Below are 101,400 nucleotides of genomic sequence, written 5' to 3' on the forward strand. Positions count from 1 at the left end.
TTTTTGCTGCTTCTCAGATTTCTCATTGTACTCATCGGACAAGGTAAAATCACCAGGTCAATAAAACACCCACTTATACTAGGAAGTGTCTATCTGCAGTGTAGATGCAGTTGTTCAGGGGAAAAACTCTACTCAGAAATCGGAGACCTGCGTTAGAACTCTGCCTCCATCACCTACTAGTTACAAAGCTTTGGCCACATTTCTTAACCTTTCAGAGCTTTAATTTTCTTATCTGCAAAAGAGACATTTCTTGTTGCAAGCAACAGAGAATGATCTGGTTAACCTGGGAGAAAAGGCATATTTTGGAAGGAGACTGAATAGCTTATGGAATACTTGGGAATGCTGGAGTGCCAGGCAGGACCCAGAGGCCGTCAGGTGGCAAGCAATACGGCCAAGATCTCACAGAGGAACAGCCTGCTCAGGATGACACAGCTCTGCTGCTGAGCACTGGGCACAGACACTGGTGCTGCCATCACCAGAAACCAGATACTCCCGAGGCAATGCCACGGCTGCACGCTGCTCTGGATACCACTGCCACTAACACTTGATGCCACCACTCCTGGCATGAATTCTCACCACCTCCTTCTTTGAGTCACTTGCTCCAAATGCAAAGTTCCAGCAAAGGTGCCTGATTGTCTGAGCTTAAGTCACTAATCCATATAGGCTGTCCGTGCTCACGAGGGAGTCCGTGTTCACTGTCCTCCATGTCTGTAGGGAGAGCAGAGGCCTGCCTTCAGGCACTGACTCGCACAAACATAGGAAGTGGTTCAAACATGGAGTTAAAAATAAAACTTCACTAGACAGAATAATACCTTCCCTGCAAAGATGTTTTTATGATTTTACTTGGTCATAAAATGATGTCTGTAGTTGTCATAACTTTTTATATAAACAAAGCTTCAATGAAAACCTGAATATCATTGCTGTATTTGACTCTAAATTTTTTTTCCAATTAGCAATAATCACACCTCAGATAAACATCACTGGCTCTGATAATGCCACTGCACAAAGCTATAAATTCTTTTTTATAAGACTTGATTTTTTTAGAGCAATTTAAGGATTATAACAAAATTGAGAAGGAGGTACAGAGATTTCCCATATACTCCTTACCCCACACATGCATACCCCCCATTATTATCAACATCACTCACCAGAATAGCACATTTTTAGCAAAGATGAACCTACACTGATACACTATAATCACCCAAAGGCCATAATGTACTTTAGGGTTCACTCATGGTGTTGTACACTTTATGGGTTTGAACAAATGTGCAATGATATATATCATTATTATATCATATAGAGAATTTTCACTGCTCGAAAATCATCTCTTTCTCTCCTCCCTTCCTGCCCTTGGAAACCACTGATCTTTTTACTGTCTCCATAGTTTTGCTTTTTCTAGAATGTCATATACTTGGAATCATACAGTATGTAGCCTTTTCGATGGGCTTCTTTCTTTTAATAATATTCACTTAAGTTTCTCTGTGTCTTTTCACTGCTTGATAGCTCATTTCTTTTTAGCACTGAATAATATTCCATTGTCTGGATGTGCCGGTTTATTTCATCCATTCTTCTACTGAAGGACAGGTTAGTTGCCTCCAAGCTTTGGCAATCATTAATAAAGCTGCTATAAACATGCATGTGCAGGTTTCTGTGGGGAAATAAGTTTTCAACTCCTTTAAGTAAATACCAAGGATGTGATTTCTGGATCATATGACGGGAGCACGTTTAGTTTTGTCAGATACTGCCAAACTGTCTTCCATAGTGGCCGCACCATTTTGCATTCCCATCAGCAATGAATGAGAGCTCCCGTTGCTCCACATCCTCACCAGCATTTGGTGTTGTCAGTGCCCCAGATTTTGGCCATTCTAATGGGTGTATAGTGAATACTTTCTTTAAAGAAAAATCCCTTTGGCTGCAGCATTAAGGGTCTGGAGAGGCTGCGGCAGCAGATTAAGGCAACGGAGATGAAGCCTGTAAGAGTGACAGCAACTGCACAGCTTTCTCTGGCAGGTGGCTGATGAAATTGGCAGCCTCAGTAGGAGTGGTAGAGAGCGTCTTCTCTCAGTGCTATTTAAGCCATCTGTGAGAACTCCAGGGTCTTTGAACTATAGGCATATTTGAGTTCTCCATAGGATTTTCAGATGATATCTTGATATTGCCAGTGGGGCTGGATGAACCAGGAAGAGGGACTGAATTCAGGCATGTGATCAACAGTTCAGAGGTCTCAGAGAATAGTTTTGCTCTACACTCTGGAAAAGCCAGAGGAGCAGAGCCATAGTTTGGAAAAGCCCCTGTAACACACTGGAGTTATCAAAGATATACTTCAAGAGACAAGGGGTGGTATGACAGAGAAGAAGTGTAGTCAATCTTAAGAGAAAGTTGAGAGGTGAGTGAACATGTGACATACTGATTGAATGATTCAAAAAGTAATTGTTGCAACAAATGGGAGTACTGGCACGCCTTTCTTATTTGTTGCTGTGTTCCCGGAAAAGCTGGAACTCCTTAAAGAGGACAGCTGGGTGTCCTATTTGTCCTCCAGAACCACTTCTTCCCTACTCAGTGCCTGTGGAAACTGACTTGTCTGAACTCTGTTGATGGGCCTTCTTACCCTTCAGTTTCCTATTGGGTTTGCCTAATAGTGAAAATCTGCCAGATAGCAAGTCATCCTCATGAGCTGGCCAAATCCCTCAATGAAAGGTCTTAGCTCCTATTAGGAAGCTTTCTCAACAGTCATCTCTGCCTCTAGGTTCCAGTAACTGATATCCTGCCCCTTCAACCTCAGTCCTTGAGATGGCAAAGAGCAACTGCTAGTGGTTCACATTTTCTGCCCCAATTCTTGTGGTTGCCAAACACCTTTCCCCTTTGTATGTCTCCCTTTATTCTATCTGAGAGGGCCATCAGTTTTGTTTTGCGACCCAGACAGCAGCCCAAGACATACAGGATATATATTGACCCTTTCAGTAGACAAAGTTTCCTTTTGGAAGTTCCTGCCAGCATATAATTAAATACTCCACTTTCTACATTCACTCAGTTTTCTTCCCGTGACCACCACCCCCTTGCCAGCTCACCCTCCCCAGGGCTCTCCAGATCTCTGCAGGGATGCCAGGCTCCAGCAGCCAGGCTCCACTAATTGTTCAAGTTGGAAATCTAGTATTAATCTTGCTTTTATGACCAAATCCTTTTCTTGTTTGTCTCAAATCCATTGTTTGCTCTCTGTCCATACTAGTATAACCACACTGTCCCTCATGTGCAGTATCAATGGCCTCAGAACTCATCTCCACTCTGAGACATGGGCTTAACTACATAAATGTCCCCAGGTCATAGGCTATATTCCTAAGGTGAACTCCTAAACCAGCTTAAACCTACTCATATGTCTGAACTATTGTTTATTGCTCAATGCCCAGCATACAGTAGGTATTCAATATCATTCATTCATTCACTGAACATTTCCTTTCAGGATTCTCTCCCAATTTTATAGGGTATAGACCCCCAAAATATTGAAGCTCCTCTAATCTCTATCCTAATATTTAATGAAACATTCCATCCATTTTTAAAAATACAACCCTAAAATATTTCTTTGACTCCCCCAGTTTTCTGGAAAGGGCAATCCATGTGGCATTTATGACCAGTGAGATAGAGAATTAGGTCATTGCTTTTCATAAATTAGAAGGGGATCTTTGCCAGCTTCACCAAATGTATGGAAGCATGGTGCAGACTAGAAGCACTAACCCGGTGATGTGCTGGCTCTGCAGCTGAAATCCAGGGTCTAGTTCAAGATGTGGCTCAGAATGGTACTACCTGCTCTCTGAGCCTACTTGAGTCCTGGGCTCTCTGAGCCCAGGAGTCTTGGCCGGCTGCTGAGATGGGGAAACAAAGATACCAGAGGTGATGAGGCAAACTTAATTGGTAGCTGAGTGTATTTTATTATAGGGAAGACAGGCCAGCAGCCCATGCTCTCCACATGCCCAGAAAGAAATCAAATAACTGGCTGGCACCCAGTCTCTACTCTCTGTGGATAAATGGGCCTGCTGTTAGAAGGAATAGATTTGTTTGTATTGTAGGATGGAAGGTCATTCTGTATCAGGGTTCCAAGAGACTGCTGCAAGGAACAGAATTGGTGGACAGCCTCTAGCTGCTACAATTCCGGATCTGCTGCAGGGTTCATGCCCAGGCCCCACTCTTCCCTGGCTTCTCTCAGCCAATGACTGATTCACTGTGAACCAGCACTCACCCTCAAAGTCTGGTTTGAATTTTCCCTCAATAGAGTTTTTTCTCCCCTTAGCTTTGCACAGTACTGTGGTCACCTTGAGACTGAGGTCATGGTGGAATTTGAAATAGGGGACAATTTCCTGGGGTGAACGGTTTGAATCCTATTGGATTCAAAATGGGCATCATCAATACTTGTTCTGTATTTTGGTGGAAAGGGAAAAGAGGATGAAGAATACATGCTCACAGTTCCTCCTCTTGGACGTGTGAATGAAGAGCCCCATGGAGAGGCTCACCTTGGACTTCTGTTCACTGATGGCTGGTACTGACCCTGAGCTGAACGCTAGCTCACCAATGCATACACCACCCAAATTCCCAGAACCCTGCATTTTACCTACTGCTACTTATGGGAATGATGAGTAGCTATACTGTTCAACCCTCTGATTCCTAAATCTCATGTAAAAAATGTGCTCATCCTGCTAATGACTAAGTTTCCCCTGAAATATATGGCACATGCAGGATCATCTCAGAGCAGAAACCTGATCAAATCTATATCTCTTCTAATAGAGTTACACTAGGATTCTTTTGATTATAATTTAATAAGTCAAATTCATATTCACCAAGCCAGAAAAGAAAAAAGAATTAATTAAGTTAAAAAATAAAGAAATCCAGTGGGTAGTCTTGCTTGCACATTATTTCTTGTTACCGGAGCATAAAAACTTCCAGCAGCCCTGGCTTACCTGGTCCTCGAAGGTCAGATTTAAGAAGAAAGAACTTATTTTGCATTAGGTCCAGTAAAAGACCAGGGAGGCCTTGGACTGGCTCGCTTGAGTCATAAGCCCATTTTTGGACCCAGTCATTATAGCTAGGTAATAGAGGTGTTCTATGTAGAAAATATTTCCAAAATATATGACAAAGGTTATAAATTATTTATATTCAGAGTATTAAAAAAAATTCTCTAAATTAATAATAAAAGGAAACATGACCTAAGAGGAAAACAGGCAAAAGCCACAGAAGAGGAAAATGACTAATGACAAATACATGAAGGATTCTCATTACCCCTAGTACTCAATGAAATAAATGTAAATTAAAACAATGAAATATGATTTTTGTCCTAGTCAAATGTAATACTGTTAGTGTTGATGAGAGTGTGGGCAAACGGGTTCTCATACATGCTGGGGCGTTGTTATATATACCACCATACATCCATGGTTTAAAAGACGACGTTGCTAATAGAAACAGTGGGGTAGTGCGGTATATATTAACACAGAAGTCTCCAAGACACGCGGTTCAGTGGGAAGACAGTTCACATAGGAGAGCGTTTAGAACCCATGGAGGTGCTCCTTCAGGAGCACCTGCTGCAAGCAGTATGATTTGCTGACAGCCCACAGCTGCCGATTCAGTGGACTCAGGAGGCCAAAGAATGGGGACCCACCAACGCAAGGGGTAAAATCTTAAAGCAGTGCTGTAAGTACAATGAGAGACACGTGCACAACACATTACAGAAGCCCAGGGGAGACAAACCTAACTAACTCTGGGAAGATGTGGGATTTTTGGTCTGGGATGGCTCCCAGGAGGAGATGATGATCAAGCTGGGACAAGTATTAACTGGGTGGAGAGGAGAGAAAAGCATTCTAAGAGGGTGGAACAGCATAAACAATTCATGGGGGCAAGAAAGCTATATACGGGAAACATCTATCAGAATAGAAGCTAATGAGATAGGCAGAGTCCCGGAAGGCCTTCTATGTCATATTAAAGAGGTTTGAATATGTGTTTCTGTGACGAGGAAACATTGAAGGTTTTTGAGCAGGAGAGGCTATCCGGGAAGCAATTAGGGGATGGTAAGGCACAAGGCAGAGAGAACAGCCTGGAGGCAGTTACTGCCATTCAGAGAAAATGAATGTCTGAAAAGGAGGTTGGGACAGAGTGACACTAGTTGGACTCTACGGAGGTGAAGAAATCAAGGAGTATTACATTGGTACAATCTGTAGGAATTGGTAATGGTTGGACCTGGGAGGTGGCCTAGAGATGGGGCGGAGTCACAGTTAGATACACCCAAGGTTCTGGTATGAGTGCAGGGTGGGGTGGGGGAGGTGGTGAGCTGAATCAGATCAGGGACCTGTACCTCAGGGAATACGGGGATGGCTGCAGAGGCATCTGGTATTGTCCTTCTGCCACTGTCTTAAAAGGGATTCTGCAGGGATTTTCTTTCCCTTGTTCCTCCAGCCCTACACTTGCATTACTGGCCTCGGTGGATATGCACCAGCTGGCCGTGTCCATCATTACAGCCAAGTCTGAGAATTCCTGATTATACTTAGAGCCTGTGGAGCTGTTGAGACAAACAGTCATTAGCAGACGACCCTTTTGTAACAAACTACGCCTTAAAATGTAAACTGGGGGCAGGGGGCATTTTCCTCGTGTTCTCCAGCAAGAACTTTCTCCTGCTGAGTGAGCCTGGATTAACCATGAGAGAACTTGTCAACATTCCACTGGTACATATTCTGACTTTGGTTGCCTTCAGCGGGACTGAGAAACTTCCAAAAGGTTGGTTTGAGCAATCTCGTCTTCTTGTTGCCTTGTCACAGTTCTAAACTGTGTGTGCGCTGATGATGACTGATTCCTAGTCTGGCTGGCTCGGGTTTTACTTGGTGAAGCAGGGGTGCAATGAACAGAGAGAGAGACAACTATACAAATAAGCAATGGGTTGATCATCTCCTTTCAACCGGTATTCCTCCCTGCCTTAAGTTCTTCAATAAAAAGGTTAGCTATAGGGTGCATGCAGAGCCCTTCACTTGTAGGAGAAACGTTAGCAGGTAGACGGCAAGTTATCAAGGTCTGTTTTGTTTATATGCATGTCAACCTTCAGGGTGGTCTAAATGGATGATGACAACCTTTTCACATCAGGTTTGCCAGGAATATAATCAACCCAACTCTCAGACATCCAGAGTGTTTGCTTCTGAACAAAAATCATTTCCATTTTCAGTTTCGGTTTTGCAAAACTCTTAATGACTATTTTAGTTCCTACAAATAGGAATTAGAGAAAGACATACACAATTTGCCTGCATAATAAAAAGCCTGGAGACAATGGCTTCTCAACAGCTTTGAGGCCGGAGTCATGATTTGGCCTGGCAGGAGACCATGGACGTTTTTTTTCAGTCTTTGGAATGTACCGGAAATAACACCACCTCAGGGGAAAGGAAAGCAACTTAAGAAACTGACAACCACCTGTTGCAGTATCAAGAATGTCCACAGTGATATGGTTTCTGGCCAGCCTATTATGAAGCTCAGACTACTGTATTTCAAATCGAGAAGAAAGATAGGAAAATAGGTGGTTTGGGAAGTGACTGAGGGCTTCACTGAAATCTCTTCTGAAAAGACATGAGAAAGTAGTTTGAATTAGATCAATTACAGAGCTTTCAAATTAAGTGTATTACAGTAGAGTAAAAAGAGTCCTGTGTTTTTTATGACACACTCATGAATTATTTTCCCTTTCTATAACTTTACCAAAAAACTGAACGCATTTGTAGTGTGCAGGTAAGTGAAGAGTAGTATCTGTCTGTAGGTTGGAAACATAGCTTTACATTTTGTGGTTTCTGAAAGTTTCTTGTGAAGCTGCAAGGTCAAGGTTCACATGCTCAGAAGATAGAGCTTTCAAATAGTCTCATTTCATGAACTTGTGTTGCCTTGTTTTCTTTTTCTATTTTATGTGAGCAGAATGGTATCTTCAAATATACTTAAATGTTTGACTGCCAACTCATACTTTAAGGTAGCTGCAGATAAAAGAGAATCTAGATCTTTTCAAAGAGCTAATAATAGCTAGAAAGACAACATAGGCTTCAGATTATTTTAATACTTCCTGATCATTCAACAGATGTCTAGTAAAACAGCACCTGAATGTTTGGACTTATGGATTGTTACAAGTCTTATCGCTGAATTCGAAATCACTCAGCTATATAAAAATAGCATCCTGAAGTGCTAAAACTTACTAGATTTCATTATTATGAGGAGCAGGACAATTGATTTTTATGACTCAAATTCGAATTTGTTGCATGAAAAAAAACAGCCTCTGTATATGAATAAACCTAATTTTAATTCCATAAAGAAATGATTTTCAGTTTCCAAACATTACAGGTAAAGCACTTAATTCAAAGGCACACTCCCTTTTTTTTTGAAAACTTCATAATATGGTGGCCCAAAGGTCACAAAGCCAAATGACTTTTAAATAAAATAATCAAATTGTCCATTCAAATTTATTTGTCTATAATTTATTTACTGATATAGTTAGATTGTAAACTCAAGAAGTTAAAACACTATTTTTGCCTACTCTACTGCATTTATTGTAAAATCTCAATTGGTATGGATTTAACATCAACCTTACCCAAAAAGCACCAGGCCTACCAAAGCAAACATCCAGTTCTGAGAATAAACATCATTATGAAAACACAGTCCCTAAAATTTTAAATGTTAAAGTTCATGGAATACATTGATATCAAAAATCCATGATGATATGCTCTTATTTTAATATTACTGAAAGTAAAGAAAGATTCCACACAAAGTATCTCATAGTTGTTTTCTCTATTGGCAGAAGGCAATAATAAAGAGTTTTTTTAGATGGAATATCTTTTTCCTAAGTCCTTTATCATGAATGATTCAAGGAATCCACGCAATAATGTATTACAAAATAGATGAACAGATTTTAAGATAGTGCAAAAGCATTAAGGGGATTCTTTTCTAGCTATCAGCATGCCATATTCTCAATAAAATTAACAATCAACTTTGAGGAAGTTTATTGCTATAGTTTGAGATTCCTAATGTTCTAAGACAAAGAGAAAAGTCACTCTTTCTGAACCATTTGGCTAGTGATATCCTCAGTGATGAACTCAATGCCATAACTTACACATAAGAGAATTTTACAAACCAGCGTATAGGAAAGTAGCCAGTGTTTCATGGAATACTTGCCTTAACCACGTACTTCAATATTTAAGGCTTTATTAGGGAGTATTAAGTGTATGGTGTGATTTAATTTCTGTAGGAGTGTAGGAATTCAGGGAAGCAGCATTGAATTTGTTTCATATGCACAAAGAACTACTGTCCAAATTTCCCTTTTAAAATTATACCATTGACTACCATGTCTAGAAATTTTTGAGTCTAAGTGATTTGTCCTTAGATATATTTGAGTAACTTCCTCTTCTAAATCATATGTATACAAGGATAGGATTCACTGATGCAACTTATGACTAAGTCAGAGTGGGCACAGCTGTCACTGAAATCTAGGACACCAAGTCCTGGGTGAATGTTTTATATTGCTGTGCATTGAAAGAGTAACTCATTGCATGTTTGGAGAAACATGGTTGCTTTAAATATTAACGACGTTAAAGAGCAGAAAGAAAGAGCAGAAATGTCAGGATTTCTAACATGTTTCCAAAGGTGAAGTAGGCAACTTCTCCGTGAAATATGACTTGAGGTCACTGGGGGGAAGTGACAAATGAGAGTTGATTAGAAGACAGGAAGGAAGTGGTCCCTTTCGGGAAGATGAGAGGAGGGCACGGGAGAATGTAGGACACACGGGTCGTGCTGAGCACCCAGCTGGGGCTGGGGCCTGAGCCTTTCCAGTGGCCCTGATCTGCACCATTGTTGCACTTTATACAACAATACTATGTGAGCATAGGAGCAGCAAGGACAGCAAGGACCCCTGGTAGGATTAGTGCAAGATTGATGCTTTCCAGAGTCAGTGCAGCTAAAGGACTGAAGAGTAAGGGAGTTGAAATTATATGACAACATGCCATGCAGTCTAGGTTGTATAATGAAAGTGAAATGAGGACATTTAAAGCCTGGAAGAGAATGTTAAAATAAAGTTCCCTTTCCTGATTTCCATTGTCTTTCTGTGTGTCTTTAACAAAAGCAGAGTCTCTGTGAGCCTGTTTTCTCATAAAATGAAGAAGGGCTTACCAGTGCTCAACATATAACGTTATGTACTGTGCTCAGGATTGCCAATGACTGGTGAAATGATCACTGCTAGGTAGCATGCACATTTTAGCTGGGTCCCTATGAGACCCTGTCTTAACCCAAAGGAATGCCCCCAGGAGAGGCAATGTCAGATATTCTAAAAGGCTGAACTGGAACTCCTGAATGGTCCAGTGCCATTCCCGAGGGAAGGATTGAGAGTATGTTCTGTGACAAGGGATTAATGACACAGCATTAATAAGTGATTACTGAGATCATCAATGAACCTTGCATGTTCTTAAGACATCATCATAAAGAATAACATTCTATTTTATCACCAATAGAATAAATGTGTCAGTTTCTAAGATGCAAAAATATTGATGAGCAATACCGAATATCCTCTTTGGGAGATTTAAAAAATTTCTGATACCAAAGTGTTTTCTCATACTGAAAAAGCAATACTGTATTCATGATTTAGAAAAGCATGAATATGTTTCCAAGTCTACGCATATGTTCCAAGCCCTAATTTTGCTAAAACAGAAAGGAGCAAATACATCTGACTTCTTTGTTCACTCACTCATTCTTCATGTTAATCAGCAACTATTCAATCAGAAAGTATGTCAATAGCCATGTGCTAGAGCCCCTAAAAGGGTAATATCATGTCCTCTCATCAAGAAGTTAGTATTCAGGTTAAGTTACTCTTTGGGTCCAGAAAAGTGTTCTGTTCATTTTCATGTATTTGTTATTCATGTGGTCCTTGGATTGAAGGAAGAAATCGTGTCCTAGTTTAAACAGGCTCTGGCTGAGATGAAAGCTGGGTAGGAGAATGAAAGTAAATAAGAGACAGTCTGCTAAGTCAACAACTGTCATTAAATACAACTGTGTGATTGTGTCAATAAAAATTTGAAAGCAGATTTGTTTGGGTAATTTTGGAATATGGGCAAAGTGGATTTAACCAAGTCTATTCTGCCTATTGAAATTGATATTGATGTAAATCTTATTTTTTCCCCATTTGTGCATAAATAGTACTATGCTAAAGACATAGTATGGCTCAGAATTAAGAGATAGAAACTTCAAAGCCAGCCTCAACCTTGAAGTTCAGCTCCATCACTTCCTACTTTTGTTACATTTAGACAACTCATTTAACCATTCTTGGCCCCTATTCCTCATCTGCAAATGACAGTAATAATAGTATCTGCCTTTATGTCTGTTGCAATAAATCAATGGGATAATGAATGGAAAATACAATACATGGCCCATACCAGGTTCTTAATCATTTTAGATGCTAAAATTTTTAAAAAACAGTCAAACATCATGTAAGACTATTATGTCACTGAACATTGTGGGTAGGTGTTAACTTAATAAAGTTCTTAATAACACCTTATATATTTCTCCATGTCTAAGCTTGTCAAGACATTGTAAGATTTACTTGTTTGATCTCAACTTATCTCAACAGAGTTTGTGTCACCTCATTGGATGTATTAGTAGTATGCTATTTCTGTCACTTCTGCATTTGTGTAGATGTAAATAATCTCAAGAACATAGATGATAGTAAAATGTAGCAAAAAAACTAGGAAGTGATAAATTTTGAGTACTATGACTTTGTTTTTAACTTAATTTATTTGTTATAAGTTTGTGTACTTTAGTTTTTTATAATGCTGTACTTAACAATTGTCTTTGTCTTACAAAATTCCTGCAAAATTATGGCTCTTGCAAGGCAGTACATGCCACTCCAGCAGACCACAGTTAGAAGACAAAACTGTGTGCTTAACTCCTCTTCTACTGTAGTAAGATTAGTACAATTTAGTACAACCAATCTGGTGCAAAGAAAGTCATCTATGTAACTTCTTGAGATTATTTTCTTGGGATAGATTCCCAGAAGTAAATATTAATGATAAATTTGCAGGTAATCCAGAGACCAGGAAAGCAATTGCACAGCTCAGGCTTCTGTTTCTAAATTATAGAATCAAACAACACAAACTATTCCATATAGGCCAAGGACAATTTTAAATGCTTTACATATATTTATTTAATTAATCTTTATGACAAGCTTATGTGGTGGTTTTATTATCATCTCTATCACTGAAGATGCCAAGGCACTAGTTATGGGACTTGGCGGAAATGGGAAATGATAGGGCAGGGAGATGAATTCAAGCCCTGTGCCACAGCCTCTCACTGCCTAGTTACTTTTTAAACAATGAAAGCATTCAATATTATCAGTTAAACTTTGGGCCTATTATTATCTGCATTCCACAAACTAAATGTAATAATTTTTGTTTTTATTTCTTGACATCCATGTGACTATACAACTTATTGCTTATTTCATTCATTTGTTGTTTAGAAAAATACGCCTTTTCTTAAGAGATTGACTTTCTTAAACTCTGCTATCAATTGAACGGTTGCTTCCATTGCATTTGGAAAGTTAATATTTCTGTGTGGCACTTGAATTTATGTGCTGTAACTTTATTATAAATATAATAGGTATTCATTTTTTAGCCCTGTAAAGACAGCAAAAACAAAAATACAAAATTATATATAATGCTCATACTTAGGGATAAATACTTGTAACATTTTCGTATTCATTCATGCTTGCATTCTCTCTCAAATTTAGGAGCCTATTACTTCATTGTAATGTCTTCTGGTCATTTTAATTTTACTCTTGGCTTTCTTTATTTCAAGTCTATGTTTTAAAATAATTAAGCTTCATATTGTTATACATTCCTGATGGACTTTTCCTTTTATAATTAAGTAGTGTTTCTCTTCATCCTATAAACATTTATGACTTTCTATTCCACTTTTCTTATATTAGCACTACTTTATCACTTTTTCACTTTGAGTAGTGTTTGTTTTCTATAAACTCAGTAAGAAAAAATTTATACCCAAAAGAAAGGGATGAAGGGTTAAAAACATAAGTAGGCAGAGATGGTAGTGAAATATAATCGTGATTTTTTAACCTACTATGGAATAGTAAAACACAACCCACTCATTTTTGTCTTTAAAACAAAGTGGAACTAAAATTCTAGACAAACAATAGAAGTATACATTTTCCCTTTTCTTTATTTTCAACATTTCTGTATTAATTTATCTAGGTGTATCTTTTGTGTTTTTTTATCCTGTATGATAGTGTTTGTCTTTTCAGAGGTCAGTTTATACCAGTGGCATTTGCTATGATTCCTGACATATTTGGGCATGTTTCTTTCACATTATTTTCTGTCATCTGTTAATCATGCCTTTTCTTGGTTTGACTTAGTCTCCTTTTCTTCTTCTCCTTCTGGTTGATAGAGTTCTAGTCCCTCTTTTTTCTTTTTCTCTTGCTTCTTTGGAGACTTTGCCTTTTAATCTATTCTATTAATTAAATTTTCACATATGTGTTGAACGGTATATTTTTCTGCCCATGTTTGTAGTTACTCAGTATTTGTCATCTTCCTGTTTACAGTAAAGAGCTTAGCATATTTTAACTATGTACTGAACTTCTTCCCTGAACTTTCATCTTCTATTGTTTGTCTAGAATATTAGTTCCACTTTGTTTTAATGACAAAAATGAGTGGTTTGTGTTTTACTATTCCATAGTAGGTTAAAAAACCACAATTATATTTCACCACCATCTCTGCCTACTATTGTTTTTAACCCTTCACCCCTTTCTTTTGGGTATAAAATTTTTCTTACTGAGTTTATATACTTTAGCAATGGTTTCAGAGATCTGAGTGGTAAACACTCTCACCATTCATTTGTGTCTTTATTTTGTCTTCATTTAAAAATGATTATCTATAGTTATTTTTTTCTCAGCCCTTTAAAGATATTAGTCTATTGCCTTTTGGTATCAGTTGTTGCTGAATAATCTCAGGTCACCCTAACTGGCATTCTTATTAAGGTAACTGATCTTTTCTTTCTAGTTGGGCTTAAGATTTTATTTTATCTTTAACGTTCTATAGTTTTAATCCAATGTATCTAAGGACCAATTTATCTTTTTCTTTATCTGGCTTGATGCTTGGTGGGAACTTTCAACCTGAATATTTGCTTTTTTATTTTCAGTTTTGAAAAATGACCAGGTATTTATCCCTTTACACATTACTTCTAGGTCAGTCCCTCTAGTTTATTTTTCTGGAACTCCTATTAAAAGCATATTGGTGCCTGTCAATCTACACTTTATGTCTCTTAACTATTCTTTAATGCTTCTCACTTCTTTATTTCTTTGTCCTGTATTCTGTATATTTTAATGGTTATTTAAGTGGAAAGTTGGGAAAAGGAGGGCCTTGACACTTACATACAAAAGATGTCATTTTACCTAAAAATTCTGCTCTCTTTCAACCTTCTTAAAAAATAAATGACTTTTGTAAAAGGCCTCAGAAACACAGTTTAGCTCAATTAAACAATACATCAGTCAATGTGCTAACCCTGGGGATAGAGAGGTCTAAGATATAGTCCTTGGCCCCAAAGCTCAAGGTTTTTATAAGTAAATGTGGGACAAAGACAAAAACAGATCATTTAAATAGCATCTGTATGACAAGTGCTGTAAGAGTGACATATATAGGATGATCTAAGGTTAAGGAAAAGGGCATTTGGGTCTGTCTAGTAAGTCAAGGAAGTTGGGGAGAAATGACACTTAAATTGAATTTTAAGAAAAGAATAACATTGATGAGAGAGATATGGGCTAAGTGGAATACTCCCAACCACCATTTTCTCTTACTCTCAGCAGATGAGGTTGCCTTTGAATTTATTGAAAATATAAGGTTCGTTTAGATAGTGGATGCATTTTTTGTGGGCAATGTGCCAGTTTTTTCTGGGTGTTTCATGAAGCTCTCATCCCCTCCCCTGCGTCTAAAACACTGTTCATATTATTTATTTGGCTTTCGACTGCACCTTACATTTTAACTAAAATGACCATATAATTCATTGTCCAGGCTCAGGCATTTGGGGGAGTATAAGGGGCATTATTAATAAATTAGCCAGGAAAGTAGGCATAACTGATTATTTATAGCTGATCACTTTATGTATCTATCCTACTTGTCATCTGGATTGTGCTTTATAAGGCAGAATTTTGCCTCTAGTCAACTCATTGCCTGTTACATGGAAAACAGTAAATAGATTTCTGATAAATAATAATAATGACAACAAAGTGGTGATGATGACAATTATTTTAAATCATATTATGCAAGGGGTAGATTTCCAGACTCACCTGAATGCTTCTGGCACTTTCTTTCTCACACCACCCAGCCCTTGAGGGGACTTGGACCCTGCCCCTTTTGCTTGGGGTTTCCTGAAGCATTGAGGAGGGGTGCATCCCATCTCAATCCATTGTCTGCCTTTCTAACTCCTTTTCCTTCCCCACCTCTTATAATCCAAGTGACCCTTATTTCATAGGCGGGCAGGAAGAGAGTAGGGACAACTTCTACAGGCTCTCCTGCTTGTGTCTTTCTTTTTGTGAAACACACACACACACACCAACAAAATAGCAATATAACAGCTATGTGAGGTAATTCACATACCATGCTACCATGCACTCTACCCACTTAAAGTGTGCAATTCATAGCATACATTCAGCATCAGAATCAATTTTTGTAACATTTTCATTACACCTAAAAGAAATCCTGTACCCCTTCGCTATCCATCACCCCCTAATCCCTCCATCCTCTCCCCCAGTCCTAGGCAATCACTAGTGTACTTGCTGGCTCTATAGATTTGCTTAATCTGGACATTTCAATGCAAATGGAATTGCACTGTATGTTGTTCTGAAGACTGGCCTCTTTCACTTCATTGTTTCCAGGTTTCATCCATGTTGTAGCATGTCTCAGTACTTTATTCCTTTTTATTGGCAAATACTATTCCATTAGATGGATATACCAAATTTTGTTTTTACATTAATTGTTGGCAGACACTTGGGTTCCTTCCAGTTTGGGGCTATTATGAATAATGCTGCTATGCACATGGGTGTACAAATATCTATGTGAGTCTCTGTTTTCAGTACTGTTGGGTATACATCCAAAAGCCGGACTGCTAGATCATATGGTTATTCTATGTTTAATTTTTTGAGGGACCACCATACTGTTTTCAACAGTGGCTACACCATTTTACATTCCTACCAGAAATGCACAAAGGTTTTAATTTTTCCACCACCTCCCCAAGATTTGTTATCATTTTTATTATTATTATAGCCATTCTAGCATGTGTGAAGTAATTATTGTGGTTTTGATTTACATTTCCCTGTTAATGATATCAAGCATCTATTCATATACTTACTGTCCATTCTTTGAGGAAATGTCTGTTCAGATCCCTTCCCCTTTTTTTATTTGAGACTTTTGCCTCTTATTAGTGAATCATTTTCTACTCTACATATGCAGATGTGAATTCTTTATACATCTGATGAAGCTTAAGATTTGAAGTCTCTTATTTTTAAGAACCCCTACTAAGACCCTCAGAGGGTTCTAGCAATGTGTTTATATGAACATACATTACCATGAAAGCTGGGGAAAATTATTTTTAAACAACAGTTGTTAAGACTGCTACTCTTTCTACCAAGACTTCCCTCTGAGTCGATTGGTGTTAGGTGGCCCATGGATATTTTATATTCATTTTTTAATTTTGTTTTATGCTTAAAGGGGCCCCCAAATTATATAATTTTGGGCTTCACATAAAATGAGTAGATCTGCCCCTACTTATATAAAATAAATTCTAAGTCCTTTTTTTTTTACACCTAAACTAAAGTGAGCCATGAGATCGGGGGTACAAATAAGCCAGGCAGGGGTACTGCTGAGGCAGAGGCCTGAAGGCAGGAGTGTGCTCAGTATTTGCAGAGCTCAGTAATTGCAGGGGGTCCAGTGGCTGGAGTGAGCACAGGACAAGAGGCAGAGGTGCAAAAGATGAAGGATCTTCTGGCCATACAAGAGTTCAGATTCTCTTTCCAGTGCAGTTGGCTGCCTTTTGAGCATTTAGGAGAGAACCCATCAGATTATCACATCTTCCAAAGATGCCTCCTGGCTGCCACCGGAAGGTTCCTGAGAGCTTCTCTTTTGATTCTCAAATGCCTCGCTTGGAAGTAGAAACAAAATTCTCTAGGTAAAATCATCCTTCCTTTAGGCAAATGTTATGGGGAGTATAATTCTCATTCAGGTATGTGGTGGCCTCTGACTGCCTATAGAAGGGTTAGTAAACAACATTTAAATGTTCTCATTTTATTTCTCCTCTCCTTTCAGCTCCTGTCATCACCACTCCTCTGGAAACAGTGGATGCCTTAGTGGAAGAAGTGGCTACTTTCATGTGTGCTGTGGAATCTTATCCCCAGCCTGAAATTTCCTGGACCAGAAATAAAATTCTCATTAAGTAAGTATTCTGCCTTTTTCTGGTAAGAATGCCCACTCCTGCTTTATAATTTATCTTTGTCATAAATGTAATTACAGCTCTTGGCAGTACAAAAGTTCACCTAGAATACCTAAAATGCAAATTTCCCCATTCTATAAATATGAGATCTTCAATGAGGTTAGGAGAATTGCCCAAAGCCAAACACTGATTTAATTGACAAGGGGAAGCCAGACCTATGTCAGGGATCACAGATGAGGACCCAGATAGGGCCTGGGGGAAGTTTGACAGTCATTAGGAAGCACCATGATATCCTGAGTTTGAGGCTCATGTTCCAGGACATGCAGGGGAATTCGCAGGGACCAGCCTCTTCTCCTGTACTTCTGATATCCCAAATAAAGTGAAGTATGTTGTCTAGGAATCTGGCCTCTAGGGCTGACTTTTTTTTCTGAAAATCAAAAGAGATTCCTGACCTATAAGTGAGGCAGCCTCCCAAACAGATAAAATTCCCATTTGGCATATAAAGGTTGTGCTGTCCTTTCCTCATTACAATAGTTATAATCAAAATTGATCAAAAATACTCTAAAAAATCTATAGTACAGGACAACACTGGCTTCCAAGCAAACAACATGGCTTGCTTTAGGGGTAGAGGGCTTACATTGGCACCTTTAGACAGGGGTCCGTGAACTGGGATGGGAAAAATTACATCCTTTTTTTCACTCACCTCTGACTGAAATTTAAGGTTTTCTTCTTTTATATACATTATAATATGGATTACCCTGTGCTTTCAAGTCCTCTACCCAGTAAGCTGTCCCAGAATAGGAAGGCAAAAATTAAGAGTCTTGAAGAGAAGTTTATTAAATCAATTTAAAATACATCGAAACAAGGAGAAAGAAGTAGGGAAGTTAGGAATCTTCATTCACTCCATGTTTCTATGTTCAGTCTCTCTCTCTCATGCCTCAGACTCCCCCACTGGGCTGTTCTTACAAAGACCAGAGGTGCTGTTGAGCAAGGGCCTCCAGGTGAAGGGTCCTCGAAGCCAGTGACATATTCTTGCTCTGTTGGAGGGGTGCAGTAACAAGTACACCTCGCCACGGCTTGGCTTGCCAGTTAGCCTGCTCAGCAGCCATTGATTTTAAGTGTGTTTCTTTGGTAGAGTGCATGGGACCACGATGGGATCATATTGCATGTCACCTATGATTTTAGTTAATAATGTATCGATATTGGGTCATTAATTGTAACAAATGTACCACACTAATCTAAGATGTTAACAATAGCAGATACTGATGTGGTGGATATATGGGAATTACCTATATTATCTTTTCAGTTTTTCTATAAATCTACAACTGTTCTTAAAAGTTTTCTATTTTAATTATCAATACTTGAGTATCCCTCATGTAACAGATTATAAGTCTGGAAAACTTTCTTTTTCCCAGAATGGCTGAACTCTTGGCCCACAAGGACAACTGTAAAACACTCCAAAGTTATATTTTTTCCATGAAAACTTATTTAATGTTTTCCATGAAAACTTAAATTATTTAATGTGATTTCATGAACTACCCAGGGCTGTATTATCCTCCTTGCATTAGACCAAAATTTAATACATCTCTTTGCTCCTCTTAAGGATCAATATATGAAGGTAGCCACTTATCAAGAATAGAAAATCAAGAATCTGTTTCCTTTCCTTTGTTTGTTTTCACATTGCATTAGTTTCCTATTTCTACTGTAACAAATGACTACAAACTTAGTGGCTTGAAACAACACAAATTTATTATCTTAAAGTTCTGGAGGTCAAAAGTCTGGAATAGGTCTCTCTGGGCTAAGATCAAGGCGTTGATAGGGGGCATTCTTGATGGAGGCACTAGGGAACAATCTCATTTCTTACCTTCTCCAGCTTCTGGGGGCTGCCTGCATTCCTGGGGCCCTTCCTCCAATTTCAAAGCTAACAGTCACATCACTCTGCCCTCTGCCTCCATTAACACCTCTCCTTCTCTGATTTCTTCTGCTTCCCTCTTCCATTTTTTAAGGACCCTTGTGATTACATTGGGTCCATCTGGATAAGCCATGATACTCTATTTTAAAATCTTTGATATCTGCAAAATCCCTTTTGCCACTTAAGATAACATAGGTACAGGTTCTAGCCATTAAGACATGGATTTTGGGGGGACCACTATTCTGCCTAATGTACACATTTTGCCTAAAGAATCTTTATTTGGTCATAAAACCCACTTTTATATTGATGCTTTCCCTCAAGGATTCTGTTTCCCCAATTCCCTTCACAACGGTTTGCTTGTAACTTAATGAGATAATATACATAACACACAATTTTACATCTTGAAGCTGTTTTGTATCCCTAAGTATACCAAGGAACTACAACTGTGCCTGACACTTATTAGGCACTCAAGTAATATTTGTTTAATAATGAATAAATACTCAGTTAATTGTTAGTTACTTCTACAAATACTTAAGTCTTTCTGCCAGTCACATTTATGTGTGTGCCTGTTCATTATCTGACTACTACTTCCCAGTAGTTATAGGGAGAAAACTCATAAAACTTGGTAATAACATGCCTTCCTGAACAAACTTTACATTTGGTCTTATCCATGGACATCACCTTTTGAAAGCATTTTTGAAGGACCCAGTGGTACTTTGATTATTGGAGCCTGGGAAAGATTCAAATGTAATGTTAGTTTTCTATTACCAAATAAAGTTGTTCTATTATTCAGAACTCATTCGGGTTTCCTCTTACTCTGCATCCACTTCCTCCACCTGGCAAGTCATCTGTTTGATCCGTTTAACCATAGCAGGAAAATCTCACACGTGCCCCTAACCTGCCACCTTGCTCTGTGCCCTGCAGGCTCTTTGACACCCGGTACAGCATTCGGGAGAATGGGCAGCTCCTCACCATCCTGAGCGTGGAGGACAGTGATGATGGCATCTACTGCTGCATAGCCAACAATGGCGTGGGAGGAGCTGCAGAGAGTTGTGGGGCTCTGCAAGTGAAGATGAGTGAGTGGGGGCAACGATCATCTCCCAATTTGAAAGTTGACTTGGTACACGTTGAAGCAGGCAGTAGAGCCTCCCGCTTACCGGAAGGTTCGGCAGTGGTTCAGTTCAAAACACAACCTTGAGGCAGTTCAGCCCACACCTCCTATTTCTGACATAAACTAAAGGCGAGCCTTTCAATGCACTATCCATTCCCATTTTCTTGCCTTTATGCAGATCTTTATTTGCTCCACTCTGACTTCTTTCAGCAAGGGACTTCCCTCTAAAATCTTTTCCCTGTGTCTTTAAAACAATTCTGGTAGAACCCAACATACTTTTTATCTCTAACCTCTTTGCAGACACTTCTGCCCTTTTGCCTTATTTCAAACTTGATTTTCCTGAGCAACTTTTCAAACCTGATCGACATCTCTGCTTAACTGGAAGCTATTTCTTTTCTCCACTTCATGTCTACAAGCCTGCCAGCACTCATGGTTAATCTCCTAGCCCTTGTTGCTGCTTTTAAGCCATTGTGTTTTGCATTCCTGTGCAAAATCTTTCATTTCATGAAGGTTTTTCCTATTCTAATCATTCTCTCCTTCACTCTATTCATAAAGTCCTCTACTCATTCTAGGCACACACTGCATCCCCACTATTTATCAAATACTTTGATTCCAGACTCATTATCTTTCTCTCCACCTCTCCTCCTACCATCATCTACATGGATTTGAACAGCCATGAAACAAAGCCACTAGCCACTTCATCTTTATACCTCTGACCTCCGCAAGTCCAGTGATGTTTACTTGAACTCTTTATCAGCCTACCCGATTAATGACCTTGTCACCCCCAGGAAGTGGCCTGTATTTGAAATCTTAAGTTCCAGTATGTCACACTCTAAACATGGACACTCTTATATCCAATTCTGATGAAGAAGGCAGTTTCCCACACTCATGATCAGCCTCCACATAGAAAGCACGAACTCCATCTGTCTCTCAGCTAGAACAGAGTCCAGCTCTCTGGCCCCTCACTCCCACTGCATAGCCATCACCAACATAATCAAGTTCTCTGGCCCTTAGCTCCTCTCTGCTCTCCCTTCCACTGACCCCCATCAGGACCTCATTTAATTCTCTGTTCTCTTAGATGTCTCTCCTACCCGGTGTTATATCATCACGTATTCATTTACCAGCATCCTCAAATCTCATGGGCTGTATGCACTTGCTGCTGCAAACTGTGGACCTTGCAATAATGTAAGCCTTTATTTTCTTTTCTCTGACACCACACTACAGAGCAGGAAAGTCACATAAACATGCATACTGTGCCACACAAATGAGTGGAGTCCACTTCCACCTGGGGCCTTTTTTGTTAGTTTTGTTGTCGTTGATGATTTTCATCACTGTCTCTTGTATCTTTCATCTTTCTGTTTTGTTGTTATTGTTTGGCTGGAAGAAGTCATTAGCTTCTTCTTTTCAGAGGGTGAGCACATGACATACGGTTTCTGAATCTTTGCGTGGCTGAAAGCCTTTATGTGGTTCTCACTTTGGACAATAACTTGTCTAGGTACAGATGAAGGTTTAAAAGGCTTTTCCCTTAGCTTTTAGTAGACAGTTATTCATTGTCATATGACACTCTTATGTTGCAGATGAAAAGTTTTTTCTTATTCCCTTACAGGTAGATCTGATGTTTTATCTCCTAAAATTTTTAGGATTTTGCTCTATTTCTAAAATTCATAAATTTCTCAAATTGACAAGAATATGTTTGGTAGGTGTTTTTTTTAAATTATTCCCACTTGGCTTTAGGTGGGCCTCTTAATAGAAAAACCAAGGGTTTTTTTTTCTTTTTTCAGAATAAGGTACACTTTTCTGTTTTTCTTCCTCTTCATTCTATCTCATTCTTAAACTTTTAATGAACAACTATTACACTTCTTTTTTCAAGTCCATTTTTTTTTTCTTATGTTTTTTACATCTCAATCTTGATATTCTGCCTTCTTGGAGATTTATTTAACTTTGCCTTCCCTGTCATGAATTTAGTCTTCAGTATGACCATTCTGCTCTTTTGCCCTTATTTTGAGTACTGTGATCTAAAAACCTCTATTTTTAATTTCTGAGAATTATCTCTTCTCTGGTTGTTCCCTTTTTTATAGCACACTGTCTGTGTTGTATTATGCAATAGTTACATGAGTTGAAGGATAGCAGTAAATGCATTTTTAGAAACATTTTCTTTTCCCCACTGTATTCCTGTTTTCCTCATGATAAGCTTTGATTCGATGTCATTCTTCTCTCTCCTGTTCATGTTTTTTGTCCACCGTGTGTTAATCTTTTGTGTTTGATCATATTTGAGAATGGAGTTTTAGATTAATTAGGACAGGTATGTAGTGGGGCTGGTGGCACATTGTGGGCAAGCTGATGGGGTGGGCACGGCGTGTTCTGTGAGTAAGGAGGTAGGGCTGAACCCACGAGCAGCCTATTTTTCAGCATGTAGGGCAGTGAGACATCAAGTCAGGAAGCTGGGATGACCTCTTTGCTCCGCGATGCAGGCTTGATTCTGAAGCCAGAGCATGTTCAAGTCTTCCACTTCTTTGTGGTGCTTCCTTTCCTTTGGCTGTTTCTCATATTCTCTCTGGCACCAAATGTTCTTTACTTTGGTTCTATGGTAAACTCTCTTCTTTTCTTCTTTCCACTCCTCTTTCCTCCACCCTCTCTTTAGGAAAACTCACCCATTCGTGCGGCATACTCATGTGGCCATCCAATTGCTAAAATGTCAGGGCTGTCGCTGAGAACCCCAAGACCCATGCCTGCTTCACTTCCAACTACCCGAGGGCCTCCACCAGAGCTCCCTCCCCCAGCTTCCTGATGGCCCACCAGCAAGGGCTCAATGCTGGCAGTAAGATACTTCCAGAATCCTGCCTCAGCAAGATGACCACTTTGGATTAGTCAGTGTGCTTAGCTTCACCTGCACTAAGTTCCCTTAGACTGGGGAGTCCACGACTCTGCACCAATATGCAATTCATTTCTAGCTCATTTTATATTCAATTTCCATCAAGGGAATTTCCATCACCCCTGACCCAACAGATGACCAAGACATCTATTTCACTGAGAAGATAGGAGTTAGTTGCTTTACGCAAAGGTTTTCTCCCTGAGACATTATCTGTGACTCAGGTTTGTCATAGGAATCGGTTCACAGAACCCAGTGGAAGGAATGGATAACACACCTCCCGACTATGTTATAGGAATGTCAACTCCCAAGCTTTTGCCAGCAGTTGTATGTCAATCCAACTCACAGTTGAGGTGCCTGGTCTTTATCTAAATGTAGGTATTCACCATTGTTGATTTGGAGAATTGTATGCTTTAGAGAGCAGGCAAAGTAACAAAGTTGACATTTTCCTATAACGTATTTAAAGCCTGTCTTATATTTTTGCCACAATGCAGACTCATACCAACTCTAAATGGCAATGAATGTCTAGATTAAAAATCAGTAGACCATGCAGCCTTTGCAAATATCATTTACAACCACCATGAAACCATTCCTCTACACACACACACACACACACACACACACACACACACACACACACAATTACAGTGGAAGGGAAAACATCCTTATGCCATGTTCACCTCTGTCAAAGTAACAGATTGACTATGGTGCATGACCTAAAGAAATAAGATGCATCCATTTCTCAGTAATCTCTCCTGCAAAGACAGTCTCCTCCCTTTTTTTGTATCTATAACATAAGATTATAAAGGAAATAAACGTGGTTTTCATTATTTTATGAATGTTTCAAGTAGTAAAATAACTGGCATCCAAAAATTCTATACAGATTTAATGACTTATTCTGAAAGCTTATTGTAGGAGAGTAACAATTAGCTGACATTAGCTATTTCTTCTGAAAGAATTAAGAGTGTTTCACCAAACAGTAAATTACAAAAGTTTGCTTTGCTGAGTACTGTCATTGTAACTTGTACGACAGAATTTCTCTCATTGCTAAAGTAGTAACATCTGGTTAACTAAGAGCATAAACATATCTGATTCTTAATCCCCAAATCGAATAGTTGAATTAAGAGGAAAACTAAAGGAAAAGTAGGTCATAGCTCAGAACTGTATAAAAAATATAAACTTATAACAAAAATGTCTTTTCAATTGTTTTCATGTCTGTTAGTATGATTTAAATAATGTTGAATTGTTCTGGTGACAGCTTGTTTTTATCAACTTTTAATTAACCACCTTTTAAAGTGAAGAATACTGTAACTTCAAATTCCTACTATGTTTCATGAATTTGTTTTTAGGAAAGATATTAACATATCTTATTAATAATATAATTATTAGAATATTAATATTGTATGTTATTAATATATAATAAATAAAAAATAGAAGTAACCTGAACTTTAAAAAATAATTTCTCTTTGATATCATCTAATAACCTGTCTTAGCCTTTGGTGAATTTTGTAATGTAATATATTATTCTTCCAGAGGATATTTAGATTAAATAGAAAGTTAATACCTCTAAGTTTAATACACTCATATTGTCTTTTTCATTTTAAATTTTTCTTCCCCCTTAGAACCTAAGATAACTCGTCCTCCCATAAATGTAAAAATAATAGAAGGATTAAAGGCAGTTCTACCATGTACTACCATGGGCAACCCCAAACCCTCAGTATCGTGGATTAAGGGGGACAGTGCTCTCAGGGTAAGTGATTTCTTATATAAAACACAATATGTATATACAACAGATTTTCAAATACAACAATCCTTTGCAAATTCAATGACATGACTAAAAATTTCTAGCAAAATATTTTTTATGTACCCAACATTTTAACCAAACTTAACTCTTTATGTTTCCATATACACAAACTGCAATGCATTCCAGTTGTGGCTAGCTAGGAAAAAAAGAGAAATGAAACCAGTCGTTCTTTTTAGGGATGGAGAAGGAGGTGAAACAAAGGCAAAGCAGGAGTCTTTTTCTGTTGGTTGGTTGGTTGGTTGGCTAGTTAGTTGAATCTTTTACTGCTTAATATGGAATCTTTGAGACTTAGGAGAAATGAAAGACAGAACTAAAATCCAGGCATTAGCCCTGACGGTTTCTGGAAGGAGAGAGAGAAATGAGGTTCGGAAGAAAGGGAGCGAGGACACGCTGAAGTCAGCATTTAGACTTAAGGCTGGTGAACAAGCACCTTGACAAATACCTCAGTCACAAAGAGGAGTTAAATTAAACATGGATTATTCATGCATATCTTATGCAGCTTCTGCATCTTTCACTTACATGTACCGATAAATCGTAACACTACCTCCTCATGGTCTCTTTGCATCCTTTCTCACCTCTGTGAACACTGTGAGGCCACAGACATTGTGGTTTTCATTTACTATGCTCGGAATATTCCACGGAGAATATATAGGGGTTGATATATGTCAATGAACTGAAATGGAGTCTAAAACTGATTAGCTTTGTTTTATTTAAAATAAAACACATAGTGTTGTTTATGGCAACCTATATAATTCTCCAATTTTCCTTTTGCCATAAATATTGATGTATTTCCTATAATGAAAATAAGGGTGGCTTTTTGTATGACATTGACTTTAGAGTCCCAGAAAAGAAGATAGATGTAATATTTTAACTTCAAAGACCAATTTTTGTATTAATTGTAGAATTTTCCAATTTTTCCAAATACACATATCCCCCTAAGGATACTTTATCTTGTGTGCTTTAAATAGGGTATTTCAAAACAATGCTTTGAATTAAACAGACTTGAGTGTGACTTTCAGGAAATCAAATAAGCCTTGGTGTCCCCACGTGATAAAAGAAAATAAAAATAAACTATATTTTATGGGATCAGTGTTAAAACGACTTTAGGTGATCTTGTACTGTCTCATTTAATACTGTATGTTGCACATAATAAAAGCCAAATAAACGTTCAAGTGATATTTTTGATGATAACACTGATGATGATGAGATGAAAAGTGGCAAATATGTCCTTGATAAAGCCATGGACATTTAAAAATTCATGTTCCTATCCCTGGCAGGAAAATTCCCGCATTGCAGTTCTTGAATCTGGGAGTTTAAGGATTCATAATGTGCAAAAGGAAGATGCTGGACATTATCGATGTGTGGCAAAAAACAGCCTCGGGATGGCATATTCTAAGCTGGTGAAGCTGGAAGTTGAGGGTAAGGAACTGCACCCCTTTCCCTACAGTGTTACCAGAGGGCCTCACCTTCTGTGCTCTGAAGGCCGGACTTTGGCAGAGATGTGCTTAGTCCAGTTCCCTCAACTGTCCCAGATATTAGGCCAGCAGGGCAAAACTATGAAAAGAAGAATTCAAAAGAGAAAGAAGTTTTCACCAGTAGAGTAAGTGCACAATCCACCCACAATCACTGGCAATTTTGACCAAAACAGACTAACTTCATTATAATACTAAAACAATAGGACATCATTTTACAACTTTGGCCTGGCTTGGACAATTCTCCCTTGAAGATAAATTCAAAACCATTCATTTAATCTTTTTCAGCATGTAGACATGACTTTTAAAAAGAGATTTTAAAAAAAGAAGTAACATTTTTCAGATTGTAATCTGTTACAAAGGGTTGGGAGAAATAAAATACCGACTCAAATGTATAACCAAAAATTGTCCTAGTTTTATGAGGTCCACTGTCAAAATACTGTTCAGTTTTTATTATGTTCTTTAAAGTTCATCAGTTCAACTGCTAGTCATCTTCACTGAGAAATCAGAATCCAGAAAATTCTAGGTGTTCCTGTTCATTTGGCTGTCAGATCCTTCTTGACCTAAAATTGCATCATGTTTTTCTTAAAAATAGAAACCACCAGCGCGCCTGTGCTAGGTAAACACACTAAGTGTAAACAAACCTCTTCCCAGCTCTTCCTGTTATAAAGCTACAGTGTTAACCTCTCTGGCTCCCGGTTTTCTTATCCACGAAGTGGTGTTTGCTGTAAGCATTCAGTGAGGTCAGGTGTTGATAGTATTTAGCAGAGCGTGTCTGACCCTTTGTAAACACTCAATAAATGTTGATTATAAGAATCATCACCTATTTTTCAGCTGTTCTCTTATCTGATTTAGTGGTTGGACTATCACACACCAGCGCAAATTGTAGCTCAATCAGGGAAGACTTCAAGGGTTTGCCAGAGCTTATCTTGAATCCACCCTACTCTCTAAAGCCCCAAATCTATCCTTCCCTACCTCTTTTCCTTCTCAATCATACAGTCTTTCATTAGCTCCTTTTAGATTATTTTTATTTCCTAGTTAGACCTTCCTTCCATTACAATAATTAATGATCTCATGTTCCACATTTGCTTCTAATTGAGGTAACATTTTTATTATGTCATTATATCAATTGCTCATAAAATTTTTATTAATCCCCCCTGAAAAAGAATGAGGTTGGTGGGAACAGTAACTTTCAAATGTAAAAAAAATGTATGCTTTCAGCATAGTTGCTATAGTTTAATATCTTCTAAATTGGTAATGCTAATTAAAGCTCAGTACACAATAAGCAGCTGATGTGACTTATTCAATGTAAAATAAACAAACATACAAACACATTGAGTCACACATTCAGACACACTGAATATCTGCCCGATTCAGTGTCTCCTTGAACTATCTTAGGAATGATGCAGAAGGAATGCTACCCATCTGTATACAATATCACAAAGACTTTTCTCTTCAAGATATTAAGTATTACAAACTCTCTTTACTTTCATACTGTTGCTTAGGTTGCTGTCTTCAGAGATATTGAAATTATTTCCTTTAGCTTTGGCCTAAAGAAAATTAACAAAGTCTCAATTAGTTGGAGTCCAATTGCACAGTCTGGTCTTGCCATTTAATTTTCATCAAATATATCAGTAAAACAGAATATTATCATCCTTCTTCCTGTCATTTAAATGGTCATGCTCATTGCTTTAACACATAATATATGTAGAGGTTTTTATTAAACTTCCTAGTGTTGAGAGCTCATAATGCCATTAAAAGTTCCTCTAACAGCAGGTAAGGTGATCATTTTAGCACATTTCTATTCCTGCTCCATTTTAATCTCTATTAAAGTAGCCAGTGTATGTGAAAGTATGCGATGTGGTTAGCACAGTTGCAGGTACATGGTGAACATTTAATAAATGGCATCCACCATAATTAGTACTATGAGAACATTAAAAATTGCAGCAAATCTGTTCAGCTTCTCTTGAAGGTCTGAAAGTTTAGCTTCCACTTAAAGAAATAGTTGTGGCATTTCCACAAGATATAATGCAGACATGACCTACATAAAGGAAGGGCCAATTCAACCTACAACTCAGAACAGATGAAAAGCCAACTGAAAAACACTTTGGAGAACCCCCAGGGTGCCTGTAAACCCCTGGTAGCTTGGCAATGGTTGAGGGCTGAAGATGAAGTTGAGCCAAAGTCAGCTGGGTCACAGAAGTAAAGCTCCCATTCTAGATTGCCACCCTCAGGCTGCTGGACCTCTGGGACGGCAATGCAACGGTATTCTACCTTTCTGTCTTATCTTAAAAGGTTCAAACAGTGGCATACAAAATTACTGACGGAACATCTAATTCAAGCATGACCAAATGTGGCTATCTTTCTAAAAGGATGAGCAGTGGGGATGGCTAACACTTTAAAATGCTAAGTGGTTTTCATGGATTATATTATTTAATCCTAACAGTCGGTGAGGAAGGTCCTATCACTGTGCCACTTTAGGGAACTGAGGAACAGAGGGGATAACCCTCTCCCTCAAGGCCTCCCAGATAGAGGTGTCCAAGGGATGGAGAAATGCTGAATGCCATCTGCACTATTAAAGAACAGATAATCAGGTGTGACATTGCCACGTGTCAGAAGGGGGTGTGTGGAAAGAAGCCAGAACTCTGTATAAATGATGGAGACCGGGAGCTGACAAAACAGAAAGACAGGGGGTATAAACAAATATTTCAGTAAATTTGTCAAAGAAAAGGGAAAAGTCAAAAAAGCGAGCAGCGGCTGGAGGTATATATGGTACATAGGTAATGTTACTTTGTAAGATGCTTTTAGAAATACTGAAATGTTTAAAAAACATATTGAAAATCTTAAGACATGAATGAGGAGGAACCAAAAAGAAGGCCATTTGAACATACAGGAAAGGGGCGATATTCAAGGGAATGTGGCATTTACAGTGGTGGAGTGATGTGGTGCTTAAAGCAGTGTATTCAGAGAGTACGTGGAGTGATGAACTTTATATACGGGGTGGCCACAGTGTCTCACTTTGCCCAGGACAGTTCTGCTTCACACCTGTTGTCCTGGAATAATTATTAACAGGGTCCCCCTTTTACTTTCAAAAGTACCCAGGCTTTGCTGATAAATTATAGGATTGCTCTATTTAGCAAGAAGGAACTTCCTTCCCTGTGATAGGAAGAAGGGAGAAACGGGGTGCCTTCCGGTATAAATGAGTTAATGAACTTGGTGGAATTGGAGAAAGCTCTGTTCTGATGATCTCTATTTCCTCTAGGAAGTAGAAAGTAAGGTTATCTTCTGAAGATACCTCTGTAAAAGGGGACGGGGATGAGTAGAGTGGAAAGGTTTTAAAATAGCTATGGAAATGGGAGTGATGACTCACAAGGGATGTGAGGATTCCTGGGCACCATTAAGGTTTTAGTAGAGAATAGGACAGTGAACTTGGACTACATCAGTGTCCCTATTTTCGGGGGATCACCCCCCCCGTGTTCTTCAGAAATACAGGCATAAGTTCAGAAAAAGTAAAAAGTCAAATCCAAAGGCTTATACATAAGATGTAGGGTTGGAGTTTTGCCAGGAAGGAAAATAGCACAAAGGATTTGAGAATATTGAAAGAGAATGGTTAAATCAATGAATCATGGAATATTTATGTACTAAATATACAAACCTAGGATTAAACACTCATAGCTCCTATAAGATGACAGACAAGAAAATATGAAAAGCTTCCTGCTACAAACACCCAGAAATGCTGGGTTAGTTGTATAGCTCACAAGAATATAATGTAAATCTCCAAAGGCCAGGAAACAATAGGAATTGAAAAACAAGAACAGTGAACTCATGAGCTACAGTTCTGCCTTGTCCTGGAGGTAATGAGAAAGATAACCTAGAATACTGGTTTAAAGACTCATAAGGGACAGGAGACAGCAAGTTCTGGGCCCTGTGAAGTGGAGGTTAGCATTGAGACCTTCATATAAAACAGAATCACAGAAGTGAAAAGATGGGCCAGAAAAATTCTATTCACTGGCATGGAAAGACAATAAGAGGTTCTTGTAAGCAGATAGAGGCTCATCAGTCTCCTCCTGAATTCTAGGTATAAGGGAGCAAAACACAGGTCTTCTGTGAGTGAATATTCACCATTCAGGACTGTATCTCACACAGGTTTGATATTGAATTCACACTACCAGCACAGTCTGGGAATTGCTGGCTGGAGAGGTTAACATAAAACTTGGTCCCAGTTCAAAATTTGACAGCAGAAAGCTGGAAAAGAAATACCTTACTCAGGCTACATGGGATTTTCATCATAAAGCCACACTGAGGCTGAGTTCACAATGCAAAATTACAGCATCCATAGGAAACAACCTACCTTGAGTGAGAGTGAGCTGACACGATATACAAAGGGAAGAAAACCCCAGGAAATTCAGTTGACCACACAATATAATAGAGACTCTAGAATAAATGTGTTTAAACAAAAGATACAAAATGAGCAAAGAGAAAACAACAAAAAAATCCATTAAGAAGAAGAAAGCCAGTTCTTACAAGGAATGAAATATAATCTTAACAAATGAAAAATATGATTATAATTAAAATTAGTGAGTAATGGAATACTAGAGATGAAGAGATAATTTATGCATAAAAGTCAGCTATTGGGAAAGAGGAAACCAAATTTAAGAAATAATTAAGGATATAATTAGAAATAGAGAAAATGTAAGAGAGGTGGTACTCAAAAGCATAATGACTGAGAACTTGACAAAATTAATTTAAAAAACTTAAATTTTCAAGTATGAGAGGCACATAAAGTCCCAATGAGTAAAAATAAAAAGCAAATATATAAATAGTTTCACATCCAGATGCATCACTATGACACCAAAGACCAAGAGGTGATCTTAAATTACTGAAGAAAAGACAGACGACTTATAAAGGACAATTAGAATGACAGCAATAGAGAGGGTGGGGCAAAACCAGCCCTTTCAACTATCCTTATAATTTGATATAGCCTAGTAAAGGTTGTTTTGTTTTTGTTTTAAAAATCAAACTTTAAAATGTGTATAGATTTGTCTCAATAATTTAACTTCTGATAATTTCTCTAAAGGAATTAGTTACACAAGTATCAGCTCAAGATTATCCCAAAGTTGTTTATAATAGTAAAATTTTTTAAAAATTAAAATTTGCCTCAATGGGAGACTGATAAAATATGTGATGAAATTCCATGTGGCCATTAAACAGAATGAGATTGATCTGTATGCATTCACTTCTAAAATTATCCACTGTATATGTGACTTGAATCTGTTCCCTATCTCTGAGCCTCACTTTCCTCATCTCTAAAATAGGGGTAAAAATGACACCTACCTGTTAGACTGTTGTGATGATTATATGAATTAATAAGGGCACACAGCAAACAGTATATAATTATTTGCTGTTTTTATCATTACTTAATTTAATAAGTACTTACATAGTGTTTGCCATGTACAAAGTATTATTCTATCTCTTTAGAAATATTAATGTGTTCATAAATGAAAAAGTAAGATAAAGAAGAGTATATTACATATTAGAATATATATATTAAACTGTTCATCGTCATCATCTCTGCATGTAGAATTACACGGGGACTTAACTTCTTCCATATACTTTATATGGCTCTGTATATTTTGAACTTTTTCAGAGAGAACTGTATAATCAGGAAGAATTAAAATATGAATCATGCTTAGGAAATTATTTCTTCTAAACATTATACTATTTTGATAAAGTCACATCAACCTCTCCGTTCTTCTGATATTTTACTTTTGCAGCTCTGCATCTCGGTTCTGCCCTAGGACAAACTCAGGATGGGAAGCTTTGTGGAAGGCGATCAATTGAATCCCTATGTTGATTAGATAGATATTCACACCTGACAATTGGCTGAAGCACTGGAGTTGAAAGCGAGGTCCGGATAAACAGACAGGGAGCATGCCATTTTCTCAGGGAAGAAATCAATCCATAAAAATAGTAAGTTTGAGACCTGCCAGAGGAAGTAAGGGAGTCACCCAGCCGGAGTGGGAATTGAAGGGGTCTAGGGAGCTGCAGCTGCCGGTGGGCTCTCTCCCATCTGATTCTTCTTCCCTACTTACGGGCAGAAACCCGGAATTTATGATTCTATGGTTGCTTGGACCATCCAATGCTAAAATTCAATTTGGGTTCTGATTTCTCAGTGAAAATTTCCAATACTGGTTGGGTGTTATTGACTCATAAAGTAAAATGAAGCAAAGTTCCCACAGAACAGCGAGGCACTACTAGGAGGGAATTACATAGGTGCTCTGATTTGACTTTGACAGGGGAGTCTCTGTGGCTTCCCAAATTGCACGGTCACCGGGAATGCACAAAAGAGCTGTCAGTCTCACATCTGTGGAGCTCTTCCTCTGGAAAGGTTATCTCCTGTCTCAGGTATCCCTGTGACAATGGACTTCAGGATAGGTTTCATGGCAGGATGGTGAGGACGCCCAGAGAAATCTATGTGTCATATTTCATAGACTGTAAGATGCTCATTTTAAAATATTTCACCATATCGGGGGTGAATTTCAGAGCCACTGGTTTCTTATAATCACCCTTGGCTGATTTTTTTGTTTCTTCGTTGTGCATTTTAATATCTCTGAAATTGAGATTTGTCTTACTGGTCTCAAAGGCAGTCACACCTGTTTGTGGCCTCTGCCCTCTAGCTAAGATCATTCTTTAGCTCTCTCCAGATATGGGAATGAATCTACAATGATAAAGCAAAGAGAAATCCATCATGCTGGCTCATAAAGATTTCCTTATATTCCTTGTGCTTGAGATCATTTATTTCAATTAGCTCCCATGGACATGAAAGTAGCACGATTCCATGTAGCCCTTTCCCCCTAACAATTATATTTGCTATACATTAGTTTTGTTAGGCTAAGAACAGCCCTATGGAAGGAGTTCTCCAAGTCAAGAGACGGTCATCTGTTTCTCTAATCTGCTTCATGTTCTCCTTTAGGTATATAGTAAGATCCGAAGGAAGATCCGTACTGTTTACCTTATGTATCTTTACTGAAACAGTTTTCACCTGAGTACTCTAACGGCCAGGAAGACACTCAGGGGCAGAGCAATAAGACAATAGAATGTGATCATTTGAGTGGTTCGAAGGCTATTTTGAAGGAGATGCTGATTCATGGAGACCTTGGAGGAACTCTGAAGTGCAAGATTCTGATTTTACTTTCCTGTTCTTGACCAGAGGGGTATTCTCCCTTTAAAAAATGTGTTTAATAAACACTATATTATAGAAATTAGATGCTTTTAATATGTAATGTAATTCTTGGTTTTATAGCCGGAAGGTCAATGTTACAAGTTTTTTAGACACTGGGAAAGAACCATTTAAAACTTTACATGTACATAATTTCTTATATTTCCCTTATATTCTTACTTATTTCACTTATAGTCTTTGACTTAAATAATATGAAATGATTTATTTATTTGGAGCTGAGTGTGGGTCTTATTGTATTCTGTGGCGATCACATTCAGACAATCCTGCTTTATGTATAGAATCTGGTTAAGTGTAGAATACTTGAGACTAGAATTCAAATAGATGGATGTTGAAATATACTGGGCTCCCTGTTGACTGCATTTTCTATTATTACCTTGTTTACCCTGGGAGCTATAAGTCATTAAGGAAAAAACCGGCCAGAAGAGAAGCTGGAACCAAAGGAGGGCTCTCAGTCAGCAATCAGCATGGGACACAGAGGCTCAGCACTGTCCAGAGCTGCAGATGAGAGCTCTAGAGGCAGACCAGTATCAAGACCAAGATCAAGCAACCCTTCTAGATAGAGGGTTCCTGCCGACTTCCCTCGTGTTTAAACAATTCCTTGTTTGCAGGGCCCTCAAAAAGCAGAACCCTGTCTCAGCACTTGGGAAAGGAATTTTGGGAAGTGAAAAGGGAAGATGAGCCATTTGGCAAATGTAATTGGCCTCCCTGCATGAGTCTCCATCACGTGATCACTTGTCACGGTACTTGGTGCTGTCAGTCAGTTTCTCTGCAGGCTGACAGACTTCACCATGTACATTTAGGGCTGACCTGGTCTATCAGAGGTATTTCTCTCTCTCTCTCTCTCTCTCTCTCTCTCTCTCTCTTTTTTTTTTTTGCAGGCCTATGTGGTATATAAGACAACTAGTAGAATTCTAAAAGACAAAAACAAGTCACATCATATTTATATATGTGATATGACAGAATCAAATGTCAATATGTCGATGTGAGGTCAGCCCTGTTTAGAAAACATTAGACTTCTGGCTGCCTTCTTTCCTAGAGATCAGATTTCTTTAATGCATCTAGAAAAGTGGAAGCAATCATGTAATGTTTACACAACATTTGATTTGCTCTTTCCTTTGTTTATGCTGCAGCTCTTAATATGACAAATGCCACAGAGAGAGGTATTTCCAACCCCAGTGTGTGCTGTGCTCTCAGCGATTGCACTTGTAATAAAATTTGCAGTGGTCCTGTGTCCGGTATCAATTCTACTTGTTTTGATGCCACTAACAGGTTTGATTTGCTGTCATGAGTACACTGTGCATTTAAAAACCAAACAAAAGAATAAGGCATAAACCTTTGATATCCCTGGGGGCTAGCAGGGGGAGAAATTAAATCTGCATGATTAATGGGGTGCATGTTCCCTAAGAGTTTGACCCATTGATTTCCACTTTAGGGAATATTATGTTGCAGTCTCATCTAAAAAGTTCTATAGTGTTTCAAGAAACAGTGGTAAAGTGGTTCTTTAGTTGAAGAGTTGCCTGGAAAATTATCTAAGGAAAAAGAAGTTATAGTACGATTTTAGCCCTGAGCAGAGAACAATTTGAGTGAAAGAATAGGTAGGCCCTCTTTCACTGCAGGTATGAAGAAAAATGTGTTTCAAAGATGTGTCTTAAATTACTTAAGATAATCAAATTATTTAATATAATGTTGACATTATATTATTTGAGATGTAAAGTTATTGTGACCTGAAAATGCACACTCTAATGAGTAAGCTTTTATGTTCACTTTTCAGATATTAAAATGAGCTGCACAAGTTCAAATACATATACACAAAACAGGAAAAGTTCTTTCTCTTTAATGGCTAATTTATTCAACAAAGATTCATTGAGTGATATTTCAGGCATTGTGAAAGACAGAGAAGGTCATACCTTCACTGGCTTAATTTCAAAATATAACTATTTTGAATCATGGGAGGGTATCACAGAAAGCTATTAAAACTATATGGCAACATGGAATTTAAATAACATTACATTCAGTTATTTCCTTCAGAAACCAAAGATACGACTTCCAGATTTTAAGTAATATATGAACTTCCACGAATGATTAACCATACAAGGCATGATTTTGGGAGGGAACTTAATGTACTAGCTAATAACATGGCTCTGGAGTCTAGAGTAATCTGCCTGAGTTCAAATCCTGGTTCCATCACTGTGTAATTTCAGATCAGTTACTTAGTCTCTTTGTGCCTCAGTTTCCCTATCTACAAAATGAAGCTAATAATACTTTCTACCTCAGAAATTCTAAAGGATAAACTTAGATGACATATTTAAAGCTCTTAGAAGAATGCTTGACACAGAGTAATCCCTCAAATAGTGGTTACCAATGTTAGTTCTAAGACTAATGTAACTTCTGTACAACAGAAGCAATGATTTGAGCACTTGTAAAGATAATTGTAGTTCTTTATTTGATATGTCATCTTTATCTTTGAGGTAGAAAAAATGAAATTCAATGGCAAAAACTAAATTTTATTTAAATAGAGTTGATTTTTATTAACTTTGGATCTATCACAAGAGTAACCATAGGATTTAAAGCCAGCATGGGCCCCAGAAGTCGTAGCTCAATCCCTTATTTTGCAGATCATGGAAACTTGAGACCAGAAAAATCATTTCTTTGCCCGGGTTAGCAAGGAGCTTGGATGCCTCCATTCCTAAGCCAGGACATCTTCCATTAGCCTATCTTGAGTCTTTCCTTTCTCTATGTTTATTATCAGGACCCTGGATTGTTCAATTAACATCATATAAACCTGGGGGTTAATCCTGACTCTGCACTTACTAGTTTTGTGAGGCTGGATAATTTAATTAATCTCTGCAAGTCTATTTCCTCATTTGTGAAATGGGGTCATTATTCCTTAGCATGTAGAGTCCTTAAAGTAGACAGCATATTTAGAGCATCTACAGGGTAGCTTTTTGAACATTTTGGCTTTTGTTGGTATTGTCATCTGTTGTTTGCATTGCTATAAAGCTGGATGACTTCTACAGCGAGAATGTTGCTGGCTGGGCTTCTCAAATTTCATAAATAGAATGTCAACATTACCAACTGCTCCTCTGTTTCCAAAGAACATAAATCTACCCTCAATCAGCAATGCTTTGTATCTGCATTCTTGGATTAGAGATTATAACTTTGGTTTGGCCCCACGGTGACAAGTGATGTTAGGAAGCTTACCTCAGGAGCACTATGAAGACGTGCCTTTCCTGGTAAACTGGAGAGGGGCTGTTTGGAGTCAGCTTGTCCAAAACCCAGCATAACAACATGAAAGTCAAAGCAGCCTCAGTGCATATCCTGAGCTTACATCGTATTTTACTCACTACAGAAAGAGCTGTTTTCCAGAAATCTTGTTGGAAATACTAATCATTCCATCATTCCTTGTTCTGAAGTAAACCTTAAGTGAGAAATTTTAAAAATTGTGCCTGTGGGAAAAAGTGGTCTCTCCTGAGAAACTGGCATTTTTTTGGTTTCAAATAGTGAAAACTGTACTTTTTTTCACCTTATTTTTTGCCTTACTTGGCATATACCTCAGAATTCATTCTGAAGCCGAGTCATAGTATCTGTTATACTAAACTGACAAGAACTCTCCTTTTCCCTGAAACTAGTGTGTTGTTATTTCATTTAATGTATTGTCACATCCTTGATTATATTCACTTTGAAACCTCTATGGAAATAATGAAGTTGATGGATTAATGGAACTCTCCCTCTAAGTTAGTGGTTCTCAAATACCAGTATACACCAGAAGCATCTGCAGATCTTATTAAAAGTCATAGCTCTAGGATTCCTCAGAGAATCAGATCTGATGGGTCTTGGTAGGGCCTTTTAACAATTTCCCAAATGATCCTTATGTAAGTAGTCCATTGAACCACACTTTGAGAAACATTGACTTGAGGATTTCTACTTGGACTGTCTTTATGCCAGATGAAGCTAAAGTCTTAAGAAGAAAGTTAGCTTATCCATAATTAGTAGATAAAGATTGGGATAGCTTCAAATTTATTCATTGTTGAATGCCTACTATATCCCATATAATGAGTTACTCCTAAAGACACAGAGATAAATAAGACATGGTTCATTTCTTGACAAGTTTTCAAATTTAGTGAGGAAGATGGATGTGCAAGCAAGAAATTATAATAATCACAGTTCAATAGAATTGCAATGATTGAAGTTTGTGTAGAATACATACACAGGACAGGGGAGATGGTGTGATAGGTAAGAGAAGGCTTCAGAGAGGTGAGGTCCAACAGGGCTTTGATGGATGAATAGCAGCTCATGCTACAGGTCATACCACAGTGAAGGAAGGGAAAACGCAGATTTATCATACAAGCATAGGCTTACACTGACTCATAACCAAGAAGTAAAAGATAAACTAGAGAGTTTAGGACAGTATGTGTTAGTGGTGCTATAAAAACTGGAATGAGCTACAATCTGACTCACAGGCTAACACTGGGATTATACTGCATGCTGTTCTTTCCTGGACATGATTTTTAAATGGGTGTATCTCTACCATCTTGTCAGCTTGGGAACCTACAGTTTGAGGACTTACAGATCCTATTTGGACATCAGAATCCCATCTCAAAAGCCACAGAAATGTTCCAAATCCAAGCCACTTTAGACAACCAGGATACTAAGATTAAGGTTAAAATTCAGATCATGGCTCCTTTTTCTTTTCCCAGCTAAAATTCTGGTTAGCTAAAAAAATACAAAATTTAAAATTTAAAAACTTCTGGTTCTTAATAAACTTCAGCTTCTTAGCTATCAGAAGTCAGATATCTTTCTTTTCATGAGATTAGGTAAATATATATATAATTTAAAAGTAAACTAAGATTTTGATAAATGTACCATGGTTGTGTAAGATGCTAACATTAGAGGAAGTTGAGTGAAGGGTACTTGAAAACTGTCTATTCTAACTTTGTAACTCTTCTATAAATCTAAAGTTATTTCAAACTAAAAACCTTTTAGAAGAGTAAACGAAGAAAGGCTTCTGTCCTGGTGATTAAGCAGTTTAGCATCTCTTCCCATTAAAACCAGAAAATACCATAATTTTTAAAGAATGAAAAAAGTGAATGGGAACCAAAGTCCAACTTCTGTATTGATTTATAGTTAACCCCCTAATATATTTTCAGAACCATTTTAACAAAAATATTCTTAAGAGCTGCTCTATCTATGTCCAGGACTGAAAGAAAAACAACTTAACTTCATGTGGCTCTTGTTTGATTTACTTGGTAAACACTTCTTGCTCATAGTCATTATTCAACATACATATTTACAAGCTAAGAAAATGTTATTATCTCAAAGGCCACAGAAACCTTCCCAGCCCAAGATGCTTTAGAGAAGCGTGATGTCACAGAGGCAAGCAAGTCTTACACTGAGGACTTGGAGAAGACTCACTGTTTGGGGGGTGCTGTATATGTTTTCTAAAGGAGCTTGCATTCCAGTTCCTTCGGAGATGGAGTCACGTAGATCAACCTCCTCATGCATTGCTCTGCATCAAAGGGGAGAAATGTATAAACAGTGGCAATACCCAGGATCGGGTTTCTTTGCTTTAGTTACAAGAAGCCAGGAAAGGAAAAGCAGGTATTTACTTGGGTTTATCATTATTATTGTCAGGTTTTCTTTTAATGATTGGAAAACAAAAGAAGAGTCTGTTCAGAAATGAAGTACCACAGGGCTTCAATAGGATTTCTTTTCAACTACCCCCTAGCCAGTTTTTGTTTATAAAATAAGAAATAAAACAATTAAACTGACCCTTTTTGTTCTTTGTGGGGCTCATCTTGTAACAGGTGTCTTTGACTTAATAATTCTTAAAATATAATGCTAGCTGAGACAAAATGTAGCCTGGAAGAACAGTCAAATAATCTAGTATTGATTAGCATCCATGTTTTAATAATAGGATCTGAAGAGTGGATTTCTATTTCTACAAAGTGATTCCTCTCAGATAGTTGAGGAATGGATTTAAGTACATGCTTCTAATGCCTACAAAAAGGGTACTCAATAGGCGCAATTCCTGGGATGCAGCCAGCTAAGGCAGATTGACAGTTTAAAGTAAAATAATAAAATAACCATTTTCTTTTGAAGTCAGGTAGAGGGCTTTTACCAGTCAGGAAGATGCCATAGAGATAGAAATAGCTCTAGGAAGGAAGGGAGGGAGGGAGGGAGGAAGGGACAGAGGAAGGGCAAGGGAGGAGACCTAGCTTCAAAATTAGCCTCCAATACTTTCTAGCTATGTGTTCGTTGCTATATTAAATACTTTGTACAAGTTATTTCATTTAATCTTCTCCATAATTCTGTGAGTTGAAGTTGATACCTACATGTTCTGCATGAAGAAACTGAAGTTCAGAAAGTTGAGCAACAGCCCAGATCAAACTGCTCCTAAGCAGTAGAGTGAGGATTCTAACCAGATATTCCTGCCTGGATAGTTGTCGAGGTATTGTATATGACTGCAAGGAAATGATCCTATTAATATGGCTTGATTTCCCCAAAGCCCAAGAATAGTGTTCTTAAAGTACCAGATGGTCAGAGATTTTTTAAGCTATTGCCCATGAAGAAAATTATAAACAATGCCATCCTACAAAGTGCAAAGAATGTATATTTCGTAAGCCTCCCTTGAGACTCCAGCTCTAGACAGCCAAATTCCTATCATCTTGACCCTCCTCACTCTTCCAGCCAAAGGACCAGAAATCACCCCACGGTTCTGCCTGTTTTTTCTTCTGAGTTTGTTTCTTTCTCTCCAGTGTCTACACAACCTGTATGATTTTACTTTCTCTCCTATGCAGCAATACATTTCCCCTCCAAATTTCTTCCCCAACCAACTAGTAAGGTGAATTAAGTAGGAAAAACTTAATTTATCTTTCTTAGAATCAAACCGTATTCACACACACACACTCATATTCACATTCACATTCTAACTTGGGGAGATAGGCCTTTACAAGAACAAGTATAGAGACAAGTGTTGGATAGCCATGATCGTCAATGGAATCAATGATCTAACTCTATTATTATATGAATGCAAATAAAAACTTGTACAAATTTATATTAATAGAGGTAGAGTATTTAGAAAGAGTCCTGCTGTTCTTTGAATTTGTAAGACTCTACATGTGTGCTTGAGTTTCAGTTCTGGGTGCAAGATAAAGAGGATACATCAAGATAGGAGCATTAAAAGTTCAAAACGGAGCAATCAGAATGGTGGACTGGGACTAACAACCTCGGGAAAATGAAACTATTTGATGGATTTCTTTCTTCATTTTTGTCCAGTGAATACAAGTAGAAATGAGGTCTTTTGGTCGTAATTATAAAGAGACTGGTGTTGGTCTGATTTAGAACTTATTCTTTATTATTTTTTAGCAGAGTTGTTTAAAATGGGTTGTTATGACAGTACTAAGTTCCCCATAAGCCAAAATATTCAAGAAAATGATGGGTATACTATTTAGCTTGGATGTTGATCTTATCTCAGATTATTTCAATGAATCTCTGACTCTCCTAAACATCCTACTGAACAATCCCAAGAAAGCAGAGAAGGAAAATTGGTAAATGGTAAAACAGTGAGTTCAGAAGTCAAGAGAATCCTAGTAGGCTAGATAGCTGAATACATGGAACAACCAGGAGTACGGTCTGATCTTGAAATGATAAAATACACCTCACCCACTAAATGAGTGTACTTAAGCTGGAGTAGCTTTTGCTGATTATTCTTCCAGAATTTTCTCTAACTTAAAGTAATCTCAATTGTGTGTGCATGTATGTGAATGTGTGTGCATATATGTTTATTAACATATAAGTACATATAAATATGTATGTACAAATATGTATATTTGCATTTGTGTGTAGAGAGATTTTGAGGGTCTATATATGAAGATACAATTTCTGGGAGAAATTCTAGGTCTTCCCCTAGGAAAATGGCAAATCTTAGGCATTCTTTTCTTCTTTTGAAAGAAGAGTGCAGGAAATGGGCGTGGGCGTATTCTTTCAAAACTTCGCACTGCTTCCAATTGCAAACACATCAAGCAAAATGAACAATAGTAGTGATAACAAAATAACAACAAAGTGGAAAACAGCAAAGGAAAGCCAGCATTACCCTCAGGCTATTGTCCGAAGTATACAGTCCAGGAAAAGATCACTGGAGCAAAGCTGAAAAGAGGTGCAGGATTTACCTGCACTTGCTCCAAACCCAGAAAAAAGTGGTATAGCAGAAGATAACAGTGAGTGAATAGGATACTCAAAACTTCCTGAAGCCGTTCAACCTTAGTGGGATGAAATTTTAGAGCAATTGTATCCAGGGAAAAAAAGACACTTAGTATTCCCATAAGCTATGCTGTTGGGTATGCTGCAGTTTATCTCATCCACTAGCCCATCTCAGCCACTCATACATAGGTACTCAGCTGGTGAACATAGAAATAAATAAGATTTTTTTCCAAGTTTGGAAATAAGCACAAATTGTACTGAAGAACTAGAAAGACATGCCTAACCCCAAAGCATTCAGATGAAAATTTTCAGGCCCAATATGTTCCAACCATGGACCTTCGTTTATTTCTTCAGATTAAGGTTTCTGTTACAAAACAGGGAATCTCTCCAGCCTTAGGTGCTCAGATGACCAGTTTTAAGTATGGAAAAAAACTTCTATTTATCTGATACCTACACTTTACCAGGCACTGTCAGGGATGTTGTAAAAAAAATGATTTCTTTGTTGAGAGGTACATTTGACAAACAAGATTTAATTCTTCTTTTAATCATAAATGTATTCAGTTGGGAAATTTTAAGTAGTCTTTGACCTTGATACTTAGAAAAATAAAACAAGAATGTGTCACTAACTTGGTTGGTGGACATAGGAAAAATTCAGAGTAAAACCTAATGGGGAAATTATAAGTTCACTTAAATTTAAGAGGATTGGGTGCTAAGTGTAAAAACGTTAAGTGAAAAAAAAATTGGGTGCTAAGCCTTCTCACTATGATGCTAGATTAGAACAGAAGATGATGTCTGATAACTGGAGTGGAATTTTTGGCTCTGCTCTCATGCAGCGAATCTCTGAGTCTCAGATTCCTTGTCTGGAAAATGGGCTGAATAATATCAGTTACATACAATCACAGGGATTTGGCCAGGGTTAAACAAGATCATATACAATGTGTATCTATAGTCTGTTCAGAACTATGCAAATGTATTCTTAAAGTATTTAACAAGAGCATTGCTCTTTTATACTTATAAACAAATGTTGCAGTTGACTGATCACTAATTCCAAGGAAATCTAAATTGACATGAGAAAATAAACCATCAGGAAAGAAAAGTTGAGCTCCGTGTGGGAGCTACGTCTAATATGGTTACATTAAACATTTTGGAATAAGTTAGTTGTCTCTTTTCTAGGCTTATAAAAATTTTGTAAATTCTCAATTCTGTATACCCAATTTAAACATTTTCACATCTTTCTTTGTAGCTTGCTTCACTGGTAGGTTCCTAGAAGATGATTTGCTTCTCTGTTCCCTGAGCAGCCTCTGGGAGTTGATCCAGGGGAGAGAATCTCTGTTGGTGGTAGGCCGTGTTCTGCAGAAACCCCCTAATCCCTGTTTACCGCAACATGAGTCTATTGCCATGGAAATGATAGCTGAGATCCCAGATTCAACATCACTGACTTCACAGCAGGGCCTCGTAAAAGAAGAAGCCAAACTAACAAAGGGAAACACAATTTATCAGAATAGTAGGCTGTCTGTTGCCTTGAAAGAAAGGGTAATTGTCCACATTAAAATAAAAAATGCATGAACAAGCTATGTTGTTGGGTATGCTGCAGCTTATTTTCTATGTAGTATTGCCTGACGGAAAGTAAGAATTTGAAACTTTATATCATTTAACAGTTTGCTTTTAAAAAGTCAGCAGTTTCCCTGGATTGCATTTGTTTCTTATTGAAATAAGAAACAAGTAGATTCTAATTAATCTTGTTGCTCAACTGATGTTTCTGTGGTCAAAATTTCCCTTTTCATGATGTGTAGTTTTTGTTTGTGTTTATTATGTGTGCGTTTGTCTTATCGTTTCTGTTAATAGAAGAAACTGAACCCGAGCAAGATACTAAAGGTATTTTTTTTGTTTCTAAAGGTGTTTTTTTCTTTCTCCATTGCTTCTTTTTAAATGTATGGTTCTGTTCAATTGTTTACTTTCGCTGACTTCATGAACAACTGTAAACGCCATTATTTTGTTAGGAAATAAATGACATATGGGAAACAGTAAGTCAGCATTTCACAGAATGTTACTAGATGGGCTGCTTTATTGTATACTTATTGACCATTAGCTTTTACCAAGAAAGGAGTGAGTCAACAGATATGTTTAAACTAGACGTTCCAAACTCGGAAAGTGCAAAAAAAAAAAACCAAAATGAAATGACATAAATCAGCATGAGAACATAAATCTCACACAGACCGGAATAGCAAGTTACTCTGACTAAAAGCCTTTTTAAAAAAATTGAAGTATAGTTGATATACCATATTATATTGGTTTCAAGTATATAACACAGTGGTTCAACAGTCACCCATATTATTAAATCCTCACCCCCACTAGTGCAGTTACTCTCTATAAACACAGGAAGATGTCACAGAATCATTGGCTATATTCTCCATGCTGTACTACCATTCCCAGAACCAACTTCTAAAAGCTATTTTTTTGTGCGGAGGGGAGAGGAGTTACAATTTTTGGAGAAATGTAAAAATATCAAGGTGTCAGCTTAGGGTTTTTTGTTATTACTTTAAAAGGATAGATATTATGCAATTGCTCCAAATCAAAGCACATCAATCAAATTTAATTTTAACGGCACAAAGATACATGTTTAGTGGAATATGTTTAGAGCAAACCTTACTGTAGAACAAGAGTTTTCCCTCCAAGAAAGCACCTTCTATTCTGATTTAACACTCAATTTTATACTGTTCTAACCTAAACTTCTATACTTTTGAATAAAATTCACAAGTTCTCATATAATACAATTTGTCTTCAAGAATAAACTTCAGGCTAGTTATTGTTTGAAGCAGGTGAAACAGCACCTCCTTATCTTCATATCTCAAATATGGTATTTGAGATGTTTTCCTATTTCTAAACCTTAGACTGCTTACAATTAAATTTAGATAAAATCATTTCACCTGCTCCTGGGTTATTTTGTTTTTCTTTTCAGTTTTAGTTTTCGTTTGTTTTTAGTTTATTCCTATTGGTCTTTGTTGGTTGAATCAAGAAACCTAAAAATCCTCCTTACAGAAAGGTAGAAAATATTAAAGAAGGAAAAGAACAAGAGAAAATAAAACCTATGAGAGCTCATTGTGTCCTTTGAAATAACTGCTCAGTAATAGAATTTATAAGGGATTTAAGTATTCCTCTGGTCCTACTCCCTTACCAAGAACAGAGAGGTAATTCATCGTCAGCCAAAATGCTCATTGATTTCAGGACTTAATTTAGGCCCCCTGCCCATTTAGGCTTTCCATTATACCGCCAGTGTAATTCCAGAATGAATAATAGCTCTACCTCCATATTACAAATTCAGATTACCCCTTCAAATGACAATCAATCACAAAATTTATTATGTATCTGAAGGGGCTTTGAAAAATGACAGAGAGAGAGAATGAGAATATAATATGGTTATGTTGTAAAGAACTTTGGAATCTCTGGCTGCTAAAGCCCACTCTTGAATGTAGGGTTCTCAACCTGAAGGTAGCATTATGAACTTACCCAAGAGGACTTAAAGCCCAGAACTCATGATTAGATACCATGAGACAAAACCCAGGGAAAAATAGATAGCCCAGGTCTATGTTCCAGGTTGCAGATGAACAATAACTTCCTTGCCCACGGGAAAGAGCTCACAGCAATTTGGGAAATGATGGGTAAGAAAATATATAGAAAAGTGAGATTAATCATTTTTTTCTTTAAAAATTCACATTAAAACATTGTAAACATATTCCAGATTACTAAGTAATGTCAGGTCCCCTCTATTAAGCAGCTTATTTATGTAACAAAAACACTTTCATATTGTCTTTCGTGCAAATACATGCAAAATAGAGAGCTTCAATGGACATTTTACTTGATGTGGAACATATTATATTGCTTTTAAAACTTGATGACCTACAATGCATTTTCAGTTTGTGGCTACCAGTAAAAGAACAGGAGCTTATTACTGAACCACATCTAAGCTTATTACTACAGGTGCCTGATTATCCATGGAGATCAATCTGGCATTTATTTTTAATTGCAACTGGCTCTTCTGTTTTCAGTTTGACAAATGTGGTGGATTTCTTTCACCACCCTTTCACCTTTAGTGCTTGGAACTAGTAACAAATACAGACTGGTATAAAAATACCAGCTTCCTTGCTGATAAAGCTGGATTGAAGAAATAAAGCTTTTCATGACATCATCCAAGAATTAGGCCAACACAACTTAGGTTTCCTCCACTTCTTCAGCCCCTTCCCAGTCTTCTGTCTTTCATCCCAGGTTGTAGGATGGAGAACCCCGGACCTGGGGAATTTATTGCACATTAACCATGTACCCTCTTGTTTGAAGGGCTGCTGGAAGAATGATGACCAGAGAGAGCTGAGATATTCAAAACATATTCAAGTCCCTTCCCCAATCTCACCAACCAGAGGAACCACTCACTCATTCATTCATTTATTCACTCAACAAATGTTTACTGAGTGTCTACCATGTACTAGGCAGGATTCTGGATCCATCTGTCTGTCATCTGTCTATCAATAAGCCTATGTCAATGGACAAAGCAAGCTCTCTGCCCCTGTGATGCTTACATTTCAGGGAACAGCCAAAAAAAACCCAAAAAACAAATCAATAGTTTTAACATGGTGACAAGTGTCATCCAGACATATAAACAAGGGTAAAGAGTGGTGAAGGCATTATAATAAGGAGAGCTTTGAGTTAAAACCCAAAAGGTATTTGCAACCTTCTTGGACGGAAGGAAACTGGCAGGAAAGGTGGAGGCTCCCTTTCAATACTGAAAAGAGGGGGCAAGTTCTATTTAACCTTTAGATGAGTATGTGGCAGTGCAGGAGAGGCCAGCTTCCCTGACCTTTTCTTTCTCTTAGCCAATTGGATTTAACAATGTGTGCTGAGAAGCCAGGGCTGGTGTTTTGAAATGAGAATATGCAGATTATGACTTGAATATGAACCGCCACCCCAAGGGGTAGGCAGGTAGCTCCCTCAGCATCTGTGCTCCCACTTTGGGGAAGTGAGGCCCACAGAGTCATGTTGATAGAAGGCACTGTTTCAGTATACCCTCACCAGGGCCATAGAGTCACAAGATTTACTGTGTACGAACCCCAGAAGGTGTGTGTGTGTGGGCATGTGGGGGTGCAAGGGAGGTGGGCAGCCAGTAGTGCAATGAACAGCCCAGTGCAGGGGTGAACAGGAGATAGACAGCAGGGGAGCACACGCCTGTTACTTACACGGTGACTGGGACAGAGGTCATGAACTCTTCCCAGGCTTAACATCAAGTGGTCATTTTAAAGCGTGCCCTCAAAGAGCAAAGCAGGAACTTGCGGCAGGCATCCTAAATTCAATGCCAGATTCTGGGTCTGAGTAGGGCCATCATATTGTAAAATACCTGAACACCCCAGTTAGAAAATCGAAGTTGTTTTCCTCACAAGTTGTTAAGAAACCCGTGACTGGTGAAGGGTGTATCTGCTCCTCTCAAGAGGAGGAAACCAGAAGATTGTCAGCACAGTCTCCTGTTCATGAGACCACCTGTAATGCTGAGAGTCCCCCTCTGTGTCCTCCTGTCCCACTGGACACCACAGAAGGTTCTGACATGGGACGGAGCAGTATATTAATTAGATAAACCCCAAGGCATGTTGACCTCTAGAATGATAATTGACTCTACTTTTTTTAGCATGTCACATTATGCTTAGCGGTGTTGTGCAATATAGATCTTCAAAGGCTTCACAATGGGCCCCAGTGATATTCCAAATAATAAAAATGCCAGCCCAAATAGGAAAAAAAGCTGTAAATTAGAACAAAATAAACCCCCCCCTTATTGCTAAATTTCCAGGAAGAATTTAAAGTCCCCAGATAAAAACTCTTGCCTTTATAAATTATAGCAGGAAAAAACCTAGATTTCATACTTCTCCATCTTCTTACTCTCATCTTCAGCCAGAAGGCTCTCTCATTCAGGTTCAAGGGTAGGGTCAGTATTATCTTCAGCAACTGCTGTCTACATGTTTTCAACACCTATGGGCCTGAAATAATTCCACTCCTGATCTCTCAAGGATCCTGCTTTTTTTCAGATTCTCAGAGGCAAGGAGACCCATAAAGTGATCATGGCAGTAGTCTCACACTCAAAAATATTTAAGGCATGTGGGTAAAGCACCAACAAGAGTTATTTCGGCCAAGTGATGAACGTGAATTCAAATACGTTGTGCAATCTAGGTCTCCATTACTGCTGCCCAAAAAATGTTAGAAAAGAGAATACTTAGGTGCGCCGTTGCTGGAATGCTGTCAGTCTGTGTTAGCTGTTGAAGGTCCATAACCTGTGAACTTAGGCTAAGTTGGGAGACACCTATCAGGTGGTTAAATGGGGGCATGGTGTTTGTCAGTCTGGCATAGCTGGAAGAAATGTACCCTGCTTCCTCGCTGGCTGGTCTTCTTGTGATATTTAGAATTTCCAGTGGGGACAACCTCTGTCCCTAGTCTTGATGGACACTTCCTATTTGCAACTGTTTATTTCTCATTTCACTTCTGAGCCTTATTTTTATGGAACTGCCATGGAGATGCAAGCTTCACCGCCTCTTTTAAGCAGGCACTTTAAGGCCTGACTACCAGGACTGGTTCTATAATCTATGGGTCAGGTGCAAATGACAATGTGAGGCCACTAGTTGAAAACTGATTAATAATTTCAGGAACTGGAGAGCAGCAAGCATGAGGCCCTCGAAGCGCAGTGCCCTGTCAGAGCACACAGGTCCCTTGTCTTGGAGCTGACCTTGGAGTGGACCTTCTGCCACTCCTGTGGCCATGGCATTTTTTTCAGGCTGTAAATACCTCCCCGAGTCCCAAAGTTTGTTTCAACTTAGAACCATCCCCCACAGTTTTCATCTAAAATGGTTGAAGGTATTTCTGAAGCTCTTAGGATGGATACTACTGCCAAATGTTTCTCCTCAGAACCTTACCTTTCTTCAGTTTTATTTTCTAGAATTTATGCTATTTCAATGTGTCTATCATATGTTTTCCTGGAGCTCTGCTGCGATATTTTTAAATGTCATTGGAAAATTTTCAATCTTACGAAAAAGTATATAGAGTAACAGAGTAACCTCCCATGTTCCCATTCTCCAAAAGCAAAAGTCTATTGCTAAATGATCGATAGTCTACCATTTTTGTTTCATCTATCCCATTACTTTATTCTGTTGCTGGTTTCTTTTAAAGCAAACCCTAAACATTAGTTCAATCAATCTATATGTACTCAGCGTAAATTTTTTAATGACATTACCATTTTCATTACCCCATCCATCCCCAGTTAGCACTCATTTTTTTAGTGCAGTTGGCTGCCAGGACTGTGCAATTTTTATCCAAATGTTTCAAAAATATCTTTTTACCTCAGTTTCATTGAGTAAGGATACAAACAAGATCCACACATTGTATCTGGGGTTTGCCTCCTAAGTCATTTTTAATCTATAATAGTTCCTCTTTTTTCCCCTGATGCCATTTATTTAAGAAAGCTAACTCATTTGCCCTCCTTGAATTATGTAATCCTCTTTCAAGAGGTATTCAACAATCAGACCAACTTCTGTTTGTTGACACAGCTCTGAACCTGATCTATCATTTTCCTGTCTTGCATATACTACCTCCTTTGTACTTTCCTTCAGAATCTGAACTCCATAAATTTCAAGTAAATAGAAGAACTAAGCTTCAAAAGCATTGTACTTGTTGGGGTATCATAGTCTAATATATGTGCTTAAGTCCTGGAAACAAAATTCAAGAGCATGAAATACTATATTTAAAATACAATGGGCAATTTAAAATATTTAAAAGGTTCAGAAGAACACTGGATTTGAAGTCAGAAGAATTGCGTTCAAGTGTCTCGCCCATCGGTTTCATTACTTTGGGAAAGCAACTTAAATGAACTGGGATTTGGTTTCTACATCTATAAAATAAGAGCAGGAATCTCACTGATCTCTGAAAACTCTTACAAGCTTAGCGATTCTGTGATTCTAAGCATACTTCAATCTATTGTACATCCTGAGCCTCATACTCCACTCCTTAAAGATGAAATTTCTTCTCACATCAAAAGAACTTCCTCTTATCTAATCAGGAGGGGTTTAACCTCAGAAAGGAATACTAATTATCTATTGCCTGCCCACACTTTCCCAAAAATATTCCTTTTCTTTGAGGCCTAGTATGCTTATCCTATTCTCTGAAGAGTTTGATTAGACAGATTTTGTCTGTCCTCCCACTATGATACAGTTGAAGGTGTAAAGTATTAATTAGTTACTTCATTAATTCAAGTAAATGCTATTACTTTGGTCAGGCACTCTTCTAAGTACTGAACAAAATAGACAAGATTTTTTTGTTGCTGAGAGCTCACAATCTAATTGGGGGGGGATAACAGAAAATGGACAAATACAAAATAAATAAATTCAGATAGTGAAAGGTCTGTAAGGACAATAAAACAAGATGATGAAAAGTCAATGGGGGAAGGGTTATACCTTATGCTGGGTGGTCAAGGAGAGCTTTTCTGAGTAAATGTTACTTAAACAGACACTTGCATGATGCAAGGAACCTGCCACTTGAAGATCTTGGGGGGGCCTGTGCTCTGGGCTGAGGGGCAGCATGGGCAAGCTCCTGAGCTGGGAACAAGCTTGGAGTACCCTGCAGTGGTGAGAAATGTAAGGTCACAGCATAAAGGTTAGAAGCCAGGGCATGGCCTTGATGTTATCCTTAAGACAGAAGGAACATGGAAGGATTTTATGCAAAAGAACGTGACCTGATGTGTATTTATTTTTAGTTTTAGTTTTTATTAAAGTATCATTGATATACAATCTTCTAAAAGTTTCACCTGAACACCTTGTGGTTTCAACATTCACCCATATTATGAAGTCCTCACCGCCTGCACCCCCGCCACCGACTGTAGTCACTGTCTATCAGTGTAGTAAGATGCTACAGAGTCATTTGTTGTCTTCTCCATGCTGTACCACCTTCCCCGTGACCTACATATATTGTGAGCGCTAATTACAGTGCCCCTTAATCCCCTTCTCCCTCCCTCCCCACCCACCCTCTCCTTTGGTAACCACTAGTCCCTTCTTGGAGTCTGTGAGTCTGCTGCTATTTTGTTCCTTCAGTATTTCTTTGCTGTTATAATCCACAAATGAGGGAAATTCTTTGGTACTTGTCTTTCTCCACCTGGCTTATTTCACTGAGTATAATATCCTCTACCTCCATCCATGCTGTTGAAAACAGTAGGTTTTGTTTTCTTTTTATGGCTGAATAATACTCCATCATGTATATGTATCACTGATGTGCATTGTTGAAAGACCACTCCAGCTTGACCACTCCCTATAGGAGAGTCACTCACCACTTCTGTTTCCTAACAGTTTTTGCCAGAATCCTGCGGGCTCCTGCATCCCACAATGTCACCTTTGGCTCCTTTGTGACCCTGCGTTGTACAGCAACAGGCATGCCTGTTCCCACCATCACCTGGATTGAAAACGGAAATGCTGTGAGTGCCATCTGGATGGGGCTTGTCTGAGGAAGACTCACTGCTGGTGAATTTCAGGATAGACCACAGATTTGTAGAGCTAACCTGGTCTCTTTCACTGGTCCCACTGCATCTCCATTTTTCAAAGCCTTCCAATATTTTTGCCCTAGAAGTCACTGCCATAAAAATAGAACTCTGTGGATTTGCTTCTTTCCTTGTTTCATAGGGAAGAGTAGAAAATCAAATTTTTCTCTATGTCTTTGTGTAAGAGGGAAGTGATAACAATTCCTTCCCACACAAGTAAAATAATTTTCACAAAAATAATCAGCTTAAGAATTAGTTCAGTGTTGGAGGCCACTCTGAGGAAAAGTAATCCAGAATTAGAACCCATATCTGTTCAACATTCTTTTCCCAATTTTTTTATACTGGTAGTAACAACTAATGTATGTGAAATGACTACTTTGAGGCAGACTCTGTTCTAAGCACTTTACATGTAAAGCGTTCATGTACTCATTGTATAAATACTGGGCATCTCCTGGCTGTTGGACAGTATTCTAGGCATTGTGGGTACAGGAGAAAAGAAAACAGGTAAATTTCCCTGCCCTCAAACAGCTTACATTATGATAGGGAAAGACAAACAAAAAATAAAACAAATAGGAGAATGTATATTCTATGCAGATACTGTCAAGTGCTATGGAGAAAAATAAGGTGGGAAAATGAGACAAAGTACAACCTCAGCAGAAAGATTTCATTTTCAATAGAGGGATCAGGGAAGCCCCATTAACATGAAGACATTTGAGCTAAAATCTGAAGGAGCTGAAAGAGAAGGCTATATAGAAAACTGGGAGAAGATAACCAGGGGAAGTCTCTGAGATAAGGGTACACAGGGTAGGTCAGAGGAACAGGAAGTAGCCTGGTGTGGCTAGAGGTGAGTGAGCGAAGAGGACAGAGGTGAGGGGTTGTGGGTCATGGAGGCTTGTGTAGGTCACCGAAACAACTTTGACTTTTACTTGAATGAGATGGGATGCTACTGCAGGTCTACTGCTCTTGTCTGTTTCCCTGCTGACTCTTGTTCACTGTATCTTGCTTTCTTGTCTGCCTAGTTATCTCTGACTGCCGGCTGTTCATTTTCTTGAGAAAAAAAAAAAAAGTTAGGGATTAGTTTGAAGTCTAGATGAAAGAACATTTTTCCAGAGAGAATTTTTGTTTGTTTCTTCCAGGGACCAGGAACTCCCACTAATCTTGGATCACCTTAAACCAGGTTTTCTCATGATTTACTATTGAACTTGATTCTGGCTCTTCTTATCTGTTTATCATTCATCCCTTCAAAACAGTAATAAACAAACTAATATCACTTTATAACCTTGTAACTTGAGGTATGGTAGAATGAGAATTAGGTGAGGAGTTTGAAGATGTCCATTACAAATGCCCCTCTTGGGCTAATGTAATTGTAGGGGAGTCCAGTTATCTCTCAGAGTTTCCCCCCATGTCTATAATGACAAAGATGTTAGGTATCTGGGGGAAATCATCTCTAAGAATGACATCAGAGCTAAAGTTATCCAATTTTGTTAAGTTACAGTAAAGTAACTTGTAGTCCCTGTTCTTCTTTTGCTCTTTAATTAAATTCCAGTGTCATTTAAAATTTGAATTTTTTTGGCAATTTGTTTTTGTGGCTCTTCTATGGAAGTTGTTGTAGTTATCTTATGGCTCTCAGGGCAGTGTGAAGACATGCCCTAGGAAAACCAGGACATTAGTGATATGACTTTACTAATTTGTCTTACTCCATGAAAACAGCAATAAAGAAAATGGAAAAGGCATATGCTTTAAAAAACTCAGTGTTTTCAAAAGGCTCCTACAAGTTTAGAACTAGAAGTTACATTATTATTCTCTGTTGGAGTTCAGGAGTAGTAGTAAAAAAGTCATGGTTTGAGTTAGTTTTGGTCTTTTTGAGACCCCAGCTTAATCATTTAAGATGCGATTCACAAAAAGCAGAGAGCAAAATAGATCCATTGCCTCAGATTCTAAAACAGGAATAAAGCAAATAGTGACTTTCTTCCAGGAAGAAAGCCAAAGTCCATCTGGAGTTCTCATGGTCAGAAAGAGGGCTGCTCTTACAGCCAAGTTTCATTCTTGGGGATACTACCAAGTCCCCATCAAAATCAAGATGATTCTGCCCATCCAGAAGCACATCACAGGACATGGAGGCAATTTCAGGCATTCAGTGACATACAAGTAGCAGACCAGAAACGTCTACTGAGGAAAACAGGGAAGAGCCCACAGCCCTGATACCATTTAGAATGAAGAGGAATGCAGAGCTGGGAACTCTTTGGCACAGAATAAAACAGAGTTTGAACTGTGGTCTTTACCAACTACAAGTCTAACCTCACTAACACTCTACTAAGTACAACACGTACTCGAAAAGATACGAAGGCCCCTTTCTCCCCCTCTGTGAATGTGCTATAAACTAAACCCTGATCCATTAGTGCCAAGGTGAGCAACAGTTAGAGAAAGGCAAACAGCATGCCCCAGAGTGATCAAGAATTATTTTGCTTTCTTCCTATAGAAATGTCATTTATTTTTCATGAAAATCTATAGTCTTAGATGAACTTCAGGGTGAGTGGTAAGATTCCGTTTGTTTGGCAACACTGGAAAAAGTTTGGTGTGGACAGAGCAGAAATTACTTTTCCAAAAAAAAAATTCTTTTATTTTGATAACCAGATTTATTTAGTTATACCAATAATATCTCTTTTATTTTGGCATTCAAATAAAAAATGTAGAAAAATGGCATCTCTCTTGCTTTGTCCAACAAATATAGTTCAAGTATATATTCTAAAAGTTGAATCATTTTAATTAGAATAATTAAAAACAATAGATCATCTATGTTGAGGATTGTATCTTCGAATTTTCTTAAGGGAGGCTCACCTATATTTTGCACATATTTTTAACAGGCAGTGTTTTTGGTTCAAAGCACATGAGCTTTGGATAAATCATCCTATCTTACTAGTTATGTACACTAAAGTAATTACATATATCAAGTGGAGTATACTATGTGGAATATTTCAGCAGCCAGATTGAAAGAGGTCAATATGTATGACTGTGTAAATCAGAAGCAATATGGAAAATTTTCTCAGTCCATTATCTTTTTTTCTATGATACATAGACAGACTTTACCACTCCCTAAACAGGGGCATTACTGGGCCATAGCCTAACAGTTCCATGAGGTGTTGGAGAAAATCACATGTTCACTGTAAACACCAGATGCAGTCATTGCAACTAAGTATGCAGTTTTCCCAAGACATACCTTGATCAAAGGTCACAGTAATAATCTGAACTCATCCCTTTGATCTTCTAACCCTGAGGGGAAATGGAGAGCAAAGAATTGTTTTTATATTTAGGTCATCAAAAATACGAAACTGTTGGTCAGGATGATCCATGAAGAAAGAAAAACAAATTCCAACTATGACTAACAAGGCCTGCTGTGCATGAGTCACAGACTGAATCAAGCAAGGCCTCTGGAAACAGGAGGAAAAGCATTCAGGAGCCACATCGTAATCAAGCAATGAGCCTCCTAAGTGGCTGGTCTATTCGCTGAGCTGTTTCAACACCTGGATGAAGTCCAGGAGGAGAGCCTTTAGGCTGTTTAAAACTCACTTCTCTTTCCTACCAAGAATGTTTTCTGTGACCCTGAGGAGAAGTTTAGGAATGACTTTCTTAGGTGTGAACATGAAAACACTGAGTTTAGTCAGCATTTGGGGGATTCCTCTTTTCTGAGTTGTCTCCTAGGCACGGTTCGGACCTACTTGTTGAAGGAGGCGATGAACTTCACGAAGGAGAAAGGCAGCTGCCTTAAGAGATTTCACTTCTATAAACTGGAGAGGGATTATATTTGTAAACCTAAGACCCTTAGAGCATGAGGCACGTTGACTGAGTATAGAAGTTAGAGGTCTTCTGCTTTCTGCTCATTGTTGCTTTGTATTAAAAATTCAGGGAGAGTCCAAAATTATATTTCAAACTGATCAGTCCTTTTTATCAGCTTGGACACTCAAATCCATAGGAAGCTGTACTTCTGATAAATATGATAATGACGAATTCGATCTGAATGTATCCCAACTTAGTTCATTCCCAACTTAGTGTATGTCTCTTAAAGATATTTTTCTCTCTGCCTTGTCAATTTCTTATGGAGTCCATGCTATTTATCTGGGGAAAATGCCTCAATACTTGATCTGATCTGGGAAGTTTCCCCAGTTAAGGAAAATTGATGCTCACAGAAAACAGTTTTATCATAAGGATTGAAACTAGTAGTGCAGGTAGAGAATTAAAAGACAAAGAAGCTAGCTGGACAAACTTTCACTGCCTAATTGCTGCAGAGAGATGCTTGGTTCCAAGGCCAGCCAGCCACCTGGCAGCAGGAAGAAAGCTGGTCGCACCCCAAAGTTTCCCTCCCCCTGGCTAGCCTATCTGTAAAAATCCTCCCTCAGGCAAAATAACAAAATTACTAGCTCCAAATTTCTCATTCCCAAATACTGGACCTTTTATGGCCACCATGGTAACCACCTCCTGTCCTCTGAGATAAGGTCACAGCAAACCAGAGGCTGAGTGCCTGGTGTGATTCCATTCAAATTTCCTTCAAACTGGCACTTTCCCCTCATATAAGCTGTGGCCATTAAAGAATAATTACTGAAAAGATGGCACAGTGCTTAATAAACACTGAAAAAGAATCACCATTTTTAAAAATGCTACCACAGTAACAATGACAATTGTCATACGTTTGCATTGCTCATGGTGGATTTTCTTGTTGTCTAATGACTCTTCATGTGTCTGTCTTCTAGTACTAGGGAAGGCACTGTAGCATAATGATTAAAAGCACAGGCTTTGGGATGAAACAAACCAGCGTATGAATTCTAACTCTGCAACCTAATAGAATGTGCTGAGCAGCTGTATTTCCCACAGAGTTGGAATGATGATGACTAATAAATAAGCACTAACATAAATTTCTCTGTCAGTTATAAACAATATTGCAGTGGAATTCTGGCTCTGCAAAGACATTTTAACTTTCTGACTTAAGTAGTACATGCAGCATGCTGTAAGTAACACCTCAGAAACAGAATTGGCTTTACAACCATTTTTTTAATAACTATCTATTTATATGATGTGCATTTGTGGAGAACTAAACAGGAGCTATGAAAATAAGCTGAAATGTCTGCAACCTCTCACAATCGACTGTCTCTGTCTTCAAGACATAGAACACATCTTGGAGGATCCACTGAGTATCTTTCCTACCTATGTTAGTATCTATTGTTGTATCACAACCAACTCAAAGTTTAGTGGCTTTAAAAAATAACCATTCATTAATGATCTCAGGTCTGTGGGTCAGCTGGGTTGTTTTGGGCCAGGATTTCCTGATCTTGGCTGATTTTAGCTCCTGTGATAGGCAGGTTGACTGAGTGCTGTTTGGCCAGATCTAGTGGCCGTTGTTGGTTCCCAGCTGGGGTAGTGGGGGTGACTGAGCCATGTGTGCCTCATCTTCCAGCAGGCTAGCTCTGGCTTGTTCACAGGGGATCACAGGTTCCAAGAACAAGAAAGCAAGCCACCATGTCCAGGAACTTTACAAGTCTCTGTGCCTTTCTAAAACTTGTCACAAGGCCAATCTAGATTCGAAGTAGAGAGATGCTACTTGGGTGAAGAGCTATAAAGTCACATTGCAAGGTTGTTGGCACAGGGAGGGAAATACTTTTGTCTATTTTTGCCATCTATCACATGCCTTTTGACCATAATCCTAATACTTTTTCTTTCAAGTCTACTAATGCAACATATTAAGGAATCATTGACCTAATTCTATCTGCTTTTTTCCCTACTCCACCAGGTTTCTTCCGGGACCATTCAAGAAAGTGTGAAAGACCGAGTGATTGACTCAAAACTGCAGCTGTTCATCACCAAGCCAGGACTCTACACGTGCATAGCTATGAATAAGCATGGCGAGAAATTCAGTACTGCAAAGGCTGCAGCCACCATCAGTATAGCAGGTAGGATGGATTGTCACCACTGTATGGCTCCAGGACAGGGGAGAGTTGGCTTTATTCCATAACATCTTGCATTGGGAAAAATCTCTTTTCTTTTATCTCTTACTCTAGTCCCCTTTGGGCTATTTCCTCCTCCCTAGGGACACTCCAAAGGTCAACCTAGATAACTGATTTTAGCTATTTTGTTACCTCAGAAACAAAATCCTCCAATAACTGCCCAAGGGATGGGTAACTTGGGCTTCTAGGACCTCATTTCTCTCTCTCCTTTCCTTTCCTCCCTCCCTCCCTGCCCCCTTCCTTTCTTTCTGGTTCTTCCACTTTCTTTCTTTTCTGTTTTCCCTCCTTTTTCTTTCTTTCTCAGGGTTGTTCAAACTTTCCAAAGCTCTCACACAGTAAGTGAGCAGATATCCACATGGCTGTGCCTATTTCTACACGGCTACTTACTGAGGGCATTTTTACTTACAAGGATGTGATCCACTTGTGGGGTGTCCCTTTCCTGTTTCCTGAAGGAAAGTGATATCAGGACATACAAGTGTTTTCAAGGAAAAAGGCTGACACATGGATTTCTAGGATATTTGTGTTGAGTTATAAAGGTTTATTTTTAAAATGGAAATATCCCAATGGCTCCTGAGAACATTTGTGGAATTCTTGGAGATGGCACTAATCCCCACATCAGGAAATGCCAGATCTGTTATATTCATAGCTTGCCTACTGCCCAAGGGTCAGCAGAGAGATGCTTGGCCTCTCATGTAAGGCAAGTGCTGGTGGAGCTTATACTGAGGGCCAGCTCCCCAGAGCTGCTGCTTCTTATTACAGCGCTACTTCTTTGATCTTCCTGGATGGGGAGATGTTTATGACTTAACATGAGATGAATGGAGTCCACAGAGAAATATAGAGGGAGCACTGGACAAGGCTGGCCCTCTGAGGCAGGCCCATTAAGGAAAGAGAAGATTCCAGAACAAAGGATCCCTTCTGTCTTCTCCTCCAGGAATATATATGCTTATCATATCTTAAGACATAATTCATATCCATTATTCCAGAATTTCCATAAATTGGAAATCATTTCTCCCAGAGAATGGTGAGAATTCCTAAAAATGAATTCAACTCAATTTAACAAACAATAATAAAATGACTATATTTGCATTGCCCTTTTCCGTTTGTAAAGCACTCTTATATCCATTTATTAAATACACTGGATTCAGGCCAAGTGTTAGGTTGAGTGAAGGACTCAAACTTAATTAACAGATGAGATCATTAATGGTGGAGATCCTGTATTCCAGGGATTCTCACTCTAGAAAGAAGTCGGTCAGCTATGGAAATTATAGCACGGACTATGTTCTGTTGCAGTAGCATAAAGTACAATAGCAGGACAAGGGAGGGGGGATTGAAGGGAATCTTTGGGAAAGAGGTACCATTTAAACAGGAGATGTGAGTATGAGATGAAGAGGTGGAAGTAAAGGAGACTGGGAGTAAGGTGGAGAATGGGAAGGAAGGTTTGAAACGTGTGCGCTAGCCATATTATTAAGAATCTGAGTAGGCTGAATGTATTTTCCAATCAGTGGGAAGTCATTTAATTATTTTAAAGGAAACAAGTAATACGGCCAGATATATACTTTATCAAACCTAACAGAGGTTAGGTGTCAAAAGATCGGGAGGCATAGCATGCAGTTAGGAAGCTATTCCAGGAGTCTGAGAAACAATAGCAATTGGTACAGAGAGTAAAAGAGAGCTGCCTGGGACCTATCAGAATAGAAATGATAAGATTTGGAAGTGCTTGAATGTGGCAATATGGTAGAAGGAAGAGTTTTTGAGGAAGGTGTTTAGGACAAACAATAACAAAACATAAGAACATGAGAAGGTCCAAAAGATAATAATTAAAACTTGTGATATCACTGAATTACTTGGAATTATTCTAGTCTTACTATCTTATGTTTTTTTGATCAGCACAATGTTGAAAAATATATATTTATATAATCTATAGATGGTCGATAGACAAATTTATATAATGTGTGTGTGCAGAGAGAAACATTTAAATACAAATACTCAAATCCAAGAAAATAAAATGATATAATCTAGCTTAACCTACAACTCCACTAGGCAGAAGAGAAAAATAAATGTCACTCACTTAAGAGAGTTATTTCAGGTAATGAGTCATTTAAAGATCAGATCCTTGCCAGGACTCTTTGTCCCCATGCTCCCTCTGTCTCTCCCCTAGATGGCCAGGAGAAAGGGACTTAGATTCATGCAGTGGTGTCCCCTGGAACCCCCAGATCTCTGGTGAAGTTTGCAGCTGGACGTCTTGTGATCTCATCTCTTGGCTCAGTTAGGACCCCGAGGACCTCCCTGGCCGGCTCAGCCCTTTCGAGGCTCCAGCACAGCCGCCTACATCTCAGTCAAATCCTTCATCAAGCTCCTCCCTAGAGTCTTCTCTGCAACCTCTGCAGTGAGATCACCCTGTCTCTCCCCACTGTGGCAGGCCTGCTAGATTCCAACTCAGCTCCTTCCTCATCCTTCATGGGGCCTGAAGCAATTTCTGGATCACTTTCATGTTATACAAATCCAAGAGTCATTCAGACCTGCTAACTCAGTTCTGCTGTCTAGCCTACCAGGTCGCGCTACCATTTTTACACTAATGTGGCCACCCTAGCTGAGGGTGAGGGACCCCTGTAAGGTTTACCCTGTAAGGTTCTCTGCTTCCAGAGTCCCAGATAAGTAGGAAAATTCCCTCTGTTTTTGGCTTTTTCTTTAATTTATCAATACATCTCAGGAATCTATAAAATGAGTATCTGAAATCTTTATTCCCCTACCTTCCTCCCTTCCACAACATACCAAGCTGGAGGGGCTTGTTAGGGACACCCCTTTAGTGTTCAGAGCCTACCATCATAAGTTAAAAATGGGTGTGAAGGCAGTGCTACAGCCAATGAAGAGGAGAACCTAATCAAATAGATATACCTATCCCACACAAAGGCTGATTCCTTGCTCAGAGATGACTTCTACGACATTGAAAGGACTACAGAACAAACTGCCACCATACTGTATACAGCAACATCACACACCATCCCTGGCCTAGGCCAAATGACAACCAGATTCAACTCCATTACTAAATAGGATATACCAACAGAGGAAGCTCTAGTCCTCAAAAAAGTAATGGTATCTTATGGGCTTAAAAAGAAAAGCCTTAAGGTGTGGACAGGCAGCATAGAAAGGTAATGCCCCAGGATGCAGGGAGAAGTGGTCTTAGACATCAGTGTTGAGAATGGACTGAAGATGAGAGCAACCGTAGTGGTGACCTGGGAAAAACAGCAATAGAATTTGCAGGGGAAAGGGATGGTGGGAGCAATACATGGATTGGCATGTAGAGGCAGAGAGAGTTTGAAATCTTTTGCAGCAGCAGAGTTGAATGCAAACAAAAGGCAGTGGCCTCAGTGGGGCAATGGTCGTGCAGACTGGAACCAGCAATAACTGACTTTAGCCAGTGGGCCTGGCAAAGCATGTTTTGCAAGTATTAGGTCCTGCATTTGAACCAATAAATGTGACTCCTTCTGCACATGTAAGAAAGTTACTAAGATGAGCAAAGAGGGACTCCCCCAAGAAGCTAATTTATAAAAAGCTGCAAGACGCTTTTGTTCCTCCCCTGAGAAGTTTTTCCTGCTGGGTCTCACTGACTATGAGACTTGAACTCCCTGCTTTATCTAGCACCTCCCCAGGCAGATTTAATCAGGGTATCTTGGGAGTGCAATGGAATAAGACCTCTGAACCCCCTGAAACACCTACCATATTCTCTTTCTCTCTGTGACCTGTTCTTTTCAGTTAAACCTGCTGCCTGCCTCATATAGGTCCCTCTTCTATCACTGAGGAAACCTCCTGACACTGGGATGCTCCCTGAACCAATACTCCAGGGAAGTAAGACCACTTGGGTGAAAAAGAGGTCTATGAAGCCACTTTATTTCAGAACCATTTCAAAGAAGCACGGTCTTATGCTCCCCAGCTTTCCCAGAACTCAGAGGTGGCATTTGCCTTCTTCCTTTCCTCTTTCAGCTGCTTTCTTCTTTGGCCTCCGATGGGACTGGCCGGGGGTCCAGAGCTTTGAGTCAGATAAGGTGCCTCACCTTGACATTCTGGCAGTGCTTCCTTACCCCAAATTCTCCTTTCTCTCATTTCAACCACTCCCAGGGTCCCCTAGGGTTCTGCAGTCAACAGGCCCCTTTGTCACATTCTGTGTTTCACTTTGAAGCTTTTACTCCATCGGTTTATTTACTCATCCCAGCAGGAAAACCAGACGTGGAAAAATATGGCCTACTGTTTAGGATTATGTCTAATGATATTTCTAGTATTTGAAGGACAACAAAAAATAAAGATCAGCCTTCATTTTCCCAAAACTCTTCCATGTGTATACCCAAATCATTATGCATTGTTTGAGAAATATGATATACTTCTTTCTGACTTATTTACATTTGCTGTTAGTCATCAAAAGAAGTCAAAGAAACTTTTGGAACCTCTCCCTATGAACCAGGAAACTGCCATTTCCCCTCCAGTCACAACCTTGGAAGACTCAAATTGCAATTTAAACTCACCAGGATGCTGGGTATTTGGCAAGATGACATCTCTTTGTCATCAGAACACTATGCCCTGTGACAGAGTCCAGAAGACAGTCTATGTTCCCTATAATGAGCACAGTCCTGGAAGAACCAGAGGCCATCTAAATAGACATAGGTATTAATTCTACCAAACATTTAAAGAAGAATTAATACCAATCCTTCTCATACTCTTCCAAAAATTGAACAGGAGGGAACTCCCCCAAAGCCAGAAGAGGACACATTTTACAAGGCCAAAATTACCCTAATACCAAAGCCAGATAAGGTCACTTTAAGAGAACTAAAGACCACTTTCTCTGATAATTTAGATGCAAAAATTCTCAACAAAATATTGGCAAACCAAATTCAACGGGACATTAAAAGGAGCATACATCATGATCAAGTGGGATTTATCCCTGGGATGCAAGGATGGTTCAACATATGTTAACCAATAAACGTGATATACCACACTAGTAGAATGAAAGCTAAAAATCATATGATCATCCCAAAAGATGCATAAAAACATTTGAAAATTATAATATCCTTTTGTGATAAAAATGCTCAATAAATTGGGTAAAGAAGAAACATACTTCAACACAGTAAGGGCCATATATGACAGATCCATAGCCAATATCATACTTAACCATGAGAAGTTGATAGTATTTCCTCAAAGTTAAGGAACAAGACAAGGGTGCCCACTTTCAGCATTCCTATTCAATATAATACTAGAAGTCCTAGCCAGAGCAATAAGGCAATCAAAAGAAATGAGGCATCTAAACTGGAAATGAAGATGCTGTCTTTACAGATGACATGATCTTCTATATAGAAAATCCTTGACTTCACCAAAAATAATGTTCAAACTAATTAACAAATTCAGTAAAATCACAGCATATAAAATCAACATGCAGAAATCAGTTGTGCTTTTATCCACTAACAACAAAACATCTGAACAAGAAATGAAGAAAACCATCCCATTTGCAGCAGCATCCAAAACAATAAAATACTTAGGAATGAATTTAGCAATAGAAGTGAGAGATCTCTACAGAGAAGACTGTAAGACTTTGATGAAAGAAATTGAAGAAAACACAAGCAATGAGAAAAATCCTGTGTTCATGGATTCGAAGAATTAATATTGTTAAAATGTTCATACCACCCAAAGCAATCTACAGATTCAAGGTGATCCCTATAAAAATTCCCATGGCATTTTCACAGAAACAGAATAATCCTAAAATTTGTATGGAACCACAAAAGATCCCAAATAGCCAAAGGAATCCTGAGAAAAAAGAACAAGGCTGGGGCATCACACTTCCTTATTTCAAACTATATTTCAAAGCTTTAGTAATAAAAAAAAGTATGGAATTAGCATAAAAACAAACACATAAACCAATGGAACTGAGTCAGAAGCTCAGAAATAAACACATACATACATGGTCAATTAATTTATAACAAAGGGGCCAAGAACATACAATGGTAAAGGACAGTCTCTTCAATAAATGGTGTTGAGAAAACTGGATAATACATGCAAAAGAATAAAACTAGACACTCATGTTACATTACTCACAGAAAGTAACTTGAGATGGATTAAAGATTTGGTGATAATACCTGAAACCAAACTTCTAGAAGAAAACAGAGGCAATAAGCTCCTTGACTTGATGATTTTTTTTTTTAAATATAACACTAAAAACACAAGCACTAGAAATAAAAACAACAGCGATAACAACAACAATGACAAAAAAACAAGTGGGACTACATCAAACAAAAAAGCTTCTGCACGGCAAAGGAAATCATTAATAAAATGAAAAGGTAACCAATGGAATGCAAGAAAATATTTGCAAATCATATCCTGATAAGGGGTTAATATCCAAAATATACAAGGAACTCATACAACTCATTAGAAAAAAAACAAAAACAAAAAACAATCCAGTTACAAAATGGGCAAAGGACCTGAATAAACATATTTCCAAAGAATACATACAAATGGTCAACAGGTACATAAAAAGGTACGCATCATCAGGTGACTGCAAATCAAAACCACAATGAGATATCACCTCATACCTGTCAGAATAACTATCATCAAAAAGACAAGTATTGGTGAAGATATGGAGAAAAGGGAACCCTTGTGTCTTATTGGTGGGAATGTGAATTGGTTCAGCTACTAGGGAAGCTAGTACGGAAGTACCTCAAGAAATTAAAAATAGCACTACCATACAATCTATCAATCCCACTTCTGGTTACAAATCCAAAGGAAATGAAAACAGGATATGGAAGAGATATCTACACCCTGGTGTTTACTGCAGTATTATTCACAATAGCCAAGATATGGACACAACCTAAGTCTCTATCAATAGACTAATGGATAAAGAAGATGTAGTGTGTATGTGTCTGTGTGTACACAAACCAGAATACTATTTGGCCATGATAAAGAAGGAAATTGAACCATTTGCAACAACATGGATGAAACTTGAAGACACTGTTTTAAGTGGAGTAAGTCAGACAAAGACAAATACTGTATTCTATCACTTGTATGTGGAATCTGAAAAGGTCTAACTCAGTGGTGGTTACCAGGGGTGGAGGGCAGGGTAAATGAAGAGATGTTAGGCAAAGGTCAAACTTCCATTTTACGATGAAGAAGTTCTGGGGATCTAATATACATCACAGTGATTATAGTCAATAATACTCTATTACATACTTGTAAGTTGCTAAGAGAATAGATCTTAAATGTTCTCACCACAAAAAAGAGGTGGTAATAATGTGACATGATGGATGTATCAGCTAATGTTATGGTGCTAATCATTTTGCATTATATAACTGTAGCAAATCCATGTGTCTTACACCTTAAACTTGTACAATGTTTTATGTCAATTATATCTCAAAAAAGATGGGGAAAAAAATAGAAGGATTCAGTAGAGAAAATACATGTTTGTATTTCCCGTTCTCAGTGGCATTAGTAGGTCCTTCATGAGAAACTAGGGTCTAAAGTTCTGTCTATGCTTATCCAGTCTGAGGGGACAGGAATGAGTCTGTTGCACATCCCTCCTCTAACTTAAGCCACTGTCATTCTACCAACATCCCCCCATAGTGCAATGTACCTTCTCTGGATTGACCTCAAGGTCTGGGACTTCTGATCACTAAAGCTAAAACTCAAATACATATATATAGCATAACCCAAAATGAGCAGTAGGGAGAAATCTGATGTGGTGGTACTGGAGTTCCCCACCCCCCAGATAGAGCACGTATTTTTATTTTGCATATTTTAAGGGTTGGTATTTCACACTACTAAAAAAAAAACCCATAAAACTTTGAATTATATTTCATAACTGATGTAGCTGATTGAAGGTACTACCGTGCTTCATGCTCTCGCTCATGGATGATGGTCACACTCCCACGTCTGCTCACTGTTCTTCCCAGTTATGAGCCATGTGGGTATGTAGCAGGTGCACACGACCCCCTTTACTCAGTGGTGGTACCACTCAGCCACGTAAGGTAGAGAGTGTTCTTTTCAACAAAACAGACACTGTCCCTTGCCATTTCATGGTGGCTTTATCTGGTTTCAAACTGATTGAGGGTGTTTGTTTTGTTTTTAATAAGAGGGAAAAGAATAAATGAGTAACAGCCAGTAGCCACACTAACTTTTTACCAGCCTGTTCTGCACTCAGGTGTAAGAGGCAAACAACCTTTTTCAACCAGGCAGCTTTCTCATATTAGGGTCTCTATATGTTTCAGCACAGAGCCACTTTTACTGACATAGAAAGACATTTTCCAGATAATTTTATAGGTACTACCCATATTGATGGTTGTTGGGAATTTCTGGAACTTTAAAAATTCCAGTTTCAAGATAAAAGTACTTGCTTATAATTGCAAAGTTCTTGGACCCCTTCCTGGCTACCTACCCTCCTCTAAAAAGAAAACGTGACTGGAAACATTTCTGTAAGAAACACATGGAAGCCTAATGAATGAGAGCACCGTCTGATTCTCTCAATATTCCTGAGACAACCAAGCATCTTTAACTTGATCTCATTCTCCTTTCCTTACTTGTCCCTGAGACAGAAACCTGTGTTACCATCTCCTGCCAAGGACTACGGCTGGATTCTCTTTGACACTAGCGCATCTCCATGGGATTGAATCTCCCTTTTCTATCTCAAATTGAAGGTTCTTTCATATATGTAACCTTGGGCTCCTCACATTTCAACAGATTTTCCTGCTCAGCTGCTATTAGAATCTGCTTTTACCCTCCAAATTATATACCACGTTCTCTGGAAGACTTTCCTGCTGTCACTTTCTGTCTGTCCTCTCTGCACAGCGGAGGAAGTGCCACGAGGTTCGGGCCATGCAGGTGCCTGCTGTAGGTTGGTTTCTAAGCCTCATCTTTCAGGCTCACGGAACAAGAAGTCCACAAAGACAAAAAAGCCACATGCTCAAGGTTACAAAAGCCTCATAGTCACACACCCACAGATGTAAAAGAAAAGGATTTTAAATTTGTACCCTGAGTTTATGAGGTTTTTCAAACAGATTGACTTCTAGGAGTAATTCATTATAGAACCCTTAAAATGTCAAGAGAGTAACACCCAAATGGATCTAAAACCTTCAGTGGGAGTTAGAACGTGGTAGTGAGAGCAATTTGCGTAAGGTAAATCGGTTTGAGACAAAGCCTAGGTTTTACTTCTCACTTTAATGATGGGAGCTGGGGGGACAGGAGGAAGTAAACCACACAGTGCTTGGTAAAGAGTGTGGGGTTTTACATTTGCTATATAAAAAAGATGGAATCATTCAGAAATGTTGGTCACATTACAGCCTCCCAAGGACCCTCGTGCCTTGGGAGAGTCCAAGTCGGGACCATGCACGCTGGGAGCCCCATAACTCACTGAGAGGCGTGGTTCCCGCAGTGCCCTGAGATTTCACCTCTGGGGGCGTAATCCAGTGCAAAAATTTACAGAGACCCTTGTTACTATTGAGCATTTCAAGATGGTGACAGCCACTCAGTAAACTAAGCCCAGGGCCCTTCTGAGCACAGGACCCTGTGCCGCCCCACAGGTCACAAGGCTGTGAAGCCAGTGGGTCTGAGGGACTGTTCAACTCGCTGCTCTCTCCTCCAGCCCTCCCACATCTCACCTCTCCTGCTAACCTCCACATCTTGCCTTCTTGATGCAAAGCCACATGGTGACCAACAGAGGGAAATTCGGAGCTAAAACATTGCCTGGGCTGATGATGCCCATGGTTACCTCAGCTTGAAAAGATTTCAGTTCCTGGAGACCCTCAATATTTTCTTCATCTCCTCTAAGGCTGCCTGTTCATGCAAATTCTGGCCTCCTAGCAGAAGGAGAGAGCTTTTCAGAACTTTTCTTTTAGAGATTATAGGTATCAAAGCTTGCAAAACATAAGATGAAAAATGTACTAACTGTTTCTTTTCCTTTTTAATGTGTTTTCCTGTGGGAACTTCCTTTCCTGTTAATAGAATGGAGGTAAGATACTGTTATTCTATCAATGTTTTATTTTGTTGTTTGTTTTTGACATTCTGTTTATTGTCTGTTTGCTGAGCACTGTAATCTTTCAGAAACTAATTTCAAACCCTCTTACTAGTTGAGGATCTAGAAACCCAACGGTTATAAGATGATGATGATGAAGATGAAGATAAGCAACATCTGGTGAATACTTATGGTATCTCAGCCACTGTACTGAGAGCTTTACATACGTTATTTATACTTATCCTTGGGACATTCCTATGAAATAGGTATTATTAATATCCCTATTGTACAGAAAAGAAACCAAGAGTTTCTTTGAACTGAGGAGTTCCAGTGACTTATACAGCTAGTTAATGATAGGCTTGGAAATGGAACTCAGAACTGACTCCCAAATTCTCCCTCATAGCTTTATCCTGTATGTAAGTATCACCTGTAATACAGCATTTTACAATTTCTAGTGTTTTATTTGCAGCAAAATTGACTTTCATAAAAACTATGAATTTTGATAACTATTTTTATCTTATATTACAAATAATGAAACAGATTCAGAATGGATAATTAACAATAGTAATAATGATAACAGCAGCTAAGTTTTCTGGTACATTTATAATCACCACTTTTCTCATATTAACTTCAGTGACTTTATGGGGGAAGAATGATTATTATCCATATTTTTTTCTGTAGGAGGAACATCTGCCACATGACTAGCAAACTACAAAGCTTCAATTTGATCTCAGGTAGACAGACTTAAGAACTTAGATTGGGAACTACTACACTGACCCACGGCACAGTAACTGAGCAGGACCTAGAACCCCACGCATTGATTCTAACTCCATGGAATGAAATAATTCAATGCATAAGAAAATGTGCCTAGTTCTTAATCTTTTCGCAGTTCACATAGTTTTAATGCATTCACTTACTTAACATAGTCCCAAGTCACAGAGTTCTAACCCTTAAGGGCTCAGCAGCGATGATCTGATTATCCCCTGAAGGCATATGTGACACAAATGTGGTAACAGTTAAATTAAAATGCAGGCCACCAACAGAAGAGGTGTCATCTTTCCTTCATGCACTGTTCAGCACTCCTGTCCTCCCTATACATTTTTAAACTATTCACTCTATCCTTGGCATGATATTAGAAAGTAGAGAAACAAAACAGTTTGTACATATTCCCTGCCCCCAAGGAATTTACATTTTTCTAGGGGACACACACACACACACACACACACAAAGATTAATTACAAGATAACATAATATGGAAAGCATGTACAAATTCCAAGGGCTCAGAGGTCAGAAATAGATCATTCACACGTAAGTAAGTGCAAATGAAAAATTTTCAACTCTGTAGTGGTCAAATAAATGCTAATTAGGGAAAAATTCCATACCATTTTTCACAAGCACTCAAACACTGCTGGAAGAAAGGAAATAGGTATAACCTTTCTAGAGAGTGTTTGACAATTTTCATTTAAAACCTTGTATCTATTGTTTGTATGAATCCACTTTCAGGAATCTATGTCAAGGAAATAAGTGTATGAACAACAAAATACAAAACGACCTTATATTTATTAGAAAAATATATGAGCAATGTCAGTATCTACCTGATAAGGGAAGTGATGTGATTAAAAACCATTTTTGACAAATATAATGGCATAGGCAAATGTTTCTATTATCGTTCTAAGAGAAACTGTGGGATACAAAAGTATATTTACAGGATAATTCTAATTATACTGTATGTATAGTTATATACTATGTATATATACTATATATTACTGTATATTATACTTATGCGTATGTTGAGTATAATAGATACATGTACAAATATATAAAATACATAAAGTATTTATATGTTTGGCTAAAATTTTCAAATGTTTAAAAAATTTTTAATTTTGTCTTTACATCACTGTTTTTTCACAATCAATAGGTGTTCATTTTAGTCAGAAGAAACATAAGAGGTATTTTTCAGAGAATGCCGTGTCCTTCTGCTTGAGGACACTGGGTTTAGCATTTCAGAAAAATGACATTTGACCTATGACCTAGAGCCAAGGTTGGCAAACTTTTTTTGTGAAGGGCCAGATATTAAATGTATTTGGCTTTGGGAGCCGTAGAGTCCCTGTTGCGACTGCTCAACTCTGCGTTTGGCAAAAGCAGACATAGGAAATTGTAAATGGCTTTGTTCCAATGAAACTTTCCTTATGGATGCTGAAATTTGAGTTTCATAAGTGTTCACTTATTTTTTTCAATCATTTAAAAATGTAAACACCATTCTAGCCCATGGACAATATCAACAGGCAGCAGGCTGAATCTGACCTCGTATTTGCTGACCCCGGCCTTGGAGAATGCATCGTACGCTAAGACACTGGGCATGAGAGAGTAAAAACAACCCAGTTTGCTTTGGCGATTGGAAATGGCATAGGACCCTGTCATCACACTTGTTGGCAAAATGGGATGGAAACCAGGCAGTTGCTGTATCAGGAAAGATCTGTCTATACAGCAGTCCCCTCTTATCCATGGGAAATACATTCCAGGACCCCCAGTGGATGCCTGAAACCTGGATAGCACCAGATTATTATACATATACTGTTTTTGCCTATACGTATATACATACCTAAGATAAGTTTAATTTGTAAATTAGGTACAGTAAGGGATGAACAACAATAACATAATAGAATAATTATAACAATATACCGTAATAAAAGTTGTGTGAATGTGCTCTCTCTCTCAGAATCTCTTATTGTCTGTACTAACCCTTCCTGTGATGATGTGAGATGACAATATGCCTGTGGGATGAGATGAAGTGAGGCGAATGGCACAGCATCATGACGTAGAGTTAGGCTACTACTGACCTTCTGATGATTCGCCAGAGGATCATCTGCTTCTGGTCCACAGGTGACCCCTGGCAACTGAAACTGCAGAAAACAAAACTTCAGATAAAACCAGCAGCGATCAGGGGTGCCACCACTAGGGAGGGTGAGAAAAGGTGTGGCATTTCCACTGGCGTGATAGGGTTGTCTGAACCCAGACTAGTTTCAACTGGTTGGTTGTCTGGTTGTCTGGCTACGGACTTGGACAAAACACTATGTGTTCAAAGGGAGAAGAGGTCTCCATCACAGAAACTGCAAGATGGTATTTTAAAATATTCTACTGGCTGTGATTCATACCTGTTGAAACAGAGAGAAATAGAATAAAAGGTGTAGTGAGAATCTTTTAAATATTTCATTTGACCAAGGAGAGTGGTCTGGTAAAAAGGAAGTTGAAGGGGGAATTTGAGATCAATATCCATCTCTGCCTCTAATAAAGAAACTATAGGAAGAGAAGTCAGCCAGGTTTCGTTTGTCAGGAGGCAAGAGAGGGACTGGCTCCATGTGCATTATTAACTAGCTTTTTTGGAAATAGGCCAGCAGATCATTCCAAAATAACCAGCATTCTATGAATGGATCCCCGTGACCTCTGCCCCACTGTTCAAACGAGCAACAGGACCACCTGCTCCTGGTGCTGTTCCGTGTGCAGTCCCAAGAATCGTGAGCAGAGAAACACAACTTCAGTCAAACAGGGCGGGTCTCCTCACTTGGAAAAGAGAGCGGAAGACACCAGTGGAAATTCTTTGCATTCACCTTGTTCCCCAGTTTTTGCTGTGAGCTCCTTTTAAATGTTTTTCAAGTGAGAGAGTTAAGAGGTTGAGGGACAAAATGACCCAATGTGCCACTGTGTGTTGCCTCTAAAATTTGACCACTGCATAAAATTGGAGATTCATAGGTCTGCAAAAGAAGAGAGGAAAAGGGAAAGGAAGGTGCTGAAGCTCCGAAGCTGTGACTGGTGCATCTCTCATTCTCTCTCTCTCTCTCTTTCTTTGTATCTGGAATACAGTTAATCTCTGTATATAAAAGAATCATGTATTTTTTATTTTATGTTTTTTTCCCAGCATGCAGTGTTTTCACAGGCTAGTAGGAAGAAAAACCCAAAATTACAACCAAGATTTCACTGCTATTTAAAACCTATTTTGCTTTTTTTGTTGTTGTTTATGTTTTCTTTTGCATTATGTAGCTAACGATCAAAAATAAATAAGGACTCAATATTATGACACCAACTGGTGTTATTCCAAAGATTTTTCTAGGGCTTTTATTAACAGAGACAGCAGAAATGCAGAGAGAGAGATATTGATTATTGACCATCAATAATTCTTATCTCTGAGGTTATTTTCATTAACTTTTCTTTTGTGTACTTTTTCTTGGTTTCAAATGTTTTCTAAACAAATGTTTTTTGCTTGTGTAAGTGAAGGAAATATCATGAATTTATTTTCGTCTAGAAAGTACTTACAGAAAAATAAAGAACAGGGTCATTCAATAGTCACCATGTTACCAGCAGAACCTGGATGAGTAATGCTCAACTCAAAGACACTGGGGGGGCTATTTAACTTTTACATATACAATTTTTTTCTGTTAAGTGGAAAGTCACATTGGCTTTTATCCATCTTTTCTTTTTACTAAGATATTAACATATGGGACTGTTTTATAAACCAATTTGAGGTATGTCTGGTTATTGGGTATTACTGTTCATTTTCTTAAAGCAAGGCATCCTTGCTTCTCTTGAACTTCCTTAGTGTTATCATAAACCCCTTCCCTGAGAGGCTGTATCATGAGCTATTTCTGGGTGTTTTCTCAGCCTTAACCTGGTGCAAGTTTTCATGGGACTTCATTATTTAAATACCCAATGAACTACAAGTAATCCAACAAAATTCATGTTGGCTAGTTAGTAAAGGACTAATATGAATTGGAGGAAGATCCTATATTACAAAACATTGTTTTAAAGTATAGTATTTATTGGAAGTTCACTGATTTACCTGAAAGAGTTGTATCTCATTTAATAGATTGGCTTTAAAGACTAGTCAATGATGGTTTTGAATTAAAGTACAAATATTTCAAATTCAAAGGGAGCCTCTTAAAAATTTAAAAATTTCCCACAAAGTCCAATTTGTTTAATTTTCTTATCTTAAAAGTTCTTTGTATAAAAATAAGGAAATACCAAATTCCAGCAGTTGTACAAATCTTAGAGAATACAACTTAGGAGTTTTTTATCATTGCTAACAATGTAGATCTGATTGTACGTTGCTAACAATGTCGCATAAGGATATGCTGAGACCATCACAGTGCCTTCACATAATAAGCACTCAGTAAATATTTGCCGAGTGAGTATAGGAGTTATTATGATGATTCCCAGCATTCCACTAAGGAGACAGTGGGTATGTGGAGAGGGTTCCAGTAGTATAAACTTCCCATTCTCTCTATTGGCATCTTTAGTTACTATAACAGATAAGCTTTCAATCTTATTTTTGTGTTAGCACTATAGAATTTACAGTTTTTCCACATATGCTATCCATTAACACACAGTAATATGAGGTCAAGATAATTACTTATATCACTCCACAGATCAGGGCATTGGCCCTCTAAGTGAGCGGACAAATTTCCCCAAGACATGTGATGAGGAAATAATGAAGCCGAAGATGCACCTTAGCTCCTCTGAGAGCTTTCCTCTCCCTATGTGGCTTTCCATGCTTTCCCCTCCCTGTGTGGCTTGCTTTTTATTCTTTAATGGAATGCTGGGAAGATGTGCAAGTGAGAGAATTTGAAACTATGTTCGTAAAGCTGGATTAGAGTGATTATTAAGCTTAAGCATTTGATAATCATCATGAAGAGTATATTTTTCAGAATTATTTTATTTGCTTAAATCAATTCATTTGTAAGATGCACGAGAGGCAGCTTAACCAAGACTAGTTAAATTCTATTTATAATATAAATAATTTTAGAAAGCTCAAATCTATTATCTCCGATAGTTCCTAAAACTTTCCACATCCATTATCTCATTTGATTCTTGTAATAGCCCTCTTGAGTTGACATAATGACAGCTAGAAATGAAAACAGTATTCAGATGGAATATTTTGATGAACTGGCTAGTACAGTCTTCTCCTGTTTCCATGGAAACAGGGGGAAAAAAAGGTATCACACCAAATGTGAATAGCATATGATGGGGAACATTGTTCATTGCCTCTTTCAGCAAATCACAGAAAGAGAACAAAGGCTACTGTGCCCAGTACAGAGGGGAAGTGTGTAATGCTGTCCTGGCAAAAGATGCTCTTGTTTTCTTCAACAACTCCTACGCAGATCCTGAGGAGGCCCAAGAACTACTGGTCCACACGGCCTGGAATGAACTGAAGGCAGTGAGCCCATTCTGCCGGCCAGCTGCCGAAGCTTTGCTGTGCAACCACATCTTCCAGGAATGCAACCCTGGAGTAGTACCTAGTTCTACACCCATTTGCAGGTAAAATTTTAAAACAAATAAATGGGAACATTCATTTGTCTGTCTGTTGTCTGCAAGCAGGAAGAGTATTCAAGGGATGAATTCCTCCCATGTAAATCACTGGTAACACCCTATAATTCAAGTGCTCTAAGTTTCTGGAAAGGTAAAATATTCTGTTACTTTTGTTATTGTTCCCATTATTATCCTATTCACAAATATCCCTGCATTCTGTGAAGTAAACACGAAATCCTAAACTAACAAGGACCTCATTAGTAACCCGAGATAGAGAAAAGAAAATGAAGCTACAGTTTTGGTGGCTCAGCATTATATGCCAATAAATATGAGCTTACGGTGAGCATTTCAGAATTATTATTTTTAATGTATATTATTTTGAAATACATTCTACCTGACATTCCAATTTAAGTGCTGACACTCTTTGTCTCATGTTCTTGGAGGGGAGGGGATAAATAATAAATAGCTATTCCTTTAAAATCCCCATATTCTGTAAACATTAAATCATAAATCCATGTTCAATAGAATTATCTTTGCCTTTATTTACTTCTTATATAGAAAAGACAGGAACCAATCTGGCTCTTGAGCCAAATACGACAAAGTTCAATTACTATTTGTACTTCTTTTGAGATGTATGTGATCTTGGCTAAACTTCAGTTTCCTCAACAGCAAAATAAAGGTGAAAGGATTGAAAAATAAATTGCACCCACTGTATATATTAAAAACTAGATAGAAAATGTTTCTTTGGGAAAAAACACAAAACCACCAACACAGCACATTTACACCTCTGCTTTGATAAAACCATGAACTATTTAAATATTGAAATAATTTTAGGGCACTCTCTATTTAGCATAAGAGGACTACAGTGAGGTTATTAAACTAGAATGCTCTATTACTGAACTTACTGCAGATCCTAGGGTTTGAAGACACTGTAAGAGTAATATAGTTTGTTGTTCCTTCATATAAGAAGCTTATATTTTCATCAGACATGACATCGAAGTAACTCTCTAAGGACAATCAGAATTAAAAGTGAATATGATCTTTGTATGCTAGCACAAAATAAATGTATTAACTTTCCAACATTTATGTCCCAGATCAGTTTACATGCATGGGCTATAGGTGTTCTTAAGATTGAAAATAATTTAACATTTTGTTTTTTATCAGAAAAAAATACCTTTCATTGAGATTTCAAATCCCAAATTTGTAAGTCATTTGTAGTGTACTTTATTTTTTCCTAATTCCACTTATCACTTACATATATTTTTTATCTGAAAATTGTTTCTATTTTTTAAAATCCTTATAGTTAAACATTTTGTTCCATTGGGGTCTGAAAGTATAGTCTAAAATGTTTTCATTTTTATATTTTATTGAGGCTTTCTTTAAGCTGATATATAATTAATAACTGCAAAAAAGACACTTAAAAACAATGCTTTTAAGGTACAGCATTCTATATTCTGTAGATATTAGTATCATCAGTAATTAAACTGTCTAACCCTTTCTGCTCTTAAGTGAGTCTGGTCTATTTGATTCAATGTTTCAGTAGTAATGCGCTGATTACATACTTTTCACAAGAATTGTTTTTTCTAAGAATGTTTCCTTACAATTCTGGCAACTTCTGCTTTTCATACCAATAACATTTGAACTAGAATAGGGCTTATTGTTAATAACTAGTAAATTTGTTCTTTAAATGTTCTCATTCTTTCTTTCCTTGCTTTTCTGTTATGTCTTTCTTCTTGTTACATCTTTTATAATAGTTTTGTTTGCCTTTATCCTTCAAAGTACTTCCAAGGTCTTCAACTATTTTACATTCTACTTCTAGTTCTTATGTGAGATTTTTTTTGAAAACAAACTATTGCTCAGAGTGTTTTATCATAAACAGTCATTCAATAATTTGTGCCTCCTTCCATGAATGACAATGCATTTCATTCATTCAACAAGTATTTACTGAGCTCCTACTGGGCTCCAAACACTATTCTAGGACATTTGTTCATGGTACTTAAAATCCATCAGGAGAAGACAATGAGAAAGAGACAAAATAAATAACTAAATAACTTATATATTACCTCACATAGTGTTAAGTGTCATGAGAGAGAGAAAAAAAAATGAGCAGCAGGGTAAGAGATAGTAGGGCCAAAGTTTGGGGAGAAAGTTGTGTTTCCAAAAGCAGGGTGTTGAGGGTAAGCCTGATTAGGATAGCATAATTTTACTGAATACTCCACACTTGCTCCTTGAAATTTTATCTGGAATTATAAACCAGATTATCATTATTTATTATGTTTGATTTGCATATGCTGAATTTTTGGACCATTATTTTTAGCTTTTACATTTGATGACATAATCATATATACAAATACCTGTAGGAGCTCTATTTTTTTATCCCTGATGCCCACTGTCATTCCTTTTATAGAAAATCTTTCTTTTTTCTTAAGTTCTCGATTTTGATTCATCTCTTATTCCACTGGAGTAGGTTATTTTTTAGATGATTACATATTAAAATTTTTTTTGTAATATATATATGTGTGTGTGTGTGTGTGTGTGTGTATGTTTGACTGGTTACTTGTATTACATTCAATTTTCCTCAAAATTCTATAGGCTCTGATCAGCTGTTGTAATGAAGAATATATAAGGTGATCCTTAATTTTGTTCATTTGAAGGGAAAAGTTGTCTCTTGCCAGATGATAGGAAGATTATTTCTTCAATTTGTAAAATTCATCTGGGGGTAGTTATTTTCATTATTTCTTTTTTATAAAAATATAAATATAATGGATAATATACTCTAATCATCAGGTTTATGTACTTTATTTATCTTAAGAATGTTTTCTTGTAGTATATCTCTGAGTATTTTCTATTTTGTCTGTCTCTAGTTTTCTTGTTGGGAACCATTACAGTTGACCCTTAAACAACACAGGTTTGAACTGCCTGGGTCCACTTATATAGGTTTTTCAATAAATAATCTTGAAATCTTTTTTGGAAATTTGCAACAAGGAAACATGTGCAATGAATTGCATGGCCTAGAAATACCAAAATAATTAAGAAAAGGTTAGGTATGTTGTGAATACATAAAATTGGCTACCATAAAACCATTTGCTACCATAAAATCAACAATAGTGGCTACCATAACTATTAGTAGTTAAGTTTTTGGAGAGTCAAAGCTGTATGTGGATTTTTGGCCACAGCAGGGTTGGCACCCCTAACCCTCATGTGGTTTGAGGGTCAGCTGGAATTGTCCTTTAGATTTCTTGCTTGCTTCCCCATCTCAGTGATTGCCTCACACATCCTTTTCCCCTTTCATTCTTTTTCTCTGCCCTCAGTTAGTACTTCTACAATTTTCTTCTATTATTTATTCCATTTCTTACAATGTTCTTTCCTGTTTTCAATGAAAATTTTAAGTCTGTCAATGTCAGTTTCCCTCCTTTTGGTCTTTATTTTTTTCAGTTATTACCATGTTCAGGTTAACCTAGTTTTCAGTCTATTTGCATTTCATCTTGATTTTCTTCCTTGTGAAAATAATGTTTGTCCTTTTCTATAGAGGTCATGCTTTAATGCACGTCAGTGAACATAAAGCAAAAAAATAAATTGTCTAATGTGTTTTTCCACTTAGAATAAGAAATAACATTCCCAGGTATTTTGCTTCTTCCACATAATGTGGGCTACAGAGTTTTTTTCATCTGTCCCATATTGATTTTTGCAGAACACAATTTGTGCTGCTTGAAGCAGGAAGTTGTGTTCATGTGACCTAAGGGTGGGACCAACTAAGCGTGGCTCCTCCAGTTCTGCACTTCTCAGAAGTTTTGAAAGCCCCATTACTCCTCCTTTTCTGACAGACATGTCAAGAATTGTTAAGTCCTACTGTTCTCATGACTTCCGTTATATCCCATTAGTTCATATGCATAGCTTTTTCAATTTACACATGTCCACTTGGCCCATATTGGCAAGTGGTTGCCTGGGAAAGCAGCAGTAGAAGCATAAGCATTAAAAAACACCATTGTGGCATATACATGTATATGCATGCATACACATATATACAATGTCCTCCTCTCTGAATCCTTCAGATATTGAAAGAATGGCATTGCTATTTTCTTAAATTTCTTTAATTATCTTTAATTTCCTCTTATTATTAATCCCAAATATCTTAATGCAGAGTTAACCAGGTTTCTCCTATGTAGTCTATCCTATTTTCTACAGGATCAACTTGAACAAATATTAACCCACAAAACTCTAAGTAGTCCAATGAGTCCCTTCGTCAGCCTTTTCACTCATAATAAAACATACAGATGAACATAACAGCTCATAGTCCAATAGACATGACTCTGTCTTTCTCAGTTGGAAGCACAAACAGCAATGGGACAGGAGTCAGCTTCTCCCAGGTGAGGTCTGGGTAAGGACAAGATGCCCTCTTGTAACCTGCCAAGAAGGTGGTGCTTCTCTTCCAGAGGACAAAGCAAGGCACGGTGTCCCACAGGCCCTGCCCCTGAGCCCTGAGATTATAGGGAAATCTCTCAGGCTAGAAATTGATTGATAGTGATGCATGACCTTAATTGAGTGTTTTGTTTTTTTAACGCTGTATACTTAGTTTCTGTGCTTTTGTAGTTATTTTAACTCAAAGTTGAGAGAAGACATCCTAGGGATTCCTAATCTACTACCTTTTGAACTTGAAAGCTCTTTCCCACAGCAGCATTAATTATGTTTTAGAAACAGAACAAGACAGGACTTCATCTCCCAGGATATTATACTGTACTTCATAAAGTCTCACATTACTTACAATGAAAGGGGCCTGTCAAAAAACCCTTTGGCAGAACAGACAATATACTATGATGATGTTTTGAAAATGCAGAATTTAGGATATGCCACAAATTTGGCTTTCACATGCTATGATTCATGAAGCTTTGTTCTCCATAAAATACTTTAGAGAATACTGCCTTGCAGTCAAGGAGCTCTTCTGTGTGAAAGAATGGCTGGCGATGGAAGAAAAGACCCACAGAGAACTCTACAGATCTGGGATACATCTGTTCTCCCTGCTGGAATGTCACAAGCTCCCCAGCATGCACTGGGGCCCCATGGCCTGTACCAGACTGCCATATTTAGGTAACACAGTTCTCTCAAGACTTTGGAGGTTAAAAGAAATTTACTATTTTGAAGAAACTGAGGTGTGAATTTATAATCTCCTAATATTTCCAGGCATTTCTTGTCTCTTTATTTTATTTTTTGAGTTCTGCCCTCCTTAGATACCTAATAACAGAATCCTACTGCTATCCTAACTGCACAGGTTAACTCAAGGACTTATTTCATGTTCTGAAAGAAATTAAAGAGCATTTTAACCTGCTGCTCAAGGTCTAAACTTATTTCCTAAAGGGGTCTTATGAGAGCTTGTAACATTTTATGGAATGTGCTGAGAAATGGCTAAGAAACACCTCTTATTTTGTCAGATGAGTGGAATAAAGGAATAAAGTGCTCTTCTTAGCCAATGAAGCAGATTCCTATGCATGCAAAGACAAGCCGTGTGGTGGAAAGTGCTGATCTCACAAAATAAAGCTGAATGGCTGCATGTTGCTTTAATGAACTTCATTTGTAGGAACTGTGTTGTTAGCCCTAACAGCTGGTTTAATTTCAAATATACAATCCTTTCACATCTGAATGCAAAGAATGTTTTCCAGTTGTATATTAAAAAACTGAAAGAGAACTTGTATTTCTTAGCACTCTCTCACAGAATATATGAGATATCTGGATGCTCATTTAAAACAAATTTTTATCCTTTCCCCCTCAGATTATAAAAAAGAAAACCTAACAAGTAAGTAATTCTGTTTGTACCCTTGAAACCTTATGTGTATGTCATTGGATTCATGCATGCGTATTTACACTCATACTTCATGTGTCCAGAACACAATGTATGGCTCCTCTCAAAGGTCTTTTACTGTACGTACCCTGGCTGGAACATTTTGAAGGAAGATCATTGTAGATCTCAGTTTATAGCTTCTAATGAAGCCATGGAGAGCACAATATTTAGTGACTGATGAAAATAGTATCTCCTACCCCAAGGTTATTAAATTGCTTTATCCTTCTATGGCTATAAAATAAGCCAAATTGAAACTGCCACCTTCTGATTTTGCATTCATGATTTCTGTATCATCTAATTTATTGATGAAAACAAATGTTTATTTCTTCACTGAGCCAATTCAAGATCTTCATTTATGACAACAGATCCTTCTTTTGGAAGACAGGTGTTTTTTAAGACAGCTTATTTCCAGTATAAAGTTTACAGAGCTAAATCAAATAGTTTTAAAAGGGGTTGTCTCAAAATCCCTAATTTTTCAAGAAGTTTGCTTGCAAAGAGATGTCCTAGCAACTAAATTGTAACAGATGGTGCTTTAATCTACCAGAATGCAGAAATCTTCAAAGTGAAATTAAGAAAGTTTTTATTTCAAGTACCCTTCTCCAATTTGAGTGTTCTAAGGCTTAAATCATAGTCATCTCCTACTATTTAGATTCTAAGCCTAAACATCTCTACACTTGGCCAAGTACCAGGACTTGATTTTACCAGCTTACTTAAAGGACTAAGACTTAAAGTCTTAAAAGAATGCTACTGGTCCCACCTGAATTGCTCAGGGTTAGTAAATAAGAGCAGTTATGGAAAACACTAAAAATCTATTATGCTGGAAGCCTGTCAGATGATTATTCCCAAATAGAAGGAATGAAAAAAAATGTTTCAATTTGTTTTACTTACACGGCCAAAATGTACCTGGATTGGACTTTTAATTAGTGACTGTGGTCTTTGTTATCCTTTGATCGTTTGCTCATTCATCCATTTAAGAGTGCATTGAGGGTTCACCATATGGATGGTGCTGACTTAAATCCTCTCTTAGAAACACCATGCACAAAAAAAATCCATATTTCTGCCTTATACACTGATTATAAAGAACTGCAGGCAACATAAATTAGCCACAGTAAACCAATTTTCTAGTCTAAAATAATATTTATGAAATCTTTGGTACGTGTAAGAAAATGAACTCCAAATGTCATGAACAGATCATGTCACCTGACCATGGGACACAGTGTGGGACTGTGGATAGCCCTCCACCATTTTTCACAGAGTTTCTTGATTTCTAAGTAAACTCTAAAGGGCCTCACCAGTTCTCTTTGAAGGATGATGGAAGATTTTTTGAAGTCATTAGTTTATCTTTTGCATTCTTTCTTTCTTTGCTTGAACACACAGGCTAGAATTTCAATAGTTTTCATTGTAATAACTTCTTTTCCTGAAGTGAAATATCTTTTTGAGCCTGTAACATCTTTGTGTGATTTACTTTGTCTGCTCAGCAGGCATTTCATTATTCCTGAATTCTGTGGGACTGCTCATACTTGGTGTATTTCCTCAGATGGAAATGGTGACAGAGTCTGAATCCTTGCTTGTCTTCAGAATAGCTTTCTTTTACCTGGACAGTTGAGATCTCTATTAACTAGGTACAGGAATTCTTGAATGAGGTTTCTTTTCTCTAGAGACATGTCAGACTATAGACATGACTTCCTTCTTTTCTAGCTTCTCGTTTTGGAAATGACCAGTCTGATATAAGTCTGCTCATTTTTTCTTATAAGTAATTTGTTCTCTCTGTCTAGATAAAACTTATAGATTTTCTCTTTACCTTCATTATCTGGATGGTGGAAATTCATACAGCAGTGTGTTACTGAAAAGTCCTGTCTGACTCCACATTTGAGACTCCATGTTAGAAGCTTTAAATTAGTCATCACACAAGCCAGGCTGTAGCCAGGTGATCTTTCTAGAGCAAGAAGCTGGTGGTGCTACTCCACTGGTTAAAACCCTCTGCTGATTCTCTTCATTTACTGCAGGGCAAATTCTAAATTACTTAACTTGGCATGCAACATCTTTTATGACCTAGACCTGATATCTGCAACCTTACCTGAAGACACTCCCCCACTCAACAAAGATACTTTTAGAGATACTTTCAGAAAATCACTACCACGGCTTGTTGTGGGCCCTAGTATTTGCCATCCCTTCCTTACGGAATAGTATCTCCCCTCTCTGGCTCCACCCCACTCCTTTCTCCACCTCCAGATATACACATACATCTTCGACTGGTTATTGCTTACTTCTCTTTTCATATTTAACTTAAAGCCACTGACTCTAGAAAGCCTGCCTGGTATGCCTAGACCTGAAGTTTGGCTGGCCCTGGATGTTCATAAGCTTACCATTCTTGTAACAGTCTTTACATTTTATTTTAATTATTTGTTTATTAATCATTTCTCAGTTCAGTACTTTAATACAAAGACTTGTGTCCACCATAGTATTCTTGGTACCTAACAATCAATATTAATTTAATGAACATATTATTGTATGGATGAATGAGTGAATAAAACTTTCCTGATGGTCAAAGGAAAAGGATAAAGAGATAAAGTTGATGAGAGAAGAAAAAGATCAAAAGGAAAGAAGGTGGAGATCCAAAATGATCATTTGGATCCAAGGAGATAAAGGGAAGGCCAGAGCAAATAGCTCAGAAGCATTGAACAAGGAAAAACAAAACTATCCCGAAAGGAAGAAAGAATTAAATCCATAAAGCAAAGTTATTGTTCAAACTATGCCAATGTTTGCATTTTGAAAATCTTAGTAAATCATCATGGATTATTCTGTTACTATGCCATTAAATTCTATTTTCTGATATTTTTTATTTAAAAATTACCCTTATATTTACTAAAGGGATTACATTACCAGTTTTACAAATTGTATTACATTCCCTCACATGCTGAAATATGGTATGAACTGCTCTGTAAAATGCAGATACAAAAGTAAGCATTTCTCCCTGTCTTTTAATGATTACTCCAAATTTATGATTAGCAAGAAGTTTACCTTCCCAATTTAAAGCCCCCTCCCCACCCATCTTGGATGGACTAAAAAACCCCTTCAGATAACTCAGCCCAAAGAAAGTCAGAGCAGTTTTCAAACCAACCTAGAGGAATCTGGGAAGTCTGTTAAGCCCACCATTGCCATGAGGCTTGATGAGAAAGGCTGTCAGGGGTCCTGCACGGATGTTTTACTGCTGTGCTGAGGTTCTTTGAGTCACAGTGGTGAAAACCACTTGTTTTGCCCCCAGGGGCATAAGCACTGTGTCCACTCCTAGACTAAAAAGTCATGCATAGACACCCCTTGTAATCTCTGCTTTTACAAGTGTCCTATTTAAAATGGCTTTAGGCCTCTATTGCAATAAAAGTTTTCTTTTGACTTTGTGGTGCATCATATTTATTTATTTCCTCATATTAAACCATTATTCTTTTACTATATTGCAGTCAAATGGCTAATATTTCATTTAGAGTCTTTTAAATCTATGTTCTGTAATCTATGTAAGTGGTCTTTTTAATTTTGTGTTCATATTATCTGGTTGTGATATTAGTATTATAATAACTTCCTAAAATAACCAGAAATATTTTTCTTATTGGAACATACAAAATATGGACATTTTATCTCTTCCATGACTGAAAGAATATATCATTAATTCTATAATGACTTTTAAGTGTCATGGTTATGGCAATATTCAGATTTTCTAGATCTTCAGATTTGGCAATTAATATGTTCCTATCATTTACTGTAGACTTTTAAAAATGTAATTGAATAATTATATATTACTTCATTGTTAATGACCTTTAAATATGTTGTCATAACTCCTTTATCATTCCTAATGTTGGGTGCTTGTGCCTTTCTTATATTTTTAAAGATAAAATTCCACTGATTAAACTGTTTTGTAAATATTCATCAGGCTATTGACCTATTTTTTAATTTTATCATTTGTGGTATTTGTGTTCTAACATTAATTTCTGCTTGTTCATTGCTTTTACTTTATCACCTATATTCCTTTGTCTTCTACAGTATTTGTCTTTTTTCCAAAGTTTTGAGTTAACTGTTTAAGTGTAGTTGGTTCACTTTCATTTTTTTAATCCAGTGGAGAGCAATAATGCTCTGAGCTTATCATTGGGCACAGCTTTGGCTAAATCTCATACATACTATTAGGAAGTTATCTTCTAGTATGTAATTACGGCTGCTTTTTACTTTTTGATTGAAAAGTTATGATTTTTTTTTCTTTTCCCGATGTCCTATGGGATTTTATTTAACCTATTGTTACTTGCATTTTGGTTAATGAATAGATCTGCATAATTTCTGCTTTTGAAATTTATTGAGATTTATTTATGTGGCCTGGCAAAAGATCATGTCTGTCAGTGTTCCACAGCTCTTTGAAAATAAGGTTTATTCTCTCCTTTAAGGGTACAAAAGTCATTATTTGCTATTAGAACATACCTGTTGATTATATTACTAAGATACTTTCTTTCCATGTTTTTGTCTTTATTCCATTAAAATTATTTAAAATATAACTAATAAAGTTGATATGAGTATAACATCTTTTGGTTTCCAGGGTAATGTAGACTCTACCATGTTTTCATACTGCATTGACTTTTCTGTTTATGGTTGATATACAATATTATAATGGTTTCAAGTGTACAACTTAGCAATTTGACAGTTGTTTACAGTATTAAATGCTTAACCCAGTAAGTGTAGTTACTATCTGTCAACGTAGAAAGACTTTACAAAGCTATTGGCTGTATTCTCTTTGCAGTACTTTCACCCTATGACTTATTTATACTATGATTGAGATTTGGTGCCTCTTAATCCCCTTCAGCTATTTCACCACCCACCCCAACTCCTCTCCCATGGGAACCACCAGTCTCTCCTCTGTGTCTGAGTCTTTTTCTGTTTTGTTGCATTGACCTTTATAATAGGAGTTTGACAGGTGTTCAGTTTTTAGATGAAATTCTGCTCATTTGTGTCCTAATATTTCCATATTTCATCTTTCATTATTTTTTTCTGTTTGCAAATCAACAGTGTGTATAAATGTTCAGCTTTAGACAAGCTTGACCTCAAATATAATTTCACAAAATTTATTTTACTTAATAGCATAATAATTATCATGATTTCTGTCAGGTCATAAATGATGTGACACAGTGTAAAGAGCCCAGGATCTGCATTTGTCTTGGAAAGAAATATTTCCTTCCTCTGAGTCTCATCTTTAAAATTCTATGATTCTATAAACTGCATTTACTTCCAACTGGACCTCACTGGATTCTTACAATTGGACTCTAAGATAAATAACCAGGGATAAATTGATACATGAAAATATATTCTTAAAATTAAACTTAGTTTACTGATTACTTAAATACAAAGAATGCTTCTTAAAAGTTTAAGAATGAGTGAAAAGAATTATTGTTTGCTTACAGCATTCCCACCAATGACGTCTTCAAAGCCAAGTGCAGACATTCCAAATCTGCCTCCCTCCTCCGCCGCCTCCTTCTCTGTCTCACCTACGTACTCAATGACTGTAATAATCTCCATCATGTCCAGCTTTGCCATATTTGTGCTTCTTACCATAACTACTCTTTATTGCTGCCGAAGACGAAAACAATGGAAAAATAAGAAAAGGTGAGATTCTAGTCTAAGCTAATCACACATAGTAATATTTTAAAACCTACATATTTAATATTGGGATTGGGGGTAGAAGGAGGAATACATATATCACTGCCAGTCCCTTTATGGTATCCACTGCCTTGCTTTAAAATTAAGCATCTCCATCATGATCTTTAAAAATATCAATAACTTCTTGTGTAGGATCACATGTCCTAAGGTTAATTTTCCCAGCACCTAGAATCTAAAGAGTAATTTGGAAGAACATGGTTATTCCTGCTTCTCGTCCTCCCCTGCAGCTCCATGGCCATTGCCAGGTTGGATGGTGACAAAATTCCTGAGAAAATGTGCCTTTTGACTTCAGACCAAACAACATATTTCTTGCTCTAAAACTGAAGAATCTTTGGATGCCTGACCACCATTTGTTTTGTTTCCTCCTAAATGCCAAATCACTCTAGAACCTAAGTTGTGGAAATCTCACCGGATCCTGAGCTCACTGTTGATCTTACCTGTCTTACCTGCAGAGAATCAGCAGCAGTAACCCTCACGACTCTTCCTTCCGAGCTCTTGCTAGACAGACTTCATCCCAACCCCATGTACCAGAGGATGCCACTCCTTCTGAATCCCAAATTGCTCAGCTTGGAGTACCCAAGGAATAACATTGAGTACGTGAGAGATATTGGAGAGGGAGCATTTGGAAGGGTCTTCCAAGCAAGGTAAAGTTACCCATGTAAAAAACCTCTCCATTGAAATGTGTCTGAAAATTTACCAGAGCATTACCTTGAGGTCTATGCACTATGTATAATAGATTTTATCAAATTAGTTAATTCTTTATACTTTCAGCCTTATTTGTATTGAGTACATTACTCTATATCTTAGTGATTTTCCCTCTCTGCCAGCAAATAGAGCTGTGTCTATGGAGAGAATCTCCACTGAGGTAGTGTTCAGATTACAAGCAGTTAGCATTTTAATCATATTTCCTTTTCAGAAAATAATTTTGTCATACATTTTAATCATAATTTCGTGTATTGTTTTTAGTAAATAATTCCAAAATTTATGCTCTTCCATTTTATATTGCTCTATTCTCCACTTCATTTAAATTTTACTTCAAACTAGTGTTTCTATTTAAGAATTCAGAGCCTGTCATATAGAAGTATTAAATAGAGCTTCCTGGAATGGCAAAACAGAAAAGGGAAAAAATAATGCAACAATGGCAGAAAACTATGAGATCAATAAAGAAGCATGTATGAGGACCAACACTAGACCATATAATTCCTTTGTGTAAACTGGAGTAAAATATTATCTCTGTGTGTTTGTAGCTTGCAGAGACACAGCTAGGCAAAGAAGACTTGGTCTTAATTACCAATTGTCACTTTGGCTGTAGGACACAGGACACAACCTTTTCTTCACTCATGGTAGCCCTGGCATGGAGGTTTCATGATTAATGAAAATCTTACACAAAAATTTATTGAGAATCAAAAATATACAAGGCATGCTTTTAGGCTCTTTGAAGATATAAAAATGAATACATCATATTCTCTACTTTCTAGGAATTTAGATTCTGGCCAGAGAGTAAGAGGTTAGGATGGTAATGATAATATACCATTGGATCCATGTACTTCAGAATTACTATAATTCATAAATATGCATTTTTCAAAGTCAGTTGATGTTGAAAATAGCCCCAGTGATTTTCATTAACTAGAGTCAAGTATTTCTTCGTACAGTCTATTACTGGCATCTTTCTTTGTGTGGTTCTGGGAAAGGCTGTATAAGTGCAGGGATATGAGTGAAGGTGGGTTGATATCACTTGAGTATATGTAAATGTTCCTGATTTTTTTATTTCTTTCTAAAAATATATCTCACAGGGCTCCGGGTTTACTCCCCTGTGAACCTTTCACTATGGTAGCCGTGAAGATGCTCAAAGAGGAAGCCTCAGCAGACATGCAGGCAGACTTCCAGAGGGAGGCAGCCCTCATGGCAGAATTCGATAACCCTAACATCGTGAAACTCTTAGGTATGAAAATATAAATGAAGAAACTCTGCATCCAAACACTGAGGCTTTCCACGTTTCTGCTCCAACATACTTCACCTAAGCTTTGTCCTTCACTCCTTGATCAGAGAGACATCTCTGTTCCTCTCCATATATTTTCTGTACCAAAGAGTGGAATACTTCATTAAATACCTTCAGCTCAAAAATCAGTGGTTTCTAACTTCTCAGGGAAGTAGTTCATCATTCTTTGATTTTCTCTCTAGTATATATAAAGATCCTGATTGTTAAAGTCCCTAGAATTAAAGAGTTACTCCAAACTAAATAAACCAAGACAATAGTATTATTTCTCCTCCTTTTTGAACAGTTACCTCTAATCTTTCCCTGAAAAAAAAAATGTTTCTAATAATCTATTTTTACAGTGATGTGAAGTTGTGCCCGGATGATCTACTATTCCAAGTTGCCAGTTTCCCCTTTCAAATACAGCAAGAATTTAAGATTTACCAATGTCCTGCTGGCACTGAATCACTCTACTTATATTAGCGTTTTCTTCTTTCTAGAATGAACACTGCAGAACCTAAATTTCAGAAATGTTTTATCCTGGCAAGCTATTGAATACATCATCTAAGATCTTGGGTTGTTTCTGTTATCCTTTCCAAATTTTGCACATCTTGTTATCCTTCTCCAGAAAAGTAGCAGAAGCACACAGAGCAAATTATGTTATGTTCTCAGAGGAAAAATGCTTATCCATAAGTTAATTCATCAACCACTCATGCAGCACTTGCTCTGCCAGATACACGGCAGGTGTGTGGAGTTTAAAGAGGAGTAAGACAGCATCTATACTCTCAAAATGCTGAAATGGTGGGGGAGAAACCTCAGATAAGTGGGTGGTTAGGACAGGATGGTGGGTACAGTGCTAAAGGCTGACAGAGAGAAAATGCGGTACTGGAAGGGTCGGCAGCTGAGGCACCCCAGGAAGAGTGACAAATAGGCTGAATCTTAAACAGCAAATAGGAGATGTTCACACAAAGAAACGGGGTCGGGGTATGACTCTGATATTGTCAACAAAACAACCAGGGCCCCGTGTTTTCTGTCCGCTTATTCCCTTTTGGAGAGCTCTTGCCAGCGTGTCACTTCAGGCACGCAGCCTAACAAAGGACACTGTTTTGGTTCCAGGCGTGTGCGCTGTGGGGAAGCCCATGTGCCTGCTCTTCGAGTACATGGCCTACGGTGACCTCAACGCGTTCCTCCGCGGCGCGTCCCCGCACAGCGCGCGCAGCCTCAGCGACGGCGACCTGTTGGCGGGGGCTCAGGCGGCCGGCCCCGCGCCCCCACCCCTCTCCTGCGCCGAGCAGCTCTGCATGGCCAGGCAGGTGGCCGCAGGCATGGCCTACCTCTCAGAGCGCAAGTTTGTCCACCGGGATTTAGCCACTAGGAACTGCCTGGTGGGTGAGAACATGGTGGTGAAAATTGCCGACTTCGGCCTGTCCAGGAACATCTACTCCGCTGACTACTACAAAGCTAACGAGAACGACGCGATCCCCATCCGCTGGATGCCCCCCGAGGCCATTTTCTACAACCGCTACACCACGGAGTCTGACGTGTGGGCCTACGGCGTGGTCCTCTGGGAGATCTTCTCCTACGGCCTGCAGCCATACTATGGGATGGCCCACGAGGAGGTCATATACTATGTGCGCGATGGCAACATCCTCTCCTGCCCCGAGAATTGCCCCCTGGAGCTGTACAATCTCATGCGCCTGTGCTGGAGCAAGCTGCCTGCGGACAGACCCAGTTTCGCCAGCATTCACCGAATTCTGGAGCGCATGTGTGAGCGGGCCGAGGGGACCGCGAGCGGCTGAGGTCTGGGGTGTGCGAAGAAGAGCCTGCAGTCTCCTCTCAGACTCCGGGAGCTGGAGGAGTCCAACGCCCGAGGTCCGACAGACCCGGGGAGGACAGAATAGTAGTGCACCCATGAGTGGCACGTTGTTTTTCTCTGAAAAAAGAGAGACGGTGCAGAGCCCAGACCGACCTGTTCCAAGTCGATGATTGGAAAGGAAGGCTGGGCACTGTGCCAGATAACAAGAGACGACTCCTCCTCCTCACGGGGAAAGTTTGTACCACACAGTCTACGGGAAATAATGCCATCCTGTTCGGTTCCTGAATTAGCTGGCAGCACAGTGAGGCTCTGCTCTATTACATTTTAATGTGAAATGTGATACAGAACTTCATTTTTAATGCAGTTCATTCCCATCCATTATGAAAGTAGTGTATCTTCCTGTAATAAATTAAGGTAAAGCCCCCAAATTGTTCATTGTCTCCCAGCTCAAAGACGGGTGTTAGTTTTTAATTGAATTTCTTTCTCGCATTTATGTTTGTGTTCTACAGAGTTGTGGTTCTACTTTATTGACAGGGAGTTTCTAAGGAATAAAATGACCCATCAACAAGGCTATATTCCGATTGTGATTTTTAAACTCCCATTTCTGTCTTTGGCTTATACGCCTTTAGAAGTTTACCCTGTGTGTGCACTTGCATAAACTTAATCTGCTTATTCTTAAAAAGATTTTTTCTGAAAAAAGTTTTCATGTCTTACAAGTTTACCTTTACCTTTGAAATTTGTACCGGTATCTCTTCCATTGCTTTTATTTTGTTTCTTCCTCTTTATAGAACTTTCTCTCCTTTTTTGGTTATTTAGTTTTTTTTTCTTTTTATCTCATATATACAGTAAACACTGTGGCAGAAATAAAAACTTTTCAAATAGCGTTATAGATTGATAACAAAGAACTACCGTTTTCTTCTATAGTTGCTTTGGAAGCCACACATTTCACATTTGCCATCCACTAATGTTTTCGCCACAGTCTACTAATCTCTTAGACCAGAGTTTATAATATGTGATTTCACAAGATGTTCTTGTGGCCCCGAGTTATTTCAAACTTGATGTTTCTGTGCATTCTGACATTTTTTTTCCTTCTAGAAATAAATTTGATATGCAGCAGAATTAGCATAGTGTTGCAAACCAACTTTCTGCATGACTGTTAACCTCTCTTATTACATTTTACAATTTTTTTAAAAACCCTCTGGAACTCAGATACCTAGTGCACAAGATTTCTCTGTGGTGCCCACATGATATATCTTTATCTAAGGCCAATGTGAATAATGAGAGTTTATTTCTGACCCAGTATGAACCCAAACTCTCCTGAAAAGCAAATAAACAGGGAAGAGAAAATAGCAGTCTACTGTATACCAGCTTCCTTTCACCCAAGCTCATTGGTAGTGAGGGCAATGAAGAAATGGTCTGAATTCTTGAGAGCAGACTTCAGCTGTCTGCTGGAAAGACCCACCTGAAATCCCCAAATCTGCCTTCATGCAGCAACTCATCATCTATGTTGGAAAACCTGCCATTTCTTTTGCATAGTCCCTCCAGGCAACCGAAACAAAAACATAGAAATGACCCTTGGTTTGGCTCTCTCCTTCACCCCTCATATTCTACCCATTCTACTTTAAAAAATTCTGCTCACATCCCCTTCCCTTCACTCCACCTGCCCATTACTCAAACTCTATTACTGTCTGTTAACTAACCTTTCTCCCATTTCAGGCCAGAGCCCATTTCCTGGGCTGTGTCAATGTAAGGATGTGTGTGCTCTTTCATAGTTTTGATTCATAAATAGGGAAATCAGACGTTAGGATTGAGCCCTTGACAGGTGCTTTAAAGTCATGATTGTAAGTCCAAAATTAAGACAGTCATCCAAAGGGCCAGATGAAGAATGAGGTTGCTGTATGAATCTAAAACAGAAGGCCAAGAGGCCACCAAGAAAAAAAAATGGAGAGGCCACCCGTAAGTCTAGAACTTTCATGTCACAATCCTCAGCATACTCTAAAAGGTTCACATATGTGTGTCATATACGCTCTGCAAACTTCAAAAGATGTCTTCAGGTTTCATCAGCTGATGGAGTTTTGTTATAAAAGAAAGATAGGGAAGTCAAGCCAATCAAAAAATCTACCCCACAGAAAAGCAGGGTCAAGACAGTTACACAGAGTACCTACCACGTGGCACTTGTTGCCCCTCAGAGTCAGGTTTCCGTAGCCCAGTTCTAGCGTCTGCCATGTTCAGCTGTTCTCTGATTCCCTTCCCACTGCTGATCTACTGCCCATACTTTCCTATCACTTCCTCATGACGTACAGATTCTCTATGTATTTTTAGGCTCTAGTGGTATTCCAGATCCCAGAGCACAAAATCAAAGAGATAGAGGCAAAAAATAGTGAGAGAATGAGTGAGTGAGCAAGCAAGTAAATATTACGGAATCCATTCAACTTTATTTAATATTTAAGTAACTGAAAACTAAATAACAAGTAGAAATTCCATTACAGTAATAGTAGTAATAAAAATAATACTATCAGCTAGCATTTATTTACCGAATGCTTACCATGTATATTCCAAGACCTCTAAATCAGCTTAAACCATACAACATCCCTATGATGTCATTACTATCATTATACCCATTTTCAGGCTAGGAAAATAGGCACAGAGAGATTGTGTAACTGGCCCAGACACACACAGCAACCCAGTCTAGTTTAGGACCGAAAGAGGCTGAGTTCTCAACCACCGCAGTACTTCAGGGGAAGGCTTAAGGGAACAACTGAATCTCAATGACTGTGTGGAGGTGATTTGTATTTGCATGTAGTTTCAAAGCACACACTATAACCCTTGTATGATTAATTTCCTATCCAAGTCTTTAAAATAAAATATATTTTAGCATTGTCAATTTAATCAAAAAGTCAAATAGATGCCATGTTTATTTTTCCATTAGTTCTAAATGCATTTTCAAGTTAAGTGAAGATCACTGTCTTATTTCTTCAGTGTTCATCCCAAGATTCTGTATCTCAGGAGCATGGACTCATTGTTTACCAGTATTGTTTTCTTTTCTAAATAAAGATTTTACCCATTGTTGTATAAATTCAGAGAGAGAAGAGAGACAGTGCCATTGCTACCAAGTTTCAAGACAGGCATCAGTGAGAAACTAACAAGTCATTTTAAATCGTCGAATATCAAACATGACAAGAATACCAGGGTACTGCACGTGGCAGCAAAGGGACACATCCCCTGCTATTGTGATGGAGAAAAAGAACACTTCTTTCCACTTTGCAATATGCTATCAACTGTTCCATGTCATCAACTAGTCTTCTAAAAGTCCAATTTAATTTCTGAAAAATACTTCACTTTATGAATATATATAATTTAGTCAATTTTGTATTTTTAAACATTGGAGGTTTTTCTAATGTTCACTATTACAAACAATACCACAATGGTCATCCTTATTTGCACATGTCCATAATTATCTCTTTATGGAAATTCTGAGAAAGGGAGTATCTGGGCCAAATGGCCTACACAGTATTAAGGCTTTTGTTATGGGTTGTCATATCCTCTAGAGATATTGTTCCCATCTCTGCATTGTACAAGAGATCTCATAGCTCTCAACATGTGCTGTCAAAGAGAATTCTCTATTTTTAGAAGCCTTTTTTATTTGGTTTTAGGAAAAGATTATCTCATTTTAATTTTATATTTGAAATGACTGAGTTTTCTTGTTCCTTTAAGTCTTTATTTTGGGACTCATCTACAGGCCATTTTTCTTTTGTGGTGTTTGTTTCCTAATTTATTTGTATGAGTTACTTTATTAAGAAAATATTAAATATTTGTCATACTTTACACAAAAGAGAAAATATATGTACATATCTTTATCTTACAATATCATTTACTCTTATTTTTTGAAAAGAAAAAATAATATTCAATGATAATATACAATGTATAATAAAGAAAATGAAAAAAAACACCAACCAATGGTAACTAATATTAATATCATGATAAATATTATTTCAGCCTTTTTCAGATAGGTAGGTGGGTAGATAGGTAAATAGAGGGATGATAAGTAGATAATCATTTTAAACAAAAACAAGATCATAGTATTTTTTTGCTTCAGGCTTTATTTCTATCACTGAATTTATCATAAACATCTTTCATACCAACAAGTACTCATGTACAACATCACTTCTGATGGTTGAATAATATTCTGGTATATGGACTTATAATTTGTTTGACTATTATTCCACTGTTAATCATTTGGTTGATTTCTATTTTTTACTATAAAGTACAGTAATTTGATAATTTCTCCTATTGCTCTATTTTGTGAGCATCTATCTCAAGTGATTTCTTTAGATGTAAATCCTAGAAATAGAACTTCTAGATCAAAGAATATTACTCTTTTAATCCTTTCTAATATATTGACATATTACCTTCCCAAGTCATTTTATCAATGTATGGATCTTCCAGCTAGGCAAGAGAGCCTATTTCTTTCAACTTCATCAATACTGAGCATTAACATTTAATAATTGCCAATATAATAGCTTTAAATTTTTTTAACTTAAATTTTAATTGTTATGCTGTAGTTTATACTTATATTTCTTTAAATAAGAGAAGCTTGAACAGTTTTTCAGTGCTTTGGGGTCAGTGGATTTACTCTGTGATTTGCCTCCCCATGTTATTTTTCTATTGGGTACATCTTTTTCTTGTTGCTTTGTAAAAGCACTTTGCATATTAAGGAGTTAAATTTTGTCAAACATGTTTCAACCACTTTTTCATGTTAAACATATATACTTCTATTTGTTTCTTATTATAAGACTATTGATCAGGAAAGAATATTGAATTTTTACTCTGTTGAGATGATTGTGGCTTTTTCCTTAATTAACTTGTTAATATATATAAATATAGTCATTGGTTTCCTAATGTTGAAATATTGTTATGTTCTGGGAATAAACTCTCTTCAGGTGTGCCACATCAATCTTTTAATTTATTATAAAATCTGTATTTTTTAACATTCATTTGCATCACTATTATAAGTTGATGAAATTAAAAGTTCATCATTTCCTTCTCTGTGAGAGTTTGGTATCAGCATTACGACAATTTCAAAAACAGGAGTTTCTATGATCTTGGTTAGCTTATTTTTTTAAAATTGTCACTTATTAATAAAAGCAATACATATACATGGTTTTTAAAACAGTCCTAAGAAGGATACAAAAAAAAAAGTAAGTCTCCTTTTCCACTTCATCGCTAGTCCCAGCCTGAGTAGAAACCACTTAACTCATTTCTGGTTTCAGTTCTTCTGGTAATGACCACTGCAGTTTTAACAAATACACTTACGTCTCTTTCTGAACTGATCAATTTTAAAAAGTACATAATCTCTCCCTTCATAGAAAATGGGCAGTTTAGAGCACTGTTACTCAACTCCTCTCGATTTCTTGCGATACACTAGTTATCAGCTATATTGCTTCTCATTATAACTTTTTGACATACCCTTAGAGAAAGGTTGCCCATCAATTCTGGACTATGTAGGATATAATTAGAGCTTCCACACTTCCTTCCACCACTTTTTCCCTTCCCTTTACACTGTCAGTGGCACACCTGTTTCTATGCTGTCAGAATCTGTATTTGCATTTTGTTTGGCAGCAAAGTAGGACCTGAGTGTTGACTATAGGTTGATTCTGATCATGAAAAAAAGAGACAATATCTACACCAATGTGATTATGTAAATATATATGCATTGCCAAATAATGGTATTCAATTATTCTAGTTGTTAATATATCTTAATATCTATTAATTCTTGTTTCCTCTATTTCATGGATGAAATATCACTTAAAATATCAGAGTATTTATACTCTTTTCTGTTCTTTACATTATTGTTTTCTTTCTCTGTCCCCTGCCTCGCCTCTCTCATGCTTCTGTTTTCCACAGAATGTCTCATGATCATTGATGTAACGTATATAATTAGAAAGGAAGACTTGTGTGGTTCACACCGGTAGAGGAGCGGGCTCCTTTGCAGGGCTGCTGGAATGTTCATGCAGTACGGCCACTCTTTAACGGGTTGGTTCACTTTGGGCTCTGCCTTTGTCGTTTGTGGGGAGGGCAGTGTCAGGGCACCCCACAATGACAGAAGTAATGAGAGACTCTACTCTGAGGACATAATACATTAGCATATTTCACTGAGAGCTATTGTTCCCCACCCCTCCCATCCCCTGTGAGGGTGCAAGATTCTCCCCGTATTCTACCCTGCCTCCCTCTCTGGATTCAGCACTCATACCAAGAGCCCTTCCCAGGCAGATCTTCCTCTCTATTCAGAGCATTTCATGGGCCTCCAGCTGCTGCTGAAGCTGCTCAGTCCACCTGTTCTACATACAAGCCTCCCATTGACTACCCTGACTGACAACCCACAGCCCATCCCTGCTCTCCGTCTCTGCGGACTCAGAGCGTGGAGCCTTTATTACGGCGATCACCTCCCACAGCCCACAACAGCTGGCGCATGTGCCCGGCAGGTTTCAGTGCTGTTCTCCGCCCTGCATTATTCGTGAATGAGAACATTAGCTACCTTCTGCTTTCCAAATATTTGTCAAAGTAATGGCCCTTAGATTGGTTTCAGCACGTACATAGACATATTCTTATTCATATACATTTAGTGTCACATTAATGAGATCTTAGGAAGAAAGGAAAGGAAAGGGTTCAGTCTCCTGTTTTGATCAAGAAGCATCTCTGGAATAGCTGAAATAGCTCAGGAATTTCCTGCTCACTCCTCCTTAATCTCTTGGTTCTTTCTTTCCTCCAGCTCTCTCCCAGCCTCAGAATACTGGAGCATCTCTCTCTTATCTATACTGCCCCTCAGTGATCTCATCCAGCCATCTCATTCGTGGTTAGAAACACCACCTACATACTGAAATTTTTATCTTTAGCTCAAACTTCTGTCTACCTTCATACTCATATTTCTAACTACCTGTTATAGATGAGAGCTTCAAATTCTCCTCCCCAGGGCCAGACTCTCTGCTCTATTTCTATGCTTGATCTGGGAGTGAAGCTGAAAACTGCCTCACAGCTTGGTGTTGCCTTTCATGTCATGGAGGAATCTTTGTGTCTTAGCACTGCTGACTTACGGTCTTATTCTCAAGAGGGCAGACTGTGTCCATTTTAATAGCTCCTGATACCCTCACCTAGTTCCATTACAGCTATCAGAAATTCACCAGTTTTTTGCATGTACCTGTTACCCATTCCTGATTTGCAGTGCTAATGTGGATGTTTCCTTTCTAACGTGGTCTGTGTGTCACTGTAAGAGAATCTGGGAGGGGAAACTTGATGCTGTGTTCATTTCACAATGTTAACCAGTCTTCCTTATTGTGGGGAGAATTTGCCCCAACCTTGCAGATTCTAATCTTTACAACAAAGGTATCTCAGGTCACCTTTCTTTTACTTGTTTCAGTTCTATTTAAGCAGCTCAGTCACCAAGATACATGCACTCATAGACCTTTCCTTTTGTACAGGTCACCATAGAAACAATAGCCTCCCTTACCTGTGGTTTTCACTACTGTGAGTCATTCTACTCAGTACAGAGGGTCAGAAAGTTCATCAGTAGGAATACTTATGGGCATGAGGGTCTGATTACAAAACAAAAGTCTTTGCCAGTGCATTTCTTATAATAATAAACAAAGATGTATGGGTCTAGATGTTTGCCTTGCCTTCCAAAAGATCATGTCATCTTGTATAAAGGCAACCAAATGAAGATGAAGGGAAATAATTGCATGACTTCTAAACCTTTACATGTCTTCCTCCTGGGGGGTCCCTCCTAACTAAAAACTTCTAAGAGATTCACAAAGGATATTTTTCTTATGAGCTTTGTCATCATATGTGTAATTACACACATAGCCATCATTACTCTTCTTTCAACCACAGTCTCTGGAAAGCACAAGCCATATTTAGAATCGTGCCCATAAGAAGAGAAACCGCCTGCCCTGTCTAAGGCTCTGTCAGAGGGCTGTTAACCACACGAAACACCAGGCGTAGATAGACACTCTCACTTTCTGGGTGTGCTCTGAAATATTTCAAACTGTGATTAAAATGAGAAGTGTTGGCAAGACACTGCCTTCTGACTTCGCGATGTTAGCACCATGGTGGTGAGTGTAATGCTCCTTCTTTCAACGGATGCCATACATAAGTGCAGACTAAACATCCGATTTAATGTCAACTCCATTTTTGCTATCTTGGTTTTTTTGAGGGCATGTATTATATTTAAGGTTCTTAAGTTCATTGAGTGTCACACATTCATTCATTTCAGCTTCACTCACTGACAGCACCTTCTGACTCAGAGATCCCCTTCTCAAGACTCTCAAGATCATTTTGGCCCACATCACTCTGCTCAGCTCATTTTGCTTATGGCAACCTGAAGAAAGAACCACCTTGATTCTGGTCCATCCCTCAAAGTGCTCTCAGGAACAACAGAAGATGAAGAAAAAAATGACCAAAGAAGAAAGAAAGGGATACAAAGGAATGACACTGAGTGCAAAGAGCCATAAGTACATTCAAGTTCTAAGAAGGCAAAGATGACCAGGAAATGCCTGAGGGGTTACAATTTTTAAGATAATTTTAAATAATAAGCCTCTAACTTTTTAGGGAAAACATCTTTATCTCAGTTTTTATGGCTGACAAACCCAGTTCCAGTCATGAGATCAGTTTCACAAAGCTTTATGAAAACATAGTTTTCAATTTTTAAAACTCTTAAGACAATTTTGGAAGGAGGTATGCTCTACTCATCCAATTTTAGGGAAGTTTGGAGAAAATTCAGTTTTTCTTATGAAAGAGCTCTTTTATAGGAGTAAATATGAATTTACCTGGCTCTTGCCCAGAACTTACCAATACTTGGCAAATTATTATATCTACAGTACAATCAACAAGTTGACTCCAAGAATCCACATCTCTAAAGAAAAATCACTAATCCTTTGCAATATCATTTTAATCTTTAACACTTAGATTCTACACTTTAAAAATCTACACTTAGATTTTTTCCCCCAAGACTGTCTTATTATTTAGTAACCTGCCAGTTTTCCATTGACAATTAATTTGGAAAGTATTTTTATATTTTAAATATGAACATTTACAGTGTTATTTTAATGGCAGTATAAACCATTATATACATGTTGCATAAGCTGTGACCTAGACAGACAGCAGATAGATGGGTGACAGAGTGTCATGGGCTCAGGTACTAACTCAAATCCCAGCAATTAACTTAATTCCACTACACCTCAATTTTCCTCATTTATAAAATGAGAATTATAATAATATCTAGCTCAGGCTTGGAGGGATTAAAGATGGCAGCGTGAGAGGTGAGACAGAAACCTCCTCCCCAAACCACACATAATATGAAAATACAACAAATACGTCTAATCCTGAAAGAGGAACAGGAAAGAAGGCTGCAGCAGACTGCCTACATTTGGGGAAAATAGCAGACCTCAAACAAAAGGGTAAAGTACCAAAGCCATGATCTGGAAGGACCCAAGCCCTTCCCCCACCCCAGCTCACTGGAGGGAGGAAGAAAAATGGAGCAGTGAGGGGATGGAGGCCTAGGACTGCTGAACACCCAGCCCTGGAGATGTGCTCTGGGAGCAGGAACCTACATTACATGGTGCTCAGGAGATTAGAGTGTTGGAAAGCTAAGACAGGAAGAATACTTGGAGAGACTGAGATTACAGTTGCTTGCAGAAACCATGTATCCACAATTGGCTGCTCTGGGACAAAAGAAAGGTGGGCAGTCTGAGAGACTTCCTAACAGCAAGAGGCCTGCTAAAGGGGCAAGGATTGCACAGAACTTGCTGCTCAGGAGAAAGGACAGTTGTACAAAATTGAATAGGCACACTCTGCCCAGCAGGTTGGGAACTTCCAGGAGCTTCAAATGCCCCATTACCCTGGCTGGAAAAGTAGCCCTGAGGCCCCCCAACTGTGATATGAAGCCTGCTGTGCCTCCCTCCCAGCTGGCACCAGCTTGGAGAAAGGCAGCCATCAACATTGCCCCAGAAAAGCCAGAGGGTGGCCTTGCCTACAGCAGCTACAAGTGCAAAGCATAGAGGCTTCTCCCTGCATGTTTGGCCCACTACCCCTGGCTGTGGAGACAGGCACTGCAGCCGGGAAGCAGGAAAGACCTCTTTTCTCCTGAAAGGCACCAGCGCCACTCCCCTGCAATCCCTGCCCTCGCTGCAGGGGCTGAGTAGATCCAGAAAGTAGAGTTTCTGAGCACTAGAGGGCACCACCTAAAAATATGTAACATTAAAGGAACCTGGTTCAACCCCAAATCCCACAAACACCAGAAAGAAGGCCAAGTGAAACTGAACTCATCAATCTTCCTTAAAGATTTCAAAATAAAAATCATAAACGTGCTCACCAAGCTATAGAAAAATATTCAAGAACTCAAAGAGGAATTCAGGAATGGGATTAAAATGTTGAAGAATAGAGTATCTGAAATAAAAGATACAATGGAGGAATTTAAAAGCAGATTAGACGAAATAGAGGAGAGAGTAAATGGAATAGAAATTAGAGAAGAGGAATACAAAGAAACTGAGGCATAGAGAGAAAAAAGGATCTCTAGGAATGAAAGAATATTGAGAGAACTTGGTGACCAATCCAAACAGAACAATATTCACTTTATAGGGGTACCCAAAGAAGAAGAGAGAGAAAAAGGGACAGAAAGTGTCTTTGAGGAGTTAATTGCTGAGAACTTCCCCAATCTGGGGAAGGAGATAGTCTCTCAGGCCATGGAGGTGCACAGATCTCCCAACACAAGACAACAAGACACCAAAGGAAGACAACATCAAGATATATAATAATTAAAATGGCAAAGATCAAGGATATGGACAGTATTAAAAGCAGCCAGAGAGAGAAAAAAGATCACATACAAAGGAAAACCCATCAGGCTATCATCAGACTTATCAACAGAAACCTTAAAAGCCAGAAGGGAGTGGCATGATGTATTGAATGTAATGAAGCAGAAGGGCCTTGAACCAAGAATACTCTACCTGGCAAGATTATCATTTAAATTTGAAGGAGGGATTACACAATTTCCAGATAATCAAAAGCTGATATAATTTACCTCCCACATACCATCTCTACAATGTATTTTGGAAAGACTGATATAGATGGAAGTGTTCCTAAGGCTAAATAGCTGTCACCAGAGGAAATAATGTAGACCAATTAATTACTAAGCAGATGCAAAATCAAATCAACTACCCACAAAGTCAGCCAAGGGATAGACAAAGAGTACAGAATGTGATACCTAATATATAAAGAATGGAGGAAAAAAGAAAAAAGAACTTTTAGCTGGTGTTTGTAGTAGCATACTAAGTGAGTTAAGTTAGGCTGTTAGTAAGGAAGTTACCCTTGAACCTTTGGTAACCATGAATCTAAAACCTGCAATGGCAATAAGTACATACCTATCGATAATCACCCTAAATGTAACTGGACTGAATTCACCAATCAAAAGACACACAGTCACTGAAAGGATAAAAAAAAAAGACCTGTCTCTATGTTGCCTACAAGAGACTCACTTCAAACCCAAAGACATATTTACAGACTAAAAGTGAAGGGATGGAAAAAGATATATCATGCAACTAATAGGGAGAAAAAAGCAGGAGTTGCAGTACTTGTATCAGACAAAATAGATTTCAAAACAAAGAAAGTAACAAGAGACAAAGAAGGACATCACATAATGATAAAGGGGTCAGTCCAAAAACAGGATATAACCATTATAAATATCTAGACACCCAACATAGGAGCACCTATATATGTGAAACAAACACTAACAGAGTTAAAGGGGGAAAAAGAATGCAATGCATTCATTTTAGGAAACTTTAACACACCACTCACTCCAAAGGACAGATCAACCAGACAGAAAATAAGTAAGGAAACAGAGGCACTGAACAAAGTATTAGAACAGATGGACCTAACAGACATCTACAGAACACTCCACCCAAAAGCAGCAGGATACACATTCTTCTCAAGTGCACATGGAACATTTTCAAGAATAGATCATGTACTAGTCCACATAAAGAGCCTCAGTAAATTCAAAAAGATTGAAATTGTACCAACCAGTTTCTCAGTTCACAAAGGTATGAAACTAGAAATAAATTGTGCAAAAAATACCCAAAAAAGCCCACAATCACATGGAGGCTTAACAACTTGCTCCTAAATAATCAATAGATCAATGACCAAATAAAAACAC

The 101,400-nt window shown here is 38.1% G+C and overlaps 1 protein-coding gene and 1 pseudogene across 2 annotated transcripts; one reads left to right on the forward strand and one right to left on the reverse strand.

Annotated features, from left to right (window-relative positions):
- Nucleotides 1-877: 877 nt before the first annotated feature.
- LOC118921535 (U4 spliceosomal RNA) lies at nucleotides 878-1,010 on the reverse strand (annotated as a pseudogene).
- Nucleotides 1,011-6,312: 5,302 nt separating this feature from the next.
- On the forward strand, nucleotides 6,313-90,546 carry MUSK (muscle associated receptor tyrosine kinase). 2 transcript variants are annotated; one of them, XM_057498916.1, is made up of 16 exons: nucleotides 6,313-6,750; nucleotides 17,340-17,466; nucleotides 20,300-20,451; nucleotides 24,978-25,105; nucleotides 26,437-26,578; nucleotides 43,916-43,945; nucleotides 51,430-51,554; nucleotides 57,397-57,556; nucleotides 67,580-67,586; nucleotides 73,635-73,898; nucleotides 78,799-78,974; nucleotides 79,654-79,677; nucleotides 85,158-85,359; nucleotides 85,866-86,057; nucleotides 87,207-87,355; nucleotides 88,505-90,546. In XM_057498916.1, exons 1-16 carry the CDS (start codon nucleotides 6,672-6,674, stop codon nucleotides 89,185-89,187), a joined length of 2,640 nt encoding a protein of 879 aa, XP_057354899.1. In that variant the 5' UTR covers nucleotides 6,313-6,671; the 3' UTR covers nucleotides 89,188-90,546. The 2 variants fall into 2 exon arrangements, with proteins under 2 accessions (XP_057354899.1, XP_036759251.2); XM_036903356.2 differs by lacking the exon at nucleotides 43,916-43,945.
- The last annotated feature ends 10,854 nt before the right edge of the window (nucleotides 90,547-101,400 follow it).

This window comes from Manis pentadactyla, chromosome 3 (assembly GCF_030020395.1).
Source record: "Manis pentadactyla isolate mManPen7 chromosome 3, mManPen7.hap1, whole genome shotgun sequence".
In the NCBI taxonomy this organism is placed as follows: domain Eukaryota; kingdom Metazoa; phylum Chordata; class Mammalia; order Pholidota; family Manidae; genus Manis; species Manis pentadactyla.

Bases quoted from the DNA above. Each gene is read 5' to 3' on its own strand.
- MUSK (XM_057498916.1), top strand. From the start codon at position 6,672: ATGAGAGAACTTGTCAACATTCCACTGGTACATATTCTGACTTTGGTT. The intron at 6,751-17,339 runs GTTGGTTTGAGC...CTCTCCTTTCAG, and splicing joins GACTGAGAAACTTCCAAAAG to CTCCTGTCATCACCACTCCT. The intron at 86,058-87,206 runs GTAAAGTTACCC...TATATCTCACAG, and splicing joins GGAAGGGTCTTCCAAGCAAG to GGCTCCGGGTTTACTCCCCT.